Source organism: Poecile atricapillus, chromosome 2 (assembly GCF_030490865.1).
Source record: "Poecile atricapillus isolate bPoeAtr1 chromosome 2, bPoeAtr1.hap1, whole genome shotgun sequence".
Lineage (NCBI taxonomy): Eukaryota > Metazoa > Chordata > Aves > Passeriformes > Paridae > Poecile > Poecile atricapillus.
The window spans coordinates 148,993,902-149,138,080 of record NC_081250.1 but is presented as its reverse complement, the minus strand read 5'-3'; the positions used below and the strand labels follow the sequence as shown (position 1 = coordinate 149,138,080).

The 144,179-nt window shown below is 43.6% G+C and overlaps 1 protein-coding gene across 1 annotated transcript; it reads left to right on the top strand.

Moving 5' to 3' along the window:
• The first annotated feature begins 44,074 nt into the window (after positions 1-44,074).
• Positions 44,075-131,569, top strand: KCNK9 (potassium two pore domain channel subfamily K member 9). The gene is made up of 2 exons (XM_058833118.1): positions 44,075-44,673; positions 130,728-131,569. Exons 1-2 carry the CDS (start codon positions 44,091-44,093, stop codon positions 131,567-131,569), a joined length of 1,425 nt encoding a protein of 474 aa, XP_058689101.1. The 5' UTR covers positions 44,075-44,090.
• Positions 131,570-144,179: the final 12,610 nt, after the last annotated feature.

The following is a 144,179-nucleotide window of genomic DNA, read 5'->3' as shown; positions in this document are numbered from 1 at the left end:
TCTGGCCCTTGCAGGCTGTCACAAGACTGCAGCTGCAGTTCAGCGTTTCTTGGCTTCTGGGAGTGCCACTTGTGCTGATGTTACCCTGATTAACCTGCAGGGCTGCTGATGTGCCAAGGTAAACTCTCCCCGCTCCTCAGACTTTAACATTTCCCTTCTTGCTGAACGGGAGGGTTTGGTTCACTACTCAGAGCACGGCTCTGGGAGCCAAAAGTGCTGACATCTCAGGCTGCCTTGAGCAATGACTTTACCACATGACCTTGTCCCAGATGCTCTGCCTTTATTTTCCCTCCTGTAGAAATGGGTTTGTGAACTCTCAGGGATCCACCTTTGCAGGACTGTTTGCTAACATGCAGAGCAGTAAATTTTCCCTTTTACTGCTGGCTTGGCTTGCTTCATGATCTAGAGTGGGCTGCTGGATGTAATGATGCAAAACAAACGTTGCCCCAGGCTGATCCCCTAATATAATTCCACCATGAAATGCGGCTTCTGAAGAGATATCAAACACAAGGATTCTTATACATGGTTATATCTTTTCAATCCTTCCAGATTTAAGCTTGCAGTCCTGTTGTCTACAAATGGCTGCTGCTCTAATCCTTCATGTATTACTTAATCTGAGAGAATTCCTTCCAGGGGTTATTTTGTTGCTCATCTGTACAATTTTTTTCTTTAGAGTGAATAAACCCACCCTGCCCACATGCAAACAGACTGAAGAGGAGTGAAGAGGTACTGTTATTTCACAGGTCTAAGATCAAGTGCATCCATTATTACTGTGGAACATGATCTTCTGCATAGTCAAACTGTTGAATTTTGCCAAGAGATTTTTGTATGCTTGTGTATTTTTATATAAATAATATTTATTTAACTTGTTTTTCTTTTCTAAAAAAAACCCCAGCATCAAGCAACATCTCTTCAGACACAAGTGTCAGGAAAAGAGGAGAAGCAAGAGTTAAGCTAAACTGGAAAGTGACAGCGTACCAGATGCATTGACACTAATGTGCCTCTTTAGAGTTCATGCCTAAAGGCTTTGTGTACAATGATAAATATATTTGTTTTGGTTGCTAGAGGTGCCCTTAAATTATTAAAAGACAAAACAGAAAAGGGACTTTTCATTTTCTAGTACCATTAACTTGTTTCACTGGCCATGAGAGACAAAAAAAGGGTTCAGTATTGAAATATCAAGGCTCAGGGAGCCCTAAATTCAGTTATAATTTTCAACCTTTTGTTGTATTTCATGTTCCTATCTGTCTAGGCCCTGTTAACAGTGTTGCTTAATCATAAACCCCACAACCTTTGGCTGCTGAAAAAGTCTTTTCATAATAAAAGAGGGAAAATAGGGCATTTTCAATATTTCTTTCTATTGATTTTGTGTATGGGAGAGAAGAGAAAGGGAAAGAAAAAAATACACCATTGTGATAATATAATAATGCAGTACCAGTATAATTTTAGCTAAAAGAAAAATGTTAAAGGGGAAAAACTTCTGGCTCCATGAAGTTCTTTGACATAGTCAAGGACATATTTAGGGCTAAACTTTTTTAAGTGGAGAATCACCTCCATCACATGTTACTTTTTTATCTATTCAGGCTGCATTTTAGCTGTGGTTGCCTGTTCATTTAACCTGTTGCTCCCTCCATAGTTTTCCACATCACAGAGCTCTTTAAAAAGGCAAGACCTCATATAGAGCTTGTGGAGCCCCATAATTATGTTGGGTTTTTTTCCTCAAATTGAAAAGAAACACTTGGTTTCATGCTGCAGATCCTCTTGGCAATCCTCTGGGTACACTGGACTTGTGGCTCAGCTCAGCCAGGTAGTGGTCAGTGTCTGAATGTGTCTGTCAGCCCTGTATGTCCTGCACCTCTGTCCACTTCCACTCAGGTACAGATTAAATGTTGGTAAGTAGGTATCAAGCTTTGGGACTCTCAGTTCTGAAAAGAGTAGCTTTTTGGGAAAAAAAAATTAAAAAAAATTAAAAAAAGTTGTTATATTCAATAATTTCATGATGGAAGACATCACAAGGTACAACGTCATGAGACACATAAAACACATAACAGCTTCCCAGGCTCAGCCAGTAACTGTCTCAAGGTCCTTGGCTGTTTCATTCAGCAACATCCTTGCCAAAAAAAAGGACAGTATTCCACACCGAGACATGCCCTTCTGGAGGAAAAGCAAGTAAATCAGATGCATCTGCTCTCATGACTTCTGTGCAATGAAGAGGGATGAATCTGTGCAAAGAAACGCCACGCAGAGTGACACACAGGACTCAGTATCCCTGCAGTCCTGCGTATTCTGATGCCAACCTCTGCCTCCCCATCCTGGAATAAGAAGCTCTTTCAGGGCTAAATAAAACTAAAGATAGTGGTTCCCTAGTGGTTCAATTTATAAGTAAAGTCTCCCACAAGCTTTCAAGAAGCTGGCTTTTCCACAGAAAAATCTGTTTATTTTTTAAAACTATGTTCTTTCAGACAAAGGAAGGTTCTTATGAGATAACCTATGGTGATCTTTATCCCATTAAATACATAATAAAAACATCTTCCTTGTTAGTGGTTTGCTCAGCATACAGTGTTTTTAAATACCAAGTCCCATTCATTTCACATGCAGTGGAACAACAATTTAAAGGTGCTGTGAAAGAAAACCTGGGCAATCAAACATTATACACTTGGATGCAATTAGAGCAGCAAATGATTGTGTACAGTAAATCTTTGTTTAACCTAAGCCATTCAATCACCTTCTGAACCCTTTCCAGTATCTTATTATTAACCTCTTGTCTATGGAAAAGCCCCTCTCAAAATGAAGGAGCAAATGAGAGCAGTTTTAATGTGAGGCTTTAAATCTTAACTGGGCCTTTATTCAGGAACAAGAACAGTCAGAGCTCACAGTTCAGCCCATTAGGCTTCCCAACACTGTCACTTCTGAATGACCCCTCTTTTTGAAAGTTTTGCCAGATTTTCATACAACAGTGGAATAGCTGTAACTGCCTTGTCTGAAATATTCTATCTGCCCATTTATGAGATATTTCTTTCTGCAGTTTTTTTGGTTTTGTTTTTTTAATTATTATTTTGTTGGTTGTTTTGAGGTTGTTGTTTTTTAATATTATTTCTTTCCCCCAAAAACTCTCCCTTAATTTTAGCAAAAAATATTTGTCTGCAAGATACAAGAAAGAAATGGAAAAACTGCTTATTTTTCCCAGTTCCCTGGGATTCGTTGGGAGGTGGAGCATCCAGATGTTCCACGGCAGACATGACGTCCCCCTTGTGCCAGAAATGTGCTTTCTGCTACTCCTATTAAAATTCATCCCCATTAATTTTAATTATTAGCTGCTGAAATGTGTTTGAACATCCTCAGGAGGGATGTGTTGGAGTCTGCCTGCTACGATGCCACCCACCCTGAGCGTGCTCCTCTCTCGCACTGGCTGTACAACTCCCCAAAACACATGTGGCTAAATATGTTAATCTGCATTTCAGCCATTCCATCCCCACCTGAGCAAGCCCCACGTCCTCTAAAGAACTGAACTGCCCCATATGGTCAGTGGAGATTAGGACATGATAAATTTCACTATCCTTGGTGAAATGATCATCTTTGGTCAGAGCTATGGTGAACCCCAAGCTCTCCATGGGAGGGTTAAACACTTGGGTGCAAAACATCTACACTGTAAACAGGTAAAATTATGGAAGTGAATTTTGTCTGAAGTAACTGATTAGTCCAGTTCTGGAGGGACTGAGCAGGAATGTGTCCTGGGAATCTGTCACGATGAAGTATTCAGAGGGAGAAAGTTCTTGCCTGAACATTTCTTTAGTGTAATTTCTGGAATTTTTGACACTGTTTAGTCCCAAATTAACTCAAGCTACTAGGGACTTCAGGCCAATTTCAACTTTTCTAATGGAATAAGCAAAAGAAGACAGAAACTGCAAACCTACAAAAGCATCAAGCTAGCCAGATGCACTGAAGTGCCAGTGGAAAATTTTTATTGTGCAAGGATTAAGAGAAAAATGTACAACACTATATAAACTGAAACTTTTAAACAAGGACTCATATTTCTGTGACAGAAAAAAAAAATTCTGTGATAGACAAAAATTCTCTCTCTCAAAAAAAGAAAGGTTTTTTTAAAAAAAAAGCTAAGAGTTAAAATATTTTGAGAATACTCATGGAAATCTTTTCTTGGGGGAAATATAAGGCTTGGACTCACATAGACTCAGGTGGAATTGGCTGCTGTTAAAATAGATGTCTAAATGGAATATGACAACCAAATTCAAGTATCAGTTTATATTGTGACACTGGACTTCTTAGGTTCAAAATCTGCTGATGTTCTGAACTGATAGGCTTGTTAAATTAACTTGGATGTGCCTTATTTACAGCAGGCAAGCCTGCAGCTAGTCATTCTCTGCATATGCACTGCTCTCCCTACCCCATCTGCTTTCATGATGGGCATTACCCAGTGCTCAAAAGGCTGAAATGGCACTCCAGAGGTAATTGATGAAGCACCAATAGAGCCTCAAGACTCTACATTATCCTTCCTCCCAAGCCTGCCAAAATAAATTTACTTCCTTCCCCAATTTCTGTGTCAGCTCCAGAAAGAGGTAAGCATGACGATGATCCTCTCTTCTCCAACAGGCAGGAAAAGCAAGAACTCCTAAATGCTGTTTCTTTAGTGGTGGGCATACTCCTGCCCTCTCAGCACAAGAAATAACTGTTATTGGATATTCCAACCCAAAATCCAATGAAAGAGCAAAGGACAGTCAATCCACAGAGATATTTCCTAAAGATCTGCTAAGGACAACAATAAAAAATGGGCAGTTCTGTGAATTTGTGAGAGACTGGGGACCAGCAAATTCCCCGGTCTCCTGGCACATGGCTTGTGCTCCCCTGTTCTCTTGGTTTTCATCTGCCTGCATTTCAGTGCTGGGGGAGCTGGGCTCTCAATGAGCAGCATCTGCAGAGTAGTGAGAGCCTGGGAGAAGAGAGCTCTGCTGACAGACAGTGGTGCTGACCAAAGTGGTAACCTCTGCTGCAGCCTCTGTGAACTGCTCATCCAGAAACTTCTCAGCTGTTTGTTAGTGACTGCACTCGAGAACATGACAATCCCTGGTGTTGCTGGAGAGTCTGTTTACTGCTACAACCCCTAATGGGATGCAGCATGTCTCTGCTGCGTGTTCCACCAGCCCTGACTGTAGAAGGGAGGAGGGGAGCCAAGGGGAAGGAAGGGCTTTGCTCCTGATTCCTTTTTCCATTAGGGCTGATGGGAGGGAAGCAGTCTTAAGTTGTGAATGAATACTGGGCTTTGTCAGTCCCTTCAATATCTCCAGTTTGCCCTAAAAAAACATATGAAAAGGCTTGACTTAGGATTCAGTAGCACTGACCAGTTGTAGGCATTTCCAGCAGCCTCAACAAGTTCATCGGTAGCTTTATAATGTTTGTCGTTCGAATATTGCTGCTCATAATGATGCAAACAATCATCATGGCTTTGAGAGTTTGTGCAGGGTGTCAAGGAAGGAAGGGAAAATATCTGCTCATGCATTTTATTTTCATCCATGGCATTGTAAGCTTGGAAGCTTGAGGAAGAATCAAGACTGAAATGAACTGCTGCAGATGGCGAAAGATCTCATTTATTGATCACGAGTGAAGGATGTGTCACAGACTTCTGATCTCAGGTTCACAGGTAGAGGTGAAGATTATTCATTTTTAAAGCTGAAAAAAATATACTGAGGGGTTTCAGGGGAAGAAAAGTAATAGTTTTGACGTGGTTTCTACACTGGAAGACTTTGCAACCTGATTTAATTATGATTCTCAGTGAGCAGAGTGAAGAATAGGAGGAGGGTCGAAGTGCTCAGAATTTGTGGTGAGTTAGTTTGGTGTTTGTGTGTGTCTGTGTGTTTGTGCTACTCCTTCCTTTCCATCCATGAAACAGGCATCCAAAACAAATAAATTTGGCTAACCCAGGCTATACTCTTCATGCCTTTTGAAAAGGGAAGACAGTGCTGTCCATGTCCAGAACAAGATATTTCATTTGAAAGTAAAAATAACTGGGTTCGTCCATCCACAAGGAAAAGAAATTACCTTAAAATGTATCCTCTGTCAGCCTAGAGAGAGTTTGTTCCTCTGCCATTTGATCTTTCCTGTAGCACTTTCTACAGTTTATCTCACTTTCACACTATAAACTTTTCTTCATTACTTCATTTTCCCTCTGATTTCCCTATATCTCCTTTAACATTTTTTTATTTTTTTTTTCCCCAGCAGCAACATCCTTTTCTAACTCCTCTCACATGTTTTTCAGAGTTCACAAGACTCCACAGTCCTCACACCACCATGTTCTCACTGGTCTTTTTTGACAGGGATTTTTTGCATGTCAGTATAAAACCATCAGGAGATGGCAATGACCTTTCAGGTGTAAGCAGGTGTGTCTTCTTGGGAAATGTAATTCAGAGCTAAACTGCCAGCATAGCAATAAAATAATAACCAACCCAACCTGGATATCTGACATCCACACAGTACAGTGTCTCTGTAGACTGTTCTCACAGATTACCATTTGTGGCTCAAGTGCTTGAGGTTGTTCAGTTCTTTTTGTTCAGTTTAATCTAAAATGAGATAAATTTCAGGTGCAATTCCATTCTGTGCAGGGAAGTGCAGCAAGTGTGACTGAGAAATTCACTTCCAAGTGAATTTTCCAACTGATCTCCACTACAACTCTAATGTGGACAAATCCAGTATTTCCATCTTAACTACTCTAGTAGAAAGGTGATAGTCCTCAGTTATTTTATTATAAAAGGCATTGTAAAATGTGTTATGGGTCACTTCTGAAGGTTTCAAGGAACTGTAATGGCCAGAGTACGTCTTTCAAAGCTATAAAACAGGTTCTTGGCAATACACCAGGAAAGCATCTCTACTGTTTTCAAATTCAGGTGCCTAGTGGACTGATGTCTCCCACTTAGAGAAGTTTCTTGTGATTGCTCACATTTTTATGAGGCTTTATACAGTTCAGCTCAAGAGACACTCCAAACTTTTCAAACCTGCAGCCAGATAAACTTCCAGATATGGGCTGCTCATCCCAGTTGCTTGGGTTTTAGGGCAGAAGCAGCCAAACAGAGCAACCAAGGAAATTTTCCATGTTCTCAGCCTCCCTTTAGCTACCTACCCTTATTCTGGTGGGGGAACATAACCCAGTGGTCCTCCTCTGTCTCTCATCTTGGTAAGCCTTGTGAACAGGCTAAAGACCAGGATCCAGAAGTAAACTGGGGGCTAAGTTATCTTCTGATGGCTCATCAACCCACCACTGACCTATGTGCAAAAAGGAATTTTTGGAGCAAAAGTAAGAAATTAAGTTAATATCTATACAGCAGGGCAGAGAAACACCTTAGAAGCAATGATGCTGTAATGGCAGATATTTTACTTTTTGTTTTATTAGTTTTCTAATGGCTTATTGCTGTTTGTCCAAAGTTTGTGCTAGTCTGTTTAAACTCTTAAAGAGTATCACAGTAATTCTGCACTGATCTGTTGTTGGTGGGTGGCTAAATGTAATTCCAATAAGTTTTTCCAGGCCAATGATATTGATATATTTTTTGGAAAAAAATTCTGAATATTTTTTTCTGCAGTCAAAACATCTCTCTCAGAAGATTTGCAGAGATGCCACCCTAAGAATGAGGAAAAGCTTGACCTGACCAGCTTGGCTTTATCCTAGAATGTGCCATACCAGTGAGGAGAAGGGTTTCTCTCTAGCTGGGTGGGACATTGCAGCTCTGAAGGAAGTCACTGCATCACTTCTTTTCCCTACCATTTCAAGTAGGCAGAAAAGATCTGCATAATTACAAAGCCTCACAGCCACCAGTGTACCCATAGGGTTATTTTACAACCTAGGAAGTCCAGTTAGGCAGAAGATATTCCTTTGATTTCTGACCCTGAGGTAGTCAGCTCACAAATTAATGTTTGCATTGGCAGCTTCAATATGTGCCTTTTGCATCTGAAGGCTGTGGGTAGCAGAGAGTGACAAGAAGACATCAGACTAAGATGTGTAAAACATAAAGAAATTATGTCTATTTTCTGTGTCTCAAGTGAGAAGGCATTTCACTATGAGTGTTATACTGTGGCTCTTTAAATGCTTTATTATTTGCAGACATGACTTGGGAATTATTGAAAGCAAGATTTCTGGGTGACAGGAGTGGGCGAGGAGAGGTAAACAGTGAAGAACAATGCAGTCAGACACAGAAGGTCTTAGATCATTTAAGTAATTGGGCAAAAAGGTGACAAATCCAGTTCAGTGCAGATAAATGTAGAATAATGACTCTTGGAACAAAATAAATAAAGACAGAAAATGTTGAGCAAGAGACTGCATCACCTTACTGACTAGCAAAGAGATTTGGAGAGCTAATGGAGGAAAATTTCCCTAATGATTGGGATATAACTTCTCCTGAATGGGGTGGAATTCAATGGAATAAGAAAAAGGTCAAGAATTTAATTTTTCATAGACATAGAGCTCTCTTAGGTTATCTTGTCCATCCTCTTGCATCAGCTGAGAGACAATTCTTTCTGCAAAGAACCCTATTATGTTGAATTATGAGGACTGTCAAGGTGATTTATAGGAGAGATTTAGTTAGTGTGAACATTTTTGCTAGCCAACACAAAATCCAGAATGTTTTGAATGAGATTCTGACCTCCCTGACACAGATGTAAATAAAACCACCTGTAAAATCTTCAGCAGAATCTCTCATGCTCTATAGAAGTAAATATACACTTATTCTTGCAACTGGAATTTTACTGCAGTCTTTGCAATTCTGGGATTTTTAGCTACAGCTGAGACAATGCAGAATCCAGTGGAGATGAGTTTTCCTCAAGGGAAATTCATCAGACCTGTGAAGCCCAAGCTGATTTAAGGCTGTTGATTGGAATCCTCCTTCACCTCTTTCATGGCTGCTGCTGGTGATTCAGTTCAGATGTTGATCTGAATAAAAGATTATCTGCTCGCTCAGCAGACTCACTGTCTTCAGAAGGCACTATTGGAAAGTGAAAAGAGTTGGAGTTGACTCCTGCAGTAAGTGTATAAACATGGAAGGCAAGCTTCCAAGCCCAAAATTATGAGTTTAAAATCCCATGCTCAACTCACACTGGTAACACACACATCTATCAGTAATTACAGCAGTGTTTTCCAGGTTCTGCACCAAAGTTCATCTGGGATCCTGATCTGGTTTTGATCTTCCTCCAAGAGCTTATCACACACTTTACATTTAACAGGCACAGAGGCACTGAGAGGAACCCAGACCTCCCCCTTCCTCATGAAACCAGAGCAGACCAATCCTCCTGTGCTTTTACACTGCAGGCCAGTGAAGATTGTGCCCCCTCTTCTTTTGACAGTAGGGGTGAAGACTTCTCCTTCTGAAGCTTGTAATTACAGCCAGAACACAAAGGGTAAGATACATCTTGCTTTGAGGGAAACACTGATCCCAGTGCCTCTGTTAAAGAGCATGGCATCTGTGAGAGCTACAGCTTTGCTCTAAAATGGAAAGAGCCTCCTGTCCATGGCTTTTGGATGATGGACTATGTTGAATTTTCAGGGAGGGTTCAAGACTTCCAGTTCTGAGAAGACAGAAGAACCCCCCCACTGTCCTGTGCTGGGTGAAGAACCAATGAAAACAGGGAATTGATGCTGGCTGCTGGATCTGGGATCCTGCAAACCAGGCAGGTAGTTTGTTGCCTAAATCCTTCCATGAAAAATCCTGAGATTCACAAGTGACCTTAGTACAAAAACTAATACGGCAATCTAATCAGAGCACTGTCATTTTGTTAATTCAGCCTTTGAGAAACTTACCTCTAGGTAAGAAATAGCTGTAATATCCTTTTTTCATGTCAATGAGGTGCATATTCATCTGCACCATCTGCCTCTGCCAGTTCTTATTTCCAAACCTTGCTGAGGCACCAGAAATTGCTTATGCTGTTAAACACCAGCAATTTAAGATGCTAGCACTCTACAGGAATTTGATGTTAATTAAAAGTTTGATTCTGTAACCTCTAGGGGTTTTTTTTGTCTTCTTTTTGCATCAGTCTGGGCTGCACTTCTGAGACGTAAAGCTGAGGCTGGGTGAGGTAGAAATAAGCAGTGCAGAGTGGGGTGTAAACAGGAAGGCTGTGCTACACACATCACACTGTAGTGGGCCCAAATCAGCTTTCTTTGTATCAACAGGTCCATTTCTACAGTGATTTTCAAAGAGAGGGACATGCAAATTGGAAAAGAGAAGATGTGGAAATGTGGCAATCCTTTGATCCTCTTCAAGATTTCCCATTACAAAGGTATTTGTGGTTTTATATCACTGTCTGTGAAACATATCCACGCACAAACAGCATGTATACAGAGCCCTTCCCCATCTCCCAGGGGCAGGATAGTGATAAATGCATTAAACTTTCTGTTTCTGATACCTTGGCCTTGAGAGCTGTTGTGACCCACCCCTGAAGGCAAGGGCAAAGCAGGTTCTTGTTAATAGGTCCCTTGAGGTGGATTAGAGTGAAACAACACTGAGTGATTGGTGCTTGTAAATATGTGTGTGTGTGTGTATATATATATAAATATATATATATATGTAGGGTTTATTTTAGAACAATTTGGTTGCAATGAAAATCAATTATGTAGCCATTTTGGTTATTATTACCTATAGTGATATAGCAATATAAAAACATAAAAAATGTCTTAAGAAAATGTGTAAGGAAAAGAAAGAGTAGAAGGATCTCACTGCCCATGGCCCTCACAACGAGATTTGGTTGCTGCAGTTTCAGTGCCTGTTGGTCAAAGTGACAGTCACAGTCTCAGTCTGTCAGGGGTGGAATAAAAGCAAGGGAACACTGAAGTTCCATGGGTTATAAACACTCAGGTTCAGGTAGGAAGGCCCAGGTACCCCCCCTCAGGCAGGGAGTTTCAACTGGATGATGTAATTCTGTGGATCAGGGAACATTTGTGAGCCTTTGATGGTCCATGGCAGCTCCCAAGGTGCCACAGCTGCCTCTCAAGTCAGCTGAGTTTGAGTCAATGGTGCCCCATCAGAAGGGAGGAAAACCTTGAGGCTACGTTTGACTTGTCCCAGAGGGAAGTTTGAAGTTTTCACAGCTGAGCCATTCTTGTAAGGACTTTGGAGTGATAAAAAGCATCACCCGATGGATCTGCCTCTTATCAGCCTCTTTCCTTACCTTGTTCAACACCCAGCTGCAGCCTGAGGCGGGGCTGTGTCCTCCCCTCAGCACCTGGCTGGGTATTTTGCACATCATTAGCTACCCCCTAATTGATCCATCAGCATTCCAGTCTTTCTCAGGAGCCTCCAAAGCACTTGGGAGAGATTTTTGAGACTTAATTCCTTTTTTTTTTTTAAGACATGTGCTCTTTCAGTAAAATGTGATGTTCATGGGGAGGCAGTAGACTCATCTGAAACCACATGCAACTCTGATGTTTTTGGAAAAATAATTTTCTTTCTGATGAGTTACTGACTTTCTGGGGCAATGCCAACAAAATTCTATTTTATTATTCTCATTTTCTTGCCAAGCTGGGGTTACTGTCAGTGTCTACTAATGCTGCTAATAAGCCTCTGCAACAATTTTTTTTCCTTCTGAGGCCTTATTTGCAAGGCCTTTGAAAAGTGTGACATCACACTGATTTTTCAACATATAACTGAAATGTTTTTTGGTGCCCTTTGATCTGCTGTAACTTCCAAATGCCTTTATATTTTTATCAAATGGATGCCAGTGTTCAGCTACATGATTATCAGGTAGTCATTTAACCTTTTTGACACACCAAAATGTCAAATGCTTCACAATGCCTTTTCGAATAAAAAAGGCTACAGAAGTTTCTTCTGAATTCTGATGCGTCTTAATAACTCTGAGTTTCCGTTGTTTTAAATACTATATATGGCTTTAAAATGAAATCCTACCCTGCTTAGTACTAGTCATAGAATCATATAACCACTGAATTGTTTGGGTTTGCAGGGACCTCAATGATCATCCATTTCCTACCCCCCTGCCATATGACACCTTCCACTATTCCAGGCTGCTCAGAGCCCCATCCAGCCCGGCCTTGAACACTTCCAGGGATGGGGCACCCACAGCTTTTTTGGGCAACCTGTGCCAGGGCCTCACCATCCTTTGGGTAAAGAATTTCTTCCTCAAATCTTATCTAAACCTACTGTCTTTCAGTTTGAAGCCATTCCCCCTTGTCCTGTCACTGCATGCTCCTGTAAAAAGTCCCTTTCCATCTTTTCTGCTGGCTCCCTTCATGTATGGGAAGCCTGAAATTAGGTTACCCTGAAGCCTTCTCTGTTCCAGAACAGAGATTGTTCCAGAACAACCCCAACTCACCCAGTCTTTCCTCACAGCAGAGCTGCTCCATCCCTCTGATCATCCTGGTGGCCTCCTCGGGACTCCAACATGTCCATGTCCTGACATGGGGCATGAACAGATTATGAACCTTGGGTTTCTATGTGTATAGGAAATTATCTGATGAACAAAATGGAGCAATTCTCCATGAGACTGTTGTTATTTTTCACCTTGTCCATCAATGAACCCTTTCTACAGTGCTGCAGATAATGCCCCCTTTTCAGAGACCAGGTCCCAACACAAATATAATCTCCAGTGCTTGGTGGTATTCACAGACACATCAAGACCTCATCCCACCAGCTCAGACCCTGGATTAATGCCAGTTGAGAAAGAAAATCCATGCCAGAAGTACACAATAAGATTCTTCATAAAAAAAAATAAAATTAAAAAAAAATCTGATATGTCTCTGTGGGATGATATACTCTGCTGAGGGAGCAGGATCAAAAGGGATTTGAATACACAGGGATACACAAGATAGCAATTCCTGTAAGATGGATGTGTGTCATGTGGCATATTTTACTGAAAACAAAAAATGAATCTCCAACAAGTAATTAGTGGGGCAGTTCTGTAGAGGAAAAATGGTGTCCTTTCACTTTGAATTTTTTCAGTCAAGAGTGGCTATCTTTTTAGAAAGTATTGCTTATTTCAAAGAGGAAGGAGAAATTCAATGCAGCGTTTTCTGGCTGGAAATGATGATAGTTGGTTACAGTAGTCCCCTCTCAACCTTAAAATCCTGGGTGAGGTCCTGGTTTCACTATAACAAATGGGAACGAGATTTTACCACATCGAGTGATGCCTTGTACATCCAGAAGATATATACACACATATCTGTATTTTAGATTGAACCAAAATTTGAAACACAGTTAATTTGGTTTTTATGACTCAGTGCAGGGAGAAGTCCAGAATCAGCTGTAAGAGACAAGTACAACCGGTGTTTGATGGAAGTTGTCTGCTATCATCCCAGATGGATAAAAATAGAAGTTGCTGAAATGCTGGAGCTGAGTCAGAAGGCCAGAGGATACCATCCACAGGACTTAATTCTCAATCTTGATAACAGGCTCAGAACAGGACTCCAAGAAGAGCTGTTGTAGAGGAGGACCAATGTGGGCTGATTTTTGAAAAAAAAAATGGGCTGAGATAAGCTGCACCTCTGCTTTTAGTGTCAAAGCAAACCTCAGTCTGGGACTGTGGTAGGACATATTATTATGCACAGGCATATTTACAGTCATGGAAATTGCTGAAGGCTTGAAGGAGAGTGAACAAAATGTGCTATAAATGTAGTCTGTGTATGTGTGTGTATATATATATATAATTTGGTTTGTATTGACTATATGATATTTTAAACACCTGAACATTAAATGAATGTACATGGGGCATTCGGGCTTTTGGCACCTGTCTTAGAGGAGAGTGCATCCAGTGAAAAGGGAAGTAGATAGGAGGTAAATTCAGCAAAGGAGACCTGAATTCTCCTACAAGCTTTGTTGAGACAACCTGACCTATGGAAATACCTTGGACAAAGTCAGTGCAAGTCTGCACCCATCATCTTTGCAATCAATAAAACGGGGACAGAGCAGCACACTCAGTGAATGCAGTGAACTCCACTGTGACCAAAACCTTGATGTCAGAGTTAGGAGGCTCAGAAGGGATTTATGGTGCATGGCCTTAAGGATGAACAAAGGACACACTACTCACTCCAAAAGAGGATTAGAACTTTCTCGTGCCTTTTACTTCTCCAGCAGGACATTGCCATTGGTGAAGCCTCTGATTAAGAAGCAGTACTTGAGAGATAACAAATTTTCAGTGATTACCATGGGAACCACAAATGATTTCATAAGGGTGGAGAAATTATAAAAAGTTCTAATTGAGAGAGAGGATGAGGCTTAAAACAGTTTCCATGGAAACCAGAGGTGGCATCCAAAAAAAGTGTGTGTACTAATCTGATAGTCTGATTGGCAGGTAATTGGTGCAGTGCTGGAGTGGAGAAGCCTTGGGATGTGAGATGAAATGTCCATCACACAAATAGATAAAATACACAGCCTTCTGAAGAAGAGCTGGAGTTTCAAACTCTTTCCCTCCCAATAGAATACACTCATCACTCAATGGTGATTCATTTCCATTCTTGTCTCTGTACTGAGTGTATTTTTTTTTTTAAATTACAGTACGAAAAAGCTCAATAAAGCTGATGGATAGAGCTGCTTCCTCAGCTTACCCAAAGAGCAGAAGTCATGAAGATGCATTTATGAACAGCAGACATGACCTCCAGTCTGTTTCTCTTCTCAGGAAGAAGAGAAAAGTCAACACAGACTTCCAGCATCCAGTAAGCTCTCTGAATAGCTGGATGGGATGCTTGCCTGTGTTTTCCAGGACTTCAGTTTCTTCTGACTGACTGGCTAATATCCAGCTAAGCTCATTTTACAGAATTCAGAATTTCTGCAATACTTTTTCTTGTCAGATCCCAGTGGAAATTCCAAGGACACAAAGTTCGATATCACCTGTGAAGGAACTTACAGGAATACATTAAACCAGATAACTGTGTATTTATATCTACCAGAAATATTTGCTTTTAGGGAGAGTGGAAAAATCTTCTCAAGAGTTTTGTGGAAGACATAGGATGAGCAAATCCAATCTTTGCTCTCTTTCACAGCCCAAGTACATTATGATATCTTTCAGTTTGATTCCTGAAGAAGGAAAAAATTACTCCTGTCAATAAATTAGATAAATAACAGGCCTTTGGCCTGCTGCAAGTTGCTGAAGTCCTCAGCAAATTCTTTGCCAGTTCAGTGGTTTGGCAGACACAGATCTTTTATTCCAGTATTCTCTGAGCTCACTAAATTCATTTCTCCATTCATCAGATGCAGACAGAAAACCCCACATTTAGAAATATTTTGTGGATCTGAGGTCTTTGAAAGAAGATAAGCCTTTCAGTTGAAATATCTAGAAGACTGGTCTGCCATCTCCGTGACACTGAGGTTCATGGCTCCCCAGTCATATCCATAATCATGATTTAAATGAACTATTGAAAAATTATTAGGAGAAAAATCATCCTTTCACTTACAAAATATGCATTTAGAGAACTTTGCCCATTTCCTGATCACAGAACTACCAGTGCCAGCATGGTCTAAGCTGGAGCCATCTGCAAAATGGCCACACCTCCCATGGTCAGTGGCAAATTTGTATCCCTGATGGCTGCCATGTCATAACCTGTATACTCCAGCATTAACTGGATATGAAGAAGAGTAGACAAAGATAATCAAGGAGATCAGGAAGAATTCTTGTTCCACTTTTGATCTGCCAGTTTAGATGAATTCTGGGTCAAGCAATACTGTGTTTTGTATATAGGACTAAGGTTAGGTGAGTTTTATACATAACACACTTCTGCAAAACTTTGAAATGTCTGCCTGGATAATAAGCTTAAGATGTAACCTTTCAAGGATTCTGTCTTTATAGTGTGATAAAAAAAAATTGTTTGCCATAGACTGAAGGGCTCAGAGATGCTATGAAGAGATATGTGACTTGCATTCAAAGAAGGCTCAAAATTAACCACATTAATAGTTTTCTCATAACTGAAGGGGCTCTCAGGTGGTCACCTTGCTTTGTGGTTCAGTGAATCCATCACTGCTGATACCACATCTTTTTAACAGTATTTCACAAAACAAAACAGGGCAGTGAGCTAAACAGAGCAGATGAAGAAAATAACAGAAGATGTAGCTCAGTGCAAGAGCATCCAGATCTCCATTCTGCTCACTCAGCCTGGGTAGCCTTACTGATGATTTTTTTTCCTCTCAAAAATTCTACATTTTTGAATTTTCACATATGTTTTCATTCCCACTGCTGCCATTGGGCAGGGAGACAGAAACAAACCTGACCCCTTTATACTTCTGGTTGGTTGCTTGCACATCTGCTCTTTTTCTGATTCTTTCATGGATGGTGTTGGTCTGTGCCCTCTGTGTTATGTACCATGCAAAATTCTGGCAACTGAAACATTAATCCATATTTCATTTATTTAATTTAGTTTCATTTCATTTCAGGTTTTGCAAGTGCACTTCTCAGAAATGCATGTCCATGTGGTAGATGGTGTGTAATTACCTGATTTATACACATGTTCAATAGAAAGAAATAATGTAAGTTTCTGGTTCACACAGATGAACATTTCTCCGTGTGTTTTGCAGGTGGTGCTTCATCTTTTCCATTTTAACATACCAGTAAGTTTTAAGCCCCTCTGGAAACCCTCACTTTATTTTTTTATGCAAAGAGAATATTCCACTAACTACAGCTATATCAGAATTCTGTAGATGCAAAAAGTCAGCAATCCCCCACCATTGTGGACAGAAGACAGAATTTACCACCTTCAGTAGCTAAAGAGGACTTGCAGAAAAGCTGGAGAGGGATTTTTGACAAGGGCTTGCAGTGATAGGACAAGGGGGAATGGCTTTAAACTAAAAGAGGGTTGGTTTAGATTAGGAAGAAATTCTTTACTGTGAGGGTGGTGAGGCCCTGGCACAGGCTGCCCAGAGAAGCTGTGGCTGCCCCAAATCTGGAAATGTCCAAGGCCAGGTTGGGTGGGACTCTGAGAAACTTGGGATAGTGAAAGGTGTCCTTGCCCATGGCAGGGGGGTTGGCACTGGTTAATCTTTAACATCCTTTCCCATCCAAACCACTCAATGATTATGGGGGATCAACATGCAGGAGTAACCACTGCATGTTGGTTTAATTTCAGGATGAGGCCATCTAAGTGAAGGAAAGTTTGAAGGGCTTAGACAAAAAGATGCAGAAATGTTTGAGCATGTGCAGAGCAGTTGGTTATTTCACTTAGAAGCAATGTTTTGAGAGTAGAAGAATACTTTTCAGGAAAACATAAGAGTGATGCTGCACAGGGGTCAAAAATTCAAATCAGGTGTTGGAAAAAGGAGTTGACATCATAAAAGAGAACTTAATTTTGCCGGTGTGACCCTACATTTCTCACATCCTGATGACAGTATGGAATTGTGTCCCATCTATCCCAAAAAGGTGCAATAGGACTGAATTTCACAGAAAGGGTGACAGAGCAAGGGATAACTGTGTGAGGGATGATTAAAAGACTAAGAATCTTCTTCCTCAAAAGTGAACAGCAGAGGAGGAATTTTAAAGAGGACTTTTAAAACCTGAGTGGTATGGAGAAAATTATAGTTTACTTCATGTTCTCTTTCACTATCAGAACTAGGGGATAATAATGAAACTACCAGGCTACAGGTTCAGAGCAAACAAGAGGATACTCTCCCTTGTGTAATGTATAATTACGCTGTGAAATTTCTTCCCATGGGATGCTGTTATAAGTTTATGTGGGTTCAAAAAATGATTAGGCAAATTCATAGAAGAAAATATGCTAAGGACTATTAAATACATACACATTTACACATACACATACACATAAATGCCTGTCTGAGGAATTCCTGGATGCAAAGTCACAGAAGATGAGCAAATGTCAGCACATGCTGACTCAGTTCTTTCTATTTCTCAAGAATCCTCTTCTGGCCAATGTCTGGGATGTCATAATGTGCAGAAGAAAATTTGTGTCTCACCTGAAAAAGCTGCAGCCTCCTGAAAAGAAGTGGACTTGTGCAGGGATCTAGCTGTGAGAGAGACAGGCTGAACATGGAATGTGGAGCAGAAAGTGCTAACACTGGATAATAATGATCCACTGGTGAGAAATGCAGTTCAGGACTACCAGATCAGCTCTTAGAAAACTGCTTACTTCTGCCTGAGGTGGAAATCATAAAAACTGCACTGCAAGTCCTTCTGAGTTCTTGGTAGAATTGTGAATACACAGGCCAATAGATTAATGCTTTGCTGCAATTTTTGGAGCTTAGCTAAAGGCATGTTCAAAGAGCCTGATTTTCAGGTTGTGAGTAGTCTCATCCCTGTTCAATAATGTCACAAAGCTCAGGAATTACCAGGATCCTGTGAAGAAATTCTGTTGAAAGCAGTTCACATTCAGATGTTTGTCTGATCCATATATCCAATGAAGAAATTTTATTGTCTTCTTTTTCAACTGTGTTTTCAGTTCTCCTTTAAATCACAGTGCAACCTATGTGTCCCAGAGTAAAACTTCATTTTTGGCCAACATTAGAATCATAGAATCAAGTTTTGGAGGAAGGCAGAGTGAGGCAAAGTCCTCATGTAACCATGGCTTACATAGAACAGGTGCTTTTAAAATGCAAATCCAAGCTTGTTTATAGGTTTTGTTTGAACTTAGTTGTTATTTAGGCCTTAATGACCTAATGATGCCTTTATAAATATTTGTGCAGACTTAAGCTAATAGCAAAGAATTTAGCTTATTTTTTTTTTAAATAAAAAGACAAACGTGTCCACAATCAAAGCCACAATAAATCAAACTTTAAATTAAACCATGCCAGTTCTATTTGCCAACATGCCAGCAGTTACTTGAGAATGAAGTCAAAGTGCATGTGCTTGAAGATTGCTTACAGTGATCTGCTTGCAGAGTTTGCAAATACAATGATTTCCTCATTTGTTGAGTGACAGCTAACACAGCAGCCTGGCTAATATACATCAGCCTTCCTTCCTCCAAGCTCTGAGGTAGGGGAACATTAATGAAGGATATAGAACATTCACTTTTGGGAAAGTAAATTGCCATCAATAATTTCTGTGATAAATGTTACTTTTCTCCTTTTATTTTCTTTTCTACAGAAATGGTCCATTAATAGGTTATGGCTGAAATTATGTGGTGAAGCTGAACAATTTCTGCCACTGTGTCTATCAGGAACTCTTTTCTATAAATGTATGATTGACTGAGGTCAGGCAGCTTTGCCTACACACATATGTTATGTGTATTGTTTCTTTTCCATCATTGGTTGGCAGGAAATCTAAGAGTAAAGTCTTCTGGAAAAAACAGCTCTGAAACCAAAATCCAAGCCTGTCTACTGATTGATTCAATTATATTTTGCTGTCTAAGCTTTTTGAAGTGCATTACATGTTGCCTTCCAAAAGACATCATTCACAAGGAACCCGGTAACACTTCATCTCAGAGGCTGAAGAAAATCATGAGCTCAAGTATAGAAGCCTTCAGATCCATCTTCCATGCCATTTAAAATGGGTAGTATTGCTCTTTGCCTAAGTGCTCTGGACAATATACTTTTATTATAAATATATTTTACTATTAAGGAGTACTGTAGATTAGGAAGTATCTCTGGAGGCCTCTAGTTCAGCCTCCTGTTCTATGAAAGATTTATTTCATATCTGGGTCAGTTTGCTTGAGGGTTCCCTCTGACAGAGTTTAAGGTATCTAAGAATGCTTGCCTGGACAACCCATTACAATGCTTAGCTGGAACATGGTGAAAAATTCTTCCATGAAAATAGCAGAATTTTTCCTTCCTTCAACCTGTGTCTGATGCTTCTTATCATTTCACTCTGCACCCCTGAAAGGAATCTGTCTCTAACATTTCTATAAGCACACACCAGGAGTTACTGAAGTCCTTGGCCTCAATAAAGGCGAATATTAAATATTGGAAGCAATACCTGTCTGGATTAAATTATGTCAGAATGAGAGCTACTTATAAAATTAATCATTGGAATATTATCCTAGCTTCCATTGGCAAAATTCATCATCACAGATGTCATTGTGATAGGACACATGAAAACATAAACGTAAAGAGAGTAAAAATACATATTTAATGCATGGTATGGTTTCTATGTCTCTAAAGCTTCTTGCAGCAAAGTTCTCCTCTCCAAAATACCCTCACCCCAATGCCACTACTGTGTGTGCATGCAATCCTCACAAAAACTCTCTCAAATATCCTTGACTTTCTGCAATTTCCAATACTTCCACAGCATTAAAAGGTTCCCATATAGACCATCACAGACAAGCACAAACCCACCCTGTCCCACTGAAACTGCAGTGCCTCTGTTCTGTGGGAAGCAAATCTTCTCCACAGGCCATAGCACAGACAATGTGATAGCAGGATCATTTCAGAGTGGTTTACAGTAGCCCCTGCAACGCTTGCAATTGCCAAGGAGGATTTTTCAGATGAGATTAGCATAGACTTTGGGGATATACAGTTACAGAGTTATGGGCTTTAATGGTGCCAGTGGTGCAGAGCACTCTGCCTGCTGGCTGATGCTGGAGCCCTGAGGGACAGGGTTTGCTAATGCTGCTGTAGGGCACTGGGGTGGTTGTTTTCCATCCTCCTGAAGGCAGCTGAACACCAAGTTTAGCTGTCCAAGGGACTTCTCAGCCCTCTGTCACAGCTCCCCTTTCCCACGCTGGGAACAGCAAGACCTCAGTATGGTCATTAATATTCAGACTTGTTGGTGTAAAATTAGTTTTACCTTTTATGGGGCACAGTCAGAAAAGGACACAGAATGCCTCAGAAAGCACACTCAGTTCAGTTATTACTATCAGTACTGAGATGTTAATTTCTGAAAAAAACAAGAATATACCAGTATCAAGTGATTCATTTCTGTATAGGCAAAGATTAAAAAACCCTGTTAAATACCAAAGCCTTTATTCTCCTGTGTGTGCTAACCTAGCCCTTCAAGGAAATTTTTGGCACATGTGTGTCACTAATCAGACCCATTCTCATTAGAGTACAGCTGTTTTAGCATCTTTCTGTAACCCTCATGGATCTCTCCAAGGCACTGAGTCAGTAAGTGATTTTAAATGAACTGCTCTATCCAGATCATGCATTAGGGGTCTGTGATGGGTCTCACAGGGAAAAGGTCACAGGCAGAGCAGTCCTGGGTGCTGGCCCTTCATGGACAGTGGGATCTCTATTATTGACCTTGAATCTCTTAACCAACACTGTGAGCAGACAAAGGGCCACCTCATGGACCAGGAGGGCATGAAGGTAGCTTAAAGCAATCTTGGATCATAGCAGCTGTTGTCATGACTTCAGGCATCTGGAACAGGAGCCAAGACAAATTGTGTGATGTTGTTGAATGGAGGCACTGGAATACTTGTCCCCAGATACTAAACTGAAGCAACCAGTGTAAAGCATTCTTTACTGGCTCAGTGGTGACAAATTATTTCAGTTAGGTTCAGAGCTAACTGGTGTCTATTCCACATATGTTAAGTGCTAGACACCTTCATTGCACTGTATGCTGATGTTAAATTATACTAAAAGAGAGGTTCTGTTAACAATCTGGCCATTGACTTTAATGAAATGGCTAATTTGATCATTTTAATTATGAGTTGAGGCAAAGCAAGAGCATAAATGTTAAAATATCATTTCATGCCAGTAGAAAGTTGACATTTACCTTAACTAAGGACTAGATTGCTGAGAATGAAGGAGAAAGATAATGAGCAAATGCAAAGGAAAATAGGAATGAAAAGGTGAGACAATCTGAAAGCTGACAAGACACTAGAAGGACATGACCTGGAGCTAGAGAGGGCTGGAAAAACCTCCAGGCTGGAGAACATGAGATGCTTAGTGAAAAGATTCCATGTGCTTCTTTAGTCAGGAAGACTCTCAGTGCTGAAAAATGGAGCCTCTGTTTCCTGCAGTTCTGAAACAAAGCACTGGATATCATACACACAACAACATCTCTTCTGAATGGAATTATTTCTGCATTTCTAAAGCTAAATTTGATCAAATTCTTACAGGAAGAGAAGCAGGCACACAGACTTTTTTTTGTTGGTTTGTTTGTTTGTTTTGTTTTTGTTTGTTTGTTTAAATAAGTAAAGACATACTTTCATTGTGGCAGGCTAACAGCTACAACAGGCTCCCAACAATGTTAGCACAGAACAAGTTTCTAAGAGAGAAAGAAAAATGGGATTACACAATCCCTTCGATACCAGAAGCAGGGGAAAACACTGCAATTGCAAACCATTGTGGCACCAAAGTAGCTCATCCTCCATAGGCTGAGTTCTTTGTCTGCTTTAGCCCTTTGTGAGATGTGTGGACTTGATATAAATCATCTAAATTCCCTAAGTGAACTTGTGACATAGAAATTTTAACACTGGTCTCACTGAGGGCCAAAATATTGGTGCCCAAATTTGGAAGGGGTATCAGTCACTCCGTTTGGTTCTCATTAAGAACTTGGATGGACATGGGGCTGTGAGAAACCTGGCTAGGCTTGAAGGTGGAAGAATTTCTGCTTTATGTACCTTACAGCAGAGCCAGATTTTCCTATATAATTGTTTTTTCTTTTAATTTTTTTTTGTTTTGTTTTTTGTTTTTTGTTTCTATTAAGAAGTAAATTGATTGCAGTGAGTTATGTCAACACCTTCAACCAGAAGCTGAGAGGTGCATGTCACCATAAGAGCTGGGACTGGGTGCTGCCATTCCCTAGCAATACCTAACGTGGGTCTGGGGAAGTTGCTGTTAATCAGCACCCTCACCAGGAGATCCTGAATGGTATCTGGTGGGAGTTCAGAGCTGGAGGAATGTTTCTTCATCAGAAATTTCTCATGAGAATGTGTTTCCTTACAAAAGAAATTCCCCGTTTCTAATAAATTTAATAGCAATATTGCAAAAGGAGAATACTTACCTCACATTAAAAATTTTTGTTCTTTCGAATCCAGCAGAGAGAAATTCCCCAAAATCTTACAGTCTAGAGGACTGCTTTGATCTTCCATTAAAAATATACAATATCTGACAGTTTCAGTGGTTTATCGTCTGCATAATTGGATGCAATGAACAGATTGGGTCAAATTCCCAGCAGGTGTAAATGACATTGTTGGCAGCCTTGAAGCTGCATTTTCTCCAGTTTCTGTCAGCTAAAGATTTTGGTTTGGCTTTGAGTTTATCATGTAGTGGTTTGAAATCTTGTTTGTGACTGGGGAACAGTCTCAGGGAGATCTGGTCCCCAGAAGTGCTGGACCGGCACTTGAGGGAGCAGATTTGGCCTTTGTGCCTGCACTGCTTTTGATTGAGATTTCTGATCTGCACAGGTTTCCTGTGGGCACCAGGTCAATGCTGTAATTTCTCTAAGATGCAGTTTCCTGTCTGTAAGATGAGGGTAGTAATTCAGCACTGAATTTCTCCTCAGTCAAGCCATGCAAGGAGAAATGGAGAAATCCATTAAGGCAAGGCATTTGGGTAATAGGGTAATGGTGACTGTGAGCATCATGAATACCTGGATCTAGTCCTGCAGAGATGCACTCTATATATTTATATGGAGATAAGAGCCATGCTTTTCTATCTGTTACTGAACCATTTGACATTCTGTGTTAAAAAAGCACAACTCAGGGAAATAAATATCCTAATTGCAGCTCCACAGAAGAATCGTGTCGAAATAAAGAATGGAAAATTGAAAAGTGCTGTTTTAACTTCTGTTGTCATTTCTTCTGCCAAGCTATGTGAAGGTTTTGAAAAATAAAAGTGCTATTTTGTGGCTCCTGCTCTCCCCCTGTAATCATCCCCTCTCTTCTCTAAAGCATCATGACAGTGTGTCAGTTAACAGTGATCTTACATAGAATTAAATTCTCCCTCTCTCCTCAGATCCCCTAGATTCAGCTCCAGGTCAGGCCTGGAGCTCCTACCCTATTCCTTAACTGCAGAAGTTGTGCTAGGATGGATTTAATGACATATTCATAATAGATGCTTTGGGCTAAATCCTAAATGTCTTTTCATTCATTCTCAGTCTCTGCTCCTGCAAACTGCCAGTGAAACCAGTCATTTCCACCAAACACAGGTGTCGCTGCCCGAATCGGCCTCTTTTGCCTCGGCTAGCTGTGGCCGATGTCAGCGGCAGGAGTGGGGAACCAGGCAAGCACTGCGAGGCTCAACCTGGAACCTCCAGAGCTCCTCTGCGCTCTGGCGTTGAGGCTTACAGGGCGACACAGGTTGTGACGAAGGGAGAAAGAGTGCTCAAACTCCTCCGATTTCCCAGGAACAAGTTTATTCCAACAGGTGCGGGGCTGGGATCACAGGGGAGAGGTCTGAGCCGAGACCCTGGGCACCCCCATGCGCCAGGTTTTAAGGACCGTGGGCGGCTCGTATGGTGACCAATGGGACAACAGCAACGGAGGGGTTAAGGGTGGGGATTACAATATGCAGGACCAATGGTAGGGACCCGGGGGGGGGGAAAGCAACTGTACAATCAATAGGGCGTCGAGGAAGGGATGATAGGCAGGGAAAGAACTGGAACAAAAGGTGGGGGTTCACATAGATTGACAGGGCTTAGGGGCAGGATTAGGGTGTTGGATGGGGAACAATCTGGAAAAATGGGAAGGGTTTACCATGATGGGCACCTGGGGACAAACCATTCTTTATGACCGGGGAGCAACTGGGGTAAACTACCTCTGAACTTAATAAAACCAAGCAATATGGGCGGCAACATCTCCCCCTTTCCTTTTAAGAAACAGAGGAAGGCGTGGGGTCTAGGGGAGCAGAGGGTACAGCAAACCATTCAGGAGTGGGAGAGGGAAGAGGAGGAGGAGGGGAAAGAGGGTTTACATCAACATAGTTAACTTGCCGTGGGGGGAATAACAAAGAAAGGATAAATTGAATTAACCACTTCCGCAATACCGCGAATGTACCTAATAAAATTCACAAAAACAATCTATAATATGGTTCTTATAACAGAAGAGAGCCATCCGGAGACACCCCATCCTGTAGGAGCACGGTGGCTAGTGCGACGTTCGGGGTGGTCATCCTTCTGATGGCTCTCTAAAATTAAAGGAAAACAAATACTTCAGTTAACATAAAGGGAGAGCAAAAAATCAATAGAGAAAAGGGGTTCGAGACATTCCTCCTCCTCGTCGTCCTCGGGGGTTACTGGGGCGGCCTGCACGGACGCAGCGACATCCTCTTGCTCATCTGGTGGCCTGGTAGGATGTTTTGGGACATAAGGTTTCACCCACTTTTGTGGGATCCACCTTAGTCCCTGGGGCGAGGAGACGCAAGCGTAACCTCGCCCCCAGGTCACCAGATCGAATGGACCCATGATCTTTTGGGTCTCTGGGTCTCGGACCAGCACTGGAGGGCGATGTTGGAGCTCGTAGTTGCTGGTGGAGTTAAAGTGCAGTGCCACTGGAGGATTGGGATTAGTATCAGTACAGTTCAGAAAATTGATAGTAAACAGCGCCTTTGATAGCCTATCCTGAGGGGCGCAACCTTTCATTGAATCCCATTGACGTTTTAGGACGCGTTTGAGCGATTGGTGGGCTCGCTCTACAATCGCTTGGCCGGTGGGGGAGTGTGGGATGCCTCTCTTATGTGTCACTCCCCAACTCTGCAGGAATTCTTCCAGTTTCCTGGAAATGTATGCTGGGCCATTATCTGTCTTTAGCTCTTTGGGGACCCCCAGCACAGAGAAAGCCTGCAAGAGGTGTTTGCAGACATGCTCGGCTTTCTCTCCTGTGTGGGCAGAAGCAAAGACTGCCCCTGAGAACGTGTCTGTGGATACATGTACGAACTTCAGCCCGCCAAATTCGGGAATGTGAGTTATATCCATCTGCCACACCTCACAGCTCCCCAGGCCTCGAGGGTTCACCCCCGCCCCTAGAGAGGGCATGACAGTGGTCTGGCAATGGGGGCATGTGGCCACAATGGCTCTGGCCTGATCCCGCCGCAGGTGGAATTGGCGGACCAGGCCAGCCACATTCTGATGGAACATTTGGTGGCTCAGCTTAGCTTGTTGGAACCGATCGGGGAGCTGAGCCATGGAAACAGGGGCAGCGAGGGAATCAGCCATCTGGTTTCCCTCGGCTACTGGGCCGGGGAGATCTGTGTGCGACCTTACATGCATCACGAAAAATGGTTGCTTCCTGTGGGAAACAGTATATATTAATTTTGAAAGCAACTCGAACAATTTTGGGTTAGAGACCTCCTTCAGGGCAGCGTGTTCTGCTCTGGCAACCACCCCTGCAACATAGGCCGAATCAGTGACTAAATTGAAAGGTTCAGAGAACCTCTCAAAGGCCCTGACGACTGCATCCAACTCAGCAACCTGTGGAGATCCCTCCACATATTGAACATCTGCTTCCCACTGCTGAGTCTCAGGATTTCTCCAAGTCACCACAGACTTGTGAGATGCCCCGGATGCGTCAGTGAACACAGTCAGGGCTTTGAGGGGCTTCCTGCTCCGTACTTCTTTTGGAATTGGTTCGAATTTGGAATTGAAAAATTTGTGGGCAGGGGCATGAACAGAGACCTGGCCCTCAAAACTATCTAAAGCAATCTGGAGTGTCTCATTTTCCCGAAGTAACTGATTAAACATCTCTTTTGTCAGCTTATTTGGGGACTCTTTGTCCCGAGACAAGCTGACTGGTACCCGAATGCATGCAAAGTCGCACCCAGCCATCTCCCGAAGCCTGGCCCGAGCTCTCCCGATGAGCTGAGCCATCAGCTCCTGTGGCCGGGTGACACTTTTGGACCTTTGATGGCTCAAGAAAACCCACTCTATGATTAAGAGGGGATCCTTTGAGCCCTGGTCCCACTGAAAAATCAGCCCACTGAGGTGTGGCATTCTCCCGAGCACAATAAACTCAAAAGGCAGGGTCGGTTCGTACCGATGCGCCTGTCTTTCAACAAGGGCCTCTTCTACTTTCTCCAGGGCTTTCCTCGCTTCTGGGGTCAGGGTCCTGGGAGAACTCAGCTCTTTCTCCCCCTTCAAAAGTGTGAAGAGGGGGGCTAGGTCTTCAGTGGAAAGGCCCAGCCAAGGCCTGACCCAGTTTAAGGTCCCACACAGCGAGTGAAGGTCTGACAAGGTTTTCGGATTGCTGTTTATTGCCAATTTTTGAGGCACAACGGTCCTCTCAGCAATCCGCAGACCCAGATACTTCCAGGGTGGCATCCGTTGAACTTTATCCTCCTGGAGTTGAAAGCCTGCAGATGTTAAAGCCTTAACCACTCGGTCAAGTGATCGGGTGAGTAGATCGTCATGGGGGGCGCACACTAGGACATCATCCATATAGTGATGGATGATGACCTCCCCCATCTCTTTGCGCACGGGAGACAGCAATGAGGAGACATACCACTGGCAGATGGTGGGTGAATTCTTCATGCCTTGTGGCAACACCCGCCAGTGGAATCTCCTCATTGGGGCTTCTCGGTTGAGGGTGGGCACCGAGAAGGCAAACCGTGGGGCGTCATCAGGGTGCAAGGGAATTTGAAAGAAGCAGTCTTTTATATCAATTACGGCCAGATTCCAATTTCGGGGGAGCATCGTTGGAGTAGGCATCCCTGGTTGGAGGGGTCCCATGTCAACAATGATTTTATTGATGGCACGAAGGTCGTGAAGGAGCCGCCACTTGTCTTTCCCCGGCTTCCGGATAACAAATACCGGGGAGTTCCAAGGGCTGGTAGTCTCTACAATATTACCTTTTAATAATTGCTCCTCCACGAGCTCGTTGAGCGCTCTTAATTTGTCTTTTCGAAGCGGCCACTGATCAATCCAGATTGCTTCATCAGTGGTCCAATCAAGTTTTTGGAAGGGGCGCTCCACAGTGGCCGCTATTAAAAATCCCGAGGGGTTTTCGGGATTTCAATCTTTACCCCCCATTGTGACATAAGGTCTCTCCCCCACAAGGGAACCTGGAAATCCGCAATGAATGGGCGTAAATTTGCTAATTGCCCATCCGGCCCCATAATTTGCACTACGCTCCTTGATACTTGCGCTAATTGAGTACCCCCTATACCCTGAATTTTCCCTGCCACAGGTTGCAGCTCCCAATGTGACGGCCATCTCCTCTGGGGGATGATCGTCACATCTGCCCCCGTATCAAGCAGACCCTTCAGATGGACAGATTCCGCACCCTGCTTGATGCTGCAATCGATGATGGGTTTGTCCTCACCCACTATTTCTGTCCAGTAGACGCCTGGTGCGTGGTCGTCCACTGGGACTCCCTCCGGGACAGGAATATATTGGGCTATGATTTGCCCCTTTGGGAGAAAATATGGTGGGTGAATGCAGCGCGCTAAGAGGAGGAGATCTTCCGGACCCTCTGGGAAGGTGATCGGGGAGATCTCAATCTCTGGGGGTGTGTGTTTAGTGTCCCCGATGGCGATGTACTTACAGTCACATCCAGTGTTTTTCTTGCCTCCCTCCAGTGGATCCACAGCAACTACTGTCCAGTGCTGGGTTTGAAAGAGGATGTCCTTGGTGGTGGTTAGATGTCGCGTCCGGTTGGGTGTCCAAGCCTGATGTGAAAAGCCCCCCTCCCCCGCAAGACCTGCCCCATTTATCGATTCGCGCGGGGCAGGCTCGCGCAGCTCCCCTAGTTTTTTTTTATTATTGTATTGTTTGCCCTCGCCCCCGCACTGCTCCCTTGGCTAGGATGCCCTGCCGGGCAGTCCCTAGCTAGATGTCCAGGTTGCCTGCAGCGGAAACACAGTGGTTGACGCGCTGGTGATGGTGGAAACTGCATCACTGCTGCCGTAGGCGCTCGTCTCAACTGTTGCGGTGGGATGGCTCTGGACATCCCCATCATCGGCACCTTCCTGGAGCAGGCTTCGATGAGGATGTCTAGTGTCGGGGTTGGGTAGAGAGGCAAACTGAAAATTATCTGTTTACAAATGTCATTGGCATTGGCTTTTGCCACTTCTAATACAAGCTGTTCTTGTAGATTTGCCTCTTCTACTTGCTTCTCTGCCTGGGCTTGCAATCTATTGATAAACTTATTAAAAGGTTCATTAGGGAGCTGGAAAATACTCATTAAATTTATCTGGGGTCCCTCCTCAGGTAATGTATTGAAAACCTTTTCTGCGGCCTCCATGATTTTAATCAGGACAGGCCGGGGTAATACCCTGGCCTGCTCCTCTGGCTTGTCCCAATTTCCCTCACCGCACAAGTGATCTAAAGTCAGAGGGACTCCATCTATACATCTATCAATACTGTGCAAGAGGCTTGGAAGGATGGTCTCTAATGATCTCTTCCACCCCTGTTTCCACAACCTGAAGTCAGCTGTGGAAAGGAGGCAGGAAAACAGCTCCTTCAGATCACTGGGCACCATTTCGTTCGCAGAAAAGGTAGCTTTTAATAGACCTTTAAAATATTCACTACCTCTCCCAAACTCCTTCTGTGCCTTGCACAGCTCTCTCTTAGTCTGGAAGGAGAGGGCTTCCCATTCCCGGGACCGCCCCCCCCTTCCACTAGAAGTCACCGGTGCGGCAAGGGGGATTTCTACCTGTTCCGGGTTCTGGCTTCCAGGCTTACCACCTCCAGCTCCCAAAGCATGGGAACCGGGTGTGGTACCGTGGGAACCGGAAGAAAGGGCGTGGGAACCAGGAGCCGGAGGGGGCGGGACTGGAGGACCGACTGAGGAGGAGGGCAAGGGGGAGGAGCGGCAATCAGAAAAGGCGGGGTTTAGGTGCATGACTTCAGAGGGGCCCGCCCCTGAGGAGGAGGAGGTTTTCGAGGGGAACTGGGTGGAGTTAGGGTAGGGAGAAGGGGTGGAGCTAGGGAGGAAAGGGTTGTTCCTGGGGGTCTGAAAGGGATTATGGGGAGAAGAGGCACAAGGGAAGGTCCCAGCCATGTGGTCCCCGCCATTTTGTGCCCTCCGGGAGCCCTCTTGAGGGTTAGGAGAGGGGTAGGGGAACACAGGGGAACACTGGAAACTGGGGGAAACTGAGGCACGGGGGTCTGAGGGTGAAAACTGGGGACTTGCAACTTGGGAAATGTTTAGCTGAGGGTTTGTAACTGGGGAGACGGGGGAATCGAAAAGTGCTCTGGTAACTTGGCCAGGGCTACCAGGGCAGGGGTTCTGGGAGAGACGTGGGGGGCCAGGGGTCCTGTTACCCTTGGGGGAACCCTGAACAGGACAATTTGCCCTGCAGGTCGCTCCGCAGGTCTCCCTCAACTCGGGATCAGGGGGAGAGGAACACGGGGATGGGGAAACTGGGGAAACCGGGGCAGTCTGTGGCAGCTGCTCCTGCAAATTTTTTTCTTTTATTACGGCAGACTGAATTAAGATAAACAATGTTACAAATTTGTCAGCCGATGTATCTCCTTCATTTACTAACTCTGTTAACTTTATTCCGACTTCATTCCAAAACTCTACGGTGTTTGCTCTGTCTGGGGTGAAGTTGGGGAAATGCAGGAACAGCCATCTCACAAACTGTTTCACCCTCCCACGAGAAAACCGTCTACTCTCTCCTTCAAGGGTAGTCACAACTTGGTAGAAAACTCTTTTTTGCTGTGCTGACAGACGTGCGCCCATCTTTTTAACCCCAGCACAGCAATTCCCACCACCCCCTGCAGCTAAAGGCACACGTAACAAAGTACGGGTCTGAACCGGGCTACCCCACACTCCCTCCCCGAGGGATTCTCAACACACAGCAGGGGGAGCTGCACACCAACACACAGCAGGGGGAGCTGCACACACTTGCACACCCCCTCGTCCCCCACGTGGGGCTACTCACCCAATTCCAGACCGGTGCTGCAGGAGACGTCCACAAACCCCGAGGCGATCGTCGGCACGTCGACGGTTGCCACCTCGATCCCCAGGAGCAGCACTCGACAAAAATGAGTTTGCTCTACCGGGGTAGCTGCCGCTCACAGTCTTTTGTAAAATCCACACAAGTGCGTAGATTCACCGACTTCTCCGGGGGTCTCCACGTCTCACGAGAGGCCCCGCGTTGAGCGTCATCTGTCGCTGCCCGAATCGGCCTCTTTTGCCTCGGCTAGCTGTGGCCGATGTCAGCGGCAGGAGTGGGGAACCAGGCAAGCACTGCGAGGCTCAACCTGGAACCTCCAGAGCTCCTCTGCGCTCTGGCGTTGAGGCTTACAGGGCGACACAGGTTGTGACGAAGGGAGAAAGAGTGCTCAAACTCCTCCGATTTCCCAGGAACAAGTTTATTCCAACAGGTGCGGGGCTGGGATCACAGGGGAGAGGTCTGAGCCGAGACCCTGGGCACCCCCATGCGCCAGGTTTTAAGGACCGTGGGCGGCTCGTATGGTGACCAATGGGACAACAGCAACGGAGGGGTTAAGGGTGGGGATTACAATATGCAGGACCAATGGTAGGGACCCGGGGGGGGGGAAAGCAACTGTACAATCAATAGGGCGTCGAGGAAGGGATGATAGGCAGGGAAAGAACTGGAACAAAAGGTGGGGGTTCACATAGATTGACAGGGCTTAGGGGCAGGATTAGGGTGTTGGATGGGGAACAATCTGGAAAAATGGGAAGGGTTTACCATGATGGGCACCTGGGGACAAACCATTCTTTATGACCGGGGAGCAGCTGGGGTAAACTACCTCTGAACTTAATAAAACCAAGCAATATGGGCGGCAACACACAGGCTTTGATTTACTAGACTTCAAGACACACAGAGAATCAAGCCCTGAGTAAGTCTCTGAGGTTCTGCTTCCCATATGTGAAGAAGCTGTAGCCCAGAGGAGTGCAAAGATCTTTCCCATCTATACCACCACCTTGCAGCAGGGACATGGACCTCTGCTGGCACCCACAAAGGTCATCCTGAGCTGTTGTCTTGTGTCATGACAGAAGTGATTTTTCCTGAAGATTTGTGCGAGCTGGTGGCATCAGGGGTCAGCAGGCAAACTGAATCCAGGAAAGTGAGAAGCATGGAAAGAAGCACGGAGTCAGGAGAGGAAGAGCAAGATAAACAGAGTACGAAGGCCAGAGTAACTGCGAGGTGGGAGTAGAAGTTGAACGATGGCGGAGGATGTGATAACAGATGAGGCTGCTATAAGAAGCTTCAACTATTAGTAGTGTATCAGTCTTCTGTTTTACTTAGCAGTGTGCTGGAAAGTGTGATGAATTCAATCTTGTGTAGCTTGTGGAGGGACGGTGCTGTGTACGTTTGAAATGCAGAAGGTGCCGTGATCTGGAGCGTACCTCAGCCCCTGTTTTATCTTGCACACCTGACACTTGCTGCAGTAGGAAGTGGAGTGCAGTTTATTTCACAATATATGAAAAACATTCAATCATGTGCCCTGCTGTTCATACAGTTGCTAAGAGGATGAGATTGATAGTAAGTGGTCTTATGAAGCTATCAAGCAGCTTCATATTCAGAGCTCAGATTTCTGCCTTTTCAGTCTGCTCAAAAAAGGCCTTTGCAAGACTTTCCAATCTGCCCAATGTAGCCTTTTCAATCTGCCAGAAATTATTTAACCTTGCCAAGGCATGATCTTCAGAGAAAACCAAAAAGTCCCAGGCCCCTCCTACCCCATCTTCTTTTCCTGACCCAGCAGGCCAGAAATGTAATTTGCCATTGTCTCATAGACTTTTGACCTGCAACTCTTGTGGGTTATTTAATGTGACCTTAAAGCAGGGGAGAGCCCAGCAGTGCCCTGAGCACACTGGAGAATCAGGGCCAGCACCAGTCACGCTGCTTGGCCACCACTAACCACAAGCTTTTCACTGGCCAAGCAACATTGCCCCGGGGTGTGAGGAGGTGTGAACAGTCACTGTCTAGCTAAGCTGGCACCAAGCCCTAAAAGCAGTGTGGTTATCCAGCATAAGCTGCCTGCTGCAGTCAGACAGCTTGCTTTGCTGGTGGGGAAAAGCTACTAAGCTTTATGCAAAGCTCTGCTTTGCAGGCAGACGTCTGCAGACACTTGCAAAGATGCTTTTTCACTATAGTTCATCAGTAGAGAAATGAATCCACTGCACACATAAAATTAATCTCAGGGAATGTCTGTTTAAACAGCAAGTTTCCCTGCTAAACTGTCTTTTTAGGAAGAATGGTTGGAAGGTGTTTTAGGGTTAATGCCCATCAGATATTGGTACCCACAAGGGTTCTTCAGCTGCACTAAGGCAGACTGGGAACAGAAAATTGAGGAGCTGGTGGAGATCTGGCTCTTTTTTTTTCTTCTCACATATCTTCTCTTGACAGGCAAGCACAGGCAAAAGTCTCTGCAGTGTGATGTCCATGCAAGAAAAAAGCCTTAGCAAGAGATGTGCTCAGGAATCTTCAAGGCACACAGTTCAGGACAGAGTTTGGGTCTGAGGATCCACTTTATTATGCCAGTACCATGCCAGTGATAACTTCACTGGACATAATGTGCCTTTCCCAAAGATCCCTTGGGTTTGGAACATTGCATGACAGACTGCCTGTCCCCCTGAGGAAAATAAAATGCGGGTGCTATCTGTTCCCTCCTCTACTTTGTTGCCTTCAAGAAAAAATGCCAAGAGGATTCATCCAGAGTCTCCAGACAGCTGGAAAAGCTGCAGACACAGCTGAAGTGGACATTGATAAACATCTTCAGAGTTCTGACCACAATTTTTTTCTGCCCAGTGTCAAATGACTGATTGCACCATCTCCTTCCTAGCCCCACATCCTCAGCATCAAATTTCTCTGTTCACTCGCTTCCTCAGTCTCCAACATCTTCTTTCCAGCCTGCTTTTCCCCCCATCTAGGTTAGATCTCCTGTGTGATGACCTCTGTTGTCATTCTTTTCACTCTATTTGCGCATTCTGCCTTATCACTGATCTTTTTTGTCTTACACATCTATACGGTGAGCAATCAGTGGCAGCCATCCTTTTTCTTGACTGGTCCTTCAGGGTGGACTTACAGAGCCTGGCTGGCAGTTGAGCATCTCTAAACTTTCTAGTAAGCACAGTTTTTAAACTTCCACTTCAGTGACTTAAATGTGTTACACAGAATCCCAGAATCCCAGAATGGGTCAGGCCGGAAGGGACCACAGTGGGGTCACTGAGTCCAACCTTCCTGCTCCAGCAGGGCCATCCCAGAGCACAGGCACAGGATTGTGTCCAGAGAGTTCTGGAATACCCTGAGGGAGACCCCACACCCTCTCTGGGCAATCTGCTCAGTGCTCTGTCACTGCCCAGGGAAGAACTTCTTGCTCATGTCCAGGAACTTCCTGGGCATCAGTTCCTGCCCATTCCTCTTGTCCCATTGCTGGGGACACCGAGCAGAGCCTGGTCCCTGCTCTGAACCCTCCTTGCAGACATTGACAGACAGGGATGAGGTCCCATCTCAGTTGTATCTTCTCGAGGCTGAACAGCCCCAGCTCCCTCAGCCTTTCCTCGTAAGAGAGATGCTCCAGTCCTTTAATCGTATTTTGTTGTCCTGCAGTGGCCCAGATCCAGGAGCTCCATGTCTGTCTCGTCCTGAGTAGCCCAGAACTGGACACAGCACTCTGAATGTGTCTTACCAGGGCTGACTAGAGTGGCAGGATCACCTCCCTTGACCTGCTGGGAATGCTCTTCCTGATGCACCCCAGGATACCATTTGCCTTCTTGGCCACAAGGGCCCTGCTGGCTCAGGGACAGCCTGCTGTCCACCAGGACCCCCAGGTCCTTCTCTGCAGAGTGGCTTTCCATCAGATCAGCCCCCAGCCTGTGCTGGTGCCTGGATTATTTCTCCTCAGGTGCAGGATGCTTTTACCTCTGCTGAATTTCACACAGCTCTGCCCTGCCCATCTCTCCTACCTGCTGAGGTCCTTCTGCATGGCTGCACAGCTCTCTGGGCTATTGGCCACTGCTCCCAGCTTTGTGTCATCAGCAAACTCACTGAGGAGGCACCTGCCCTTTATCCAAGTAATTTAGGACTAAGTTAAAGAATACCAGGCCCAGTATTGAACCCTGGGGGTATTGTGGATTGTCAAGAAAAACCCTGGGTCTCAGGATGATGAGATGTGACACATGAAGATATAAAGGCATCAGTACCATGCTAAGTTGTCAACTTTGGTAGCCAAGAGACACAAAGCCACAGACATTCTTGCTGTGTTGTGAGCAGCCACAGGGAAGAAATGCTGTACCAAAGCCCTGCTCTGCAATAATCAGGATATAGCAATCTGCATTTGGTTCATGCTCTGCCACTAATTCATTTGTTGGGCTTGTAACCATATAACAATGCTGTGCTTCAGAGCAACCATCTGCAAACTGAGTGTAGTACTTACTGAATCACAGGCATGTTGTGAGGCTTCATCAATCAGTTGTGGTTTTAAAAGGAATCTCAACTCCTGGCCCAAAAGTGTAAATCATCGTAATTTATATCCTTGTTAGAATTTTTTTATACTGGACTTTTTTTTTTTTTTTTTGCTTTTCTCATAACAAATGTATACCAGGTCAATTCTCAGTGGGTTATTCCTGATTTAAATGTGTGTAAGAGAGCTGAGAAGCAAATCTCTCATCTTCAGACAGAGGAAGGCTCTTAATAATGTAGCCATTTACACACCCTTGAAAATAGAAGCTGTTTAAGCGCTTTGTTTGACTTCAACAGCAGGAAAATGTGTACCTCACTTTGCTCAGCATGAATCCTTTTTAAAGCATATTGTATGTTTACAAGCTGTCTTGAGCACTGAAATTGATTTTAGATCTGGGCAGTTATTAAAAGTTCACTTGCCTTCCCTCCTCCAGTTTCAGACCAAGTGATAATATGAGGTGGTGGCAAATTGTCTCCATGAGCTTGTACTGCCTTTGCCCTGACTGTGAGTTGCTCAGGAAAGGTTTCCACTGCAGTAAACATCCTGCCTGATCTCTACCAGTAACACTATAATCTTCCTTTCAAAGAAACAGTTTAGCTTTGTGTAATATACAGGTTGGAATTTATTTTGGAAAATATCTGTATGAGACCCTGGCACAGCTAAATGTAATCGAATTAGCTGAGGTTTAAGCTGCTGTCTTACTTCCATTTCAACACAGTCAGATACAGGAATAACAATGTTCAGCACCAGCTTTTTAATTGCTACTCAGTCCAACCAGTGTCTGAATTTGCAGAGATAAAGCTGATGCTTCCAGCATGTCTGTGGAGATGAGGGAAGAAGCTTTTCTTCCACTTGTTCTACAACAGATTGGCTTGGTTGGCCTTAAGGCATCCTAGGTAGAGTTCAAAGTAGCACCCACAACTGGAGTATTCAGGGATTATGTTGGAATGTTCAGGCCATGGACCACTGAGGCAGCTTGGTAAGATCTGTAAGTGGAGGCAGTGGGGACACTGCACCAGGTGCCATCAAGGCTTGTGTCAGACCTAGGCTAAGGCTGCAGCTGAGTACCCCACCTTCCACAGGCTTTCTCTGCAGCTTTGGTGAAACTCTCAGCTCCCTACCTGAAAAATGGTATATGCAAGAGGAAAATGTTGGTTGGGAAAAGTGTTTTCATTGCTGGGAGGCGGTCAGGCCATAAATGATGGGAGTAGAGGCCAGAAAAAAATATGTTAGAACAAAATACACTGTGAAAATTATGGAGGTAACTTGAGGCTGAATGTATTAATGTGTCCTCAAATATGAAAAAAAAAGTAAAAAATAGAAGGAGGTGTGGAAGGCCCCCCCTCAATCTCTTCCAAATAAAAAGGATGAGTATACATCAACCAATTTTTCCAGGGAGATAAAAGCTGGATCCTGACACTCAAGCAATCAAAAGAGAGAAGTAAGATAAACCAGAACATTTCATTCAGCATTATTCAAAAAATTCTACGCAATTTTTTTCTGGGCAGAAAAGGGCAATTCCACAGCAAATATACATGACAGCTTCTATTTTGCCTTTACTGTGGCATTCCATTAGTAACAGTTGCAGCTTATTGCACTAGCCAGCAAGTCCCCTCAGCAACTGCTTTCCTTCTTCAGTGGTGATTTTAATGAAATGCACATTTTCCACCAATTCATTCAGAAATTGTTGCACCAAAATACAGTACCCGTTGCTGCAGGAAGATGTCTCTCCCAGAGCTCTGCATCTTTGCAGCTCAGTTACCTCTGGTGACAATGGTGAGGGCTGTACCTGTTCAGGGATCTTCCTTTCTACCTTGCCAGGGTTTTCCTCAAAGACTTATTCTTAATCAGGGCAGGTTTGGTATGGGAATTATTCATTTAAAATATGCATTAAATATCACATTGAGGCATCAGCTGCAGTAAATGCAGAAGTGACAGTCACACTGTGAGCATTTGGTAATCTACAAATAGACCTGGAAGTCACAGTGGCTCAGGAAACAGACGGAGTCGATTCAGTAACAAATGCATCCATATCCAACACCTTTGCTGCATTAATTTCTCCAAGCAGCTCGCTCCTCTATAGTGAGCCTACAAGACGTGCATACATTACCGTCAGTGACTGATGCTGTCCCCGTGGCTGCTCATGTTTAATGAAAGCTTTGTGCCTATATATAAATTCTCTGCTTGAGTGAAATATCTTCCAAATCCCTCACAGCAGTTCTGGAAGAGACCTTTGGCTTGTACACTGAGAAGTGAACTCACCCTTTCTGCCACGCACAGGCTCTGCAGAATAAAAATGATACATGAGGATAAAAATAGAACAGAAGAGACTATTTAGGTTGGACCAGATGCTCACATTCCTGCCACCTAGGTGGATTTAATATTAGTGAATTCCCTGTGAAAAGAAAACGAGTGTGGGAAAAATACGAAGCGTAGGTCTGATCCTGTTCTTTTTTTTTCTCCCACGTGTGAAGTTGCTTCACACAAGCACCCTCTCCCTAAGTCAATGAGACTCTTCGTGCATGTTTTCTGTCACTGCTGATTACTTTCAAGGGGACTGTCATGTTGCAGGCACAAGGGGATGGAGGCAAGAATTAAAGCACCAGTCCCCTGTTCTACCTGCTTCTGCACAAACAATACCTGACGAAAGGAACGCTGTTGAATCATGTGAGTCCTGCCCGAGCGTATCCAACAGAGGTTGCACTCCTTTGAACATCAATGGGAAGAAGGTACAAAGAATAAAATGAGAGCTGCACAGGGAAGGTTCCCTCCTCCATCATTTTCCCGAGCTACTGCTCTAAGGACACAGGTGCATTCACCCAGTAACCCGAACTCAGCTTCCTCTTGCACTCAGTCGACTGAGTCCATGGTCCACAAACACTTCAGTGACTGTGCAAATGCACACAGCTGGTGGAAGCAAAGGACATGAAGAGAGCCTGTGAAACTAAAGGGAAGTCTGACTCCTTACAATCCAGTCACTAATACTTGTCATCATCATCTTTGTGTTCCTGATAACAGCCTGATCCAAAGGCCACCAGAACTGATAGATAAGGCTATGGCAGGCTTTGAGTCAGGCATTGCATTTTTTACTGAGACACTTCTCAGTTCTTAAAATTGCAACATTTACTTCTCTGCTGCAGCTGCATTTTAAAGGACAGACTTCATTCATGGGCAGATCATTTAATGAATGAATTTTGCAGATTGCAGGGAAGAATTTTTATGGGGGACCTCTGGTGATTCTTAGTGACTGAAATTGCAGTCTTATGTATTGCCAGTCTCACTAGATCTTGGAATCACTACAGATCTGCAGCCCTCCTGTCATGTGAACAGCATGGCAACAACTACTCATTGTGTGTAACCATCTTCCATTAATTGTCACTTAAAAGAACATCCACAGCAAAATTCAACACAGTGACTCTTTTATAGTAGTAATTCAAATAAGTCCCCCAAAGGGCCAAAGACATTTTATAGGGCAAAGTGAGCCAGGGCTACACCTCTGCCTTGCTCACCTGTACACATGGACCCCTTCCTCTTACGTAGTATAAATGGGAGAGGCACATGGAGGTGTCATTTTATGGCCCTGCACTGGGAAGAGTGACAAAAAATAGGGCTACCTTCTTGAACTTCAAAGTCTTTACCAAGCCCTGATGGCATGGACAAATTGCAGTGTGTTCTCTGATCCAGCCCAGGGCTTGGGGACCACTGAAGGAAGCTTGGTCAAAACAGATAAAAAGAAGTGCTCTTCCTGCTCTGAATAACAGATCCATTAATCCATTCATCTTCAGGAAGGATGAGAATTTTTTATAGAATCACAGAATCATAGAATGGTTTGGGTTGGAAGGTGACCTTGAAGATCATCTCATTCCAACCCTCTTGGCATGGGCAGGGACATCTTCAATGAGACCAGGTTGCTCAGAACCCCATCCAACCTGCCCTTAGCTTGAATTTTTGCTGAGGAGGCAAAAAATTTCAGCTGGGTTCAGTAAGAGGGAGGACAAGTGTTTGGGAGAAAGATCTGTCATGAGTCACTGGGTAGAGCAACTAACTGAGAACTCAGAAAATTCACTGATTTAAGATCATCTGAGGTTGGAGAATATTTAAGGAGATGAAAAAGAGCTGCACATATTTGTTCCATTTGCATTTCTCCCTTGCGCCTGTACAGCCTCTGTGGATGAGGGGCTTCTGGGCTCAGTGAACCTTGGCCTGAATCAGAACTGTTCTGGTCAACTTCATTCCACCATTTTCAGAGAAAGAAAATGGTTTCTTAATAACCCCGTGTTGAAAAACAAACAGGTTAGGTCTTCTTTGTAGTACTGATCATGTTTTTCAGTTATTTTTCTTTTTTTGGGGGCTTTTTTCCTTTTCTAGTTTGTTGTGACTCCTGTGGTTCACCTGGAAGATGACTTACAGACTGGCAGCTCTCATCCCCTTCTTGCACAGAGAGAAACATTTGATTTCTCTCAAGGAGAACCTCTGTCAGGTCCAAAGGATGGACCGGAGAACAAATCACAGTCCAGGTGCCTTGCTGCTGCCTCTTGCCTTTGTTGCAGAGTGAGCTCAAGGTAAAACAGGAGAGCTGCTGCGACAGAACAGCACTCACATTCTCTAATCTAAAACATGGGAAATTTCAAATTCTGCTTGGCTTTTTGTGGAGACAGTCAGAGCAGCTTTGGGTTAGCAGAGCTGTCAGCAGCCAGGGCACCCACTGCACATCTCAGAGCTGTCTTCAGCCTGTGTTCTTCCCCACAAGTTTGACTTAACCCAAGAGGAGCTAAGTTATGTGTTGTCCCTTTGAGTTAACTTTCCTTTTGGTGACTAAACATAGTTTGCTCCTTTGGTAGCTCCATCTACAGCAGAATAATTTTTTTTTTTTTAAATCTTATGGAGAAAACTATTGTCCAGGAATTTTTAGTCACTTCTGACTATATTAAAGAAAAGCTCTTCACTCACCACTTACCCCCCTCCAATATTTTCCTGCCAGAGATATTTTCTAGATTCTTCATCTTTACAGTCTCCTTTTCTTTTTGTCTGCTGTACACCCCAGGTCCAAATCCAGTCTGCAAATGAACTTTCTGTTCCTGGGTGTGTCTGTGCCTCTCTGTTGGCTGAAGCTTGCCACTTCAGCAGAGCCTGTAAGCTGAGCCATAGACCATCCTGCCCAACATCAATCCTTCTCCCCTCTGTTGTAGATAGAAGGGTTGAAGGACACTCCCCTTTGCAAGATATTTTCTCTGTGGCTCAAATATTTATATGGTGTTTAGTCTGGATGAGAAAAGACTGTTCCTCAGAGTGGGAGGTACTTCCTTTGTAACAGGGTCATCAAAAAAGAAGAAAACCACAGATTCTTATGGAACTAAATAGATGTTTAAAAAAATGGACTGTTACTTTTCTCTAAGCAATGCTGAAATGTTTGTGAGTACACAGAACAGCATGTATTTTCTGTTCCAAAACCCCAGTAAGATGTTAATATTCAGATATTTCTGCAGAAAGCACCACACCAATCAGCATCTACTCACTGTCTCCTGACCAAAGCAAGACTGAGCTCATGGCCATGCCTGTGCCCCCACAATGTCACACTGCTCTGTGCCCTAAGTCCACAGGGCCCTCATCCCTTCCCAGCTGCCCACAGCCCCCACTTTGGCCTCAAGTTAACCATTGCTTTCAGCTAAAGGTTAATTACTCCAGGGGACATTTCCATCCAAGCTGTTGCCCGCAGGTTGCAGTCCTTGCCTGAGTCCTATTTTTAGACCATCTCCTTCCTTGCTATTGATCCCAGTCACCCTCTGTTAATTAGATACACACAACACACACAGCATTTGCAACTCATTTATCAATTCTGTTCAGCACCTCCCTCCCCTGAGATGTAATTTGGAGCCCTCCTTGAATCATGCTATTGATCTTTCCCAGCAACTTTGCTATAGGATTCTCTGTGTTGCAAACTATTTATAGATTCCTCTTCTCCTGCTGTCCCTTGAGGAATCAGAAATGGGCAAAGGTAATCAGACTTCTATTTTTAAGGAGTTGATCGAAACCAGATATTTCCTCTTTTCTCCACCTTTCCCCTCCTTCCCTCTGTTGCTGATCTGTACACGCTTCTTTGGGCAGGTGAGACCTTGCTCCATGTGGTGTTGTAACAATTCTGGTAACTCTCAGGTGATGTGATTCAGAATTTGCCCTGGGTGAACTCTTGTTTGCTGAGAGTTTCTTCCTCCTCCCTGCATCCACGAGTTTCCCAAAGGGCCTTGTGACCAGTTTCATCCACTCAGCTTGGACTGCACCTTTCAGAGGGTTTTGGTCTTGGAGATTGACTCCTGATCTAATCCACCTACAAGGCCCTGAGTTCCCTTTGCCCCCTCATATGTCAGGAAGGCTATCCAAAGGCTTTAGACAATGTATAGGCAGGAGTGAGAGACAGAGTTGCTTTTGCAGATGGAGAGTTACAGTAATGAGTCCTGAGGTCCTGGGATTTGAGTAAAACCTAAACCAAGGGAATGTAACCTGAGGCTCAGAGAAATCAGGACTAGCTCAGGCTTCACTCAGAAAGGCTGGAAGACCCAGCTCTAATGCAGGAGGATGCCTACAATTATGGGCAAAGCAACACCAGGAGGGACAGCCTAGTCTCAGGGAGTACATAAAAGCAGCCTCAGGCTCCTGTAGTCTCACCTGCTGCTGGAAACCTGATGGTGAATGAGAGGCAGGACGTGGTTAGAGTACCTGAGCGATTGCAGCCTCCACAGGGTGGTGGCTCAGGAGCCATGGGGATGGGGAATGACCCTGTGGAGCCAAGCTGGCTCCTCTGAACCATTGGGAATATTTTGCTGAGAGTATGTAGGTTGTATGTAATGAGCATGGAATCACATAATAGTTTCAGATGGAAGGAGCGTTAAAGATCATCCAGTTCCACCCCCGTGACATGGGTCTGAGTGCATGCCTGTGCTTGGGGGGATATCCTGAGGCTGGGGAAGGAGCTCTGCTGTGTGGAGGGCCGTGGCATGGGCAGGTTTTGGAGTGTGTGATGCTGTGGAGCATTTGGCTGGGCACCTGAGGGAGTTTTGATGTGTGGGGCTGTGGTATGTGTGGTGTGTTGAGGTCAGTGCGTGTGGGGTGCTGAGTGGAACCACGATGTGCGGATCTGTGAGGGCACGGAGTGTCAGCACAAGACGTGGAGGTGTGGTGAGGGGCTGTGGTGTGCGTGACTGTGGGCTGTGCTGCTTGGGGCGTGTAGGGCTGTGCAGGTGTGTGCATGGGGGCCCCGGAGTGCGGCGCTCAGGGTGTGTAGAGCTGCGTGCATGCGTGTGCAACGCGGGGTGCGTAGGGCGACGGTGTGTGAAGCTCGGGGTGCGCAGGGCTGTGCCTGTGTGTGCCGGTAGCGGTCTGTGGAGGGGCGGCGGTGCGCGGAGCCGCGGTGCGGTGGAGCTCTGCGTGGGGCGGCGGAGCCGCTGTTCCCCGGGGCGGCGGAGGTGGCACAAACCTGTCCCGGCCGCTACGCGCGGCTCCGCTCGAGGGTGGGAACGGCTCCGGGCTGACCCCGCGGGGACGGCACAAGCCCGCCCCGCCGCCGCCCGGCCCCGCTCGGCGGCCGGGGCGGGGCCGAGCCCGGGGAGGGGGGCGGGAGCCGCAGCAGCGCCGGGGGAGCTCCGCGGCCGCTCCCTGCCGGGGCGGCGCCGAGGGGGTTAAGTCGCTCCCCGCTGCGGGCCGGGGCGGGCTCCGCATCCCGCCTCCCGCATCCCGCATCCCGCCTCCCGCTCCGGAGCGGGCACGGGCACGGGCACGGGCACACACACACACACACACACACACACACACACACACACACGCCTGCACACACACGCTCTCGCACACACACGCGCAGGCGATGGCTGCGGGGCGCGGGCTCGCTTCTCCCCGAGATGATGTCAAGAGCCCGGGAGAAGGAGGAGGAGGACGGTTGCTCTTTTTCTTAACGGCTTTGTTCTAAAACCATCCTAAATAAAGCAGCCCCCGCCCCGACCGCTGGGGCAGCAGCCGTGAAAGTACCCTTTCATTTTTCCCTCCTTTTCGCCTCTTTTTTTTTTTTTTTTTTTTTAATTTTATTTTTTTATTTTTTATTTTTGGTCTTATTTTCCTTCTCGCCTCCGTCTTTGTGTCCGCCTGGGGCCGAGCTGCCCTCACGCGCTCCCCGGGGAAGCCGCCGGCGATTCTCCGCTCCTCCCGGCAGCCCGCGGCCGGAGCCAGCGCCCGCCACCGTCCCGCCCCGCCGCTGCCCCGGGCAGGTGCTCGGTCCGCGGCTGCCGCCGCCGCCTCCCCGCCCGCCGGTCGGGGCGGCTCCGCTCCGCTCCTCCCGCTCGCGGGGCTCGGTCTCCCCGCCGCCAGGGCCACGCCGCCGGCCCGGTGCCCCCGCCTCCCGCCGGAGCGGCGGCGCGGCCCGGCGCGCCCGGGGATGCTGCCCCCGGCCCCGCGCCCGCCGCCTGACACCGCCGCCGCCGCCCTCGCCGCGCCGGACGCCGCTCCGCTGCCCACGCCGCGGCCACCTGCAGCAGCAGCAGCAGCAGCAGCAGCAGAGGCAGCAGCTGCCCGGCTCCCCGCTGCCCTTCGCGCACCGCGGCGAAAGGAATAGAGCGCCCAGCCCGTCCCGACCCTCCCGGCCGGCGCTCCCGCAGGCATCGGGGCCGGGGCGGGTCGGGTCCCCGACGGCCGGAGCCCGGGAGCCCTCCGCCCCTCGTCCCGCTCCTCCTCCGCGGATGGGCGCGCTGCCGTCGCCCGGCTCCCCCCGGCCCCGCCGCTCCGCCTGAAGAAACTTGGGACGGCGGCGGCCTCCGCCTCCCCCCGCGCCCCGCCCGGGCTGCGGGCGACCCTTCCCCGCGCCGCCGCGCCAACTCCGCGGGGGGACCCGCCCGCCGCAGGACTCCGTGCCGGGGCCGTCGGCCCCTCGGCGGGGACCCCCTGCCCCTGGCCTCGGTGCTGGGGAGGAGCGGGGGGTGCCCTGGATGGCCCTGCGCACTGGGACGGCTTGGTTTGGGCAGGTCCTGCGCAGAGTTTCCCGGCTTCAGGGCACCTGGTCCCGGCGCTCCAGCAGCCTCCTGTGCCTCTCTTCTTCCCAGGAGCCCGAGCAGGCGGGCGGGGAGCGACCGCCGCCGCAGCACAAGCTGCCCCGGAGCAGCGGCAGCGGCGGCGGGCGCCGCCGGCCCCCCCGGCAGCTGCTCCCCTGTTGTAGCTGCTGCGGCCTGTCGGAACCCCGGGCGGCCAGGGGGGGACATGGTCCCCTCACTCGCCCCTTGCTGGCGGCCATGAAGAGGCAGAACGTGCGGACCCTGTCCCTCATCATCTGCACGTTCACCTACCTGCTGGTCGGGGCTGCCGTCTTTGATGCCCTGGAGTCCGACAACGAGATGCGGGAGGAGGAGAAACTCAAAGCCGAGGAGATCCGGCTCAAAGGAAAGTACAACATCACCAGCGAGGACTACCGGCAGCTGGAGTTGGTGATCATGCAGTCGGAGCCGCACCGTGCCGGAGTCCAGTGGAAATTCGCCGGCTCCTTCTACTTTGCCATCACGGTCATCACGACCATCGGTGAGTGACTCCCCTTTGGTGAGGCCCTGTGGGGCCAGGGCTGGGGCTGGGGCAAAAGCTTCTCGGGCTGGAAAGAAACGAGAGGGGCAGGGAGGCTGTGGCTTGCTAAGGTGTCTGTGCTGGGTGAGTCTTTTTACTTCCTTCCCGTGTTACGTAATTTAATGCTCTCCTTGGGCACTTGTTGGACTTGACAGTGTCCCACTTCTATTCTCCTGGAGATGGATCCTCTGTCTCTTGTGTGGGACTGGAGAAGAGTGGGGCTGGTCTAGCTAGGGGCATTGGCACTTGCCAGGTGGATACCATGGTGCTGTGGCTTGGATGGAGAAGAGGGGGGAAGAGAGAAGAGGCAGAGTGACACTCCTGGGGTTCCCCTCAGGAGGAAAGCCCTTTTGTCGAACTCCTTCTTCCACCTTAAGAGACACAGGGAAAACTTACGCAAAAAGCAGCTGGAGAATGAAAATGATGAGGGCATGAGAACTGGATCAGCTGGGAAAGCCCTTAATGTAGCCAGGCATGGACAGACCTGCTTTTGCAAACTTTGTTTTGGTGTTGGCAAGGGCAGTGGTGGTGGTTCCTATAGCTGTGATCAAGCCCTGGGGACTAACAATGTGTTCCTGGAGTTTTTATTGCAACTGGAGTGTCTGCTGTGACAACAGGTCACAGTCTGCATTTCCCCTTTGTGGGCACATGGTCTGACAGGCAAAATGATGCCCGCTGTCACATCCATGCTGCCCAGCTTGCCAAATGTGCTGCTTCTCAGGACAGTCAAGGGACAGTCAGTGGACACAGGCACAGGCTGTCATTTTGTACTTCCCTGATTCCCACAGCATTTGTCACAAAGTTTGCTTCTCTGCCATAAAAATAAATACCACGGTGATTAGAGGCTGCGGAGTGCACACAGAACTGTGCTACAACTCTGGCTTTGGCTGGATGAGCAGGTTTGCTCATGCTGATTTTGTTCTTTAAGGTGGGTTTACTAAGGCAGTTGATAACGTTTTTCTCCCAGAAGTTTAATATCTGTGGAGGTCTGAAAAGACCCCTCTAACTCAGTGGCTGTTTAACAGTGCGTTATACGTAACAGGACATGAAGGTAGCTCTCTTATTAATACAGAAGGACTTGGTCTTTTTGCCATGTAGGGATTGTTACAAGACATTTTCACACTGCCACCTGAAGATACTGAGTTTTCTGCAGAACATGCTGTCCACTGCCCTTTGAAAAGTGTCTGATTATGTTTGTATTTGACTGTATTCTACCTGGGGCAGTAAAAATTTCCTTTGAAAAACCATCTCACAGTATTAAGCCTATTTGCCCTTACAAAGATAAGATATTTAAGGGTTAATTTCCTCCACCTTTCTGTTATTAGATACATTAATGCAAATGCATATATTAACATATTATAGAATATAAAGTAGAATGCAACTTTGGCTGATGATTTGTATTTCCCGCTGGTTTCCCGTTCCTTACAATGTCAGAACTCTCTTTCCTCCTTTGACCACTGAGTCCCTTCCTCAGCCTGTCTCTTGCCCTTATTTGTGCTAAATAAATACTGCTCTGTCGTGCTCCTCTGTGTGACAACAAGCCTTCCACACACACACCTGTGTACTCGCAGTGCCCTGTACTCCTGCCTAGGAGCTGTCTGCAATACTTGCTGTGTTCTTAAGCTCTGTTGGTGATGGGTAGAAAGGGCTGTTTGTACAGTAGTTTGCTGTTTTGATGGTATTTTACCCATAAAGAAGTACAACTTGCATGGGAAATTGTAGCATATTCTCCTTCATAGGGATGGGATTTGTTTAGGAAGCTTGGAGTACCTCAGCATGCATGGATAGGATGCATTTCTGTAGGCTGAGGTGCTTTGGAATGTATGAATTGTTTAAATTTAAAAATGTGTATAATGACAGGGAACCACTGGGAGGAAGAGTGATAATAAAGAATGATGCAGAAAGTTACAGACATTCTGTAACAATTGTTCATTTGGGAAGCTGTGCTCTGGGAGGATATCTGATCCGTCTTTCAAAAGTTTATTAATAGTTGCTCTCTACATCTTGCCAAATGCACTTCTATTTTTTGTTCCATCTCTTCAGTACTAAAGTGGCTTCATGATGTTATCTGATCTACTGCTAGTCTGTAAAAGTAAGCATGGAAGATTTTTCTTTAATTTCTTATTTATCCTAAACTAATTTGTCTCACGGATGGAAAAAAAAAAAAAACAACCCACCTTACTTTCTTTAAGTTCTTAGAAAAATAAGAATTCTTATCTCTGTTTCTTTTACAGGGAAGTGGTCTAAAATGTTCATATTAATCATTCATGCTAGTTATTTTTTTTCAAATCTGTGTGTATGCTCTCATATATGTCTTTCTCCCTCTAAAACCTTCTGGACAGACTTCCAGAAGCACAAACAGTGGGGTGTGCATTGGTGAACCTGCTGTACTCAGTAGGTACTTCTGCAAAAGTGTGTCTTAAATATCATCGCAGGCTGACCTTTAAAAGAGAATGAACAAACACCTTGCCCAATCTGGAAGGGTACCCCTATCTCCACAAAACTTCCCTCCAGACAACAGTGATAGGAATTGGCGGACCACAAAGTCGAGCAATATGCATATGGTTGCAGACTAATTTATGTCTAACTTAATTGTACTCCGTGATATTGCCATGCTAGCAACATGTCTGGAGCGATTACCTCTTCGCTGTGCTGATTTCAACTACTGTGGCTTTAATTTAATCAAAAGCGTTTATGGCTGGCCATGGCCCATCAGTAGCCAGGAAGAGGCCAGTGCTTCTCTTCCAGTGCCAGGGGACAGGTACAACAGTGTCCCCGGACCATGGAACAGGTGTCCCATTGCCCCTGAGATGTGGGGCTGAAGGGACACCTCTGGCAGCTCTGGTGCAGAAAGGACAACACCTCCAGCAATGCCACCAGTCCGCCGTGTTGAAGGGACACCGCTGGCAGTGACCCCAGTACGTGATACTGAAGGGACAGCTCCGGCAGTGTCCCCAGTCCGTAGTGCTGAAGGGACAGCTCCGGCAGTGTCCCCAGTCCGTGGTTCTGAAGGGACAGCTCCGGCAGTGTCCCCAGTCCGTGGTGCTGAAGGGACAGCTCCGGCAGTGTCCCCAGTCCGTGGTGCTGGAGGGACAGCTCCGACAGTGTCCCCAGTCCGTGGTTCTGAAGGGACAGCTCTAGCAGTGTCTCCACTCCATCGTGCTGGAGGGACAGCTCCGGCAGTGTCCCCAGTCCATGGTGCTGAAGGGACAGCTCCGGCAGTGTCACCAGTCCGTGGTGCTGAAGGGACAGCTCCGGCAGTGTCACCAGTCCGTAGTGCTGAAGGGACAGCTCCGGCAGTGTCACCAGTCCGTAGTGCTGAAGGGACAGCTCCGGCAGAGCCCTCGGGCTGTGGTGCTGATGGTTCGGCTCCCGTGCATCTCCGCAGCTCCGGACTCCTCAGGCAAGCTCTGCAGCTTGTTGCTTCCCATTGAAACATTGAATCATTAAAGATCTGTTTGGAAGGTACCAAGAAAACCTGAAACTCTCAGGTTTCTCTTTGCCTGTGTGAGGCGAAGTGCTGAGATTTGGTGAAGTCCTTCGTTTCCTCTAATCTATGGTATTTGGCTTTTATTGGCAGGTGGTTGGGGACTGTTGCTCACTTGTCGCACTGAGTACTAAACAAAAAAGTGAGGGCTAATCAAGTATATGGAAACAGGTTTTGTGGTTTTTTTACCTGGGGCAAAACATATTTTTCTACTCCCCAGGTGCAATGTTCTTGTTCTTTCTTTCCTATTTTTTTTTTTTTTTAAGTGACACAGAAATGGAAAGGTTGACAACAGCAGGTGCTACAACACTCCATGAGTCTGCTCTTAAAATCAATTAACAGAAAATCCTCTCCCCCTCCCCTTCCTCCCCCCTAGCTTCTACAAAGTTTTGGTTACGTTTGAATGGTGTAAAAGTTTTTAGGTGATCAAAAGGAGCTAATTAGCTTTTCTTGGCTCTCACCAGGTGCAGTGTTCATTTCAGGATTGTTCTTGTTTCAGAGTGAGATAGTATGAATTCCTATTCCTTTCCACTTACTCAGTCAAAATGATGAAAAACAGTGGTTTAATGAAGTTCTTTATCCAGCTATTTGTCTTTTATAAGATACACTCTAGAATATGCCACAGAGTTCATCTAAAGGCTTGATACTATGAATGAAAACACCAGCTTCCAAAAATAAAGGGTTATTTCTAGGATTCCTAGCAAGTTTTAATGCCCTTTTCTACAGGTCTATAAGAGTCATTAAGCTGCTTCTGTTTAAGCAGGTGTCAACACTGTCAAAATGTGTTATTGGTATGGATATCACTTTATCATTTAGGCCTTAAAGGGTGATAGTCATACTTCATTTAACACCACCAAACTCTAGTAAACACTGAATATTTCTGGAGGCTTATGCAGAATGTAAGAACTGAAAGCTGTTTGTGTCACCCTAAAATGAACTGAAACAACAAACAGATTGAGAATTGTTATTTATTTATTTTTTCCTAAGAAGTGACTGTAAGAGGAGCATAATTAAGGCAGTTTGTGCTGCGAATTATGAGTCTGTTTTTCTAGCTTTTAGGCCTTTGTTTTCAGTTTTGAACCTACTACAAGCAGTGAGTGAACTATTCAGATAAAACACTTTATTAAAGAATGTCGTGCAATACCTGTAATGGTGAATGGAATATCCACCTATTGACAGCTGGTTGGCTGCTGAGCAGCCAAACACTCAGGAGCTGTCTGCATCCAGATGAGGACATTTCATACTTCTGGCAGATGGTGTCCTGACAGGGAGTTTGAACCTGCATTAATGAACTAAGCAAACACATGCTTAAATCCATTTTGGGATAGTGGTTGAGTCTCCGTGTTCTTTCTCTGCATCATTTTACCCTTCTGTAAAATGGGTGTAAAAACATCAACTTGGTAGTACAGTGATGTACTTTGATTTTTGTCTAATAATTTGGGTTAGAAAAAGACCAGTGTTCTCACAAGTGAATTATTTTGTCTGTTGCTCCTCCTTGAAGACAAGCCTCTGGTGTTTTGTGTCTGCTCTTGGTTTTTGATGGATGATAATATTTAGAGCCAGTCTATTGAAAAGGTTTGAGTAGGGAATTGTGGCAGATGGACAGTGTGTGATGGAAAGAAAGAAAGAAAGGAAAGGAAAGGAAGAAAACTAGACATGTAAGGGAAGATATTAAGAGTAAAGACAAAAATGTTTTGGTCAATTAAGTGCAGCATTCATGACTTGCCAGGACCATGAAGGTCATATCTTGTTGAAAAACCAAACAAGCACAGAGTATATTAAGCAAATCAATTATTAATAAACTCAGGTGAATGCAGAGAGCAAGATTTTCTGGTGATACAAATGCTTGCAGATACACTGAAGTAACAAATCTCTTCATTCATGCCATCTGAAGTTTTAGTGGAGAATACTGGATGATGAGGACCTGAATATCTGCTGGTGGTATCTTCCAAGGAAGGAGGTCTCCTACAGTGAGCCCCATGAAGATGGGCTGTGTGTAGGATTTTTCTTCCCTGCAAAACTAGAATAATCTGCAAGATTGTTTCACACAATATTCCTTATCTGATGAAAATTTAAAAAAAACAAAACAAAACCAAAGCTAGAATAGTGTTCTGCCAACAGAGGAGACTTTGAGGCTACTTTGTTCATGTTTGTGGAAAAAGTTCTTGAGTTCTTGAGAACTGGTTTTACAATGATACCTCAGATTCCTGCCAGAGGGATTTTAGCAAAAGCTTTTTAAAAATCACTGGTAAACAAGTAAAAATTACAGTTCAGAATGATGTTGACCTGCAGCTTCCCACAGTATGGTTTATTGGCAGTGCAAACTTAATAGTAAGAGTTGGAAAACAGTTTTGGGAAAATATTGAGAAACCTCTGGCCACTGAGCTAGGTGGAGTTGTGTGCATATTTCCTCACTGTAACAATGCTGGAGAAATTAGTGTCTTGTTTTTTAGGATTTGGTGCTCTTTCACTTCCTACTAACTATTCATAACTTCTTTCTTTACTTGAAGCAAGTGAGATTTAAAGTAACCATGAAGAAAGCTCTTCCCTGCCATCAGGATGGTTGTGTGCATGTAGAGACTGCCTAAGGAGACTGCTTTAATATGAGATTAGACAAAAATCTCCCAGGAATGAGTAAGCTGCAGCTGCTTTTGCCTTTGGGAAGGAAGATGGACTGGCTGACCTCTTGAAGTCTTTATCAGCTTTATGTTCTATGATTTTCTGAATCTTCTTTTTTTCCTTACTTCCTGAGACCTAGTAGTTCTTGGGTTAACTTGTTTTTCTTGAGCAAAAGAAGCAAACAACCCAAAAATATTTGAAATTCTATTTTCTCTACTTTATGGTCTTTGCTTATTGATTATTCTTCTAGCCAGTAAACCCATTTATGTACCCTTGAAAGTGTCAGAATTGAAATATCTGTGTCTGTGAAAGGCATTAACCATGGTCAAGGTTAGAATCTAGAGGTCTTGGTGAGTATTTTGGGAAAGAAGTTAGCTGAAGGAGAAGGTGATCCTGCTGATACGAGTAGAAGTTCACAGGGCAAAACTGAGAGTGAAAGGTGTTTGTGACTAAGAATAAGGAAAGAAATTTAGCTGTTCACAATGGAGTTATGCCTGCTTCAAATAAAAATAATAAAAACATTTTGCTTTTTCTTGGGACAACTTCACAACTATGAGTCTTGACCAAAGGAAAACTGATTAATGGAGAGCTTCCCTGTTGGACACCATGAGTTTTGGGACAGATGCTGCTGATCTGGCACAAATGACAGCTGAGAATGCTGTTGTGTTTCCTCAAATGCCATCTGAGCTGAGGTGCTCAGTTCCTTCAGTGTCGGAGCATATTCCCCCATAAATGCTGAAATCCTTTCTCATGGTTTTGAGCCGGAGTTGCACAGCACTTTATTTTCAGAATGCTGTACTGACATTAGGTGATTCATCTTCACAACACCTCTGTGTAAAAATTATCCTCAATTTAGAGACAAGAAGAGAAAATGACTTTCTGAAGATTCAGTTTGGGAGCTATTTCTAATTGCTAAACTGCTCACTTCTTTCTCTTTTGGATGACATGTCATGAGTTTACAACCAGATTGAACAGTGGAGACGAACCAAAGGCAGAGATCCATAAGGAGTTCAAGGTGATACTGGCAAACTCCTCCAGCCTAGGTCTTCTGACATGCAGTAATAGCAGAACCTGGAGCTTTATTTCATGAAGGTTCATGTGCTATTCTGGCTAATTATCTCTGTTGTTACTATGTCTTCTGCCAAAGGCCCTTTAGGCTATCAGGTATCCACTTGCCATGGATTTTACTTAAGATCCTTGGCTAGATGTAGTTAGAGGCCACATGAAATATCCCCTTTCTCTCTAACAGATGCTAGCAAGGACACTTACTGGTGATGCAGAACTAATGAGTCCTTGAAGCCTGCATGTCGAACTAAGAGGTTACTGTGGACTTGCAGCAGATGTTTGCTGTGTGTAGCAGGCCTATTCTCATCTTTTTGCATAATTTTGAATGAAGCCATGGACTCTTTCAGAAATTTCACCTATGAACATTGCTGCAATGCTAATTAGTTATAATTTATTACTTTCTCAGGATTTTAGTCCATGGAATCTGCTGGTTTTAGGTAGATTACCATATTACCCATACCCCACAGGTGTCTGTGACTTGATTAGCTACAACTAAAATTTATATTGCTGATGTTTTAATCACACTAATTCTTTTGATTATAGTGAGCTGTCTATGGACACCTCCCCTATAAAAGAATATTTGGAAAAAAAAACCCAAATAAAACCCCAAAAACTCCAAACCCAGAAATAAAGACTTGATCCAAAGTTCATTATAAGTAACAGGGAAAATATTTTGAGCCACAGGAGTTTTGTATCAGGCCATTATTTGACAAGAATTCTCCAATGCAAAGAGCTATATTCTATAGCAAACTAACTAATGGAAATATCTTTAAAAGCAGTTTATTTATTTATTTATTTTTAATAATGAAGTTGTCTTTGACATTTATACTGATTTTTATCTTTTTAATTGATAGTGAAAAGCTAAACTACATGCCTACTTCATACCTCAAACTTGAGCAAAGAGAAATCTTGAGGAAGAATATTGATGTTTTTATTATATTTTTTGGTGGTATGTGGTTCTTTTCTTGCTGTTTGTTTGTTTTCTTTACTTTCATGACTTCTAGACAGTTAACAACTTCTTCTGATCTATCATCTTCTGATCCACTGAGGTGCTTTTTTTTTCTTAAGTGTAAGGTGCACTTACTTTTTATTCTGTTTCACGGGAAGAATCCCAGAAGTTTCTTAGCAGTTTTTTTTCTTTTTAAGGAGTTCAGTGACTTTTTTTTTATTAATACCTGGCTAATTGCCACCAGAGGCTTAGGCAGTTACCAGTTGGTTAAAGGGTTCAATATCCTCTTTAACTACTTTCATTATGGAGGTGATTAGGGCATGCCAGTGAAAGGAATCTCTCAATTAAGGGCTCAGGTATTTGTTACTTATTAGGATGATTAGGAGGGAGCAGACTGCTTTGTCCTTTCAATTCCCTGCACCAGCAGGAGAAAGAGCTTCCGAGAAAAGCAGGCAAGTAGTGGGGTTAAAAAGTATCTGATAGGAAGCTGATCGTCTCCTTGCTCTCCCATCCTTCCTTCTCAGGCAGAAAAATTTCACTGAGAGCTTGAGGGCACAGATTGATGAATGAAACCTGCTGCAGCTCTCTCTAATTGTGTAGTGTAGGAGATTAGCTCTAAGGAAATGCTCATAGACTCCCAATTTAGGGGTATCCTTGGTATGTTGAAGGGAAGATAGAAATAAGAGATCCACTCCCAAGGCAATTGGCAATGTCAGCAATTTCAGATGAATGCTGCCATGAACTCATTACAGGGGTGTTTTGGGTGGAGATAGAATATTCTATTCCTTCTACCCTCTTTTCTTTTGATGTCATCTGCAGAGGATGTCCTCCTCCTATGTTTAAACCAACACAGGCTATGGGAACCGTGTCAGAAATTAAATGTTGTAACAAACCTAAGCCATTTGATTCTGAGTTTTGATTTGTCACTCTGCTGCATTTCACACCCATATGGAACTTCTCAGAACCAGACACAATAGGAAAAGGTGTAAAATATTCCTGTTTCAAAGGTACATATCTCCCTCACTTGAACTTATGAACAATTGCTGTTAGTAGTTTGAACTGTTATGGTGAAACAAGACTTACTTCACTCAGTGCAAACAGTGTTTGCAGCAGTACTAATTTCTAAAAATCTGCAGTTTGGTGCTTAATTTAACTTTGTTCTGGATACATATAAAATATTGTACTGCAATAAAATGAACTCCAGCACCAGGAAGGATGTGGGGTCCTGACCACAAGGCTTTGCATGCAGTCTGTGTCATGTAAGATACTGTATCAAGACTATTTTAAAACAGTTCATAAAATAAAGATAATTGAACTCTCCATTACAATCTTGCATCAGGAAAACATCTTATACTTGCAGAAGTGACTTGAAGTCTCAATGCTTGCTCACATTTTTTCTGTCCTTTGGGGACTTCTTGAGCTTCCAGAGTAAACCACGAGTTTTAGAAGAGTTCCTTGCAGGATAAAGCATATTGTATTTTCTGCTGAGGACTAGAAACACTTGAAGGATGCTCTTTCAGCATTTCAGCATTATTCTGGATCATCACATACTAGGCTTTCAAAAAGCCTGGATTGCCCCAGACTGCCAAAGAGGAGAAAACCCTGTATTTTGGGATGTGGTAGTCTGGAGACCAACATTTGGAGAATGAAAGTCTCTTCCAACATTTAAAATTATCTACCCATCATCACTTTATGTCCTCTATGAAAGTTCCTGATCTACTGTTTGTTTGCTTCTGGACACCAAATATGTCTTAGGTTTTTGGTTTGGGGGGGGGGGGGGGGTGTCTTTTTTCTTTTTCTTTTTCTTTTTCTTTTTCTTTTTCTTTTTCTTTTTCTTTTTCTTTTTCTTTTTCTTTTTCTTTTTCTTTTTCTTTTTCTTTTTCTTTTTCTTTTTCTTTTTCTTTTTCTTTTTCTTTCAGTATTAGGTGTGTTAGAAATGACATAGGGATGGTTCTAGGCAGCTGATAGTTAAAACAGCAACACTGGATCTGTGCCATTGAAAGCTCCTGAAAATCCCAGTGATTTGACCTGAACTCTTCAGCTGGCCTTTCTACTGACACATTGAGAATTCACTGCTCTTTCCAATATCTTTCTTCTGGAGTTTCTCTCCCCTTTTGCTGTTCTGTGTGGGAATGGAGATCCCAAGGACAGAAAGGAGGTGGTTGCTGTTCAGTCTATACTGGTGCCCTATCAGCTTTTTCATTAATTTCTGGTATTTTTCTCTGACAAATAAATGATCATCCAGTCTTCTGACAAGAAAGGCTTAGGCTCTTAAAACACATCCTGCCTAATAGTAAAAGGCCTGTTATTTAAAGGGCACTTTTCAAAACAATTAGTACTTTAGTAGCAATGTGTTTGCCTTAATGAGTGCACTCTGGCAGTCAGAGGAAAGAGCATAAGCTGATACCTAGAGATGTAAGCTAACATAGGCAAATTAGCAGCGCTACAAGTCAGTTACTGAATGTACTGCACATCCGAGAGGTTTATTTTAATGAGTGAAAAGCACTAGGTATGATTCAGAATGGCTTAATTTTTGTTTTCTCCCCAGATATCCACCCTCTTTTATATCTCCCATCAGAAGGCCTCGTACCACTCCTGAACTTGTGATAGTTTATGCTGTATGGGTTGCATTCAGGTCTGGTTTGACTTGCTGGACTGGCACCAGAGACAATTTTTCATAAAATCTCAGACTTGCTTCCTTGCTGTTTCTGTCTGATGTTTGAAATCAGTCTCTTTATGATGTAGGTATGCTGCTGGCATTTTGGTATAACATACATTTCTTTTTAAAGGTTTCAGGAGGTTTTTCTTTTCCCAAGATGGATCACAGAAAAGGCTGGTGGTATCGAAGAGGAAGAGGCAGGGGATGAAAGCTTGGTTCTGAGTATCCAGCAATAGCTGTCATGGTGAAAGCTGCTGTCTCTTGGGCATGTGTGGTCCTGATTTGGATAACTAGATGGAACCTGACTGCAGGTTGGGTGATGAGGAGTTAAAAACAATTTCCATAGCCTCTTTGACAATAATCCAGCCTGTGGAGCATTTCATATCTGATCAAAACTCCAGGTCTGTTCCTGAAGACCTTGAGTGTGGCACAGTGAATAAAAAGTGTTAAACAACAGCAAGGAAGCATTAGAGTGGCCACAGAGAAAAAAAAGCCCTTTCTAGCAGTGATACTTGTGAAACACAGAAATGTGTTGGCAGGGGAGGGGTGTGGGCTCTTCTTTGCTAGGTCTTGCAGAACAGGATGGACAAGCATCTGTCAGGAATGACCCATGTGTTCTGTCCTGCCTTGCGGCAAGGTATGGGCTGGCCTCCTCAATCCTGTATTTTCAATGGTTCCCTACACACACAGGCTGTTTGAAGTTTGCCTTGGATCTTGCTTGGGATCTATGTAAGTTTATCTTGTCCTTTTTTTTCTTTTTTTCCCTGAAGGATTACCAGTCTCCAGCTGAATATCAGGATAAGAATCAAACCTCTTCTCTAAGCAGCAACTATTCAGTGTTAGCAGTGTCACCAGCTTTTTATGGCTGCTGTTTGAACAACCCTACCAGTGGCTGTTGCAGGGAAAAACAAACATGCTGCCTATCTTGAAAAAGGGGACAGGAGAGAACATGGGCAGTTAATGCTCAGTCAACCTAAATTTGATCTTCAGAAAGATATTTGACCAAGCTGTTAATCAGTGTGAAAGTACCTAAGGGATAACAAGGGACAAGCTGGAACAACCCCAGATTTTCTTGAGTAATGCACGCTGGTCTTCTCTGGATTGTTTTTATTCCAGCAGATAACTGATGGAGGGGGAATCAGTTGGTTGTGACATTTATTACATATGTGGCATGATGATAGCATCGAGTTCTTATAATTGCAGTAGAAAATCCTAGGCTGGGTTGAACTGCAAGGTGGGTGTAAAATCTGGATGGGCACACACTGTGAACTGAGGTTGGACAGTGATTTGGCTTATCACATGTGTGAAAAATATATACACTGTGCAGGTGTAAATGGGGAAGAAAAAACCCCACAGATCTGCTAAATCTGCCACCAGATAATTTCACAATAGGATAAAAAAGTGCAGAAATATTTATCATTGGTTTTCTTTCAGATTGGATGGGTATAACATGCAGTCATACAGGGGTCTGTCCTGTGGCTGGTACTATTCAAGTTTCCCACTAATGGCTTGTCTGGTAGAACAGAGAGTACACACATTAATTGTGAGGGGTGGCTAGCACTATGAGGGCAGGAGCAGAATACAAAATGATTTTGTTAGATTGGAGAAATGGTCTGGAATCAATATGATGAAATTCAATAAAGTCAAGTGCGCAGAATTACACTGAAGAAGAAAATATCACAGACACGTATAAAAAAATGATATAAACTGACTAGATGTAAGTACTACAACATCATGCTGATAAAGTGGTAAGGCTTCAGCCTGGAAACTGAGTGCAGTTTTGGGTAGGCAGTGTTTTGAGGAAGGATGAGAAAAATCAAAATACTGAAAGAAAAATTAACCTGTGTTCAATATGAAGTGGGCAGAGATTGTTTAGCCTATATGAAATATATGGGGGGCAGGGAATAATGACATCTTCAAATATGGAAAAGGTTATTGTAAAGAGGACATTGATAAGTTTTTTCTGCATACATACCCATATGTAGGTTGATCATCAGTTGTGAAAACAGTCATAACACGATCTGTAAGGAACCTCCAGAGTGCCAGTAGCGGGATATTTGTGTGAAGTGGTTAAACAATTGTCCAAATTCAGTTCTGAATGGGCTCGGTTACTTTTTGAGGACCCTCCAGCCATGTGTTCCTAGGAATGGGTGGCTGAGAGCTGCTCTACAGCATCTGCCTGCTGAGTTGAGTAACCCCTAAGTGATGGACTGAGGACTTGAACACCCTGCAATGTGTCAAATGGTTTATTGAGGTTTTACCCCCCCCTCAGCTTCTGGGATTATGCACTCACTGGATGTTTCTAAATGCTGTGCTGAATGTACAGCAATGTTTGCTGTCTGACAGTGGACTTTGTGATGGTCAAGGCTGAATTTGGCTTTAAGAGAGCTGTTCTGCTAGGACAGGCACCAATATTCATCTTACAGCCCCTGCTCACTTGGCATTTGGGTTGCATATTCTGTAATGCTGAAACAAAGAGGTTCTTCCTCTTTCCCTAAACCCCATGCATACAAACCAGCAATTTCCAAAGCACAATCATCCAATCTGTTACCTTGGCAGACACCAACTCCTTTCTACTTTGGAGGAAGGAAATCTATCCCATAATACACCTGTGCAATATATGGCAATGGCGATTCTGTTGCTAACCCCTGCAGCAATCAGTTTATGCCCTCAAGCATGAGATTTGATTATCCTTGTCATTATCTAAGCTACAAATGTTATTAGCAGCCATAAAATTGTCCATTAAAGTGAGAGGAATTACTTGCCTGCACCAGGGGGAGAAGAGATAATTTACCACACAGATTTAAGCCCAAATACTTTTTTTTTTTTTTCCCCCAGAAGAACCCTCTAATCCTTTGTACAGACTTCATTTTTGCATTTCAGAATCCGTTTCCCCCTCCATGGCCTTCAAGTCTTCATAAGAATGACATAGATACCTGCTGTTGAAATAACCTCAGAGATCATGACCATGTATTTCTTCTATGTTCCATAGCTTGAAATGAATGCTTCCCTAATTCTGGAAGTGCAGATGCCCAAACTTTTGTTGGGTTCCATATTTTCTAGACTTCAGTGTTGGTCTGAACTTCATTTACACAGAAGCAATTCTGGATGCCTTGGACTGACTGTGCATCACTGGCTGGGTGTAGGATCAGTTGATTTGCTCCTAGAAGGGGCATTTTCGTAGGTTTGCTTGATCCTACAATACTAGGTTTTTTTGAGAAGAAAATCTGATGTATCACAGGGGCCAAGAAAAGATGCTCTGTCTGAGTGGGAGAGATCCAGGGTAGTGTCTGAAAAATTTCTTTGTCTTCCCTGGGACTGTCTGATTCATCCCCTTCCCACCACCCTGTTAATTCCTGTTCATATATCAGTTCACCGTAAAGCTGATTTTTTATTCCCATGTGGTATTGTGTTCCCACCCCCTTCCAACAACAGGGAGTAGGAGCAAACACCCACAGCTTTCCCAACAGACAAAAATGGTGGATCCTGACAGACTGGAACAGATTCCAATCACAGTTTTTCTCTGTAAATCCTGCAAAACTTGGTTGTTTTGGTGTATTTGTTGACTTTAAACTAAGATAAATGTGTGCAGAATGTGGTCTGGAGAGCCTGTATTTTGAAGGAAGCATCTCCTCCTACTCACCCAACAAATTAACACACACATGGTGTAGCATCGATATTAGCTCCTGTAGCAAATGGAAAATATGTCAGTAGCCCGAAAGGAATAGAAAATGTTCTCAAACAGGGCTTAAAAAAGTAAACAAACATCGTATAACTAACAAAATCAATACAGTTCCATATTAGCCATTACAGATATCTCTGTCTTTGTCTACATCATACTGTGCACATTTCAGTGCTGTGGAAAATGTAGAATCCAGGGAACCTAATTTCAGAACTTGGAGATGGTGCATTGAATGCAAGGCATTTGATAGAAGGTCTGGAAGAGATTTATTTTAAATAACAGAAGACATTTTCCCCTGGAACCCCCCAAAAGAGCATTAACTGAGTCAAAGAAATGTAAATATATATACAAAACTAATATATGTTAATTGATGTTACAACATTAATAGGAAAAACTCCTTGAAAACTCCTTTTTTTTTTGTCATCACTAACTTAAAGAAATCCCTTTGTGAGAACTAATGTTAGGTTCAGGATGTCAAAGAGGAGGGGACAGCCTTTCAGCTTTCTGCATTATAAAAGCTTTGTCTTCCTTAGTTGCTCTTCTGCTTGGAGGGAATCTGAGAGAGAGAAATATCCTGATGCTTTCCAGCCTTTGCCTCATGGCCTTCGTTTTCTCTTCATGTCTTCCAACACAATCAGTAATATTCAAGTTATTTTTGTGGGTTTTCCTACTGAAATCCTTCAAGCCAAGCTTCTCTTGGCTGCTGTAAGTATTCCCTTTTCTCCTCTTCTCTTGAGAACCTGGTAATCTTATTTATCCAGGTGGCAAGAGTCGAGGCTGCAGACTAAGCAGGTGGTTGATGCTCTTCCAGCTTCCTAACCAGAAGAGCACATCTCAGTAGAAGTTGTGTGAAATTTAACAGGAGGAAATGCTCCTGTAACCCAGTGTCATTCTTTGATTGCCTGTCCAATCCATTTAATATTGAAGGAACATCCTCTGTCTTTTGGATGGTGACTTTTGCTTCCATTCACAGTGCAGAGCTCTTTGCCAAGGAGAGGCTGGCAAGATTTCCTGCACAGGACATTGATAGAGACTTTGAAGAAGAGGAAGAAGCTGGAAACAACAATTAGGACAAAATGGACCAGTGCTTGGAATCCTACATTCAGGTGATTTCCTGAACGAGAAATGTTTGGTTTTGGTGGTCTTTGGTCTTCTGGAGTTTTAGTGCCATGCAGCAGCAAAGCTGTGCATGCTCACTGAGTGTGCTGGAGAGCCACAGGAGCTCTGCCTCCCTGTGTTTGGTTTTCCATTAAAAAGATAATATTACTTGAAATACAGATTGATTGATTGATAGATGGATAGATAATTTATTTTCTTTTAATGTGATGTGCTCCTACCCTTTACCAAGTGTCCAGAGGTCCTCTGGGAGGTCCACAGACTTTCATTCTGAAGGGGACACAGAAGGTTCTTGTCCCTCCTTGCCTTCTATTCCACCTCCCTGCAGTGCTTGATGTCGATCTCACTGCTCAGAGTGCCTGCAGCATGCACGAGACCCAGGGGCCTGGGTTTCTTGTCTCTTTAATGGCATTCTGTGAGCTTGTGTTCAGAGAGAGAGACAGAAAGATCAAAGGCTGTGCAAGTGCGCTGTGCTTGATTTTGCTTACACCAATACAAATCGATTGACTTCACTGAGTTATGAGGGATTTACAGCTAGGGGAGAACAGATTCTGACCTAATGGCTCCGAAAGAGGCTTTTCTTGGATGAGCAATGTAATTAGAGCACTGGAACAGACAGATTTTGTGACTCATCTGTGGGTCTGCAGTCTTTTCTTTGCTTCTAGTAGGGTGTTCACTAATGTCACCACACTTTCATTTCACCCGTGGGCTGATCTAATGAAGGACCAACCTTTGCTTGAACAGAGATCTCTGTTCAGCTGCAAAGCATCCTCCAATCTTCATGTCACTGTGGAGACTTCAAGCTCAGGACCAGACACTGGGGTAGTGGAAAATTCCCACTCTCTTCCTTTGTTGTGCTGAAGCAGAGGATTAAAATAACTAGAAAAAACAAAGCAGGGGAAAAGGAGAATGGACTGATGACTGAGTCCACTTACCAATCTGAAATATGTGTCCCAGCAAGGGGCAAAATCATGTGCCAAGATCAACCTGCTCTATATATCCAGCTGGACAACAGTACATGCATTTTGAAATCAATAAAGCTGCTTTTCACAGCTGGATGGAGGTCTGGGGATGAAGTATTTTTGTCAGAAGATGTCACTTCATTGAGACTGCAACTCATTCATTTGGGAAAATTTCTTGAGAATGCTTCCTAAGTTTGGGGATGAGGAGGTAGTCATGGCTAGTGTACGAGGGACTTGGCATGTATTTGGGAAGACTGGAGCTGAGAACAGTCACAAGGCTCAGGCCTCCAGGTGTCTGGGGGCTATTTAGGGCACAAGGGCCTGGCAGAGAGCTGACAGCACTCAGGATATGGAGGTGGTGCAGTTTTGGCTGCTGGTTCTCCTTTGGTCCCAGTGCAACAGGAACTGGAGTCAGGGGCCAGCTGTTGCATTTTGGCTGGTGGCCATGACCGTGACAACAATAATGGCAGGGTGTGTCAGGGCAGAAGCTGTCACCCTGCTGTGTGTACAGTGCCACCCCTTTGTCACCCACTGCTCGTTTCAGCTGAGCTCAGGCTGTGAGAGCCCTTCAACACAGTAGTTTTAGGAAAGGATAGGGAGGCATTGATGCAGTGGACTGGAGTTTAGCATGGGATGGGAGGTGTGAGACAGTGACACCAAGCCTGATGGTTCCTTCAAAAGACTGGGGGCCACTGACATGGGGAACTCAGTGGAGGTGCCCACTTTACTTGCAACCTTGTCCTTTGTGTCTGTGTGCTCCCTTCTGAAGCCTTCCAGGTACCAGAGTGCATCTGCACTCCAAAATCACAACCTACTGCAGCCATTCCTCTGCTAGATTCAGCCCTCTGAAGTGGATTGCTGCTGCTGTGGTTCACATTCAGAACAGACTTTTTCCACCTGGGAAGAAGGTGAATTTCTATGTGCTGAATCATGTGCCTCACCACTTGGCAGTGACAATAGCACAGCTATATGTGCAATTGGATTTGATGTCAGTTTTCTTCTGATTTGCCACTCATTGAAACTGAGAGCCAGTCATGATGATTGGTCTTGTCCTTGGATTCAAGCCCTGCTGCACTGGGCTCCGTACCAGCACAAAATTCAGAGTAATTTCAAAAAAGTGTCTAGAAGACCACAGAACTAAAGCTCCATTTTCAAAAGTAGCTTTTGCGCTTAGGAGGCTGCTTTCCAAGCCAAGGAACTTCATACCTGCCAAATATTGGGTTAGAAAACAGGTTGGTTGGAGTGTGAAGTCATTGAAGAACATGAAAAAAATATGCCTTTCAGGACAGTTTATAAAAAAAAAAAAGTACAGGTGCCTGGTAACTCCAAATCCTTTGGTAATCTTCTTCTTCAGCTGTCACACAAACATCCCTTGGAAGATTTTTCTCTCCTTTTACACCCAGGGAAGAAAGTCACCATGTGGAGTATTAATGAAAGTTACCGTCTCTTGTACATAGACATTAAAGCTGCTCTTTCTGCCTGCTGACTCGTGAGGTACCAACTCATCAAGTTGATTTTCACTTGATGAATACCTGTAAAACACAGGAGTAAGTCTGTGCTTGAGAGAAATTTCTGTTGCTTTGAGACAGGTCACAAATGAGTGTAACAAGTAGTAGGATGAAGGGAGAGGAAAATAATAACAGTTATATTCTGCTCATTGCACTTAGTTGCCACCATCACTGATCAGATGAAGAATTTATCTCAAGAAAGATACTGGGCTCGTGGGTTAGTTCAGGGACATGTTTGCATCCAAGATGCTATAAGGAAAAATGCCTGGAGATGGGTTTTGAAGAAGCCAAAAAATTGTAGTCACAGCTGGCACAAATGGCATTGCAGATGGGGAAGTGGGTGATGAGAAAAGAGAACTGGGAAAGATGGGACAGGGTGTGTGGTCATGAACAGCTTAAAGATGTGGGAAAAGGAGAAATCAGTAGAGAGGAAAGGGCAAAGTTCTTGAGGTTTCGTGCTGCTCAGAATAGAAGTCTTGGCCTTGGTTTGCTTTAAAGTTTTTTCTGAGATATCCCCTCTGAATGGAGTAGCCTGCACGTATAGAACATCCCAGCTTATGCTAGTGCAGTTTAGAACAGTCACAACTTGATTGACCTTCCCTGGGATGCTGGTGGTAATTGCACTTGGCTGAGGGCTTTCTTTATGCCTTGTATGATTGTCGGGATCTGGATGCAGGATACACTGTCCATTCTGAAAGTATGAAGCTACATATTTTATTTTTCAAGCCTCCAGAGCTACACACTACCATAAGTCCCTAGGCTATTTGCACTGCACAGTGTCTGTATTATGGTCTCATACCATAATATAATACATATATATATATATAATGGGGTATATATAATATACACCATAGCATAAGAGGCTCACACAGCTCACAAACTTCCAATACAGGCAGGATTAAAGCATCCCAGCACTGTTTTGCCTGAACCTACAGGTTTTGTGTGCTCTCTGCACTGGTTTTAGCATCAGTCTCATTAGTAGCACGGCTCTTTTTAATGATTACCAACACTTCAGCAAACTTTGGCGTTAAAACTGATCAAAGACTCATAAAACTCTTTGTGCTGTTCTGACCTGTAGAGGTATTTGGCTGTGGGAACAGTTGTACCTCAGCAGGATTAGATAATGTAGAAATGCTAGACCTATGTCATTAAAGCCATCGATCAATAATCTGCAATCCTAATTTTCCAGCCTCAGAGGTTTCTTGAGGACTTCAGCTGAATTTGTGGAGACCTTCCAGCTCTGGGTGTTTGGAAACAGACCTCTAAGGAGGGGAGCTGCTGCTGCAGTGTGTGGCAAACATGCTGATGCTTCTGTCTTCAGCCTGGGGCAGGGCCATGCAAACCTTTCTGGAGCTGTTCTCTAGGTTAAACCACACTCAGGGAGCACTAAATATTGTCACTATTTCTTGTGTGACTGGAGAGAGCTGAATTACCTTGGGGAAGAAGGAACCGGCCAAATCCGCTCTGGTGGCCGCACCGCCCCGGAGAAGAATTTTGATTGTGAGCAGCACAACTCCGAGGTGCCTGTGATGTTCATCTGCCATCGGTGCAATGCTGAGGCAGACGTGCCACTTCCTCCCCAGATTGTGCATTTTGAGCACGTTTCAGTAGTGCTGTAAGTTAACATTTTTTTTTTCTCTTCCTCTACAGTGCCAGTCATTGCCTTTTCTTCATTTTAGTGATTAATTGCTCTAAATACTCCTGCTCCTGGACTGCAGGAGTACAATTTCTGTGCTGTATTTCATCTGAACTTGCTATGCAAGTATAGGCGAACTTGGGGGAGTGCACACACCCACGTCTAGCTAGGTAGAGATGGTTGCCAAAAGGACACCAAGTAAGGGAACAGTTAGTTCTTAAACAAGGGTATAATCTAATAAAAGAAAAAAAAAAAGAAAATTACATACTGGAATCTTCAGTGCCTTTCCCCTCCCCCCAGTTTCAAAATTTACAGCTAGTACAACCCCTGACTAGAGCAGTGATTTAAATATATATAGGCATCTGTGCTTCTAAGAAAAGGAAGTGTGTCTGTTTGGGGAGCTGTGTGGAATGAGTTGGTGGATCTCAGTCCAACTTCTGGCAGACAGGTTTTCACATCGCTCAAAGTCACCCTCTTGCCCATCCCCCCTCCAGGGCTTGTGCCAAGGGATCTTTATCTATTCCTCATATGATCCCACCTGCCTCAGCATCTTCTGCAGAGATGGAGAGTTCCTCATGCTCCCCTGTGTGCCTTCTGGGCTGGGGCACTGTCAGCCCTGCACATGGAGGGTAGGTTTGGCTGTGCTCTTGATTCTCCCCAGTGTAGCTGCTCCTTTGCATCTCCCTCCACGTGATCCCCATGTGTTAGACACTTTTAGCCATCCACATGACTGGTTTTGCCTGGCATGTGGCATCATCTTCTCATCGTGCTGAAAAGAGGCCAGCTAGAAGGCACAGCAGTGTCTCCTGACAGGACCATGCCATGGCTGCTCACTTGCATGTGCTGACACACACCTCTCCTGGGGCTGCTCTGCCAAATGTGTCAGGACCCTGGAATTCATCTGGGGTGTTGTAGCACAGTGCTTCTTCACCTTTTCTATACCTGGCTCTATTTTGTTACAGGCAAAAATCTTCAGGGCTTGCAACAAATTGAGCAGCTCAAAAATAGATGGTTAATTTGTACTGCCTGGACTTTACAGTTTCCTTTTCGGCTCCTGGGTGGAAAATCCATGGCTTGCTGCTGGCCCCCTTCACCTGTTTTTAGGATGTACATTGCCAGGATCCTCAATCTGGTCCTGTTTATGTGCTGCTTTCCAAACCTCTCTGTGTGGGTTATTTACAAAGCTTTTGCTGTACCTGTGTGTATTCAGCTACTTTAAGGATCCTCTTCACCCCCTGAAAAGCACAACAGCCCTTTCTGATGGCAGCCACATTCTTCAGGCTGAGTGCTTTTACCTTGACTCAAGAACTTAAAGAGGAAATGTTAATTGCTTTGGTGGTGTTTTTGTTGAAAAAGGCACACCAGGCTGACTAGCTTGGAAAGATGAATCCTGTTGCTGATAAGGGAGAAAACAATCTCTGTGAGTCTGTGAAAAGTCTGCAGTGCCCAGGGCAAACTCAACAGTGGAATGGAAATATCTTCCTTGTTGCTTTTGTCTGGAGATGGCAGAGCTGACTGGCATCTCAGGGCTGCGTTGCTTCTGCAGTGATTTGTCACAAGCTCTGGGCTGCCTCGGTTTGCTGCTGCCTGTGCTGCTTTTCCCTGTCATGGCACATGGCCAGCTGCAATGGAAATGTGAAGGGAAAAGGGAAAAGAGACTCTTTAGGGAACACATCAGTTACAGGACTCATCAAGGACACGGGCAAGGTGTGTGCTGGCTCTTCTCCTAGACTTGGAGATGCTTTGGGTGGAACAGCACAATCAAATTCAATATTCATTTAGCCCTGGGGGTTGAGTAGGTCTGGGACAGGTGACACAACTCTCTGGGAGCCTGGGTCCAGAACCGGGGTGTAATACCCCAGGAAAATGAGGGTGTCCCAAAAAGTTCCCTTTCCCAGCTCCCATCTGCCATAAAGACAAATGAACATGTCCTTGCAGTTGCTGGTTTGGGTTGTAGGTGATGTGTCTCCATGTTGGGGCTGGCTCTCTTTGGTGCTCAAGTAAGCTTACCTACACTCTTCTGGTGCCTCTGCTGTTTCATTTCTTTTTCCTTGAATTTTCATGAATTTTTGAGCTCTTGCAGTCACAGCAGCTGAAGTTGGGTATGTGTGCAGAATCAAGCCAACACTCTTTTATCAACTCAACACCTAAAACACATTAGGCATCCCCAGAATCATAAATAGAGGTTACTTGGAGCAGAAGAAGGTGGGGAATGAGCACTTTCTCTGTTTGCTGTTGAAAATGAGCCATTCTATCAGCAAGGATCCTGAAAGAGGGAGGAGAAGGGAGGGAGCAGGGATGCTGTGGAATGGTGATCAGATGAGGAGAAAGCTTTTGATGTTTTTTGTTCCCTGAACTGATTCTCGATTTTTTATTTTGAATAAAATACTGTGACAGTCATGGCAACCACATCTTCCAAGTCCCTGAGAAAAGGTTTTGAGTTTTGCTCTGTAAACTTGACAAAAAGTGTGTACATTGCTATACCTGCTGCTGCAGGACCATTCTGCTTCTACTTGTAATTTGACCAAGTCTCAGTTTCCTACAAATGCTATAGTTATTATTAACCCCTTCTTCCCCTGTGTGTGCAGTCTGCCCTCAGAACTAATCCTTTCCTTGTCTTTTGCTGTATTTTTGGAGCACATAATATATAGATGCTTGGCTGGGGATTTAAAAGCCCAACTCGAATCCAGCGAACTAATGTGTTATTTCAATTTCTGTATGCACCTGTTATTGTTCTCCAAATTCCTGGATTTTTTTTCTTTTACAAATTCATGCTCATTCTCCCCAAAGAGGTTTTAATGGGAAAGAGAGAATTAAGGTAGACAGCCTGTAAAAATCCAGACACTTAAGAAAGAACAGCAACCTAAATTATCATCTCAAGTTATTGCTCTACTGTGTTAGTGCTTACACTACAAAGTGTTCTGAGCTGTGAGGAAGCAGCTGGTCTGGAACAGTGCAGCTGACTGGTATCAGGTAGAACCAGAAATGCCCCATTATGTGCTAGGCAGTAAGGGTGGTCTTCTCCATGAGAGCATGGTGGAAGCTGTCTTGCATCAGAGAAATGCCTGGTGTCTCAAACAGACTATAAATGTCATTTATTTAATAGTATCTCCAGCTCATACAACAGAGTAATCAAAAATATAGCTTATTATCAGTTATTCTTTATGATGGCTTATGGGTCAGGAATAAAATAGCATAAAATCATCCAACTTAACAAAGCACAAAAAAAAGAATCTGTAGTTTGTAGAGTAGGAAATAAAGTGGTCTGAGCCAATCTTGGGAAAAAAGTAGCCTTGTGGTCTGCAGGCTGTTTCTTTTCTTTTCTTTTTTTTTTTTTTTTTTTTGCTGTAGCACTCACTAATAGACTCATTCCCCATGCATAATTCCTGTGGTTTTTTGTTTGTTTTTTTTAACTATATCTCAAGCTAACTGCTCCCCTTCTAACCCTCCACTGTCCCAACCTGCATTTTTGATCCTTATCTTATGTTGCATGAATTTCATAGAATTTCTACCTGGGTTCTGATGCTGAAGGGTTAATACAACACATAGTAGGTGAACAGTGGTGGCTACAAATAAGTGCCAATTAATGCTTCGCTGAACTATTTAATAGCCTCTAAAATTGGCCACTAGCCTGAGACATTCATAATATTCCCAGAAAAACTTGGGCTTCAGGTTTCACAGACAACTGAGAGCATTTAATCCTAGTGTAAGAGAATGCTTTTCCTGCCCTGTGACTTTTTTTTCCTGAGTAATGAAGACCATGGCAGTGCTTTAAAAGGACTGTGGCAGAATGGGACTGCTTGGGTTTAGCAGCACAGTTTTGATGGTGTTTGCATGAGCTTCTCTTGGTTTTCATATGGGTCTCCTTTTCTGGCACGGTCCTTCTTTGCACCTGTCATTGCTCCCAAGAGAACAGGAGTGGATGGAGTAATCTGGTAGTAAACACAGACTTGGGTGAGATTCATGTTACCACCCTGATAATGGCTCAGCAAGATGCAAAGTGAGGAACAAGTTCAAGGAATAGGGAAGAAAATAGTATTTTTGGGAGCTTGGTGGTGGGCTCAAGTCCTTTGTGAATGGAATTCCGTCTAATGATGGGGCTTTTCAGCCTGACCTTTCATCCTGGTCCAAAGGAATACTTTATGACAAAAGTGGTGTGTTCCTAAGTAGGTGGGTAAGGACTGAACTGAGAGTTGAACTAAAAAATACTGTGAAATGGCTTTATATTCAATATCTGTCCTTATTGCTGCCAGGGAGTCCAACTGTGTGTCCTGTGTGTCTACCTGCAGAAGCAGCAACTCTTTCTAGAGCTAAAGTTAAGTGTAATCCCAGTGCTGTCAATTTTGTTCCTAAAATGAGTGAAGGCTCCTTAATATGTGCCTGAAAATGCAAAGAGAACTTAGAAGTGTGCCCTGAGTTCTGCATTCTCTGGTAAATCTAAACAGGCAGAGAGCAAGATAAGAGTGAATGCCTTGTACACCTCAAGTGATGGAACCAGGTCTGTCCTCACAAATTTGCTCTCGATGTGTATAGGCAGGACAATGACTGCTCCTGGAAGTTGTTTACTGCTGGGCAGCCCCAGAAGGCAATTTGAATATATGTATCATTATTATATCTGCTCGAGGAAGTTACCTTTTATGGCCACTTGTAAGCCAGGGCCACTCTGAAAGGAGCCTAAGAAATTGTTTTAAAAGCTTTGTATCCAGTGGCAGGGATCCTGGACATGGGGAGAGGCGGCTGGCAGGTGGGACCTGATGAGCAGATGAGGAGTCCCCCAGAACATACCCATGGCTATTGAAGTAGGAACTTCATTACAAAAAACTCCAGGGAGCCAAGTACTCTGTTTCAGCCAGTGTGAAGTAATTTAATACATTTTCCAATATTCTGTGAACAGGAATAATGTAACTGTAGTGCTTTTTCTTTTATCCCTGATATTCATCACAAAGATGAAAGCAATGATGTTGTGACTCAGCCAACTTGAACAAGCCTTACAGTTCGTCTCTCTGATGGGTTTGGACCAGGTTATGATATGGAGTCATTTACTCTTAGCTGGCTTTCAAGCCATAAGGACTCCAGAAATGTCCCTGGTGAGGTAGGGATGAGGGCACTCAGCAAAAGCTGGTTCTTCTCTAACTGACCAGAAAAAAAAAAAAGGTCCTCATTCCTGGTAGAAACATAACATCGACAGAAAGAAGGTGGAGTGGGGAAAGTGCCTCATTCCAAAGTGTGTTTATCCATGATAAAGTGCTTCTATAAAAGGCATCTTGGGACTCCAAGTTTATTCCCCCTCAATGACTTCTAGGCTGGGTTTGCTCTGTTTTCAAGTCAACAGTGGTGATACTATTTTTCCCTACTGCCAACCACATAAACTTAGCTGGGTTCTGGAAATAAAGCAGTGCTTTCTCCCTCACAACTGTTGCCTCCAGTAATATCCTGCAATCAGCACATGGGAAGCATCTTTATTGGTGATATGTGAGCCAGTTTAGATCCCGGTTCATTCCCCCCCGCAGTGACCTGACTCTGCTAAGAATAGTAAAAACCTGTCCCTCTGAACAAAACCAGAAGAATGAATTCGGGCACATGCCACCTTGAGAAAGGGATTGTTTTTTACTTTGACGTGGTGGTAACTGTTGACTTACCTGCTTTTTCCTGGTTCCTGCACTCATATTTAAAGATCACTGTGGTAGGAAGCTGATGCTTCTGTGCCTATTTTGGGGTGAAGAAGGAGGAAAGCTCCTCTATGTAGGGTGTTTTGTTTTTGGTTTTTTTTTTGTACAGCTCTTTTCCTGTATGTCTGTAGGTATTATTCCTCTTTTTGGAGGGTTGTATGGAATTCCCACTTGTACAATACAGAATCTTTAGGCTGGGAAGTGCTGTGTCCTGAAAGCAGCAGCTTGGAGTGTGATTCTTGACAGTGAGCATGCAAAGGTGGCGTTAGATTTCCATTTGTGCCTCTGAGATTTTGGGTGGATATTGGGGTCTTTAACCGTCTTATGGGGAGGGGAAGGAGAATTATTAGGGTTGTTTCTGATGCAGTTCTAAATCCATTTTGTGCTTCTGAGTGCACTTGCTCCTGATTTTGCTCTGCTTTGGTTTGAGTAAGTTCCTTATGTAAAACCTCAGAATGGCTTAAGATAGAAGGTCCCTCTGTTGGGCATCAGTTCAAGCCTCTCCTCCAATTAGCCCAAGTCCTGAGTTAGGTTGTAGCCTTATCCAGTTGTGTTTTGATCATCTCCAATGCAGATTTTTACTCAGATGAGATGGCACAGCTTCTCTGCCCCTGTAAAGTGTTTGTCAAAAAGCTTTTGATCCTTTAGCTTGAGTTTCTCTGTCCGCAGTTTTGCATTTTGTCACCATTGCCTCCCATTTTTCAGTGCCCCTCTGGGTACACAGGTCTCCCTTCTGGGGGCTGCCCCTTATGCTCTCACTAATTCAACTGGTGTGCTCAGCCCTAGCTGCTGCAAGGGCACGCTGCTGGCTCCTCTTCAGCTTGCTGTCCAGCAGGGTCCCAGATCCTTTTCTGCAAAGCTGCCTCCTAACCAGCCATGATAGTTTTCAGACCCCTAATGACTGTCTCCAGCCCTTTCCCTTCCAGAGGATCATAGGGGTAAGAGAAAGGGACTGTGAATCCATCTGGATGAATATTAGAAAAAAGGAATGAAAAGCCTTCAGCGAGGGATCCGTCCTTCCGATGCTTCCTTTTGTAGCTGGAGCGATGTTTTTTTCCTCCCTTAGTGTAGAGCTGCTGAAAAATTGTACAGTATCAGTTGTAACAGCAGCATTACAATTTGCAAACATGCTATGTTAAGCAGTTAGTGTGAAGCTGCACGCTGGAGTCTGAAGGTTCCTTTGCTGATTCCGGCTGAATCCTCACAGATGTCAGACTGTTCTTAGAGACTACGTTTTCATTAAATTAAATCTTTGGTTTTTTTCTGGGAAAGATCGCTTTCCTCGACAGACTGTTCCACTGATGCAAACCCAGAGATGGGAGACAGATCCTAATTTTCAGCTGGCCTTTTGTATTTCATAAATTCCATCAGTTCTTGGTAGTTTTACAGTCTCTAGTAAAGTGTTTGCATCTTTCCAATATTTAGAGGCTGCTATAAAGTCCTCAGCATAGGTTATATTTAGTCCAAGAATATGTGTAATTGGCTGATTTAATCTCTCCTTGTTAGCCAGTTCTTTCCAACACTGAAATAATTTCTTGTGCCTTTCTTTGGAATTCCTTATCTCATTCAATTAGTTATCCTCCCTTTCTGGGCCAGGGAGTACACTGGAAAAACAATCACAAGTGAGCATTTTGCCTCTCATTTTTTCACCAGGACATCCATGCAGGTTATATTTCATCAGTGATTTAAGTTTCTAATTTTGCCTTTCCTGATGAAAGTGTGAGTGCAAGAGTGGTGCAATTACATCAGAAAGCACCATAATGAATGGAGGACTTCTGGAACCAAAAGCCACGTCTGTAGGTGAGGCTGAAGGGGAGGAGGAGCATACTGCCCGGCTAGCTTCTGTTTTCCTCTGCTTTTGGGAAGTATGGCTTTTCCCAAACTCAGCTTAACTAACATTAAGGACCATCAGAGTTAAATGTCACAGACTTTGGTGATAGAAGGGTCACAGATTTGCCTCCCCCCCTTCTGTGAGGGGATGCTTAATGCATATTCCGTGCAGACTTTTTTGAGCAAGAGGTGTTCAAGGAACTTTGTGTCACCGAGGCAAATGAACACACTCCTCCAGTCCTCAGTGACAATACTGATGGGATTAGATGGGATGGGTGCTGAGTGATGAAGGAAGAAGATTTTGAGACTAATTCAGATGCCGTTCAAAATTCCTGAGGCTCTGAGAGATGACACAGGAGCTGGTGGATAATGTGTCACCACCTTCAGTACCACTGCTGGGACTCATGGCAGTGCTCGGGATGCCTTGGGGTGCCTTAGTCCTCGTATGCATGATCTCAATCACCGGCACAATGCAGCGACCCAAAACAGACCCTGTTGTTGAGAGCAACATTGTAGGGGCTGAATGTGGTTTGCTCAGCCCTCCTTTTTCTATTTATTTCAAGCAACCTGACAAAACGCTGCCAAGCAGATACCTGCATTTGCAAAATGAATTTCCAGGGGGAGAGGACGCCTTTTTTATCGAGCAAGAGACAAAGGGGACAGGAGGCTGCGATCCCTCCTTTCCTGATGTCACGGCAGGGACCGCGGTTCCCGAGCTCCCCCCAGAGGCACGCCGGCATCCCGCTCCTGCCCGCACCGGCAGCCTCCCAAAACCTCTTTTTCTTATGTTTTTCCACCTCTTTTCCCTCTCTTCCTCCCCCCAGTAAAGCCATAGCTAAGTAAAGATTTTCTGATCTTCAGCACAAATGTGTCCCCTCCTCCATTTCTCCTCTCTATGGGTGCTTTGTAGAATTTTTTTTTTTTTTTTTGTAGATTATTTTGGTTTTTATTTGCAGAATAAGGTGTCCATTGCCACCTGCAATGTGAAAAAACCTGCAGCCCCAGGTACTCTTAGTCAACTAGTTTTTAAATCTCTTGTGGGCTCTGGGATAACAGGAAAAAGCCCCAACCAAACAAAAACCCAAACACAAGACAGGAAAGGAAATAAAACCCCTCAAACTGTATCTTAAACAATTTTGTCTGCTTTATTTTTGGTGTCGACTTTTGTAGGAGAAGCTTCAGGTTAAAAGACATTTGCCAGTGGCTGAGAGTGTACAGACACTTGTCATTTAGGCTGCCTGGTTCTGTACAAGCCATCACTGGAGGGAGGGTATAGAAGGCAGGAGGGACACTTGTGCTTAATCCTTTTGTGCATCCTCCTGTTGGATATTCCTATTAACTCTGGATTCCTGGCCAAACCAAACTCCCACTTCTTGGGAGAGCATTCTCATGTTTCTAGGTAACGCTTATTTCTGGCTGGGTTGTTAGGATTTCTGCAGGTTTGAGGGATGTGATTGATTAAGCCTGTGTTTTTCTTCTAGTTTTGCTGGGGAATTTTGGATCAATTCCTCCTACCATCCCACTCCTCTTCCCTTCTTCCCCAAAAGGGTGGGTTATTTTGATAAAGAAAAAGGAGCTGCGGAGAATAGCAACATCAGTTACACTGCAGTGTGGGGACTGTAGGGTCAGCCTTGAGGGGTTTTTTGGGCAGCCCAGTGGGTGCTGTGGAGGAGAGGGATGATACAGCCACTAAACTGGGGGTCTTCAAATGACACGGTTTTCATGTGAAGGATTACAGGAGGAGGTGCTAATCCATTGTCAGAACTCATCTGCCAAGCCTGTGTTGCTGTGTTTGGTTAACATTAGAGTGACATTTAGATGGAGTCATTGGCCTTGCTGAGATGAAGGAGAAGACAGAAATCTTTATGTTGTCAGCAAGGCCTTGCCCAAGTCTTGGCACATCAATGAACAGAAAGCAAAGTGCAGCTGGGGAGCTGTGGGGATGTCAATTTATTTGTAAAGAGCTCCCATTTCAGAATGGTGGCATTTTCCTTTCTCAGCTTCTATTTGCTTTGTCGTAGACACAGTCTTTCCTCCTTTTTAAAGTGCTATGTATTCAGCTGGGACGTGCACAGACTGATGGATTCTCTATTGGATTTGTTTTTGGCACCTGGGCTAGATTTTTACAATGGACTGTGTGCTTACCAAGGTTTATTTTCTGGTATTTCCCTCTCCATTTTATGCAGTCTGACTGTACGTGTCCTGCTTGAGCACAGGCTTGAAATCTCTCACCCAGTGTGGTTTAAGTCACTTAAATGCTTCTAATGGGCAGGGAGTAGCATTTGGGTTGGTTTCTTCTTGTCCAGTGAGGAGTTTCTTCAGTTGATAGTAAATTTATTTAATCTAAATTTTGAGGCAGAGTGGGAGCCAGTGTGAGACCATCTGGGGAGTCTGAGCTCAAGCTGTGATGAGTAACCCTGTCAGGGAAAATGTTCTCAGGACACTTGCATGTTCCATGTGGCAAGCAGATATTTTCTGGTGGAGCTCCATGCTGTGCGTGCCACCCAAGGCAAATCTCCAAGATGCTCTTTGGAGGTTCTCTATCAGCATGAGAGGAAAGAGTAGGCACATTATGTTTCTCTAATCAGTGGGAGTTATGTAGGAATTTTGAATGCTGGAGCATGATCTTCAGCCACTACTTTTGATGTCATTTCAGCCCCCTGAAGGCTGTGCCCTGGGGTGACTGCAGCTACTGGACAGCAGAGTGATACTGGTGGACATCAGAGAGGCTTTGACATCTGTTGCAGGAAAACATCTACTGGAGCAGAACTGATCTGAAATTGGCTGGTCTGGCATTCCTTACCCACCTCCCTCTCTGTAACCATGGAGCTCAGTGGGGATGGAGTTGGAGTGCCTTGTTTTTTCTTCTTTAAAGTATATTTTCTAAATTTTTGGTAAATGGTAAAAAATTAACAGACTTTCAGGCAGCGATGTGTAAACAAAAAATAGATAGGTTGTGGTGAAGACATCCAGATATCATAATCAGCAATGCTGGGTTTGATTAAAAGGACAATGATACCGAGTGAAACCTTTTCAGTATGTGTGGATCTCATTCATGATAATATATTACCTTCAAAAAGTGTTGTTTATTAGCCAGTATCTAGTTAAACTTGGCCTGTGTAATGATTATGAAAAAAACCCCCAACTCCTGTACCTCATTGAATGTGTAGGTGCAAATCATTCTGGTTAAGAGATGTTTAATCAAACAGGATAAGAAAATGATGCTTTAATACTTTTCATCCCAAAGACTGTAAAAAACATAAAACTCTGTGAAAAATACATGTTTTAGATAGATACACTGCTTCTAACTCAAGGAGGTTTTAGTACAAGAATTATGAGAAAACATATGTTGAAGTACTTCTTTTAAGTATGTAGTAAAAAATGTGTTCAAAATGGCCAAAGAATTCCACAGGAATGATGCAGAATTAAGTCTCTATTGATATTTTGTTAAGATAATGATTTTTTTTTTACTTTACAGACAATAAGGTTTCAGTAAAAGAAAGCAAAATTGAAGAACAACAGTGACATTCACATTCTGATGGAATTGACTTAAATAATCAATTCCCTTGTCTGAATCATTCAATTTTTCATCAACAGATTCATTTCTCTTCTTTTTCTCCTTTGATTTGACTATTCAGAAATGCCACTACTTTATCATAATCATAAGAGACCATTTTTAGTATCTTCAGCAAAACGATGTTTGGTGGGAAGAGGAAATTAAATAGTGAATCCTAGCAAAGACAAACAAAGAGGTTTGATATTTTTCTTTTTTTTTTTTTTTTTTTCCTTCTGGTGAGAGTGCTACTACAGTGTTAGGTGAAAATTATGATATGTTTGAAATTGGAACCAATCTTCCAGTTTGCTCTTTTGATTAGGGGTACCAGTGAGTCATATTCTAACTTCCACCCCAAGTTCTCAGTGGGAGCCAGCCCCACACATGGGATCAGTAGTCCTGGAAGTACCTGCACTGACACAGAATTTTGGAACAAACTCAAGACTATCTCAATTATGAAAGGACTCATAAAGACCATTGATTCCAACTCATGCTCCTCTGAGGACTATCAAAAACGAAACCATATGAGAAAGATCATTGTCCAGACACACCTTGAACTCTGACAGGTTGGTGCCATGACCACTTCCCTGGGAAACCTGTTCCACCCCATCCATGAAGAACGTTTGGTCGCTGCTGACTCACATTATATTTGTCACCAGCCCAAATCTCTTTCTGAAGAGCTTCTCCCCAGCCTCTCATCCCCCAATTCATATTTACAATAATAATGGCTTCTTACACAAATCCGTGACTAATGTGTTGTTACCTTATCATCTTCATTTTTGCCACTACCTGCCAAGCTGAGGAAGCCTTGCAGGCCTTACAACTGCATCCATGGAGTCCTCTCTCAGGGCTGCAGGACTAGGAAGGGTGACTGGGGGCAGCCAGAGCTGCTCTGTGCTCCAGTAAATCTGTCCCTCCCTATAAAAAGAGCCTCTTGCACCTGGAGCAGAATTACAACTTGTTCTCAAAAGCTGAAAGGAGGAGGTTTCTCCTGGAAGCCATGTGAGAAGCCAGAACTGGTGGAGTAGCCACACACAGTAGTACTCTGTCCACACAGAGTAGAACACTGTTGTCCTGCCTTTATCTTTCTCTCCATAAACATTTAGAGGGGCAGGCAAACATTGCTGAAAGGTCAGACTCTGACATGATGGTCGGGTTCAGTGGGTAGATTTGGGATGGAAATGCTTTCAGTTTAGCTCCTTCTTTCCTTTGTTTTGTTGGGTCATTCCAGACAACTGGCTTAAAACTGCTGCTTGTTTCCTTCTCTAACTGTGACAATACCCACTGCCTGCCTTCCTGATTTCTTGCTGAGGATTGTTAATGGTGGGAGTGAAGAAATACCTCCAAAACTGCTAATTGTTAACTTGAGTGATGAAATGCTGTTGTGTGTACAATAGTTGTGCACAGTAATTTTGCATTTGGATGAATTGGCCAGTGGCAAAATCAGCTGATTCTCAGAACAATTCACTCCAAGGCCTTGCTTAGCTGGGTTTATCAGCCATTGAGTTATGAGCCTGGGGTATTGTTATGTGTTGCACAGTGAAGGCATTATATCTGCACCAGCAAAGCCTCTGTTAGCAAGGCAGGCTGGGTGTGATGCTGTGAGCTGCAGCCAAGCCCAATTACCACGCGAGAACGCCTCTCCTGTTTGGAGCCTGCCAACCATTTCCTTTGCATATTAACGATATTTATTCTGTTTAAGTGGTTTTGCCATCGTGTCTCCAGCTCCCATTCCTCTGGCTGCATGGCTGTAAGCAGTGTCATGTATGGGCAGAGGTTGTTCCTGCTTGAAGATGGGACTCCTTGTCCTTTGAAGACAGGGCAGGGGTTTGGGATTTGGGGTTTTGACTGTATTCAGGGGTCTGGCTGTACTCAGCAGCACCTCTGTCACTTGTCTGGAGTAAGAGATGAGAGGTTGGTCTGTCACCCTATCCCCTAAAATTTTCTTCTTTACTCCCATCTTGCCCCAGCTTTCTGCACAGTGGTCTCTGGAAGAGCTCCAGCTTGGCTCCTGACCAGCGGAACCTGCGCTGTCGGGTTTCTCTGTACCAGCCTTTCCAAGCTGCTGTGAGGTGGCCCCTGTGATGGGGCTTCTGCAGTCTCAGCCCTCTGGCTGCTGGTACAAAAGAGGGATTAGGCCCACAGCTGATCCCCCCTGGTAATCTGTGGCCAGACATGGGCTGTTCTTTCAAGAACAGTTGCTGTAAAGATTTTAAGGATGTTGTCACAGCTACACTCGCGGGGAAATGGAGCAGTTCATCTGCTTCAGGCTGCGAAGATTTAATTGAGCTCCAAGGGAAGGCTTGAAGCTGAATTAAATCTTTTGTTGATGGAGAGCAAGGTCTGCCATAAAGAAATTCTCCTGATCCTTGTCTTCCCTGAGTGCTGCCATACCAGCCCAGGACCAGCTCTGACACAGTCCAGAGCAGAGTTAGTGCTAAAAAAAGGGGCTGTTTACTCTCATGAAGTTATTTCCTACAACCAAATAAATTATTTTATACTCTGTTCAGCATGTGTAAAAGATATTCAGAGCAGCTGAATGGCATTTTTTAATTGCTGACACTCTGTAACTAGAGATTGTGAGATTTGCAGGCTCTCAGTCAAAATGTCATAATAAGATTATTCCCTGTAATTGTGTAAGAAGAAACAGCATATGTGAGACAGACCAGGAGAGAATAGTTTATCTGTTTTCCTTTATTATATGAGTATGACACATGTATTAATTTTGGAGTGAACTGTGGAGATCTGTAGTAAGACCCTACATTTTTTACTCCTGGATTTTACTCTTGGATAAATAAATACTCAAGTTCTAGCACATTATGGGTCTCAGGCCATTTTTTCAGCCTCCTTACTGCCAGAGATACCTGATTAGTCAAGCTCTGTAAGGATTACACTAGGAGATCCTAGGGCACAAATCTTGTGCCGGTTGCTTGGAGTCAATTCCCCTAGATTTCTGCTCAATAAACACCTCTTAAAATGACTTTTAAAAATGCCTTCATCCCTGTTTTTCTGTTTGGTAGGTTTGACAAAGACATCCTCAGCAGCCAGGAGTCCACTGTGGGATCCTCTGGAGATAGACAGATTTAGTCCTGAGCCTCAGAGACCCCATGATATCTTTAAGAATATGTCAGAAAGTGCTTCCATGGAAGGAAATATTTATGCAGACTGTCATCTGCTGCCTTGGGTTTGTCTGTGCTTTTTGGACAGGAGAATTTGGGTTGTTCTGTGAAACAGTGTTTTTGTTTAGGTTCTGTAATGTTTGTCACATGAGAAAAGAAATACTGAAAGTCTCTTAAAATCCTAAGAGGGTCAGATGTCTGGATAGGGGGTAGAACTACAGGATATTGGTGGGTCTCAAACTTCTGGGAATATGTAAAGTGTCACATTTTGTTACTTACAATAGAGAGGTGCTTGCTGAGAAGATATATCTGCAATAACACAATTATTTTCATGTATTTCACAAGATTTCAGAGGGGTCTCCTGCTATCAGATCAGTTCGTTAACATACCCCCAAACATCATTGTTCTAGACTTCATGTATTTTTCATAAATCCTCCCTTTTTGTAATGTGCCTGAACACCTTTTTATTCAGACTTAACCAACCTGGGACCAACACTAAGGTGTCAGACGTGTTTAAACTAGAGAAGAGTTATTACAGAATTCAACCTTGAACTGCCTGGGGTTACCGGAAAGCAGAGAAAAGCCATGAATTATGGGGAAATAGATGTGAGGTGAGTGACAGGCAATATTCTTGGAGGCTTTAGGATTCCAGGAAAAAGGGAAATGTGAAACGCGTGGTGAGACAAAATTAGAGACCCTTCAGAGACACTAATAAATCTGATGGGTGTTGATTAGTGCAATGTTTGTGAGCAGCTTCCCATCTTTTGTACGATCAAGGGAGAATTCTTTCTGAGTCAGTGCATGGTAACCTGGTTCTCACCTTGTACCCTGATTTTCGCAGGCACAAAAGGTGGTATAAGTCACAGAGCTGTTTCATTTTAGTAGCATTTCACCAATGTTCTGCACAGGACAAAGTGAAAGCAGCCATCATGGCAGCTATACTGGTTTTTGTCCTGTGACTGGGATTTCATTGCATAGTCCTAGGTCTTAATTCTTTAACTTTTCTCTGACATGACAAAATGAGAGGAGTCTAAACCAGACATAGCTTCATCCATACCAAAATCTGAAACCAAGCCCAGTGCAAAAATGAACAGACTGATGCCTGTGACTGAAGCTTGTGGATGCCTCAGCCCTTCTCATGCTGAAGGGGCTCTGGGAAGAGTTTGCCTCTCCCATAGGAGAGCCAGTGTCCTGTTGTGCTGTAATTCCTCCTGGTGGTTTAGGTACCGTGCACATAACCCTGCATGGAGATGACTGCTGGAGCTGAGGCTCTCTGTGACCTTGGTGAGGTTAATCCTCATGTGTGCTAACGTGAAAACAGCATCCAGTCCATATGTTCAGCCTCGCCTGTGGCTCTGGGATGTGCCTTGGGTGGGTTCAGTATTGAAATCGTACCTCTGCCTCCTCGGGTGGAGGGAAGCTTGCCAGGACTGGAGGGGGAAATGTTAGCTGATGCTCCTGAAAGCAAGGATAGTCATGATTTTATCTCCTCCCACCTAGGTTAGAGACCTGGAGAACCTTAGGACTTTTCTGTTTATCTTTGTTTAACAAGCAAAGAGAAAGACTGATTTTGATTTAAATGTCAGATGACAGAATTATAGACTTGCCAATGTCTTGGGTGCCCTTTTATTTAAAAGAAGCATCTGTGCAAGAATTGGTACCCACAACAAAGTCAAGGGCTCAGCCAGCAAAATTAAAGTGACTCTAAGAAACTGGTAAATGCAAAGCACAAAGATGCCAGAGTCTTCCTCAGAAATTTCAACTTCTCTTGAAGCTGCAGGGTGGGGGCAAGAGAATTTTCTAATCCTCTGACTCACGTACCAAATTGTTCTGTGAAGCCTGTGAGCCACAGGATGTAACATTGTCTCTAAGAGATGAAGGGAAGGGAAGATTTAGGAATAGTTTACAGTGGGAGATGATGGTGGTTTCTTAGGGGTCAGTTGCTCATTTGACCCTGCTGGGTAATCAAATGGGGCTGATCTTGAGTTCTGGGTAGTTTCAGGGTTGTGTGTCTATTTTTGCTCTCCCCAATATGAGAGAGGCACAGAAATACTGGGAGAGAGTCCAGAGAAGGACCACAATTGTGATGAAGGGACTGGAACTTCTGTTCTGTGAGGAGGCTGAGAAAGCTGAGAGCTCGGGGAGAATCTCATCAAGGTAGAAGGGGAGATACAAAGAGGACAGAGCCAGGCTCTTTTAAGTGGTTCCCAGTGACAGGACAGGATAGGAGGGTCCATCTGAACACCAAGAAAGACTTTTTTTACTGTGATGCTGACAAAGTGCTGCCTGGGTGGTTGTGGAGTCTCCATCCTTGGAGATGTTCAAAAGCCATTGGACTTGACAGCTGACTCTGGGTGGTCCTGTGAGGGGGCGAGGCAGGATGACCTGCAGAGGTCCCTTCCCACCTCCACCATTCTATGATTCTTTGTAAAACCAGGGATTCAATTTACAAAAAGGAATTTCATCCATCTAACTTCAGGTGTGCATGACCACGCCAATATTTCTCTGTACAACAAGTCTCTGGTAGAGGATATCTCAGGTTCCAGAGCTCCACATGGAAACATGAAGCTAGTCCAGACTACAAGACGAGGATGTGCAGGCTGGAGATGAGCTACAGGCTCTCTGAAGTGATATTTCACTGTGCTTTGCTCCTGGAAATGGGTTTCGACAGAGGAAGCTCCCTGCAGTGAGGGAACCTGGCAGCACCTCAGGTTGGGTAGTGGCAATGTCCTTATTCAAGGGACAGACCTCCATCCCATGTGGACTTGCTTGGAGCTTTGCAGCATATCCAAAATAGCAACACAACATGTCTGACTCATTTTCTGCACCACTGAAACACTGTGAAGCGTTGCAGTTGACCCAGCAGTGGCTTAATAATATCTGTAATTCCAGTGAACTCTCCTGGAGAGATTTGAACTAATGACACCATGTAGTGCAGTGGAATAGTGGGAAATGAGTGTTGATGGGAGGGAGGGTAACAGTAAAGACAAAAGTCCCTTCCAGGTCAAGAGGTTAATGCAGGCCAGGCCAGTGAAGTGCTGCTGGTGGAGGTGCTGATAGGCCGTGGAAGATTTACAAGCTGACATCCTGAGCCACTGTCAGACTGCAAAACACTGACCTCAGTCCTCTAGGGCTGTCATGCCATGGCCAGGCAGGGGACACTGAGTCTCTGCAGAAGATGAGATTGTGTGCTGGTGGTCAGTCAGCTTTCCCTGCAGTGTTCTGTTGGGATCTGCTGATCCCTGCATTGCACTCGGTGTCATCCCAAATACGGCTGGGTGTCTGATCTGTTTGCTCTGAAAATGCAGAGCTGAGGCCTCACTGGGGGGTTGGCAGGAGGCTGGGGGCTGGCTGGTCTCTGTGCTGAGCTCCACTGGAAACATGAAGAATGTATCTAATCTTAAAAGGTCCTTAATCTGTCCAATTTCATATCAGGTAGGGGTCTCTTTGGCATAGCAGTAGCCTTGTTAACTGTTCAGCATTGCATTCTCTTCATTGATACTTTTCCTTCTTCATGAAATTGCTGAGTTTGCTTCTTTTTGTCTGAAGGAAGGGAATATTCTAGCTCTTCTCGATACTAATATTCTAATACTAACCTAAAGAGTTCAAAAATTCCTGTGAGGACACAGGTTTTGTACCATGTGTCTTCTCTAAGCCCTGGGTGATGTGCTCAGTGGAAAACTGGGAGTCTTCCAACATCTCAGTCCCAAAGAGGAAAGACTGGTTGTAGCACCAGGCTAAAAATTATCTCAGATATGTCTTCCTCTCTCTTCTGATCCTGACTTCCCCTCACGGTTGTAGAGGTGCTTTTCTCCCCCTCCAAAGCAGCTCACTGCCTCCCTGATGTCAGAAGGTCTGGTTGCCTGGTTTATAGACACTGGAAGTCCTCCAGTGAAAGGCTGAGTGCTATTTCACTCCTTTAACAACCAGCCATCCTGTGTGAGCTGTAACCCCCATGAAAACCCTAGGTCAGTCTTATTTTAAACCTAATCTGATATAAATTTGCTTATACAAAAGCAGAGAGAGAGAGATGGGAACAGCTCACCCTCCCCCATACCTACTTAGATTTCCAGTCTGAAGACAGTGTAAGTAAGCAAAGAGTAAAACCTGAGCAGGGTCTTTAGAGTTTGGCCCCTGGGCAGCCCTTTTCTCCCTGATAGAACGAAAGTAGCAGAAATGGGAGTTCCTTGTCTCACATCTCTGGGCCCACCTCTTCCTGTGCTCTTGGAGACACAGATGGTTTCCACCTCTCTGAGGTCCAGCCCTTTCCACCAGGCACTGTCTCACCTGTGCATCACTGAGCTGGGACACAAAAAGCCAAATCCAGGTGATACTTTGGGGCCAAAGCTGGCAACTTAAACTTGTTGGCACTGAGAATTTGGTGTCCTTCAACTGTGTGCAAGGCACTAGCTCTGGAGATTTGGACCATTCTGCCTGACAGAAGGGTAAATGGGTGAAAATGATACAGCCCAAGCCAGCTGGGGTCTGATCAGTGACTCCAACCCTTATAATGGTCAAGCAGCTGTTTGTCTTGTGAGAGATGGAGCATCTGATTGCAGGGTAGATCAGACAGCTTGTTGTGAGATATCCAGCTGAAAATTCTCCCAACACATGCTGATTGAGTATTGGCTAATAAAAGCGTGGATTGTCTGGCTCCTGTTGAACTCTGCAACCAGAAACCTCAAAGATTTTACTGCTGGAAGTCAGGGGAAAGCTTGGGTACATAAAATAGCAATAAATCAGAGCCTGAAAGGTTTTTAGATTTAATGGGGTAGTGAACAGCATGGAAACAGGACCAAGTATTTCCACTTCTTCCATATTTCTTTCTCTCCCCCTCTCCCTTAAGCTTTTGTGCTTTGCCATGAGGGAGTACTGAGGGAGGCTGCACAACATCACTTTTCCTAAGATGAAGTCCCTAACTGTTGTGTTTTGTTCCATTCTGCAGCCACAAAATTTACGATAACAATAAATTGAAGGTGGTAATATGCTCTCCAATTTATCAGTGAATTCATGTATAAAAATGAATGTGAAATACAACCTTCCTGCTGCTGACTTGGAGTGTTGTTGCAAGGCAGCCAGAAACTACAGATCCCTTTTCCATTGCAGTGGGGACCCCTCCTACTGGCTTCATTCATGCAGAGGTGATCAGGCTTCTCATAAAGCTTTGCAGGCTTCCAAGAGATGCATCATTTTCAAATTCATTTCCTGCTTGGGTTAATAAACACTTGATTAATTTCCTTCTTCCCAGTTACAGACTGGTTGTGGTGACTCTAAATACTGGATTTTCAAGGTGAAAGGGAGGCAGTCATGGGCAAGACAGGCTGCAGAGGAGTTCAATTACTTGTTTGCATCAATCTTCACTCCAAAGCTGTGTTCATACAGGAAAAGGTTTGGGTGACAGGGTGAGAAGAGATGTGTGGGAGGGAATCCCTTTCCTCTTCCGAGTTTTAATTGCTGAATGTCATTGAACTATTCCCACAAGGAGAGCTCTGTGAGGCAGAGTGTTTCTGACACAGTGTCTCTGCTGTGAGTGCATCACATCAGAGCAACTAAAAGACTTTCCTGACACCAGGGCTGCAGGTAATCCAGGATCCCATTTTGGAGAATTTTTCCTTCTTTGCTTGTGCCAATAGGATAATTAGAGGGGGAGGGCAACAGGGAGACTGAGAAAGGGAGCCAAAATCAATATGGCACTGGAACAAATCGGGATTTTAAGGCTGCTGCTCATTAGGGAACACATCATGGGCACTTCCCTCTGATACCCCAGTGAAGTTGGCTGGGTGCAGCTTTGGTTTCTAAGGACCAGGTCCCAGAAAAGAGGCACAGGTCAGGGCAGTGGGGAAAACTGAGGTGTTCTGAAAGAGCTGAGAAGTTCAGTATCACAGGAAAATGCACAACTATGGATCAAAAGCAGCTGGAGAAACAGAATAATGCTCCAGTTAAAATATTGGGCTTGGGTGTTTGTGACAGAGCTCTTGATTTCACTATGCTTTGCTTAATGTTGTTTGCAAGTTTGCTGAGAGCCCCAAAGGATTTGGGAAGGTATCTTCCAGTCTTCAATTTATCAATTTAAATGATTTTAAATCAATGTATCATTGATCAATGATTTTCCACTGCTTCTCTAATAACACTGTTACAAAAGATTGTGAACACTGGGAGCCAACTAGGAACCAACCATTAAAAGTAAAGAGGAAAAGGAAATTATTTGAAAATATCTTTAAGTCTATTTGCCAAGTGCTTATAAGAAAATCAATACATTTAAAGAATATCAGGATGGTTCCCAAACATTCTTCTAACCAAAATGGGGCTTTATTCATAATAAATACTATTTATGATGAATAATTTGACTAGGGAGAACTGGAGAGAGGCCAATGTATCCATCTATTTAATACGAACTCTGGGTGATCCAAAGAATCATAGACTTCTCAGTCTTATTTCAGCTGCTGAAAGAATAACTGAGAAATTAATTAAAGAACAGGCAGTAAAACACCAGGGCAAGTATATATTGAAAGTAGCAAAACTCCATGGATTTTAAGGGTAAAATCACACATGCTTTCATTCACATTTTCTAGTCAAGGTAGGGATTACTCCTTTCACTGGTATTTCTGTACCTACTCAGATCTTGAATAGAGATGTAGGCTTTCACTTGGTGTGAGCAGAGCTTAGCACATTTCCACCTAATCTAAGGTGATGTCTCAGGAGGCTGCAGCACCTGAATGCAAATAATGTTATGTGTCTGACGTTAATAACCCCTCAATTTCTTTGAGAAGATTAAGAGCATAGCAGATAATGGATGACTGGCAAATACAGTTAATTTAGATTTTCAAGATGCTTTTGGAAAAAATGCATTACAAGAAGCTATTAATGGGATTTGGTGAGTATAGAGGAAGAAGGAAGGCAGAGGCATAGCTTCAGCAGTGGTAAAGAGGAGGGACAGAAAGACAAGGGCCAAGAGTTCAATTCTCAGCATGGGAAGAGGTTAATAACAAGTTCCACCCAGAATCAGGTTCATGAAGATTTGTGAGAAATAAAAGCAACTCCATAAAAGCCTAATAAACCATAAAAATTGCCAACATGAATTTCAGTATAACCAAGCAGAAGGCAGTGCTGCTCAAAAGGACTGATTTAATGGTTTCATACACACTGATGATTTCTGCATTCAATTTAACCCTCTAGACATAGGGACATAATTGCTAGCAACTGAAAGAAGGGATTCAGGCAGCACACAGCAGGGCTTGCAACAGTGAAAAGCCTCCTAAGCTGAGTTAAGGAATGGGTGGAGGAAGCTGTGTCCAGTAATAATGATGTGTCTAATAATAATCCAATGAACTAATGTTTCATCTGTGCCACCTGCTGTATCGAGTCTGATCACCCTTTTGTTGAGAAAAAGAATGGTAGAATCAAAGAATCATGAAATTGTTAAGGTTGGAAAAGACCTTTGAGAACACTTTGATTATTTGAGTCCAGTCATTAACCCAGAACTGCCAAGTTCCAACACCAAACCATGTCCCCAAGTGCCACATCTCCACATCTTTTAAATACCTCCAGGGGTGTTGACTCAGTCATTGCCCTGGCAGTCTCTTCCAATGCCTGACCACCCTTTCAGTGAAGAAATGTGTCCTAATACCCAACCTAAACCTTGCCTGGCACAGCTTGAGACTACGTCCTCTTCTCCTGACACTTGTTAGGTGGAAGAAGAGACCAACCTACAGCTACAACCTTCTGTCAGGGAGTTGTAGGGAGTCAGAAGGTCCTTCCTGAGCCTCCTTTACCCCAGGTGGAACAGCCTCATCTCCCTCAGCTGCTCCTCATCAGGCTCTTGCTCCAGACCCTTCCCCTGCTCTGTTCCCTTCTCTGAACATGCTCCAGCCCCTCAATGTCTTGTCCTGATGGGCCCAAAACTGAACCAAGAATTTGAGGTGTGGCCTCCTCAGGGCCCAACACATAGGGACAATCACTGCCCTGGTCCTGCTGGCCACGCTGCTGCTGACACAGAAGACCAGGAGGCCACTGGCCCCCTTACCCACCTGGGCACACGCGGCTCATGTTCTGCCACTGTCGGCCAGCACCCCCAGGGCCCTTCCTGCCGGGCAGCTTTCCATCTAATCTGCCCCCAGCCTGGGGCACTGCAGGGGCTTCTTGGGATACAAGGGCAGGACCAAGACCTTGCTCTTCTGGAACCTCATCCTGATGGCCTCACACCATCAATCCAGCCTGGCCACATCTCCCTGCAGAGCTTTCCTACCCTCAAGCACACTGACACTCCTGTCCAGCTGGGTGCCATCTGTGAACTTACTGAAGGTGCCCTTGATCCCCTCATCCAAATCACCAATAAAGATATTAAACAAGACTGGCCCCAGCACTGAGGAGGCCTGGGGACCAGAAACCAATAGTGAGTGGCTGCCAATTGGATGTGGCACCGTTCACCACCATTCCTGGGCTTGACCACCCAGCCAGTTTTTTACCCAGTGGAGATGATGTCCATCCAAGCCATGGGAATTCAGTTTCTGCAGGACTGTGCTGTGGGAAATGGTGCCAGAGGCTTTACTAAAGTCCAGGTAGACACATCCACAGCCCTTCCTTCAGCCACCAGGCAGTCACTTGCTCATAGAAGGAGATCAGGTTGATCAAGCAGGACCTGCCTTTCATAAACCCACGCTGGCTGGGCCTGATCACCTGGCTGTCCTGTACATGTCTCATGATGGCACACCAGATGGACTTCTTCATAATCTTCCCTGGCACTGAAGTCAGATTGACAGGCCTGATGTTCCCTGGATCCTGCTTCTGCCCTTCTCATGAATGGGCATCACATTTGCTAACCTCCAGCAAACTGGGATCTCTCCAATTAGCTAGGATGGTAAATGATTAAAAAATATTTAAAAATTAAAATTAGAAAACTAAAAAAAGTATTAAAAGTGGTAAAACAAGTGATTGGTAGTGCAAATAGGAAATGACAGTGATCAGCAACATGTAGTTTTTCTTTACAGGCCTGAGGGAAAACATTGCAATTTTTAATCCATAGGGAAAGAAGATAAGTTAGAACTGACATATTTTACAGGGTTAATATTCAAAGGGAAGAGCTTGTCTGCCACTTTTTTGTTTTGCTTATTGCATTTTAATCCTTTTTATGAAGTAATGAGTAAAGAGAACTGTAAATGGCAGTTTGTTTCAGAAAGGAGAACAGTTCAGAAGCTGCATGACAGAGACTACATTTTAAGTTTGTGGATCTCATGAGGGAAGTATTTCTTGGTGGCAGCTGCATACTTCTGTAATGTATGCTTATATATATATATGTATGTATGTATATATATATATATATAAATTAAGGATTTAGTACTTTAAGGATTTAGAATTTTAGTATTTTAAAGGAGAGGAAATGTCTTGGGCAGTGAATATTCAAGGTACATACTGATCTCAAACTGGGAATGGAAAGGGATGTCATGCCATGGAAATACCACCCTGCTTTCAAGTGCTGCCCTGCACAAAATTACTTTCACTCTGCAGTGATTGTAACATGGGTTGTCTCCTTCCAAACTGCACAGGGTTCAGATTTGTTGGCAGTTTAGGGCTCTAGGTCAGGCTGTCTTGAAGTTTCCTGGCGTGCTGTCCCAGAACAATCTGAAATGCTTGGGCAGGGATGTGAGGCTTTGCCTGTCTGTGACTGCAGTTTTCATTCAGTCTGAAGCATTTGAAACTGGGAATGAAACCTGGGCAGGTCTGTTCATCCCAGCTCTTGGGCAGCAAAACTCCAGATCTAGTTTCTTTTTAAGAGCTACAAAGTAAAATCCCTGCAAAGCTGAAGAATGCCATGAGAAATTGCCTGTGACCTGATACTTCTGGGTGTGCTGACACAGGCTGGGATGTTGCTGTGCACACACATCTACTGGTCTGGGAGAGACATGAAGCTCCAGGTAGCTGTGAGGTGCTTGCTGATGGGTAGGGCTGCTGCTGTGAGAAAGATGTCAGGGCCCTGTGCCATCAGTGGGGATCAGTTGCTGGGGAACTGAACATGTGCTCTCTATTTTTCTCTTTTTTTCCTGAAGTCACTTGATGTGCATGTTGGGATGTGACCACCTGAGGCACCTGATCTGCCTGTTTTCCTATAGTGGTGCTTGCTGGCCTAGCCCTACACTAATTGGAGTCCTCCAATGGTGTTGAGAAGTCAACTGCTGTCTTCTTGCCTTACCTCCTTTTTCTGCAGCACTCTGAGTGGCAGAAATAGCAAACAGGACTAGGAAGAGCTATCTGGATGCTAAATCAGCACATAAGACACTGATCAAATGTGACACAGGGATCACATCTCCCCTTTGCTTGAGAAGGCAGGGAAGTGCTCCAGCCTTCAATTATCACTGGGGAGCTGAGGCACAGAAAATTTCCTGGTCACAGGAAATTCAGTGAAGAAATTCAATGACAGCAACTGATTCCAGCTTTTCTGGAGTCCAGCCCCAGCTGTAAAGCAGAAGCCTGACCCTTCAAAGAGGCTGTTTCTTCCCCTCCTGTCTGTTTGTCACTGTGTCTCATGGTGTCGTGCTTAGAATTAACATCCACATATGCTGTGGACAGGTCAGGTGTTTCTGGGGTGCTCTGTGGGGAATAAGCCTTACTTCAGGGCTTTTATGCAAATTCATACCAGGAATGATCCAAAAATAGTAATCCTTAATCATGGGTAATTTCTAAAATGAATCAAGCACATTCTTCCCCAATGAATGGTTCTCTTAGAAATGAGGAGGACTTTCTAATGTCCCTACAATATGTTTTTAAAAGGCATCAGTCTTACCTTTTAATAAATCCCCTTTGGAAATATTGTGTGTAATTTGAAAACCTTAGGAAAAAAGGAGAGTCTGGTTGAAGGCAGTCACTGCTCTTCAGCATTAATCACATCAAGATGTTTTTTATCTGTAGATTTCACTGTGTGTGTGGATGTGTGGCTCAGACCTTTCCTTAGGTGTGCACTGGTTTGATAAGCTGCAATGACCATGTCAGTGACCCACGGATGATGGGTCTTTGGGAGATGGGGCATTTTGAAACTGCACCTCTCCATCCACTGTGCTGCACCTTTGGGGGGTTTCTGGGGCAGCCACAGGAGCCAGGCAGGAAGCAGTGATTTGGTACCCACCACAGAGCACCCTGGAAACACCTTGGGCAGGGACTTCCAGCACACCCCTGGCCTTTAAACTGCTCTGAAGGACAACTCTAAACTGCAGGAAATTGTGCAAAACCAGAAATCCAGGGGAGGTAGTACTGGACCACATTGCCTTGCAGAGGTATTTCTTTGGTGATTGGGCATAAAGCTGCTGTGGGCCTACTGAATAAGCCTAGAAGGAAAAGGAGGAGCAGAGTCTGTCCTAGAGGCACTGTGTAGAGTCAGTGGAGTGATCCAGGAAACATATGGCTGGAATGTTTGCCTCAAAGTGCTTGGACTCTGAGAGGGGACATAACTGAGCCAGACCAGAGACATATGAGCAGTCACACATGTGCCACATGTGCATGGGCCCTCATTGTCAGGAATGTAAAACTTTCAACTAATATTGCTTTTTCACTACTGTCTCCTAGTTTTTCATTCTGCCAATGTAGAGGAAAAAAAAAAAAAAAAAAAAAGCATAGATTGTTTCCTTTGAGTGCTGACATTGTGAATGCTCAGCTCTATTTCAGGGAGGCACAGTTACACTCAGGAGTTCCTGGCACTTTGATTCGTACTTCTCCCATAGGATGCCCTGACCACCTGTGCAGTAGTTATGTTACCAACTTATGTTTCGCAAGTCAGAAGTAGGAAGGTGTGGAATTACAAAGAGAAAACCTTTATTCCTTTCTGGAATATGTTTCACCAGGAATTGAGAGCTTGTCCCAGTGTGCAGTGCCCGAGATCCAGGGTCAAGGATGCAAAACTTCCTGCTGCTGCAGCATGATTGCACTAAATATCCAGGGTGATTTTGGCATTTCCTTCAGTTTTCAAGGTTGTCCCACAGACAGAAGCAAGAACCCTACATGGCAATACAGCATTAGGGTTGAATTTTTGCTCTGTGATAATGTACAGGTCTCTCTTGTATTTACAAGTATATCAGCAGGGGGGACATGGTGTTGCAAACCCATAACTGTGAGTTAGAGCTTCTCTTTGTGCCCCTGCTGAAGGGCAAGCAAGTTTCATGGTGATGTGAAAAGAAAGGTCCTTGTTTGAAAAGCTGAAAGTCTAGATAAACATAATTCAAAAGCAAGGGGTGTGAGGAAATGAACATCCAAACCAAGAGCTGAATTTTGAAATTTACTGCTCTTTTAGCCTGTCCAATGTTGGTTGGATGTGGTCTCAGTGCTTAGATCACTGGAACTGGTAGTTTTTAATAAATAGGATATAGGAAAGCTTACATAGCTTTAGCTTTTAATATACAGCTTTTTTATAGCTTTAGCTTTTAGCTAAAGATAGCTTAAAAAATACATATGCCTGTGTTTAAAGGTGAGGGAAAGGTAAGTAGGTTATGGAGAAGTCATGTGGTGTGATTGACTTGTTTTTATAAACATGTTTGTTTACTTACCCTCCTAAAAGCGTGGGTGCTAGAACAGAGGAACTGTGGTGTATCTTGTAGCAGGAAAAGGGATGGAGGCAGGCAGGCAGAAATATGTGATGGAGGCATGGAAATCTTTTAAAATGGTTTTATCTCTGAAGATGTGACATGAAACTGTCCCCTTCAACATCAGTGTAGCAGGATGGTCATCCTCCTAACCCATATCCCTTGGGACAACCCAACTGATGTTGCAGTGGTTTGCTGCAGCTAAAACAGCAGCTGCTCCTTGGCTTTCCATGTGCTGCTTCGTGCTGCACAGATCCTATAGATCATTCCTGGGCAGTGCCACGTTCTTGTCTCTGTCCTCTTGTGGCTCAGCTCCCCTTGCCTGGTATTGCTGTCCCTGGTGTTCATGTGGGTTCTCTGCCTGAGTCTCCTCTTTTCCTGTTTTCTCCCTCCCTTTGAGAAAGAGAACCTTTAACTAGCAGAGTTGGTGGAGTAATTTGACTGAAAATTATCCTTTGATAATCCTGATTTGAATGTCATGCAAGATCCAAGGTGGTCCTACAGAATACAAGAGACAGTGATGCTGTTTGTGGGTTAAGTATTGCATGGAGGTAAGAGTTGCAGAAGGAAAATATCTGCTGAGGAATTCTTCCTATCCCATCATCTAAATTTCATTCTGTACATGCTTTCTCACAGAGAAATTGTTCTGCTACCACTATAGAGAGCTGTAAGGTATTAGAATTTGATTTAGGTTAGCATCCTCCCACCTGGAAATCCAGGTGCTTTACTTATCATGACTTGAGCTCTCCAGAGCTTGGAGACAACCATAAAGCTTCTGTGAACATCCTTAAATAGCTGTTCTGCATGTATAAATTCTGCTCCTAATTTCCAGAGCAAGTGATATGTATTGCTGTGCACAGCTCTCTCTTTCCCTGGGTATTAATTACCCTGTTCTTCTGCTGAAGAGCATGGCAGCAGGAGTGGCAGGGTTTGTGTTACGTACTTCTGTCTGGTCAAATTCTTCTTCTCCATTTAGTAGAAGGTGCAAGTGGGCAAGAGAGAAGAAATGCTGTGTGGGAGACAGAAAAAAAGGAAGGAAACAATGTGTGGAAAATTGAAAAAACAATAATCAGTGGTGATCATGGGAGGTGTCCAGAAAAGGTGGTGAAGAGGTCACAATGGATCCATGGTCTTGTAATCCTCAGTGTTATCCTAGCAACTCTCATCACAGGGAAATAATTTCCCTGGTGTGGAGTAGAGAAATTGTTTTTAAGGCCATGCTAAAATCTAAGCTCCATTTTCAGCTGGTGTGGGGTGGCATAACTGTGTGACCTTAGCCGAGCTCAGAGGATTCACTGCAGCCAAAGTCCTGGTTTATGGTTCTATTGCCATAAAACACCCCACAGGTTTGTTCTAGGTGGTCAATACAGGGTGCAGCATCCAAGAGACATTTTAAGGGAACCATGGATAACACAAAACTCACTCACCCTGCTAGGGTGCTGGGATTTAGCCAGCAGATGCTTATAAACAGGGTGGCTGGTCCTAGTTGTAGCTTTCTCTTTAATCCACATAGTGCAGTTCCTCCCAGGAACCTCCAGAGCCTTGGGGTCAGTGCTGCTTCTGAGGATGAAAAGCTGCCAGTTAAGGGGTTGGCTGGCTGATGTCCTTTTCTGGTTTATGTGCTGGCAGGCTAATTGCAAAGTTGTCATCTCAGGGGAGAAAAAGGTGTAAAAGACAAATGGGGAAAGGCTGATTGGATTTTGCTCTCAGCCTGAGGAAGTGCCTAGTTGGAGTGTGGAGTTTATTGGGAAATGGAGGCCTAACCCATTGGCCTTGGAAATCAATAGGAACCCTCCAACCGGCTTCAGTGTCTCTTTTTTCTAAGCAAACAGAAAGTCGTGGAAATAGGAAAACAAAATGATTACAAAGCTGCAGAATGCACATTTATCCTGGGCTCTGTTTATACCTGTCTAGGTTTGTGGAGAGACAAAATATTGATGTTTCTCTTAAGGGAAATGACTTAAACAAACAGACAAACAAACCAACCCAAATAATGCATTCAGGGGAATTGCATGGAGGAGTCTGCAAAGGAGGAGGATTAAAGGCTTGGTTCTGCCTGTTGCAGTCCTACCCAAACCTGAGTTTAAAAGCTATGTAAAATAGTACAAGGAGCAGAGGAGGCTGCCCCAGTTCTACAAGGAGATGGTAGTTTAATTAGCCAAAGGGTAGAGGAGAATAAATAAAAAAACCCTAAAAACTTCCTAGAGTAGAGTCAAAGAACTGAGATCTGGTAGAGCTGTATAGGAGGGAGCAAACCCAAGTTGGCAATAAATTAAACAGGTTGTCTTGGGAATCTTCAGTCTACCTGGTTCTCTGTGAACGTATCTGATACCTGGTTCATCCTGTAACTGCAGCAGAAAATCAGAGTGGTCCATGATGAACAGTGAGGGTGTTGCTTTGCATATGCATTCCCAAACAATGCCTGGTTACTATGGTGATAGGCGCTATAGAAAGTGCTCATATGGAATCCTTGACAATTTGTAATCCAGTGGGGAGAGTGATGGTCTGAGAGGGTGTCTGTGCCCGATGGAGAGCCTTCAGAGAACACCCCTATGGGGAATAATGGGACCTCACTGGAAACCTTTGATTCATATGCTCAATTAATATATTTTGAGAGAAATAAGATTAGCTCTGCACACCCAGTCTCTGTAGCTTTGCTGGCTAGACATTGACACAGAAACTTATGGACACCTGAGTAAATACACTGGGTTCTGCATTTAGTGAGGCCTACCAGGTATTTGAACTCATATCTGCTTTTAAGCAGCTAATTCCATATGTAGAGGATATTAAGAATCTTGAACAGCCAATGAACTGGGTTGAGACTCATGAAATGAGAGTCATGGACGTTTGAAGGGACCTTGGGAGATCACCTAGTCCCCATCTCAAGCAGGGCCAGCTAGACAGTGGTTCCTGAGTGCCACATCCAGATGGAAGTTAAAATCTCCAAGGAAGGAGAGTCTCTGAGCAGCATGTTCTAGGGGTGACCATTCTCATAGCAGATAAGTTCTTCATGTTAAAATGGCATTTCCTGTATGCCACTTTGTGCCCATTGCCCTATGAGTGGGCACCACTGGGAAGACTCTGTCCTCTTTACATTCTCCTGTCAAATATTGATACACATAGAGAAGGGTCCCTGACCCTTCTCTTCTTGAAAGCTGAACAGTTACAGCTCTCCCAGCCTCTTCTTCTGTGCCAGATACTTCCATCCTTTATGGCTCTTTGCTGGACTCACTCCAGTATTTCCATGTCTCTCTTGTATTGTGGAGCCCTGCCTTGGAGAGCTTGGCCACAGGCACTGTCCTTTGGACACTGTCCACATTGTCCGTCAGAAAATGATCAAAGGAGGATCCGGACCCGCGTGTCCCAGCTCTCTGCTCTGCCAGCAGACCATGCTTTCTAGCCTGGAGGAACCTCAGAGATTATTCCCTTCTCTGGCTCCTCTTCCTTGCTGCAGTGAAAGCCTGGTTGGAATGATTATCAGAAATGGAGAAGTTGATGAGTCACTGTCTTGTAGAGCAGTGCAATTTTGTGTGGAGCACTGCGCTGATCTGCCCACCCATCTCGGGTGAAGGTTTATTTATGGTGCTCTCTGAAGTGATACTGTAATATCCTTTCCTAGCCCACATTCCCGCTGGTGCCTGCTCATGAGATCTCTTTCTATTTTTTTTCCTCCCCCCAATGTGTTAAATAAGTTTATAGTGTATTGAGGTTGAAGGGAGCAGGATATTATTAGGATTTTTATCATCAAATTACAAATTTAAGCAATTTGGAAGTCTCTTATCAGTCATGTAGAGCAGAATGTACTGGGCCTGGCCTTGATATCCTCTCTCAGCACCAAGGCAAGATTCAGTGATCACACAGAGGTTACCCAGGGTAAAGGTGGAAAAGATTTTGGTGTGAACAGCTGTTCCTGGTGCTGGCTGCTTTACTCTCAGGGAAGGTTCAGGGACATTACATTTGTCTCAGTGAAGCATTTCCCCTGCTTGGTAATTGTGCTTCACTGATGTACTCATCTGCCAGGAGGCTTTTCTCAGTTAATGCCCATTCCAAAAAGGAGAGCACCTCTCCCCACTCCTCCCCACCTCCTTGCTGTGCCCAGGGAGGGCTCCAGGAGCTGGAGGAGGTATCTGATGCCTGCAGGGAAATGTGAATACTTTGCCATCTTTGTCTTCAATGCAGAGTGAGATAAGTGATCTGCTGAAGGGGTCTGTGGAAGGTAGAGCTGCTCATCCACCACTTTCTCCTCATCTGTTGCAGGCATAGTTAAGTCATCTTTAATCTTGGTATGAAATTAGGTTGTGTTTAGAGGCAAATTCAGTGGGCTGCCTGGCAGGGAACCTAGATTACTCTCAGCACTGATAAGTTTAAGTTGCTAAGTGCAAGTGATAAAATAGTACCTTCCCTGTTTCAGAAGAAGTTAAATATATATTTCTGATCATTTAGCAATATACTTCTAATAAAAAAATAATATTTGATAAAGCCAAAGGTGATAGAAATGCAACAGTGAGTTTTGGATTCCCAAATGCTGCTATGTTTGTGTCCTGAAAGGTGCTCAAAGATGGCAAAAAGAAAAGACTTTTTCTTTTCCCTGGTCAAAGCCAAGCACAGCTCTCCTTGTGCACTGCCTAGAGCAGTGCTTAGAGCAGCTGCTTCTGGTTTTCACTTTGGTGACATCCCTGGAAATAGTCAAGGCCAGGCTGGATGGGGCTCTGAGCAATCTGGTCTATTGGAAGGTGTCCCTGCACTTGGAACTAAATCATCTTTAAGAGCCCTTCCAAGCCCAAACAATTCTATAGTTCTACAGTGGGCTGGTGAATGCGTGGTGGTGATAGTCCTTTGCTGAAATTTTGGCTTTTTATTTTGACTCATGCCACCCTTCAGCCAGTTTCAAGAGTCTATTCAATCTAACATTCAAAAGTTTACTCTGAGGGCAGCAGTGAAGTGGTTAACAAGAAGGGCAGGAGAGCACAGTGATGGAGATGAAAGGGAGATGAGACAGGATTATCCAGGACAAGTTTGTGTTTGCCGCAGGGGGATGAGTCAGTGGTGACAGTGGCTAATGTAGATTTTGAGATGTGAGGGATTTTTTTTCCAAGCGAGATTTTCAATGGAAAATATGGTTTAAATGTAGATTAATGTGAAATGATACAACAGGGACAGGAAAGTGCATATGTTAAACTGGGCAGCTCTGCAGCGGCCACCCGACGAAAGGATTGATGGGTTATTTATTGCAGATTGTATGACAGGGAAAGAAATCTGACTTATCAGAGGTCAGGGAACTTAAATGTTGTCCCCTTGTCATGGTAGGTGCTGAAATCAATCTGTTACCTCCTGTACATCTTTTGATGAGCATGCAGAACAGCCTGCTGCTCGGTGGATGAGGTCAGGTTTTAGAATTATAGCTGACTAATTTCTAGGCCAGCAAAAACATTTCTGGTTACGAATCTATCATAAAATCATGGACCTTAAAGATCATCTAGTTCCAACCTCCTGCCATGGTTAGGGACACCTTCCACTATACCAAGTTTCTCAGAGCCCTAGCCAACCTGGCCCTTGAACACTTCAAGTCATGGGGCATCCACGACTCAATTTTGGAACATGAAATGCTTTCTCCATAGATAAATAGCTTACCAGCTATACCATAGAATATTGGTTACCCATTATGGAAGTGTTTTTACATAAAGACAGCTTCTCGATATTATCAGCAAATGTTGCTATGAGAAGCATGTTAATAAAGCAGACCTGCCTTTTTTTTTTTCTTCCTGTTTTGTGGAAATTTTTGACTTCCACAGGTTTCAGGAGAGGTCATCCAGTTTCCAGCCTAGTGGGGCTTGATCCTGTTTATGTGTCATTTAGTTCTGTGCCAATATGTGAATACTGTGTCTCTACTTCCCTGTGAACATGTGACAGCACTATCAGAGTCCAAAAACATGATGGGAATGTGTTAGTCCAGGCAGGTTAAGTCCTGTGCTTAACATTCAGCCAGCAATACTGCTCCCCAAACCCTTCTGATATCTTTATTGATGGAGCTGTTCAAGGCCAGGCTAATGAGGAGTGGACCACCTTGGTCTAGTGGAAGTGTCCTTGCCTGTGGCATGGGATTTGGAACAAGATGATCTTTAAGACCCCTTCCAACCCAAATCATTCTGTGAATCTGTGATTCTGTGATAAAAGTTCACACACAGTCAGCACTGTTGGTGACTGATTTAGCTGGCCCAAGTTTTCTCAAAGCAGGAAAATATATTTCCTCCTCTGAAAACAGTATTCATTTTTTCACTCATCTGCCAACATCTGTTATTGTGTGCCAGTCTATGTTTTAATCCAAAGTATGCCACGCTTTAGCACCCACAAAGCCCCAGGAATAAAGGGCCTTGGCTTATGCCTGTGGCTTTGGGAGAGCATTGCTAAGCAAATGACTAAAAGTGACAGCATGTATGCCATGGCCCTCTGTGGCTGTTAATTCCAATATTTGGATATTTCAGCAAGAATGCTGAGCAGTGAGGGTTTAGTCTTATGGCCACCCTTGATGTGTAAGTGGCACAGATAGTGCTAACAGGTACCTAAGCAGGCAGAGCTACAGAGAGGTGACTACAGCTTTTCCTGTGTGGAGGCAGAGTAGAAATCCAAATCTACCTTATGGTAACATACAGCTAAGTTTTTGGGGGACTTTATGTGCAAACTGATTGCTTTTTACTGGAGACACTATTCTTCTGTTATAAAGAACCTGGTGGCTGGTACCTGACAACGGGGTTCATTGCTTTGGGCTTAGGAAAATATTGCTTGTATATCAGCAAAGATTAAGGGCCTGAATCTGCTCCCACTGAGAGAGCTGTGAGGTTACCAAGCAGAGAGCACTCAGCATTACAAAATGATTTGGTAAATCTGAGTGAGATCAGCAGTCACTGAGAGCAGCCTAAGGAACAGCAGAGTTGAGGCAAGCTGAGTGCAAGCTGGATAAATGCTGTTGTGTTGTGCAAGAGACAGTCATCTGGAGTCAGGACATGGGCAAAAAGCAAGGCTTACCATCTTAGTAGGCAATTAGACTGTGGCTGAACAGAAGGGAATGCTTGTGTGATTTAAATGCCAGCAAAATTGTCAGGTTGGGGTTCTGCTCTTGACTGCCACAGGCTTTCAGATGCCTTCATTCGCCGTCAATGCTCCCCCCTACACAGCCTTGTTCCTGCTTCAGAGCTGCTGAGATACAGGGGTGACTGTATGGGCAGCAAAATGTCTCACTGTAGACTTTGAGCTCATTGCAAAACCAGTCATGTCTTTGTTGAGAGAAGGACTTTGGTGGCAAGTCTGGTTTCTACAGTATCTCTAGCTATTTATGCATATATATGTATATATAAGTATTTCTATAGATGTAGGTATGTGTGTATGTGTAGCTGTAAGGTTCTCATCTTTATGTCTGGTTACCAAAGACTTGGAAGTGCTTTATGGAGGTGATAGAGGAGGCAGGAATAGGAATGTGGCTGTAGCCTCATCTTCTTCACCCTGATCTCGCCTGGTGTCTTTGGCTTGCCATGGAGAGAACATGGGGGAAGCTGCACCAGGGTCTCCATCATGCTAAATCAAAAGCTGAGAGTGCCTGTTTTGTAAAAGCAAACTCTTGTAAACAAGGAGTCAGTCATCTTTTGGGTGAGGAAACAGCTCATTGTGGTCATCTAGCAGAGTAGTGGTCCTTTTGAAATCCCCTGGAACATGACACACCCCTATTGGGAAAATAAATCAATCATCTACTCAAAAGGCAGCATTTACCTCAAGGTTTTATGCCAAAATATCTTAGTCAGTGTTCTCCATCTGAGGAGATTCAGGGTTTGCCCATGCAAGCCCAGTGGCCAGTAAAGCTGAGGGGCACAGGGGCTAGCACCGGTCTTTGAAAGTGGCCAGTTTTCCTGCAGCATCTTGGAGGGGCTAAAACCTTTTGGACAACGACCTCAGGAAGCTCAAAGTCACTTGTGCTTGTATTGTGTGCGTGGGAAGCTCTCTAGGAGCACAGAACTTGCTGTGAAAAGGGGAATGGAAAGGGAGGGACAGATGGGAAAGAAAGAGGCAGGAGGGAAAGAATGGATAAGGCAAATACAGGCCAGACTTGGAACCAGTGGTGGCCAAACCTGCTAGCTAGAACATGCCAGGGGGAAGCATAGATCATGCTCAGCCATCAAAACATCCTTGCTATCCCCTGCCAGACATTTCTCCCCGGAAAGACAAATAGAATAGGAAGCTGACTGATTTAATGTCATCCCAGGAGCCTTCAGCACAGCGTCATCAGCAAGGCATGACACAGGCTGACCTTCCCTCCCCTGAGTCAGACTTTGTCCTCGCTTGGTTTGGAGCCCCTCTCTGAGATAGGCCAGAGAAGATCAGACTGCCAGGAGCCAGAGAGTGAAGGGCTCGACAGGCTGTGACGGCCGTGTCCTGCATGGCCAGGAGCAACAAGGAATGTCACACAGCCCTGCAGCTGAAACACAAGAAAATGCGAGAGCACTGTCCCTAATTTGTCAGTCAGGAAGAGCTGTGGAGATGTGAGGAATGGGAGGTGACACCCCATGGCACAGCCACTGTTAGGATCTGCATCAGTGGGTGGTTATTTCCTGTTGGTCCCCTTGCCCACAGATATACCTGGAAAGATCTGCTAAATATGCTGAATTATCTGTTTGCCTATAACAAATAGCCAGTGAAACAGTAATTTTGGCAAAGAACAGGTTTTCAGGAAATCAATTACCTAAAATTCAACTTCCAGCTGAGTAAAGTCCTGCAGATTCCAGTATATTGTTTATGGTGCCTAATGCACTTCTTGTGTTGCAAATTGCTCTTTCCTCATTTTAATCATGACCACTTTCAACAAATGCATCAAGGAACACCCTTTAAAACCCAGCCAGTCAACTCTTCCCCATGCACATTTCAAAAATGGGTAATGAGGCTGCTGATCTCTACCTTGTTACATCCAGAGATCATAAAATGAGACTTGTGCTTAAGTGGATTAGGTAGTTTTGCTCAGTGGCTTCCTGTGGAGAGCAGAGACTGTGAGCCAGGATTTCTGGTTCCCTGCACTGCCTGTTGGCAATGGCTGGGCTCTTCCACAGTGTGTGGCATGGCCACCTGTTTCATTATTTGGTAGGAAACTGGGGCTTCCTTTGAATGCACCTTCCATGGGGACTGTCCTGGATCCCTCCCACAGAGCTGGATTATTTCCTGTTTATTCCTTTCCTGTTTTCATTATATGCTTTAGTCTTTAACTCTGCAGAATGCAACTGGAAGGGTGATACCTAGACAAACTTAGAGGTTCCAGCTTATGTGTGAATCCCCCTGGACTCTTGGCATGACCTCCAGCTATGCTGTAGGTGCTGGGAGAGAAGTAGATAGTTTCAGACCAGGATATAAAATGTGCTACACTTCCTGCAGGGAGAAGCAGAGTAGGTAGAAGAAATCACCAGTACAGGCACTGGGAAGAAAAAGGGATGAGACTGAAGATATTGTACCTTATTGAGAAAGGGAGTGTCTCACTTATAGTTCTAGGAAGGGCAGATATTCTGACCTTCTTTTGTGATTACCATAAAAAACCCCAAAGAAATAAAAAATTTCTGGATTACCAGAAAATGCACAAAAAACCAGTGGGAAGGCGTTGTAAAATACTAGTTAGGGGTTAAATCTGGAGACCATGTCCAAGGCATGAGTTAAAGGGCTTGTGCTATCTAGCTAAAAAAATTTAATGTGTGTAAAAAACAAAGAAAGGGGGGAATGATTCAGCTTAGCACAAATGGAGGGGGAGGAGGTTGGGGAAGGTGGGAAATTATGGAAGATTTCAAACAAAACCAGGCTGAGTACAGGAGAAATCTGTAGTCAGAGGTGTTACTTTGGAGAATAAGCTCCCATGGAGATGTGTGGCACTTGGTCACCAGTTTGTGACTAGGTAAGTGCACAGAAGGGATAAGGGCAAATGGACATCTGGAGAAAGAAATCTGTGTCACCAAGTCTGGTTAGATATGAATGCACACGTTGTGAGCTGTGTTGTGAGGACCCCTGGGTACTTTGTCCATGAATAATATGGACAGAAGGCCTGAGAGAATCCACTGGGGTGGTTTTCCAAGCAACTATCATAAGGAAGATTCTTATGAGAAAAATCACAAATCAGCAGGGTTTATCTGAGAATTTTTATGCCCAGTGCTTGCTGTTCAGAGATCCTACAACTATTTTCACTTACTGATGGACAGACACCACTCTTCTAAATTTATGGAGACAATAAAGACAACACTTGGAAAGGCAAGACTCTCTGTAGTCACTTGGTTAGTGATTCACTTGAAATAAATTACTCATCATTTAGGCTTTTGTCTGAAGTGTACCATCTTTGAAGCTCATATATACACATACCATTTATATCCTTTTCATTTTTATCCTTTTCCAATGAGCACTGGAGCCTGCTGTACCCAAAGTGTTGCTGGGAAGCTGTCTCATGGTTGGGGATCTCCATCTCCATCTGAATCACAAGAGATATTGTACCTGTCAAATTTACTTCACAACTTTGGAGATCTTTTTAAACACTTTTTCAAAAATATTTGACGTTGTAATAGCTCTCCAGTCCCAAATGAAGAAATGTCTGAGGTCTCTTCAGCAGTCACTTTGGCAACTTCAACCAAACAGCAGCTTTCTTGGTTTCTTATGGTGCCTGTTATAATCACTATGAAGGAGCTGCTGGATTCTAAATTTACAGGAAGCCACAAGTTCATGTGTTCATTCATTTATTTTTCATTCATGCACTGAACAGGAGTCAGCCAACAGCTGTTGCACCAGGATTCAGGGAGTGAGAGAACGGCAACAAATCAGGGATTACAAATAAGTCCCTTGTGAACAAGAAGCAAAATTTCCAGGTGAACAAGTCAGAGACAGAAATATCTGTAACTGTTATAAAAAGTAGTCCCTAACTAAGAAGTTGGTTTCATGGAGAGTCAGCCTGGAGCTCCAAAGATATTTCCTGAGGAACAAAACCATTTTAAATCTGCAAATCTTGGAGTAGCTGTGAATTTGTCCTGAGATGGATAGGCCCAGTGGTGACAAAAGACATTACATTTTCTTTTCTTTTCTTTCCTCACTCATTTGATGTGCCTGTTTATTCTTAGCCACAGTCATTTTCCCAATCTCTCTAACGCCCCAGGATCCATTTCTGCTCATTCTTCATTCTGTATTTATTTAATATGTGCAAGAAGAAGTTGGTTGATGAAACATACTACTGAACTGAATGAGGCCATCAGAGGAGAAAATGGGTTTATTTTTCTCCTTAATGACAATTCAGATAAGTAGGCAATGACTCTTGGAGGATTTTGCATTGAGATCATGGAGTTACAGGCAGTTCTCCTTATATAGCTGCACTCAAAGCCTCATCCTTGATCCTAAACATAGAACTGCAGAGTGATTGGTGGTGAAAGGAACCCCAGTGGTATCATCTGGTCCAACCTCTCTGCTCAAGTGGGGTCTTCTCAGAGCACTTTGTGCAGTGAGGGACACTCGTGTGTGATGCTTTGTCCACTTAGTAACAATGGGGCTGTGCAGTGAGATGCACTTGGGACTTGGAACAAAGCACAGACTTGATGTTCAGAGATCCCATGTTGATTCCCAGGCCCACAAATGTCAGTAGAAAAGTACCTCCCAAGCACCAAACCTAGACCTGAACTAAACCACAGGGCCAAGCCCTTCCCTCTCCAGCTGGGTGGAGCTGATTGATGACATCAAAGGAGGCAGTATCTGTCTTCCCTAAGGCCCATGTTTGAGCACAGTGGTCTCCAAATTAGCAGCTGGAGAGACAGGGCCCCAAGTCCATGAGGATACAAAGGTGCTAGTGTGATGCTGGTGTGATGCTGAGGCTTTGGCAGACATTCAGCTGCAGCCTCCTGCTGCAGAGGGGGGATTGGTGGTTGGTGGTTGTGGCCACCAGAGCAGGGCTTAACCAGCTACACAAGGCAAAGAAAAGCTACATAGTATTAAGACCCTCACCTGGCTGTTGAAGAGGACCTGTGACACACATCTGTATATCCCCAGCTCTGTATATGGCTGAATCTGACATCCTTTACTGCTCAGCTTAACTTACAGACTTTGCAGGAGCAAACATCTTAGGCATGCAAGGGGCAAGATCTCCTTCCTGTCTGAGACAGGATTGTTTCCTAATTTGGTTAATGCCAATTGCCTGTGCTTCCTGATAAGCCAAATAACTGCAGTTGGGATCATCTTCATGGAAATTTCCATATGCCCCTTGCAGAGAAGCCAATAACCAGCTGTCAAGCAATGAACCTCAGCCCAAACATCCAACCAGGATGGCTGCTAAATGGGTGTGGAGGGAACCATGACTCCACATCCACATCTGACTCCTGCCTCTGTGTGGTGGAGGGTTGCAGGGTTGCATGTGTGCTGGGGCTGCTGTGGAGTGGCTGCCCCACCTTTGCAAGAAGCTTCCAAGTGGAGAAATGGGAACTACTGCTGTCAGATTGCCCACTAATTCAGCCCAATTATGGATAGAGAGAATGTCAGCTTGCTTTGGTCCTCATCCCTTTCAGTGCAGAGGTGGAATGAAAGGTTGTGATCGGTTCTGGGACACTGTAGCTCTTTTTTTTTTTTTTTTATTTTTTTTTTTTTTTTGGGGGGGGGGGGGGTTTAGTTTGGTTGTTTGTTTTTTGTTTTTTTGTTCCAGCAGTCTCTAAAGGTGGTCTTTCCTCCTTCAGCCCCTACAGGGTCCCCAGGCATGACTGCAGGGTGAGCCACAGGATGGTGTCTCCTCTTTCCTTTCTGCTGCTCAGGGAGTAGTAGAGGTGGTGGACTTGGAGTATTTAGAGCAGAAGTTTACAGTTGTTTAATCCATAGCCTGAAAGAAGTAATATATATATCCTTCAGGAGTGTAGAGAGTTGTTTTGTTATTATTTTATTAAAAGTGCATTTTTTGGTAGAGGGGATCCTTAGCCAATAATCAAGTAAGAAGCAGCACATCATTAGGAAAACAATAAAGGATCAGACTAATGACTCTTAGGGCCTCATTTGCTCTCCAGTTAATTAAACAGACAACACAGATGCTACTGCTGTTAATAATATCATTCAATTACTGTGCTGCTAAGTATTATGATCCCTAGGAAACCATTACCCAGTGCTGATTGAGAAGAGGAACTGTGAAGGGCTACTTAGGGGACAATAAACCATGTCTCTGTTGAAAAAGGGGCTGGAAGCAGAGTTTTCTGGAGACACGAGGTGTTTGAGTACAAGTAGGTGCAAGGTTGTTCGAGGTGATGGAGGAGAGAATGAGGAGTGTGAGAAGTTACATTCCTACCCCAGGTGTGCTGATGAAACTTGGAGGAGCCAGCTGGGGGTCACTGGAAGGCATTTTGTGCAGAAATGGCTGGGGAGGAAGGCTTTTTGTTTGCAGAAAGAAGAGAGTGTGTGCTTATAGCAGCCAGGAGATGGATGGGGAATAAAAGAGAATTGGAAATGGAAATGAATGTATCTCAACACCCTAGAGCGTACTAAGCATCTCTCCAAGGGGAACAGGGAATATCATAAAAGCCTCATTGAGCAGTGCAGGTAAGAGATTCACTTCTCTGATATTTCCACTCATCTACTTTGAGGGTGAGTGAAAAATCCACGGCTGGCAGGAGAAGACATCATCTCAGCCATTGGGACTTTATGAAACTCAGCTTTCCCATCCAGGCACTGCAGTGACAGGGACTATTAAGCTGAAGGAGCAAAGCCCAGCATGGTCCCAGGTGGCTCCCGTTCATGGCACACACCTGCTTCCCTCAGCATCCCAGGAGGGTGATGCACAAAGCTGTGAGAGAGCAGAGGATGGGTGTTGAAAAAAACCCCTGGGCCTTCCCCAGAGTCTTGATGTCTCTTTGCACCATTTCCCTAATGCCAATCCATTGTGTTTCCCTCATTTTCCCCACAAGGACTAGAGGGTGCTCATTTGTTTTCTTTTTTCTTCTTTTTTTTCCCCTCCCTATTTTTTTTCTTCTGTGTTTGCTCACGCAAAAGGAGCTTTTGTAGTATTTATATATACTGTGGTAGCAGCTGGAGACCCTGACCAAGGATGTAGTGAATATGGTATGCTGTGATGCTCCAACTGACTATTATCAGTCTGGGATTAGTGGTCTGTGTGCTCAGTACATTCAGCTGTTCTCTGATCCCCAGGAAATGCCTTGGGTCATGCCCATAATAGTTTAATATGAAGATATGTGTTGGAAAATGCATGGCAGTAGCTCAGTGTAAGAAATCCTCTCCTGCATGTCTGCACTGATATTTCAAGCACAAGGAGGAGTTTAGGTGTGTGTCAGGCTTCTTTGTGTGCTCTCAGGGTAAGAGTGTGGATATGGGTGTTTGGGGTGCTCCACCTGTAAGGAGGTGTCACAGTGACACAGCTGCGCTGCCATATGGTGACACCAAGCTGCAGTCCTTATACCTGGGTTTGCAGAGGGATCTTTTAGTGAGCTCTGCTGGAGTGCTGTGCCAAGATAGGGGTTTCAGTGTGCAAATTAAATGCTAAAAAAAAAATGTATATTTGTGTGTGTATTCCCCCATGATACAAAATGATTCAACCCCAAACCAGTAAGAAGGGAGTCATTCTCAATTCTGAAAGATGCTCGAGGGAACGTGGTTTTCTTTAAAACTCAATTAAAAAAAACCAAAAACCCCAAAAACTTATGTAATTTTTAACCAAACATGCATTTATTCATTCAGGTTCTTCTTTATCACTAGATTAATAGAATCATAGGGTCATTTAAATTAGAAAAGACCTCTACCATCATCTAATCCAACCATTAACCCAACACTGCCAAGTCGCAACACTAAACCACGTCCCCAGGTGCCACATCTACACATCTTTTAAATACCTCCAGGGGTGTTGACTCAGTCATTGCCCTGGGCAGCCTCTTCCAGTGCCTGACCACCCTTTCAATGAAGAAATGTGTCCTAATACCCAACCTAAACCCACCATGGTGCAGCTTGAGACCACTTCCTTTCCTCCTGTCACTTAGAAGAGACTGACATCCACCTGGCTACAACCTTCTGTCAGGGAGTTGTAGAGAATCAGAAGGTCCTTTCTGAGCCTCCTTTACCCCAGGTGGAACAGCCTCATCTCCCTCAGCTGCTCCTCATCAGGCTTGTGCTCCAGACCCTTCCCCTGCTCTGTTCCCTTCTCTGAACATGCTCCAGCCCCTCAATGTCTTGTCCTGATGGGCCCAAAACTGAACCAAGAATTTGAAATGTGGCCTCAGCAGGGCCCTCACATCAGCACAGAGGGACAATCACTGCCCTGGTCCTGCTGGCCACACTAGGGATGATACAGAAGGCCAGGAGGCCACTGGCCCCCTTACCCATCTGGGCACACGCGGCTCATGTTCTGCCACTGTCGGCCAGCACCCCCAGGGCCCTTCCTGCCGGGCAGCTTTCCAGCCATTCTGCCCCCAGCCTGGGGCACTGCAGGGGCTTCTGACTGAATTGTAGGACCTGGCACTTGGCCTTTTTGAAGCTTGTAATGGTTCAACCCCATCTGGCAACTAAGTACCACACAGCTGCACATTACCCCCTGCTCCTGCCACCCTGGTGGGGAGGAGAATCAAGGAAAATAGGTAAACCTCATGGGTTGAGATAAGAACACTTTAGTAATTGAAGCAAAATAAAACATAATAATAGCACTAATCATAAGAACAACAACAATAATAATAAAAATTGTAGTGAAGATGCAATTATTACAATTGTAATTGTAATGAAATGGAGAGGAAGAGAGAAACAGCACTCAATATAAATAAGTGATGCACAATAACATTGCTCACCACCTGCTGAGTGATGCCCAGCCAGTGCCTGAGCAGCAACCAGTACCTCACAGCCATCTTCCCCAGCTGATAAACTGGGCATGATGTTCTATGGAGTGGAATATTCCTCTGGCCAATTCAGGTCACCTGTCCTGGTTATGCACCCTCACAGCTTCTTGTGCACCTGGCAGAGCAAGACACAGTAAAATGACCTTGACTTGGGACAAACACTGATTAACAGCAAGTGAAACATCAGCATTTTATCAACGTTATTCTCATACTAAATCCAAAACACAGCACTGTCCCAGCTATTAGAAAGAAAATGAACACTATTCCAGCTGAAACAAGGATAGAACCTCATTCTGTTGGCCTCAACCCAGTGATCCAGCCTGTGCATATCCCTCTGCAGATCCTTCCTACCCTCCAGCACCTCAACACTCCTGCCCCATGGGGTTTCATCAGAAAACCTACTGAGGGTACACTTGATCTCCTCGTCCCAATCACTGATAAAGATATTAAACAGGACTGGCCCCAGTTCTGAGCCTCGAGGAGCCCTGCTGGTGACCAGATGCCAACTGGATGTGATTCCATTCACCACCACTCTCTGGGACCAGACATCTGGTCAATATTCTGCCCAGAAAAGAGCACACCTGTCCAAGCTGTGATATACTATGCCCAAATATATATAATGTATTATCTATTATATATAATTGATTATAATTATATATATATTATATATTATTGTATATATATACATGTATTTATATAATATATATATAATATGTATATTACATATCTGATATACTATAATGTAGTATTCTCCAAAATTTTCAAATGGGTTTAGTCCCACAGGTACTTGCACTCCCCCCTCAAATTCAGAATGCAGAGACTGTTCTGCTTCCAGGAAGTTTCATCATGACAAGGCAATTGGCACCTCTGCACTTCTGCCACAAGGAAGGTATGGAATTGGGAATACACCAGGATCTGAGACCTGAGCATCAGCCCTTGGGCTATAACAGGGCCACAAAGACTGAGGCTGGTGTTGCCAGGTGCATGTTCCTTGCCTGGTGTTGCCTGGTGTTGCCAGGGTGCATGTTCCTTGCCCCAAAGCACTGGCCAAGGTCAGTGCAGTGTGAGACTGGATCTCTCAGGATGTGTCCTAGCACTGATCAAACTCAGGCAGAGACAAGTTTAGACAGGGGGAGACAGTGAAGTGGTTTCAAAGGACATTTGAACTCAGTTCTGTGCTTAAAACATAGTAAAATGGGACTAATAGCAATCAGGGGAATTAAACGCAAGAACAGCTCAGCCCCTTGCAATTGTCACTGCTGAGAAAGGAGATTTACTGTGAATGAAATCCTCTTCTAGGATGCTTTGAAGTAAGCAAAGCATCTCCTTGTTTCCACATGATTTGTCTTTGTGGCAGCAGAACAGGAACCCCCTGGAAAGGGGCTGTCCCCAAATACACTTTCTGTATCATCAGGGGTGACAGGGCAAACTTCCCCAGTGCTCCATCTTCACTTTTTGGTGCTATCAGCCACTGACACCTCCTTTACTGCACATGTATTCATGGCTTATCTCAACCCTGGCATCCTGCTTCTGTCCCAGTAATAGAAATATTAATTAAAATCAGCCCCACTGTGAGTAACTCCACATGTGCTTGCAGGGATGGGACCTCTTTCCTGCAAGGCTTTGGCACTTATGGCAGTTGCCCAACCACTGTCCCTTGTCTGCAGCCTGCTGAGATCTGAGATTCCTCATTTTCATGAGGGATTCCCTGTGGAGCATATTAATTAATCTCACTGAAGTACAATAGGAATCGCACCTGCAATCCATCCTTCCTTCCTTCCTTCCTTCCTTCCTTCCTTCCTTCCTTCCTTCCTTCCTTCCTTCCTTCCTTCCTTCCTTCCTTCCTTCCTTCCTTCCTTCCTTCCTTCCTTCCTTCCTTCCTTCCTTCCTTCCTTCCTTCCTTCCTTCCTTCCTTCCTTCCTTCCTTCCTTCCTTCCTTCCTTCCTTCCTTCCTTCCTTCCTTCCTTCCTTCCTTCCTTCCTTCCTTCCTTCCTTCCTTCCTTCCTTCCTTCCTTCCTTCCTTCCTTCCTTCCTTCCTTCCTTCCTTCCTTCCTTCCTTCCTTCCTTCCTTCCTTCCTTCCTTCCTTCCTTCCTTCCTTCCTTCCTTCCTTCCTTCCTTCCTTCCTTCCTTCCTTCCTTCCTTCCTTCCTTCCTTCCTTCCTTCCTTCCTTCCTTCCTTCCTTCCTTCCTTCCTTCCTTCCTTCCTTCCTTCCTTCCTTCCTTCCTTCCTTCCTTCCTTCCTTCCTTCCTTCCTTCCTTCCTTCCTTCCTTCCTTCCTTCCTTCCTTCCTTCCTTCCTTCCTTCCTTCCTTCCTTCCTTCCCCCTCCCTCCCTCCCTCCCTTCCCTCCCTCCCTCCTTCCTTCCTTCCCTCCTTCCTTCCCTCCTTCCTTTCCTTCCTTCCTTTCCTTCCTTCCTTTCCTTCCTTCCTTTCCTTCCTTCCCTTTTATAGGGATATTTAGTTTATACATTTGAGAGCATGGGGAGATTTTCAGGACTTGTTACCAGTTACCAGCAATATTTAAATTTCTTTTTACTGGAAACAAAATGAACATCTTATTCTAATGTACGGCTCATACTCATCCTACTCTTGCCACCCTGCTGCTTTCTTTCCTTACATATCTAAAGAGTCCTCTTCTGTTGTTTTAATGTTTCTTGGACCATTGTCCTATTATTCCTACATATAAAAACTTGGACATGGATTTGTTGATTTATCCTTTTTCCACTTCTCTTAACTGTCCCTGACAATTCTTCCCTTGCAATAAGTATTACTATAATCTTGCAATACGCTGCAAGATGTATTGCAATAAGCATTATTATACTCTAATCTTGGTATTCTTTGTGAATTTGTCATGGAGAAATCTCAAGCTCCTTTGTTACCATCTCTGCATTCTTAATAACAAGTGACTCAGTTACTAATTCCTTTAATTCTTCACCCTTGTGCTTCAGAAATTAAGGACTTTGATACCTGTTTTTGCTTATCCTTCTTTTAATTTCAACAATAGTACTGAACATCTGATCAAACACTTTTCCATAGTGTCCTCTGTTGATCTAAACCAAGTCTAAAATAAAATTGCTTTTTGCTGATTCTATTTTAGGGAGAAAAATATCTATTGCCTATTACATCCAGGAAGGGCTGAGCTAAAGTACCACTCATAACAGCATTTCTTCACTTGCCATCTAGAAAAATGCAAAATGACACATTTCCCAGAATTTAACTTCCAAATGGTTTCCAAGTGATCTCATGTCATGTCTGGATCCAGTGGCAAAAATCTGCAGTGACTTCCTGGAAAATGAATTATATTGAGATGGATCCTGTTATGTGCATGGTCTCATCTTTTAAACCCATATGAGGTCCTGTGTTATTTACCTGCTGTGCAGCTTTGTGGTTACTGCCTTTATTTCCCTCTCAGATCATATCCCTCAGCCCTGCATACTGACCATATCATGTTCCTGTTGTCACAAAAATGCTCTTTCACATCTGGAACTCGGAATTCTTGTTCTTCCAAGCATCCACATTGCATATCTGCCATTTTCAGTGGGCAAGGTTCCCTCATATTTTTATTTCCTTCTTACTTTCCCTTTTTTGTCCTCTTTCTTCATATCCTTTCTCTTTCTCCCCTCTTTGCTCTGCACATTTGATCTCTTTTTTATACCCTTTCCCATCTCATCATATTTTGCTCTTTCCCCACCCTCCTTTCCCTTTTTCCTCTCTCACTGTGAAAAAGCTTCCATGTTTTTATAACTCCATTTGTTCTTCTCTCACTACTTTATGTTAGCCAGCAAAAGAGTAGCAGGGAATCATGCTTTAAAGGCATTTAACCTGTTGTTAGTCTATAAAAATGGAGCACTCTTGAACACAGTGATTCTGTCTTTGCTCATGTCCTGGTGCTCTGGAGGAAGAGTTGATGTGCACAGCCTGGGAAATGGAGGGAAGTGTCTAAGGGCTGATGAGGAATGGGGCATGAGAAGAGGCTGGAAGATATTGAGGGTGAAAGGGGTAATGAGCAAAGAAAATTAGAAATTTTGGGGGGAACAATGATGATCAGGATGGGGTAAGAAAAGCCATTTGGGGACCCAGATTGTGCTGGGGATAGTGCCATGGCCAAGACTGTGCTCTACTGCATTCCAGGTGGGAGTTGGGCTCTTCTCCCACCCAACCAGTGATAGGACAAGGGGAAGTGGCTTCAAGTTGCACCAGACAGAGGCTCAAGTTGGATATTTGTACAAATTTCTTCACTGAAAGAGTGGTTAAGCACTGGAACAGGCTGCCTAGGGAAGTGGTGGAGTCACCATTCCTGGAAGTGCTCAAAAATCGAGCAGATGTGTCACTTTGTGATAGGGTTTATGTTGCACTGTGGTAGGAACAGCCAAGTGATGACACAGACTCTCTAGCTTTGGTTGCAAAAGAGAGCAACTTTTATTCTTCCAGATCTTCTTTTATAGACAGTTCTGAGAAGGTCCGAAAAGGTAAAACTCTCACTGGTCATGAAACCAACACGTCACCATCACTGGACGATTAGGAACAACGCCCCTTGACTGTTTCTTGCAAGTAAACAACAAGATGACACACAACACCTGCAAAGATTGTTTTCCTTCTCCAAGGACTGTTTGGATTCCTCATGATTTCTCAGGCCAGAGTGAGAAAGTTGTGTGAATTAATTTTACACAGGCTCAAGCTAATGTCTGAAGCCTAAAAATCTCTTATTTGACCATTATCAGTTGCCATAGGTTTACTGGGCATCGTGGTATTTGGTTGAAGGTTGGACTTGATCTTTTTTTCTTTTCCAAGATGATTGATTCTATGATTCTGCATGCAAGGGAAGGAAAGTGGGCAGTGGGAAAGAGGTGCCAGTGTATGAAGATAAAGGAATGGGAAAGGAAAGGTGTAATATGCACAGAATGGGCATGAGGTGAAGGAGGATCCCCTGCATGTCTCTCTGATCGTGGGAAGCTGCTGTTCTCCCGCCAGGTTCCGCATGGTCTCTGGGGATGCTGGCGCTGTTCCCTGCCTGCTGCACCCTCCGAGCCCTGTGCCCGGCTGAGGCCTCGGCGCTCGCTCCCTCCAACAGCAGCAAAGTGCCAGAGTCAGCTGCTGGCAAACTGCACTGCTTAAATAACAAAACAACAACAAAAAATTTATATACATAAGAAAAGGAAAATGAAGCAATGATGGGTTGGGCAATTAAACTAAAAGCATTTTAGAGTGTAATCCAGCTCTCTCTATCAATAATTCAGGAGGCCAAGATCAGTCTAATTGATTGAACACCTTCCACAGTAGTCAGCCACTAATAAGACAAATGAAATGTCTTTTTTATTGTCAAATCTCCATCTCACATTTGCTGAGGCAAAATCCTGCAGGGCATTTCATTTGAGAAGCTTGGGTATTTTTTCCTCTTGATGGAGATAAATTGAAGGCCAGCATCTGTTTTTAAAGAGCAGTAAATTAAGCCTGTCTGCTCCTTTGGCCGTGGGTGGGTGGAGAAACAGAGCTGTGCTGAGCGGGATTCACACATAAACCCCGTGTGGGTTGTCAAAAGTTGAACCCGGTTCCCAGAGGATGTGTTTTCACTGTGTAATGATTTGAGTTCCTGGGACACTTGGCCTTGACAGACTCCAAAGGACTGCAGTTCCTACCCTAAAGCTGGTGTTTCTCACCTCCTTTCCTCTAAAGAAGAACCTCATTAGGATCCCTGTTTCCCTGATGGTGATACCAATTCTTAACTTCTGACATGATTCAGGTGTTTAGAATGTGCTGAGCAATTTTTAAACTTTCCTAATTTATGTGAGCAAACCCTGTCACAGGTTCTGGGGAAAAAATACATGAGTAGAAACTGGTTTATGTTTTATAGCTTTCCTCCATAATCATGCCAAATGCAATGATTAGGGGGACATCTGTGAAGACAAAGTAGGGCATGCCCAGCAAATTTGCTTGTTTTTGTTTCCTTTGGACTGCGTCGCTGCATGAGGGAGTGATTGCCACAGCAGGATGGAGCTTGTGGACACCAGCTTCAGAGCACTGCCCATCTCTAATCAAAAGCTGATTTGAAGAAAGGGTAAAACTTCAGCTACCACTGATGCCCATACAAGTGCCTATCTGCAGGGTGTAAATCTGTGTGTGAGAAGGCTTCTTTAAGCTCAGATACTCACCAGTTATTCTAAAACATCCTCTTATGCACAGAGGCTCTGGGACTGGATTTTTAGCCAATATAAATCAAAGTAGCTCCTCAGGGCATTCTGCTGACTTATATGAGCCAAAGATCCTGCCCTGGGGTGAAGAAAGAGCTCTGATTATGGTGTATGTGTGCGTATTTAATTAGGAAGGAATTCAAGCTGTGTCTGTGCTCTGGAGTCCCCACTGAGTTAACCCAGCGTGGCACAAGTAACCTTGTGAACAAACCCAAAATCTGGAGGTCTGGTAATGACTTTCCTCATTTGCTATTATGATATGTGTTTCCTCACAGCCTAGATAAGGAGGGAGGGAAGGAGGAAAAGTGCCTGAGAGGGTTTTTTTTTGCCTGTATTGCCTTTGAAATATTATATAATGTTGAATTGAATGCTTGATCTAACCAAGGAGTAGTTGTTTTACTTCCTAATCTAATAACTTCCTGATGTCTGTCTCCTCTTAGCTTTGCTGTAGCTTGACTGCACAAATACCATTTAATTGTATTCTTGTAGAAACTAAAGGCCAGTAGCTTTGCCAAGAAGGGCTAATTTTATAATGTCCCAGAATTAATCTTGATAGCCAAGATAAAGCTGATGGTTTATAGTTGACAATTATCATCACGGGAAAACTGTTGCATAGGGTGGTTACAGGTTATGGAGTTCTTTTAAATATTGTGCATTGTCTTTGGAGGCAGGTGTTTGCTGTAGTTAGACAGAGGAGAGTGAAAAAGGGGCAGATAGGAATGAAAGAAAGTGGGTGACAGAGGAGGAAAACAGAACCAAAATAAGGTGATAACAGCAAATGAAACATGTAGGGTGAAGGCACGACAACAGCAATGGCGTGATCTATTGGTGGTGCAGGCAAGGAAGAGGGATGGATATGACTAACAAAATAGAAGTGTGGAAATGAAATTGAACTGATGGGAGAATAAGGCCACTGAGTACAGAAGTCTGAGATTCAGTGTAGTCAAAGACTTCTGTTGTTTTGAAGGCAATTTTTGATTTCTGTCTTTAGGCCATGTCCCTGTCTGTCTGGTAAGAAAAGCAGCTTGGTTACCCAGTAGCTGTGCTGGTGCTTACTGGAGTCTTCTCCTTGGGACATGTTCTTTGAAGCTGAGAGCTGATCCTCTGCAGAGATAAATGAAACCTTGCCAGGTTTATAATGCTGCTGCTGGTGCTGCTGCACAGCCGGGGAGTCAGAGGTCTTCAGGACTCAGGAACAGCTTCAGACTCAGTGTGAGCACTTGAAGCTGCTGACAACAGCTCTATCAAACTGTGTATGGTTTTGCAGAGCAAACTGAGACCCATCAATGAATGAGGTAGCAAGTTTGAAAGTGAAGTTGTTCCTTCCAAGAGTTACAAGCAAGCAAGCAACCAAATATAAAATAGCTATTGATCTGTTGATCAATATTGATAGTATTTGGTTTATGTGGAAAGGTTTTGGCTGCAAGGGTGGCTTCTGTGAGAAAACACAGGAAGCTGTCCCCATGCTGGACAGAGTCAGCTCCAGGCAGCTCCAGCATGGAGCCCACCATGGCCAAAGCTGAGCCCATCAGCAATGCTGGTGGCACCTCCTTGATATAAGAAAGGGTAAAACATGCCAGACAGCCTCTGTGAGAGAGGAGTGAGAATATGAGAGAGGAACAGCTCTACAGACCTGAAGGTCAGTGCAGAAAGATGGAGAGGAGGTGCTCCAGGTGCCAGAGCTGATTCCCCTGGAGCAGACCATGGATGTCCATGGGGGAGCAGAGATCCACCTGCAGCCTTTGGAGAACCACCCCAGAGTAGATAACCCATCCTGAAGACCTTGGAGGACCCTGTGCTGGAGCAGAAGGATTTGCCCTGAAGGAAGCTGTAGCCCTTGGCAGGCACACACAGGAGCAGGAATTCCTGGCAGGAATGGAAAGGAGCCCATGCTGGAGCAGGTGTGCTGGCAGGACCTGTGGCCCATGGGGGACCCACATTGGAGCAGTCTGTTCCTGAAGGACTGTGCCCTGTGGAAAGCACCCACATTGTAGCAGTTCTTGAAGAACTGCAGCCCAGAGAAGGGGCCCAGGCTGGAGCAGTTTGGTAAGGATGATATCCCATGGGAGAGACCCTGTGCTGGGACAAGGGCAAGAGTGTAAGCAGGAAGGAGGGGCAAGGACAAAGTTTTATGGACTGACCACAACCCCCAATCCCCATCCTTCATGTCAAATTGGGAGAGGAGGAGAGAGAAGAGTTGAGAATGAAGGACTGAAATTGTGAATGGGAAGAAGGGAGAAATAGGGATAAGGGCTTTTTGGTTTTGTTCTTTTTTTTTTCTCACTGACCTCATCAGAGAATAAATGGCAACAAATGAAATTACTCTTCCCCAAGCTGAGTATGTTTTGCCCATGAATGATCACTGTTGATCAATCAACTTGTTCTCATCACAAGCCACAGATTTTTCAATCCTACTCTTTCCCCCTATTCTGTTGAGAAGTGAGAAAGCAACTTTGTGGCCAGCCAAGGTCAACCCACTGCATGATAATAATATATTGATTCCCAGAAATGTGCAGTTGAGGAAACTCCACTTCCACAAAACTGTTCTAATAAACTTACTGATAGTCCAAAATTGAGCATGTATTTGCAGCTCAAATCCCAGACTGATGAGCATGAGATGATAAATAAATCCCACTGTAAGTACAGGCCCCTTGTAGATGCAAGGGACAAGTGGAGGGACATTATGTCTTAGGTCTCCAATAGACCCTCAGCAGTGCTGCTCCTTATTTATATAAGCTTCAAAGCCTGCAAGTGAAGCTGAAATAGAGATTAAATCACAACAGGAATAGTTCTGGAGGATGTCTTATTTGAAGAAGTTTTAAATAGGACAAGAGGGAATGGGTTTAAACTGAAAGAGGGTAGATTAGATTAGATATTAGTAAGAAAGTTTTCACTGTGAGAGTGGTAAGGTGCTGGAAGAAGTTGCTCAGATAAGCTGTGGATGCTATCCCTGGAAGTATTGAAGGCCAGGTTTGACGGGGTCCTGTGCAACCTGATCTAGTGGAAGGTGTCCCTGATCATGTCAGGGGTTTGAAACAAGATGATCTTTAAGGTCCCTTCCCACCCAAACCATTCTGTGATTTTATGAGATAACCCTTCTAAGTGTTTTTTCTCTCATATTGAATGGAATAATAATTTCTCTCATTGCAAAACACTTTTTGGAGGGGATATTAAACTCTTAATCTTATTCTTCGTGACTAGGCCTTCTCCCTCTCTGGTATCCATGTTTAGAAAATGCAGATGGTAATTCTGTGTGTAAGAGCAAAATTCTGAATAATTAGGGACCATCTCATGTGTCATATATACATCCCCTGCCACTGAGGGATCTTGGATTACAATGGAGGTTCTCAGGTATAAAAACTGCAAATGATGTTCCTGACTGCTCAGAAATCTTCCATGAAGTACTTTGTCAGTCTGATTTATTGAGCCACCTTTTATGGAGGAGCTCAGCAATGAAATAAAATGAAAAACACTGGTTATGATATTAAAATAATATAGTAGGTCATTGTTTTCCACCCAGCAAAAGATAAATGGTGAAGGGTTTGAAGAAGTTTTTCTAAGTGACTTCCCATTTCTTCCCACTCAGTTTGACTATTCCTGTTGGCTGGGAATAGAAAACTGAAGTGATGGATGGCTCTGATTATGCCTAGTCAGGTGCGTTAAATGGTGTCTCACTCTACTGCCTCTTGCAATCTCACCACTTGCTGTGCTTAGCAGGGCTGGTGGGGAAAAGGTAGATGTCTGTAAACAATAAAGAAATAAAAGAGGAGGTGAAAGAGCTCAGATTGGTCTCAGCGAAAGGATTTTCTGGGCACTGGAAATGTGTTGAGGAATTTGAACAGATCCACTTTTAGAATAACTAATTGGGATATGTCTGTCAGCTTCAGGGCTCATAGTGCACATGAACCCCATCCTGCTTTCCATGGGTCATTTCATGGGAGAGATCCTTGCAGTATATGGAAAGTTTCTTTTTAGCATCCATCTGTTTGCTACATGGAGCTTAACTCACATGCTTGTCTCTGGTTAAATCATGAACTCGTGTACTTGAATTACAGTGCTCTGAGTTCACAGACACCAAGAAAAATTACTCTATTTTCATCAGTGCAGGACAAAATAAGATCCTATGGATTTTTAGCTACAAACCAAGGACAGGCAGGTTTGAGATGCGGTACTTCATTTCAGGTTTCGTGTCAGTGTAGTATACAAGAGCTGTCTGAAGTTATATGAAATACAATTCAAAGTCTGTACAAATGCAGCATTGAATTTCGGTGGCTCTGTATCTAAATTTGGGTTGTTGATGTACAAGAAAATTGAATTCAAGCTGGAAAGGTGCAAAATGCTATCAAAGTGACCCTGACTAATGCAACAGACTAGCTGTGACTGGTTTATTCCTCCTTGGAAAAAAACAAACAAACAAACCAGGCTGGAGAGATTCGGCTGATCTTTATTAGTCTGTAGGAAAGGCAAACTGGGTGGATTGCTGTTTGAGCAAAGAACTTTAATGAGAAGAATCAGACCTTGAACAAGTTTGGATTGAAAACAGGAAAACTTTTAACTGTAAGAGCAGTGAGTTTAGGGACAGTCTTACAGCTTGATTAGTGGAGTTGGAAGCCTTAACTGAGGTGTACATCTGTCTTTTTAGGAAGATTTTCAATGCACAATGAGCTCAGATTCTGGGTTTAATATCTCTTAGGCTCAATTTCCTGGCTTTCCTTGGGCAGTTTCTGATGGCTGGAACAGCATCCCATGAGAAATGCTTCTGGCTTTGTCTTGCTGGGGAAAGCTACCACAGTTTCTAAGTTCCTGGTGTGTCCTTGCTTCTGCAAGATCAAAGTTGCTATCAGAAAAATGTATGAGGTTGCTTCATTTGAAAGTGCCAGCCCAGTGAGTTAGGCTGGTGTAATTACCCTGATACAGCAATTCCAGCAAGTCTTCCCATAGCCAAAGCTGAACAACGTTGCAAAACTTTGACCTTCATGTTTTAGCTCAGCTCTTCTGTCTTCAAAGTACAAGGACAGATGTGCCTCAAAGTTAGTCCTGGCTCAGTGGAAAGCTGGACAGGGCAGTACCATTGGGCAATATATTTCCATTAACTTTCTTGGTTTCAGCTTCAAAAAATGCTTTCTCAATCAGAATTGAACTTCTTCCTTCACAGAAGTTTTGATTGAATGATTTCAGCTTTTCAAAGATAATTGACAGTACACACTTTAAAATTTGTAGAGGATAATTGTGGCATCTCTCTTTGCTTGTATTTTCAAGCATAAGGTTTTTTGGGGGGAAAGAATAGCAAGGGAAATAAAAACCCATGTATGCTGGTAAAAGAAACTGCACCCAAAGCATTTGAGCATTAATTTTCTTTATTTTTAATGAAATCCATGTACTGCATTCAATGAAATCTATAAATCCATTTGAATCACTGCTCAGCCTATATGTGATGGAGTGGGGGAAATTATGACAGATTCCACTGACTTTTTCTGTTAGATCATTGAAGCCAGGTTTCATTAAATAAAACTGCTGCAAAATTAGAGTGTCTGCAGGGAAAATAACCTTGGCCAAAGCTGCCAAGTTTTGATTATGACAGCCAGATTCAGAATATATGTTTGGGGATGCTTTTCTTCAGAGAAGGATGCAATAAATGCTGTAACTGATGTAAAGAAGTCTATGACTGCAAAGTTCTAGAAGCAGGAAAACTTGTGTCATTCTGGCTAATTTCTTATTGTAGTCGTTAAGGGACAGAGAACAACAAACAAATGAGAGGGAGGAGGAATTTTTGGTTCTTCCACTCTTGGCTGTTCACCTGCTGACACAGAGACTTCCCTGGAAGAAGAGATTTTGTATCTGTATAATTTTATCTAGATAAGAGCTTTCTCTGTTTTAGTCAAAGTTTTGCCTCTAAATTGATTTGCTGGTGTGTTTTTCTAGCAGGGACTGAATCTAAGCACAGTGGGAATAACTAACCTTCCTTTTAGCTGCCCTTTAGGATGGGGACAGTCCTGGCTTTTGAGCAGGAGAAAGGAGAATCTGCTTAAAATACCATGGACCTATTATTATTTTTTAAAAGTTGGAGAAATACTCTTTTTTTTTAATCTTCCACATGGGAAAAATCTGCAGTAGAAACAGCACAAAATTGAAACAAACTCATGGCAAGCTGTCTGTGCTCTTGTGTGGTGTGTCTCTTAGCTGAATAAAGGGGAAAGTAGTAGAAGGAAAAATGTGATTACTTCAGTGCAAACACAACTGAGCCTGTTTCCTGAGTGTCACCCCAAGTCTCTTGCTGGGTGTGCTGTGTTTTACCAGCCCAGCCCTGATGTCACATGGATTTATGAACATTTCTCTGTGACCTGCACTGGACAGTGACATCACAGCTTCAGAGGACGTGGGTGCTACGTCATTAATGATTTCAGTCACTCTGCTCTGTGCTGGCCTTTGGTAATATTTGTTTACTAGGGTTTTTGTTCAGATACAGCTTCTCAAGCCCAGTGTCAGACTGAGAGCTGAGAGCAGGATCCTGTTAACCCTGTGAAGACTCAGACCTGGTAGTTTGAAAAGAACTAACTCTTTGAATAAAGTGGAATCAGAAGTTTCTCATGCTTCTTTTTTATCATCACAGCATAGAAGAAACTGTGGTACTTAAACCCATTAATTTTTGGTCTTTTTTAAGACATGACTCCCTGTGCTTCTTCCTGATGTATTCCCACTGATCCCTCAGAGTGCTGCTTGGATCATCCTGCCAGCTCTGCAGGTGATGAGTCCTTCATTCTCCCCCCTCATGGAGAAGACTCAGGTCATTGCCAATAAACTGAGCAACAAAAATAATTTACAGAAAACTATTAAAATTGCCCAAGAATTCAGTTTATAGAGGTGAATAAGGAAAAAAAAAAAGCTTATAGCAGTCATATTCATGGAGTACAAAAAGTCTTTCTGATGTAAAGAAATGACAGCATCAGGAAAAGTTTGCTATGCAGTGAGGACATAATGTTATAGTGATGGTCAGTCATGTCTACATATGCAAAAAGGACAATATTTTGCAGTCCAGATAACCATGATACCACAGTTCTGCTGCTGGAAGGGCTGTCCACAGCTCTAGCAAAGATCCTGGAAGTTTTTGAAGAGCAAGAGTGATCTCAGGCAAGTACAACAAAGTGATCATATAAGGAGCTGCTTCTAAAGAGACAAAATCTAATCATATATGTACATGTGTATATGTTGTAGAATGCCTCTTGTCTTTCTGGCCTCTCTCAGAGTCTTGCAGGACTCTGCCTCCAAGAGCTCTGTTTATAACTACTATTAACTAAGGAATGAAGCTGTGACTATCTCCAAGAAGGGTAAAGGAGTGAGAAATGATGGAAAGAAATGGGAGTGTTGGATTGAGGGCTACAAAAGAACAGTGTGATAAAAGGCAGCATAGAACAAGAAAAGTACAGGCTGTGTATCAAAAAAGAACTTTCTAATAGCTGGATCTACTGGGCAGGGCAACAATTTCCTAAGGGTGAGAGCAGAAACCCTGTTATTTCAATCATTTAAACAAAACTGGACAAAGCCCTGGAGAACATATTGTAAGGAACAATCATATGCCATCCCCTGGGAATGGATAACATGACCTGATAAAGTCTTTTCCTAGTGGTTGTGATGATTCTCTTCAGATTGAGAACTTGTTCTGGGCATGATTTTCCTTGGGACTAGATATGATGTGAGCCTCAGGTCAGTCCTCTGATTGATTCAGAGAACCAAGAAGAGAGGAGGAAAGGGAGGAAAAGAGTGCAGGGACAGTCAAAAATAAAGCTCATGGGAAAATATTGACTCAGAAGTCAACTGTCAACTGTGCCCAGCCAGAAATCCGGCACAAAGCTGCTGTTGGTTTTGGGAGGAGTCAGGAATGGTACACCAGACACAAATCTGATATACCAGAATCACTGCTGTTTAAATGGTTGTCTCCTCACAGAAGTTGAGAGGTACCTCTCCTCTCTTTCCAGCCTCTTCTGAAGCAGAGGAAATTTTAGGGATGAGCTGAGACACTGTTCTATCTGTACAAGATGGACTGGTGAGTCGTGGCATCCCTGATTTCTTGGGATGTGGTAAACCAGCAACAAAAACTACCAGGAAACTACCTCAGCTACTCTGTTACCTTATTCAAAAGAATTTGCAGGGACTGCAGACATCGCCTGTCTAAGCAGTAAAAATAGAGGCTAAGTTCAATGAGAGGAGGTTTGAGATAATAAGATCTTCTCTGTCAGATAGATGAGCAAGAAGATTGTGATTTCATGGGGCCATTTGAAGTTTTCCACTTTCTCTCATTTACTTTTTTAGTGAACCCTTCTATAGCGTAAATTTTAAACAGAAAAAAAGAGGGAAATATTCATATTCAAAGGAAAAATAAACACAAGGAAACACAGAAGTCTCAAATATTTGTTGTTTTGGTTTTTTTAAGCAACATCTTCCAAATTTTCTCTTTTGCTGGAAACAAGATGCTCCTTGATGAGCAGCAGTAGTTAAGCTTGGTTTCCTGTGAACTCAAAAACATCCCCAGTTCTCTTGAACCCTGATTTGAATCTTCATCCTTGAAGGTAGATAGATATTCCATCACAGACTGTTTAATAAGGTGATGGAGACATCTTATTCCTTCAGTTCTCTCCCTTGCCTCTGCATCTCACCTCACCTTGCAGGACCTCCAGCTCCTGTTTCTTTCCAGTAACTGGCCAGGGAAGGAGCTGATCCCAGCTGTAGCTGAGCCTGCACTATCTGTGTTGATTTTTAGGCCCTTTTATGTGTATTCACAGATTGGCCAGATGGCAGGCCCAGCAGAACAGATCACTATCAAGTTCACATTACAGTTTCTTCTAAGTGGTGGAAATTGGTGAGCAGCTTCAAAGTTATCGTAGAGGGAAAACAGATGGGCAGAGATACAGATATAGATGGCTCATTCTTACCAAGAAATGAGAAAAACACAGGACTAATTAGAAAAAAGAAAGTTTTTTATGCCTTGGTTTAAAGTCATAAACCTATTCCTTACTGTCACAACCCAGTGGGTATTTCAAAGAGTCAAATGTGACCAAATGTATGTTTTTGCATTATGCAGAAACAATTAAAGAGAGGAGCTGTGTCCTGCTGGGGTCTAAGTCCAGGAAGAATACAAGACCTTTCCCAGGGGAAGCAAAGAAGTCCTCAGGTCTTTCCACCTGGGGGAGTGTTGAAACTACCTGGGCACAAGCCTCTGACAGGAGGAGTGGTGAATAAGCAGCACCTCCAACAGCTCTGCCCCAAGGAACTGAATTGATTTGTGTCCTCACCTCCCCAGGGAGGATCCAGCAGGGAAGAGGAGAGATCATCCCTTGTGGTGGAGTCCAGGCAGGGAATGAGGAGGAAAAGTGCAGTCTAAGCAGTCTGAGAACCTCTGAAACACAATTCTCCAATGTGTCCCGTGAACATGACCTTACTGAGAGCCTTGTAGGGACTGAGACACATCATTTGCCATGATCCTCTGAGAATCCAAAGGAAATCTCTTCAAGAGGGTCGACCTCTTACAGAGGTCTTATATTTCTATTCACTCTATTGCATGTGATCTCCAGCTGAAACCAGCCAAATCCTAAGTCCTACCCTGAATCAGAAATGAGCATGGCTGTGTTGCACTAAATTTCTGCCTTTGGATCCCTGTAATTTCAGGCAGTGTGAGAAACATAACTGTCTTCCCAGGTGCCACCCACAGGAGGATTACCCAGAATGCTGTTACAGCTGATAGCTTCAGTTCCTGCTCCATCAAGGCTGTAAAACTCAGGACTGTGTTCCAAAGCAGTTGCCCAAGCACTCTTGGTACTTTTCCTATAGTTGAATCTTCCAGTGGAATATGGTTTAGCCACATCTGGTAATGGTCAGGGCTGGGAATTGATGCCAACAGGCATTTTGAGTGATGCATTTTAGTGATGCATTTTAGAGCATTCACCATGCCAGTATTTACTGCAGCCTGGTGTGGCTGGAAGAGAAGCCATGGGAAAAAATGCTATCACTAATGCTCCAGAGCGGGAGGTTCAGGTCCCATAAGGAAGGAGAGAATGTGGGATGGCTGCAGACCAGAATAGTAGAGGGAGTGAGGAGATGTGGCAGAGGAATGAGTGGCAGCAGTAGTTATCAGTCTCATCAGTTTTGGATGAGTCCTTCAGGTCTGCTGCTGGCTGTGCTGACAGGCAGTAGGTTCAGCATCCCTGGTGAGCTTACAGGAACCACTGCTCAGAGGCAGTTCCTGGGGCCAAACACTTCTCTGTCCTGATTCATGATGTGCACGAGTGTCCTTCCACCTGCAAGACTGGCTTTGGCTGTGCCTTCACCTGCTGCTCAGCAGATCCCAGAGATCCCAGAGAGAAGCCATTTCTTCCTTTTCCTCCTCATTTCCTTGCTGCATATTGCCTGTGCCTGCCTCTCCCATCAGAGCTGCTTTTGAAGCTGTTTTCCCTGAACATCTTGGAAGTTTGATTTCAAGATCAAGAAGAAAAGCAGTCTGTCCTTTTGGTGGGGAGAAAAAAAAACAGTGGAAGCCTGTTGCATCCCTGACACCCAGAACAGGAGATCTTCTGCAGGTTTGATATAAAACAAAGCAGTGAGTGCAGTCTCCAAGATGGCGTGACCTTACTGCAGCAGGACATGGAAGCAGTTTTAACAGACCAGGGATGAGCCAGGATGAGAGGCCATGCCAAGCTTGTTGAGAGATTTAGGATTTGAGGTTGCATCTGGGCATGTCAGATTCTTTCTGCTCTCCTGTGATGTCCCTGTCTTCACAACAGGAGATGATATTATCATGTATTGCTATGTGTTCCTATAGAGAGATGTGCAAAACTAAGAGAGATTGTTCAGCTGAAGTCTACAGTGAGATCAACCACCAAGGGAATAAAAGAAAAAAAGAGGTCCTGGAGATGCTTGAGGAGAAAGGCAGCAGGATTCAGGGAGAGGCCAGATGTGGGAGAGAGAAGAGGGAGCAGTCAGCAGTGCCCATGTGCCAGGAGGGTGGTGTAGTTACCCAGAAGCTCTCATCCAGGTAATAGCAGCTCTTGATTACCTTACAGGAGAAAGTTTTTGTCCTGGCGAATGAGTTACTACCAGTTAGTTAGATGTATCTCCCTGATTCCTCCTGAAAATATCTTTCATCAGCACCACAAAGGCCACGTTGTTTCTTCTCCCTGCTGAAAGCTGAAAGCACGAGTAGCAAATCCAGCAGAGACAGCCTGATCCTTGTGGCAGCTTCTCTGACGTAGATGAACCTCTGAAGTGAAGTGTGTGACATCATGAAGATGTTTTAATCTGAATTACACTTGCCCATCTGAAGAACAGGTGCCATTATCCTCTCTTCATTATCTCCTGGTTTGGGCTGCTGCCAGCATGAGTAAGAAGGGTTTGAGTCACAGGGATGGAGAAGTTAATTCCTTTCTGGGGACTGTTGTCAGGGATGACCTGGCCCAAATGCCCATCATGAGGATGAATGATGTGTAGATGAATGAGGGGAGAAACCTCCTCCTAAGAGAAATAAATCATCCCTCATGAATAATGTAGAGCATTGCTTTGAGATTCAAGACATCTAAGACTTGTTGCACATTGAACACGGATGTTAGTGAGGCTCAGCTGCTCTGCAGATACACTCTGGCCTGAGCATGACCTATAAGTAACTCACCACTGACACAGTTCTTATTTTTTAGCACTGGCCATGTACCAGTGCACATCTAGAGACAAACCTCTCTCAATCTCTGACAGAGCCCAGTGTAGAAAAACACTCAGAAAACACATGCAGGCTCTATCTGTGCTGCTAAGTGAAGCAGGACCTGTATTTTGTAGGACACAGAAGCCAACAGAGATGACACCCTGAGTGCCAGAAACAGATAAACACCTGCTGCACAAAGAGGGTGCTAAGTTCCAGTGGATCTGGCCAGTGTTAACCTCCATGTTAGACCAGGCATAGACTTTGCCTAGGACAGTGCTGATTATTCCAGAGGAAAGCCATAATGGGCTGGGATGGTGATGGACTGTGGACATCATGGGCTGGTGGTGGAATTCATCCTCAAAATCGCAGAATCATTAAGGCTGTAAAAGACTTTTAAAATCAAGTCCAACAGTCAACCCAGCACCAAGACCATGTTTACCATTAAACCATGTCCTCAAGTGCCAAATTCCCATGTTTTCTGAACACTCGACTGCTTCCCTGGGGAATCTGTTCCAATGCTTTACATTCCTTTAATGAAATTTCCCCCCCTAATATCTAACCTTAAGCACTTCTGGCAGAACTTGAGCCAGTTTAGTTTGCTAGATACTGCCTTGCAGTGCTGGAGATGGCTGCTATGTAGATGCAACACATTGAATATATTCAGGATTTTTTTCCCATAATGTTTTCTTTATTTTATAGATTTACTCACTCTGAGCAGTCTGTATCATTACAATAGCATGAATTTGTTTAAGAATCTTTTTGCCCGAGAAGAAAAGTGTTATTTCAGGGAATTTGTGTTGGAGGACAGGACAGATGTTACAGACCTGTCTGTACCCTGCAGCTGAGTGTGGTGCAGAAGTCACTGATGTAGATCTGAGCAAGCTGCTCTGTCCACATGAGGCTGCAAAGTGTCAGAGATACTTGCTTGGGGCCTGAATGCAACATGGCATTTTTGTGGATAAAAGTTCTATAAAATCATGAGTGACACAAAGAAGGGGAAGGGGGAACAGTTGTTCCTGGTCTCTTCCAAAGAGGAGGAGACACCATTGCCATCAAATGATAGTAATGAAAGGGAAGTAAAGGAGAAATGGCATTTTTTTTAGAGAACACGTAGTTGTTCTATGAACCTCCTTGCCACAGGATGTTAAAGATACTGAAGGGACAGTGCCCAAGCTCATGGAAGAGAAACCCATTTTGTGTTACTAAACCAGCAAAAACTGGCTTAGGAAATCCCTGAGCACCAAATAATGAATCTGAATAGATGAATTCTTGGGGGAAAACTCACATGTAATTATAGCATTCCTGTGCTCTTCCTCAGCCAGCTTGTGGTCACTGTTGGATTCAGAGTAGCTGTGCACAGAGTTCCTCTGCTTTTTCTGTTTGTGGGCTGGTACACCAGGACACTGTCCTGATGGGGTTATCCCCAGCTGGACCTCATAGAGATTGTAGTGAGTAGTTTCTCTCTCTTTCTTGTCTGAAAGGCACCATAGAAAAATAAGCATTGAAGAAGGCTCTAAGTCTTTTGTTTTTTTTTTCTCAGACCATTATAGCTACACTCTGGCAAATGAGAAAACAGAATTCCATTTTTCTTCTAGAATTACATGTAGGTGCACATATTCTTTGAGAGTTTTTCATCAGAGAATGGCCAAGGCCTGAAAAAACTAAAGGCAGGGAGGACCCCAACAGAGTACTGATTTCGTGCCAGCCCTTACAGTGTGGCTGCTTGCTTCCCTTGCCTACACCTCCCTGCAGTTCTGCTTGGTGTCTGTAGCCCAGCTGTTCCATGACTGGGAGGAGATGGATTTTGTGGTGTATTGGTGCTTCACAGTCCAGAACTGGAGTAACAGTGAAACATGACATTTCTTTGTGCCAAGCAAGTCTTCCTGGTGCCAACTCAGATGAGCTCTGTCTTGAAAGCCTAAGCAGCTGGGAGGCATTTGGGAAGTGAGGCAGAGTACTGATGACATTTCTTCCAATCAGGGCGAGAGTTATTTAGACTTTCCTTGATCATTCAAATGATATGTCATTGAACACCACACAAAACTGCCTGCTGTGGTCACACTGCTGTATTGTGGTACCTCAGCAAACCAGTTACTTCATTACTGTAGGATGGGCAGTGTTTGCTTAGGTGTGGTCCAGTGTAAAGCTCCAGCTACACCTTTCTCCCTCTTCCTCTGTGGCTTGTTAAGGGATGCACTTCCTGTACCCAGTGCTAAGGTCTTCTGTTCAATCTTTCTTCTTCACCACAGAAGAGAGAGAAGCCCTGATGTCATCATTAACATTTCTGTTTTTCTTTAGGCCTTCTGTTTCTTAATGATGACACAAAGTCATCTCTTTATACTCTGCTAAAGGGCAGTGACATTTGTGTAGAGGAAATCAGGGAGAATTTTGGTAGCTGGAATCTGCTACCAAGGCAGTTGCTTCTGCTTCTGCCTTTACTTGATGCAAGTAAAACCCAAATACCTGGAGACTGACTCTGTCACCTGTGTCCTTTCCCAGCACTATTGCTCCTTTGTGCCTCTCTTCCTCTGGCAATTATTCACCTTTCCCTGTTTCCCAGAGGCAGTCTCTGATGTTAAGAAGACAGAGGTTCGTTTTAGATTTGAAAAATACTGAATTTCAGAAAACATGGACTGCTGCAGTTTGCTTTCCATGTAATACTCTGTTCAGTGCTGGATAGATCCTGAAATGCATATGGAATGGAGAGTTGGGTCTGTGGTGTATTTTCACACCCCTCACTTCAGAGTGTTTAAGGCAATGTTTAAGTCTACTCCTTAAAATCATGTTGTATAGGATAAATATGTGACTAATCCTTTATACATTAATCTATTTATAGAGTCTTATTCCAGATTCATGAATAACAATTCTGTTAAATTTCTGTAAATAAATCTGCTTCTTTACCCCAGATTCATGGTAAAAATACCGTAAGAGACATTTATCTAATATTGTGGAATATCACTATGACTTGGGGCCGAATAGAAGTCAGAATTTCTGGATTTTCTATCTATGTGAATTGGAGGGAAAGTAAAGCCTGCTTTACTTTTACTCTGGTGTCTGTGCTTCCTTATCTGTAAAACAAGGATACGGATATATTTGTATCTTATGGGATATACAGTTACAAAGTCTGGGACAAATTTTAGAAATTCAACTGTAAGATAGCATGCAAGCACATAATATTAATGTTTTATGATGTCCCTAAAACTGTTTCTTGGGGATATCTTTAATGAGAATGATATAGGGAGATCAAAAGAAACCTTTTTTCACCCCAAATATTTTTTTTAGAACCCAAAGTAAAAGTTGTTTCCACCAACTGCCATCTCTTCAGCCATCTGGAAAATCACATTTTCTGAAGCTTTCCTTCTCTTTATCATCTGTAACTAAAGCTATAAAATAGGAAGATGTCCCTGGTTTAATTAACACCCCTGTAGTTCAAAAGCTGATCTTAGTAATGAGAGGCAATTATAGCCTTTATTGAGGGATAGTCAGGTGGAACTAACCCAGCAACAATCTGGTGAAGAAACTTTGCTTTCCAGGTAATTTGGAAACTGCTTTTTATGATGAACAGACTACCTGGCTCAATATAACAGGTGAATATCTGTCATTTATAACCTGGAAAAGAACCTCCTATTTTGAGTTTTGTGCTTCATTTGTAAAGTGGTTTTTACAATCCATCCATCAACAAATATCAACTGACCTAAGAATAAACCTTTTGCTTTTTGAAGGGGATTCTTGCTGGTTTTCTTCTTTTATTTTCCTTGTCTGCTCTTGCTTTACATTTTGAAGGTTGTATCATGTTCATATTTTAGTTCTAGTAAAAGTGCAGACTCTGAGATGCAGCCCCATCCTAAGAGGAAGCCAGAATTCTGGGTTCTGCACCTCAACACTGGTGTGGCAGAGCTACAGAAGGTCCAGAGAAGGATATGGAAATGATCAAGGAAATGTGGCTTCTGCTCTATGTTTAAAAGACTGTGGCTTCAGTTTAGACAGGAAAAAGCTGAGAGCAGAGATAAAGCCGAGCTTAGCTGAAAACATGAGGGTGGTAGATAAGGAAGATTTAGAACTTCAATTCTGTAACTAAGGTGTTCTAGCTGAAACAAGGAGATAGCCTTGAAATTAAAATGTACCTTTTTGCACAGCAGATAGTGAACTTCTGGAATTTGTTGCCACAGGAAATTGAGAAGATGTGCAGTTTCAAAAAAGAATTACACAAATTCAGAGCAGCAGGTCAATGACCTGAGTTTAAAGGTGACGGGCAGGGCTCCTCAGTGGTCCTGCTTCAGTGGTATCTCATGCCAGGTCTGTCCTCCAGCTTCAGATCTGTGAGAGTGTGGGTCTACTGAACACCCTGTGTTTTATCTGCCAGTCACCTATGGGTATCCTGATATCTCAGGGATCTAGTATAAAGATAGAGGATTCTTTCTGGAAAACTGATTTAAACCCCCAGTATCTCCAATGCAGGCATCTATACTGGAGACAGTCACTCAAGGTTACTATCATCATTAGGATATCTTCATTTGGCTGTTTACAGGTAGTTCTGTGCCAGTGCTGTGGGTGTCTAAGTTTGCAGTCAACAGATGTCTAGTCAGTCTAATGGGGACCTAATGAACATGATCAATGAACAGTTAGAACTGTCATTTCATCTTGCCAGACTTGGGATGGTCAGTGAAATAACTCATTACTGCCTGTTTTCTTAGAATTTTTGTTGACTATAATGGGAGTTTGGACACATAGAACACATGCAGATATATAAATGTAGGTATATTAATCTTGAACAGAGTTCTGCCCCAAGATTTCTATTATAATGATTGAAGAGAAATAGTTGCCTCCTGAGAATAACTAACTGACCTGTTTTAGACACCTCTGTGTACACAACAGGAACTGCTCTTGTGAAGTTTGTAGTTCTAGTCACCGACTGTAAAGGGGAGTCTAGATGGTGGTAGCCACATAGTGAATGGACACAATGGCCAAGTGGGTCCCAGCCATCTCATTTTGGAGACTTTGGTACAGTCTCTTAAAATCTCAGCTGTAAGAAATGTAGATTTTTAAAGCAATGTAATCTGAGCAGCTGTAATTATAATATCTAAACAGCCTCCTGCTTATGGTTTGATTTAGAATAAAGGCTTAGCCGTGATTTTACCATCTGAAAACTATGCTGTGAAATGTGGTATGTCCTCTGTCCTTGGATTAGTTTAACATCCTGATAAAACTGCCTTTGCCATACTAACTGTCAAAGCTGTAAAACTATGGCACAAGCTGGTAAATTGTTTTTTCTTCCAGTAAGTAAAGATAGAACGGGCATTAAATCCCTAAATTCCTATGGTGTTCCAGCAATGAGTCACTTTCATTAGGTGTCTAGGAGGAAGGCTTATTCAGTATGGGGGAGTTTGAAAAGGAATTTCTTCGGCTGAGGGGCCTGTGGATGTTGTTAATTCCATTCTGTCAGCAGACACAAAATTTGGATTCCGTCACTGTACTCTGGTTTTGGGACAGAGCAACACCAGCTACTCTCAAAAACACTCTGGGAAAGTCCATCTGTTTCCAAAGTTTCTGCTATTGCCTGTGACACTGGACAGACATGAAATTTCTTCAGTTAATCCTTGTGATATAACCTTGTTTAGGAGACTCAATGTTGTTTGAAGTAGAATGGGTTGTGCATTCTTTCACCTTTCCCACTCCTGCCTGAATGTTGTTATTCTGTGCCTTATTTACTGCAGACACAAGGTGTGGGTGAGGAGATACGGGAAGACCGTGACTGCAGTGTCCCTGCAGCTTTGGATCTGGCAGTGGCCTCAGAGCGATTTGTGTGGTTTGCACGGTGGGGGAGCCATGGCCACCACCTGCCCTGCTGACTGTCCTGTGTTTCCATCCCCCTTCCCAGGTTACGGACACGCTGCCCCAGGGACGGACGCAGGGAAGGCCTTCTGCATGTTCTACGCAGTCCTGGGGATCCCACTGACACTCGTCATGTTCCAGAGCCTGGGCGAGCGCATGAACACCTTCGTCAAGTACCTCTTGAAACGCATCAAAAAGTGCTGTGGCATGAGGAGCACCGAGGTCTCCATGGAAAACATGGTCACTGTGGGTTTCTTCTCCTGCATGGGGACACTCTGCATTGGAGCAGCAGCCTTTTCCCAGTATGAGGAATGGAGCTTTTTCCATGCTTACTATTACTGCTTTATAACATTGACTACGATAGGGTTTGGAGACTATGTGGCCCTGCAGACCAAAGGGGCCCTTCAAAAGAAGCCTCTCTACGTGGCTTTTAGCTTTATGTACATTCTAGTGGGGTTGACAGTCATTGGGGCATTTCTAAATCTGGTTGTTCTCAGGTTCTTGACCATGAACAGTGAGGATGAGAGGAGGGATGCCGAGGAACGGGCGTCCCTGGCAGGGAACCGCAACAGCATGATTATCCACATCCAAGAGGACTCCCAGCATGGTCGGCCACGGTACAAGGCCGAAGTAACAGACCTTCAGTCAGTTTGTTCCTGCATGTGTTACAGGTCCCACGAGTACACCAGCCGGGTGGTGTCCCACCAAAATTCGTTCAGCTCGAAGCTGAACCCCCAGTACTTTCACTCCATCTCTTACAAGATAGAGGAGATCTCGCCAAGCACATTAAAAAACAGCCTTTTCCCATCTCCTGTCAGCTCCATCTCACCTGGGTTGCACAGCTTTACAGATAACCACAGGCTGATGAAACGGCGAAAGTCCATTTAAAGGGATTTGTCTTATTTTGCTTTCCTTGTTTTTTCCCAGTTCTTTGTTGTTTTGGGTTTTTTGTTCCTTGAGTGAGACGGAGCGAGGCCAAAGGGAGTAGAGCAAGCCAGTCCTCCTCTGAGACTCAGCTCTTGAGCATGAAGCATGGATTATTACTGTTCCAGCAAAGTATGCCTTACATTACCCCCTTGGTGGATGTCAGAGGATTCAAGGTGACGTGAAGTGGGTACCAAATCCAAAGTTGCACACACAGCTGGGAGCCTTCATGTGCCACTGGCACTCCTGACCTAACAAACTTTTTTCCTCACGAGCAGGTTGCAGTGTGTGTCCGTGTGCCTGTGTGAGTGCCGGGTGTGTGTGCGTGTGTGTGCGCGTGCAATTCCACAATCAGTGCCATGTGACAAAAATTAAAGCATCAGGTATTATTTTTCCTTTTGCCCTTGAAGCAATTGTGTTCCAGCCTGCTTTTTTTAGATTGCTTCCAAAAGGAGCGGGGAGGGTGGGAGGGGAGCCAATTTGTTTTAATTTTTTTTTTTTTTTTGCCAAGACAAGCATGCGCCATAAGCAGTCAATATACCAGGTGTATCATGGCAAATTTTTTAATGCTAGATTTTAGATTGTATTAACATTTAAAAAAAGGCAGGAGAAGATGGATCATTTTAGCTTGCCAGTTCAAAATTACAAAAAAAAATAAAAATAAAGCATGCACTTTTTAAAACTGGTATGCATAATAAAAACACAAGAAAAACTAGCAATGGAATTAATAATCAAAAGCAAATAATCATATTAATTTAACTATATTTAATTTTATAATTTTCAACTGTTCCAACAATTTACAAGCAGAATTTCTAGGATAAATTGGGACAATTGTTGGAACAGAAGAGTGTATTTTGTTATTTTAATTTTATTCATAAATTATTATTATTATTATTATTATTATTATTATTATTATTATTATTATTATTATTATTATTATTATTATTATTATTATTATTATTATTATTATTATTATTATTATTATTATTATTTTGTGCAGTAATTACCTGCATGAATAGGATTTATATTTTTTTTTTTGATTGCTTGGTTAAGATGGGTATAAATAGGAGGATGTATATTTTTTCTTATATAATAGTGACAGGGCATTCCTTGTTTTAAATAAAAAAATAAAGATGATTGTCTCTAAATGCTTTTGATTTGTAAATAATGGAAAGCCTTTGTTGGTCTCAGGAAGAATTCAAGGGACAGTATCTTGTGTTTGGCTCACTGGGAACTTGTGAGATTAGATGTGATATTGCTTTTTTTGCTAGGCAAAGGCAAAATGCATTTAGCAGTAACAGGCAAAAATAGCTTTACTCCAGTGTTTGGAAGGTAACAGCGGGAGCAGTTGTGCTGGCAAGTTGTAGTGGAGGATGTTGAGACCATGTCATAGAGTTGTTCCTTGGACATTGTCCATCTCTCAGTTGTTCATCTGGACCAAACAGACTTTACAGAACTTAATTAGGGGCCTAATCCAGCTCCCTTTTAAGCGAATAGGAATTTTCAGTGATTACATGGGATTTAGTGCTTTTGGAGATTTATCTTTGATTTTACAAGGGTAGGACTGGGAGTTTTATGAACCCACACCTTTGTCTCTGATTTAATTCTATCTTTTAAATCACTTTCTGTGTTAATTTGCCATAAAAAAACACATTTCTTTTTGGCACTAATCACCTCCTGCTGATTCTACCATTTTGTGCTCTCAGTGTAAAAGCAATAATCCTTTTTTTATCCTTAAAACTAGATGGTGTGTGCCCAGCTCTGAACTCTGTGTGCTGATGGATGTTGATACCCTCTCAAAGAGGCATCTATAAAGATCTGTTAATAGGGAGAAATAAGGAGTGTCATTCTTCCTCTGTTGTCTTCACCTTGGTTTTAAATTATTAGCTATCAAACATGCTCATGTTCTCCACACCTGTCTTTCCATAAGTAAATGACAAGCAAGTTATCCATGACTTTGACTCTGTTCAAGCTTCCTTTGGGTATAGAATTGCTGTGGCATGAACTCCTCCATTAAGAGTGGTGAGGAATTAACAGGATTCTTAATGAGGATGGATGAGGATGGACTTTTTCAGAGTAATGTGTGGGGCATGCTGGGTGCATCAATGCTGTGCTGCCAGTACCGTGTCCTAGGGCAAATGCTGATGGCAGAAGGATCAAAGCAAGAATACCTAAAAAAGTAGTTTCAGGATGTGTTAAACCACCTCAGTGTTTGCCACCTCAAAGCTGCTTCCCCTGACAGCCCATAGGGTTCACGGTGCTCTCCAAATTCACTTTTTTTCATCTTTGCTTGTTGTCCCAGAAGTGCAAATAAATGTATATCTCTTTTCCTGCTATGGAGATAAGGAGTATGCATGGAATATGCACCTCTGTATCATGTACAGCTCATGTATCATGTACATGGGTGTTCACTGGAGAGAAGCAGGAAAATGTTGGTGTTTTGCAGAATTCCAGTTGAGTTCTGTGCTTGGCAAAGGAGAATTTTGGTAACAGGACTTTTAACAAAACCTTCAAAAAAAAAAAGAAGTTGCATCTTATAAAACATTGCACAGTTTTATTTCCTCTTTTCCTTTAAGCAAAGAAGAAACTATTATTTCTGCTGCATATAAAAATCATCTTTAAATATCCTATGAAACATGTTGAACTGGAGAGGTTGAAAACTTTACATAGTCTAGCTGATTTCTTACTAAATCTTCCCTCTGGAACCATAAATGAAGAGTTACATTTTAATACATGGATTTTTTAACCAGGGGAGAAACTTACCTCAGCATGTCAATGGGTTATCTGCCACTTAGAGTCTTTGTATTAAAACTCAATGGCTTTATAATAGCTCTGTTTTAGCTTAGTTGAAGGTTTTAGATGTAGTTGAAGAAATCTATGTATGTTGATAAGAAGGAGCCAGAGTAGATGTCCGTATCCATACTTTTAAATTTAAAAGCTATAATGAGTGTGTATGTGAGAAAGTGTTTTGCTTGAATGTATTGGCATTCCTCGGGATTTTCAAATACTCTTATTTATTTTATTTTCTGTCTGAAGAGTCCACAGTTCTGTCCAACCTGTATTTTTGCCACACATGGGATTTTGAATGATTCATTTGCAAGGAAACTCTTGCAGGATTTTGTCTTGTGAGCAGCCAGACACAGGAGCTCTCATGTGTGCACATCAGAACACGAGGCAAAATCTGCCTCTCTCCTTAGTTGTTTTCATGGTTCTTGACTGATGTGTGAATAATGGCTTGGGCTGTCTGGAACTGGAACAGACTGAATCATGAAAGGGAAGCTTCTGTCCAAAGTTAATCCCAGCTTTTCACTTAATACCAGCTTTTCAGTTAAACATGAAAAATCTGTCAGTGAAAGGTGAGCTGACTTTTGTCAGTTCTGTCTCTGATTTCTTATTGCCCTACATGTTTTCTTCTCACAACACTGCTTTTCACAGAATATTTTCACTAGTACATTATTGAATTTACTCCACTTAAGATATTTTCTCTCTCAGAGCAACTTCTCTTGCTCGATACTCACTCTTTTGAAATTCAGCTATGAGCAGGTAGTAATGGTGCTGCTTATGACTAGACATCCTAATGTCTGCTATCACTTTGTGATGCACTCTCATTCCCCAGAGTCTCATTTCCCCTACCCTTCCCTATTATTAAGCATTAGAAATAATAATAATAAATCAGATTAGTCTATTTATGTCACACTAATGTGCTCTTCATCAAAACAACACAAATTTAGCTCCCTGCTGTCAACTTTGATTATATAACAACCCTATTATCCTATAATATTTCATATTATCATCAAAGGGAAAAATCAGTTTGATCAGTGAAGCACCAAAATAGCTTTGACTGAGCATGCTGTGGTAGGGAAACAAGAGGAAACTTAATTGAACAATGCAGGCACAAGTCTCCACTTGGTCTTCTTTATTGAGTAAGGAATATTGTGGCTGATCTAACAGGCAGTGCTTTGCCAGAATTTTGTACATGCACGTGCTTTACAGGGATGCCTGTAGTGGGACAGCCCTAGAAGGGGTGTTTGGATGTTCCTTCAAGAGTCCAAAGTAGCTTCTTGGTTGTTAATGAATGAAGATGTACAGAGTGACCTTCAGCAATAAAATGCTGTTTGAACTCTCTGTAACAGCTCATTAGGATAAAATAGACATTATTAAAAAAAAAAGAAAAAAAGAGAAAAAAAAGAGGGAAGCAATGAAGTTAATCTACTGTATTGTACATTTTCTCATTAGTTCCCTAGTGCTTTGATCAATGAAATGCCAGGGCAGTAATCAAGATTATTGTGAATCCAACCTAAGCAAGGTAATTCCTTTTTTTCTTTGACAGATTTGGAAGTTTTTGTTAAGGAAAAATAAAGCTTGATTTGTTGCTAAAAGCTTAAAAAGGAGCAATCAGTGGAACAAAGATGGAGTATAAAAATGTTCCAAAACTATTTGGTGTGTGCAGACCAGAGGGCAGGGGTTTGGGTAGAAGTTGCTTTCAGTTGAAGTTTATGTCCTCATTTAGCTTTATGTAATATTCCTGTTAATATTAAGATCTAATTAAGGCAGTCATTTAAAATCTTTATGAGGAAGCTAGATGAGAGAGACGTGCTGGAGTGTGTCCATTACACTAATGTTATGGACTTTCTCATGCATATTTCAACAAGACACCATTACTGACTGGAATATTGCACGAATTACAATGAGACTTGCACCACTGCTACTTTTATCAACCAGAGACCTGTAACAGTCACAGAACTGGAAAAGAAAATAATGCCTTTCTGACCAGCCTGCTGTCATCTAACTTTTATTTAAAACTTTATTTTGGGAACTTCAGCAAGATAAATTGTATAAAAAGGATTGGCTATCATAACAATTCACCAAAATTGAAACAAAAGGAATAATAACATTGGACACAGAGAAATTGATTATGGATGGAAGATGCCCTGGGACTCTTATGCCAGTTAGTCTGAGATCAGAGGCTGAATCAAAACATGAAAAAGTGATGAAACCCTTTGCCAGAATGCAGTTTTCAGTTCTTTAAGATGCATATAATGAATATGGCAAAGGAAATTTCACCCCCCAAAAAAGTAGTAGGAAGGCAAAAAAGAAAGCTGGGAAAAAATAAATTGTTCTCAGAAGCTGGAGTAGTTCTGCTGTTTCCAGTTGAAATGGCTGTGAGGTGATGCTGAAGGACTGTTGAGCTTCCATCTGTATAGAATCAGTCTGGGAGACTGACTGCCCTCTGCTCAGTCAAGGCCTACCCCAGTGTTCCACTGATAACTGCTGATGGAGAGATTCATGGAGCTCCTGACTCTCCAGTCAGGTTTTTGCTGCTGTCTCCATTTAAAACAAGATTTTATTCAGTCAGCCCATCCTAAGCAGTGCTGATCTCTGGGATATATTATGTCAGTGATGCTATTTCCTGCTCCTGGTGCTCCCAAGTGCAAGAGGAGATGAGCAAATTCTCTCCTTGCTAAGGCCTGGGTAGGAAGGGCCTTCCTCTGAAGCCAACTGATCTGGGTGCTTTGCAATGAGTCCTGGTTTATACCCTTCTCCTGAGACAGGAATGTGAACCTTTATTCTGTTTACTGCTAGATATTCTATCAGTGCCTCCAACTACTTCTCACCATGAACAGTCTTTCCTAAACCTAAGGGAAAGCAGTAAGACCTAAAACCAACAGTCAACCTGTATAATTTATGCAGCTGTATTTTGCTTTATGGAATCCAGTCATTCAAAGCTGCTTGTTAATTTTAGGCTGGAAATGCTATCCCTGGAGCCTTCAGCTTTCATTTGTCTCTCCTTCCATGGATATTGTAATTAATAAATATCCCAAAGCCCTCCTTCACCTTGTTTTCTGACAGGGTAAGGAGTGCTGCCATGTATTAATACCCACAACAGATTGGGAAAAAAAAAAAAGGAGGGGTAATGGGGGAAAGATTAATGCTGTAATTTTATTGGTAATTAATATTCACAGTTCCAGGCTGTGTTGTCTTTTAGTTCACTTTGAGAAATACAGAGCAAACAACAGGATGATAACATTTATCATAGCTGGCAAATTCACAAGTGGAGCTGGCAAATATAATAATTGAAACTATGCTCCATAATGCATCTTCCTCATGCATGAGTTCTGATACCACCATCCTGGCTTTGATTCATTGTTTATCTGGCCTGTGGAACAGCTTGCAGTAATTGCTGTATCCAGAGCACTACACTTGAGGCTAGAAGAGAGATCCATTTCCCAGACAGCCACCCTCTGGCTTTCTCTACACTCTCTCTCCCCCCCCTTTCACACTCAGACATTAACTCATTAGCTTGCCATTTCATGGACGTATGTTCAGGCCCAAGATCGCCACATTCTGTACTCTGCCCCCTCATCTATTAATGAAAAGCATTATGCTACACAGCTACACCCTGGGGAAGGAGATGTTCCTCTCCAATTATGACTGACAAAAGAAATCTACAGATTGATTAAAAGCAATATGTAGGGAATTAAGTAGGAAATGCAACGTGCATAACCTTGAATGGGTGAGTTTCTTCCCTGGCTGGGATGCAGTACATTATCCTATGAGGAGAGCTTTGGAGTGTGTTTGTTTGGGAGAAGGCCATCAGGAGAATGGCCAGCACAAATTATATAAGCAGGTAAAGAGCCACTGTTTTTTGGCTCGTTGTCTGTAGATCACTGGTGAGGTCCATGGTGAAGTTTCAGATTAAGAAAGAGTCATGGCCTTCTGGCTTTGTGTTATTTTCTAGTCATCTGCCAGCATCCTCCCATGCGGGAGTGGCAGGAGGTGTGGGAAGGATGGACCAGGGCTGGTTCCTAGTGGAGTGGATTGTTGTAGTGAGACCATCTTAGCAACACTGATGTCAAAGTGAAAGTAGGGAAAATTGTATCCTAGAGCACCTTCCCTCTCCTATTCCATGGAAGAGATCAATTACACCAACCCTCCACTGCCTGCAGCAAATCCAAAAGCTGTGGTATCCTTGTCCATATTTGATAGCACCTCCCTAGAGCCATAGGAATATGTGGGAAGTTCTGAGCTCTCTAGCTGAGCTCAGGAGGTCAAAATATAGCAAAGAAACCTCTTTGTTTTGACTGTGTTTGGACAGTTTCTACATGTCAAAATGTCATCAAAACCGACCTTTAGAGAAGTAACATGTATTCATTATTGCTGGCTCTCCCTGCAGAGTGGGTATGAAGCTCCTTAATCATAATTATTGTTCAGAGGATAATTAATCTGATAAAAGTATTTAATTCGATTATCTGAAGTCGATTGTGTAAGTGATTATGGCCTCCCAGAGTCTGAAACTGCTACTCTACCCTGCTCTACAAATGATTTCCAAAAGGCCTATTTGATAATAACACTACTGACATGGGGGTCATGCCTCAGCTGCCCTATTGACAAGCATCATGGCATCTTGACTGGAAATGATCTTGGAAGAATCTGGGGAAGCGATTTTAGCTCAACACCAATGCAGCAAAGCTCTTATTTCCCACGGCATTCAGGGCTGATATCTGACTTGTGCACTGGGCAAGAGCTCAGGGCTAGTTTTGCCTTAGGGTTTCTCTTTAGAAACCAAGAGATGGAACTTGGGTGGCAATGCCTTCAGACAGATCTACAGGTGTTTGTTGTAATGCTTCCTGTGAAGTATCCACCACATTTATGTCACTTTTCTGATTTGAAGCTCTTCTCAGAACGCCTTCTGAATGGTGAAGTGGGTGGTTTGAAATTTCTTGTTTCATTGTCTTCATTATGGCAATCATCCAAATGGACATGGGGGCCAGGTTACAGCAATTCATTGTGGTTGTGACCACCAAAACTTTGGCAAATTCTTCTGATTTCTCTAGCAGCTGCTGTCTTTCCAAAAGGTTGGCCAAGTGTGACAAAATACTTGTATGTGAGATCCTTCTAGCAATGCATTAGTTGCAAAAATCTTTTATCTTCACTGTACATTCCTTTTGAGTTCTTCAGCGTTGAAGCTCCAGCTGCTCTATGGTGTCTGATATTTCCATGCAATTTGTCTTTTTCTCTGAAGAATTCATTACTGCCATGTATGTTTTCCAGAAGAGATCCTTTTTAGCCTGTCTTCTCAATTCCCAACATGGAGAGACACTGCAGTCAGAGGCAGCAGTGGGAAGTTCCTGTTGATTGTTGATATTGTGCCCTTTTTATTCTCTTGGGAAGAGCAAAATCCTGTGTTGGTCAGTGACCAACACAACCAGTGTGCTCAACACAACTTAATGATTTTCTCATGGCAATTTCCCTCCTTTTCAACTGTTCAGCTGCATTTACATGGTGGCAGATACTTTCTAATAAAGTCTTAGAAGGGATGCAGGAATAGTGCAGGAATATTATCTGGCTGATTGGAGGACAAGTGTAATACCTTCATAACAAGAGAGGGATCCCAGCATCCAGGTCACAAGAGGTTTAATTCAGTTAATCTAGTAGTTGGGTTTATTAAGTAATTTCTTGGGTACCACTCTGTACAGTGCTTTTTTGGACTTTGACAAATTTGGTTAATGCACACATTTAGTTTGGGTGTAAGTACTGTTGGGTTGACCTCGTCTGAAAAAAAAAGCTAATATATGCTTCAGAAAGAGTCCTGTCTACTACAAACCTTTGACAACTAAGAAATAAACAGAAAGTATGAGGCAATGGCTTTTTCTTTAGAATGCAAACCTAATCTGTCTTTTACAGAATGTGCATTTCCTATAATACAACCAATAATCCACCTGTTTTTGTTTTTTTGATATTTTTTTTATTATTTTCTTTTTTTATTTTTATTTTTTGCAAGGTCGGGAGTGAACTGTGGAAGAAAAAAAATGCTTTTTTTCCTCTTCCCTTGACTTGTTAAGATTTGTGTGGTTGTTTGTTGCCATTGAGGAGTATCAAGTAAAACTTTTGATCCTAGTTGACATGACGGCAAAGGAAATTAATTGGAGCTGGATAGGTCAATGGGGAAAGGGAGGGGGGCTTAACAGTTGTTTCCAGTAGGCCAAAAGAATGTGGATACTGTCTCTTCAAGGTGCAATTTCTTACTTCAACAAACTGTTCATCTATGAGAAACAGGGATAAAAGTGTTCAATTTGGGACCTAAGGAGTTTATATGGAAATTCTTGGATTTCTTCCAAACACACATACATGTTGAAATTAAATTGTGAATCCTACTTTGGAGACTGAGCCTTCCTGCTCAGACAGAAGCGTGCGTGTATGTGTGTGTTTGTGAGTGTGTGTTGATGCTGTGTCTCTTTTGGATCTCTTGACACTTTTTGGTGCATTTTTGTACTTCTCTGAATGTGCATATGCGGACTTACCGACGGTGTATTGACGGCATTCTAAAGGCCCTCAACAGCCTGAGATAAAGCAAAAATCTAAATTTCTACCCTGGTTGATACATTTTCTGTGCAGCACACAGAGCATTAGGAGCATCTAGAAAGAGGAGCTGCTTGGCTGTGGAGACTGCACTTGGAATTTACCTCCTGGAAGCTGTTTTCTCTGCTCATTTCAGACCTCTAAACTTCAACATAGTTGTTGAGCTGGTCCTAGCAAATGAGAGTGATCAGGTCATAAGCATCAAGATGTGATTTGGTAAACCAGTGATAACTTGATTACAAAGAACCAAATTAAAGACTCTTTTGTGTTTTCATTTCTTTTCCTGGCCTTCTCCGTCATGGGAGAGGAAGCCTTCACACATGGCCTTAGAATGCCGTACTGGAGTCAGAATGCAACAACAGTCAAATGAAAATAAGATGTATTGCAGCTTACTTAAAGAATGAAAACTGTATCACACAAATGTTTACAAGTCCAAGTAGACAGCGAACCCCTGTACAATATGTAATTTATGCAAGGGATTGCATCTTTTTTTTGTAATGAATGCACTACGCAACCCTGTATATATTTTACAATGTCTTTACAGAGAAAAAAAAAAAAAAGAATCATTTACTGTAGTGTTGTAAAATAATGCACTTTTCTAATTTTTTCATTAAAAATCCTATGGCACGTTTTCAAATGTATATTGTTTCTTTTATATTGAATGTGGAAATGTTAACTTCCTGTAAAATTGCACTACAGAAGTAAAATCCACTGATGGAACTTATTTTGTTAAAGAAAAGTCCCTTGACAACCAACAGATGTTTATGATTATACAATATGTATGTGTGTGCATATATGTGTATATAGTGTATATGTAATGTATGTATATGTATATGCACACACACACATATATCCAGTGATATGTGTATATATAAAATGATATAGGTCCAGATTTATATATGATTGTATTAATATAATATCTATAGATTGATAGATATATAGATATGTATATATATTCATACATACACACAAGAATCACGATGTACAAACCCAGAAAGGATTACTCATTAAATCTAAGGGGGTTGGGGGGCAGAAAGATGTCATATACAGAAGATATTTTGCATTGCAATAAAAGCTTTTTTGACAAAAGTACGTGCAGAGTGAAGTATGAACCTTCATCAAATACCCAATGATGCTGTTCCCAAATGACTGCAGTTCAGAATGAGCAAAAATGAACTGCTTAGAGGAGGCATAAGGGCAGAGTCAGTGCATGGTGGGCTAGAGTCAGCTGTTGAGACTCCCCCATCTTAACTTTGTGGAGCTAAAGGGCAGGATCTTAGGATATCAAACTGAAGAGCATGACACCTCCTGACTGGAGGAGATCAGTGTTCCACTCATGAAATGATTAATCCAGTGCTGCCTAACAGAAGAGGGGAAGTGGGTCTCAGTGCTAATTTTAGCTGGCAGATGCTGCCTTGAGGCACAAGCATGATTCCTTGTCTGGGATGGAGTGTTGGGCAGCTTGTGCTGTTGTTGCCATCCAGGTAAGCCACAAGGGAAGCCAGGGACAGGCCCTCACTTTGTCCTAATGATGTGATTTTGTCACAAACCAATGTTTTCAGATCACCTAAAGAATCACCATCAAAGCTATCAGTAAAGACAGGACTGATATAAAATGGAAGCATGACAAAGTTCATTGCCAAGATTCATTCTACTACTTCCTAGATGGTTAAGGCACACTGAGGGAAAGCAAACAAAAAAATCCAGAGTTAATCAATTCAAACCAAAATAAACCCAAAACTATCCATGTGGAGGTGGGGTGGAGGGAGGTGGGGGATGACACAAAAGGATAGAAAGGGGAAGGGTAAGAAGGAATATGCCTGAAGGCCCAACAGCACTTAACAGTACTTAAATTAAACTTAATAGCACCTTAACATCTTAACTTATGATTTGAACAACTCAGCAAAGGATCCACATAGGATTTACTGTGCCACAACAGTAACTTACTTGCAGGCCTCACCTACAAATCCAAAGTGTCTAAGAATCCAGGAAAGCAGCATTTCTCCCACATTTGCTATGGCATATGCACACTTGCATGCAGACAGACGTGAAGAGTCTGTTCGAGGTACCTGTGAAAAATTCCACTTGAAGGTAGCAAAATACTCACTTCAGATGCCTTTTCATGTTCTCTGCAGGTGAAGGGCTGAGGAATTGAGGCATCAGGCTAGGATCTGCCATTGTCCAGTAATCCCCCATGTACAGCAAACTTGAACAATTGTTCAATGTTAATCCCCCAAGTACAGAAAACTTGAGAGGTCTCTGTTTCAGAGAGGTGTCCACTCAGGGAGGTGCTGGTCACAGCCCTCTGTGGTCCAGGAGAGCTCAAGGGTCTCAATTTGGGCTACTGTTTAGTGGGCCACAAAATAGTCTTGGGCTTTGGTCATAACCATGTTTAATCCTGGCTGCAATTCAGGTCAGTGCCTTTCTTTGAAAGTCTGAGAACAAAATATCATCCCACTTGGGTTGTTATTCAGGCAAAGAAATGTTTCCAAGGCTGTTCATTAAGAAAAAAACAGGAGCTCATTAGACAGCACAAGTTCCTGGGAGGACACAGTGTTTCTGACAAACTCAAGAGGGGTTCAGTCCAGGTACTGTTCATCAATGCTGAGGCCTAATGAGCTTTTCTCAGATTATAATGTGGTCTGGGGGAGAAGGCACCACAACTGCTCCTACACAGGCTTCACCACACTCTGCTACTAATGGAAGGATTGTAAAAGTTGCCTGAGTTAGTATTTCACATTTTAAAAAAACCATCTCACTAATGGGAAGAATCCCCTCTTTCTTCCCTCTTGGTGATGTTGTGGCCAGAAGCTGGTCCCAGCTGCACAGTGACAGAGAGTGAGAGGTTTTATATTTCCTTCCAGCAGCCTTAATGAAAGGAAACATCTACATGAACAGTGAGCATAGTTTAACATTAGAATAAAAAGCTGGTTACAGCAAATTTACCACAAAATGCAGTGATAAAACACAGACCAACCACGTTATGATATAATCATGGAATTGTTTGGATTGGAAGGGATCTTAAAGATCATCTCATTCCAGTCCCCTGCCATGGGCAGGGACACCCTCCACTTGACCAGGCTATTCCAAGACTCTCAGCCTGGCCTTGAACACTCCCAGGGATGTGGCATCCACAGCTCTCTGGGCAGCTTCTTCCAGTGCCTCACCACAGATTACAGCAACAGTGAGATGAGTTTGTTGTCATAGCCTTCAT

What these genes read in the sequence shown, in the direction of transcription:
- KCNK9 (XM_058833118.1), top strand. Translation starts at nt 44,091, where the DNA reads ATGGCCCTGCGCACTGGGACGGCTTGGTTTGGGCAGGTCCTGCGCAGA. An exon ending in CACGGTCATCACGACCATCG is followed by an intron (nt 44,674 to 130,727) that starts GTGAGTGACTCC and finishes CCCCCTTCCCAG; the next exon opens with GTTACGGACACGCTGCCCCA.